This window comes from Apium graveolens, chromosome 3 (genome assembly GCF_009905375.1).
Source record: "Apium graveolens cultivar Ventura chromosome 3, ASM990537v1, whole genome shotgun sequence".
NCBI lineage: Eukaryota > Viridiplantae > Streptophyta > Magnoliopsida > Apiales > Apiaceae > Apium > Apium graveolens.
In genome coordinates this window covers 224,735,221-224,879,399 of record NC_133649.1, presented here as the reverse complement: position 1 = coordinate 224,879,399, position 144,179 = coordinate 224,735,221, and the positions used below count along the sequence as shown (strand labels likewise).

General features: G+C 35.6%; 4 protein-coding genes and 1 non-coding gene across 7 annotated transcripts; 2 read left to right on the top strand and 3 right to left on the bottom strand.

Annotated features, from left to right (window-relative positions):
* Positions 1 to 65,797: 65,797 nt before the first annotated feature.
* Positions 65,798 to 65,902, bottom strand: LOC141715329 (small nucleolar RNA R71). The gene has a single exon (XR_012572095.1). It is a non-coding gene; the product is annotated as a small nucleolar RNA R71 (small nucleolar RNA).
* A 17,293-nt stretch (positions 65,903 to 83,195) lies between these two features.
* LOC141713143 (single-stranded DNA-binding protein, mitochondrial-like) lies at positions 83,196 to 91,560 on the top strand. Of its 2 annotated transcripts, XM_074516431.1 has the most exons (4): positions 83,204 to 83,548; positions 84,456 to 84,682; positions 90,578 to 90,678; positions 91,173 to 91,560. In XM_074516431.1, exons 1-4 carry the CDS (start codon positions 83,291 to 83,293, stop codon positions 91,250 to 91,252), a joined length of 666 nt encoding a protein of 221 aa, XP_074372532.1. In that variant the 5' UTR covers positions 83,204 to 83,290; the 3' UTR covers positions 91,253 to 91,560. The 2 variants fall into 2 exon arrangements, with proteins under 2 accessions (XP_074372533.1, XP_074372532.1); XM_074516432.1 differs by lacking the exons at positions 90,578 to 90,678; positions 91,173 to 91,560 and adding an exon at positions 86,393 to 87,297 and having other exon boundaries at positions 83,196 to 83,548.
* Positions 91,561 to 92,344: 784 nt separating this feature from the next.
* LOC141713141 (cytochrome P450 CYP71D313-like) lies at positions 92,345 to 94,164 on the top strand. The gene is made up of 2 exons (XM_074516428.1): positions 92,345 to 93,274; positions 93,414 to 94,164. Exons 1-2 carry the CDS (start codon positions 92,351 to 92,353, stop codon positions 94,035 to 94,037), a joined length of 1,548 nt encoding a protein of 515 aa, XP_074372529.1. The 5' UTR covers positions 92,345 to 92,350; the 3' UTR covers positions 94,038 to 94,164.
* Positions 94,165 to 94,481: 317 nt separating this feature from the next.
* LOC141713142 (uncharacterized) lies at positions 94,482 to 96,261 on the bottom strand. Its single transcript, XM_074516429.1, has 2 exons — positions 95,899 to 96,261; positions 94,482 to 95,580 (listed from the first exon to the last, which is right to left on the bottom strand). Exons 1-2 carry the CDS (start codon positions 96,026 to 96,028, stop codon positions 94,646 to 94,648), a joined length of 1,065 nt encoding a protein of 354 aa, XP_074372530.1. The 5' UTR covers positions 96,029 to 96,261; the 3' UTR covers positions 94,482 to 94,645.
* Positions 96,262 to 96,597: 336 nt separating this feature from the next.
* LOC141713139 (DExH-box ATP-dependent RNA helicase DExH14) lies at positions 96,598 to 124,338 on the bottom strand. Of its 2 annotated transcripts, none has more exons than XM_074516426.1 (49): positions 124,146 to 124,338; positions 123,023 to 123,084; positions 122,761 to 122,929; positions 122,168 to 122,615; positions 122,009 to 122,074; positions 121,526 to 121,630; positions 121,118 to 121,411; positions 120,700 to 120,816; positions 120,514 to 120,573; positions 119,446 to 119,517; positions 119,245 to 119,361; positions 118,999 to 119,160; positions 118,258 to 118,323; positions 117,989 to 118,141; positions 117,812 to 117,895; positions 116,795 to 116,869; positions 116,565 to 116,696; positions 116,427 to 116,492; positions 114,764 to 114,829; positions 114,537 to 114,659; positions 114,079 to 114,228; positions 112,152 to 112,364; positions 111,555 to 111,710; positions 111,241 to 111,465; positions 111,041 to 111,142; positions 110,864 to 110,944; positions 110,677 to 110,757; positions 108,391 to 108,594; positions 108,165 to 108,281; positions 107,953 to 108,075; positions 106,647 to 106,736; positions 106,448 to 106,573; positions 106,250 to 106,312; positions 104,764 to 104,852; positions 104,052 to 104,142; positions 103,450 to 103,599; positions 103,186 to 103,377; positions 103,018 to 103,083; positions 101,590 to 101,745; positions 101,358 to 101,501; positions 101,003 to 101,070; positions 100,748 to 100,913; positions 100,579 to 100,641; positions 99,882 to 99,977; positions 99,609 to 99,776; positions 98,648 to 98,818; positions 97,868 to 98,017; positions 97,665 to 97,796; positions 96,598 to 96,927 (listed from the first exon to the last, which is right to left on the bottom strand). In XM_074516426.1, the coding sequence occupies exons 1-49, from the start codon at positions 124,256 to 124,258 to the stop codon at positions 96,826 to 96,828; spliced, it is 6,285 nt and encodes a 2,094-aa protein (XP_074372527.1). In that variant the 5' UTR covers positions 124,259 to 124,338; the 3' UTR covers positions 96,598 to 96,825. The 2 variants fall into 2 exon arrangements, with proteins under 2 accessions (XP_074372527.1, XP_074372528.1); XM_074516427.1 differs by having other exon boundaries at positions 100,847 to 100,913.
* Between the last annotated feature and the right edge of the window lie 19,841 nt (positions 124,339 to 144,179).

Genomic DNA, 144,179 nt, shown 5'->3' with positions numbered 1-144,179 from the left:
GAAAGATCTCAACGAGACAGAGGACAGGGAAGTTTCCAAGACCGTTTCAGCAGGAAGCCGGGATTTCAAGCCCGGGCAAATTTGAATTTCAAAAGGATAGGACAGGGTACACAAAAAGCAGGTAATCGTTTCCAAGCCTCCAAACAACAGGGAATTGTTAAGATTCTAGTGCCATATTGCAAAACTTGTAGACGCAAGTATAACGGCGTATGTATTAAAGCAGATGTGACATATTTCAAATGCAAGCAGAAAGGGCACTACTCTAATGAATGTCCGACAGGAAAAACAACAGAAATCACTTGCTATCAATGCGGAAGGAGAGGGCATATCGCTAGGAATTGTAAAGGACCAACAATGGCAGCCAGTATTCCGAAAGTATTGGCATTACCTCCGCCACCACCGCCAAATCAACCCAGAGCAAGGACTTTTAACATGACCATGAAAGAAGCAGTACAGAATCCAAGTGTGATTGCAGGTACGCTTTTGGTGAACTCCGTAGATTAAAAAGTATTAATTGATTCTGGAGCTACCCGTTCATTTATTTCTGAAGAATTTCTTGATAAGTTACATTATGAAATTAAATGGTTGGGCGAGACATTAATTATAAAATTAGCGAATGACGACCAAGTTCCGGTAAATCGAGTATGTCCTGCGTGTGATGTAGAAGTAGCCGGACATCATTTTTCTGTAGATTTAATTCCTTTTAAGCTAGGAGAATTCAATATCATTTTGGGAATGGATTGGTTAGCATGTCATAAGGCTCAGATAGATTGCGCGAATAAGAAAGTTGAATTGCGAACTGCGGAAAATGTAACGGTAATATTCAAGGGCGAAAAGCAGCAGAATAAATTTCTCACTGTAGTGCAGACCAAACGATTGCTTCGACAAGGATGTGAGGCGTACATAGCTTACGTGTTAGATACTGAAAAAGGAAGTCCTAGAATAGAAGACATTCCAGTTGTATGTGAATTTTCGGACGTCTTTCCAGACGAGCTTCCAGGGTTACCGCCAGATCAAGAAATCGAGTTCACGATTGATCTAGCACCAGGTACAGAACCAGTTTCAAAAGCTCTGTATCGAATGGCTCCAGTTGAAATGAAAGAATTGTCAACGCAACTGCAAGATCTTCTAGACCGAGGTATTATACGACCTAGTGTATCCCCATGGGGTGCACCAGTGTTATTTGTGAAGAAGAAGGATGGCAGCATGCGTTTGTGCATTGACTATAGGGAATTGAATAAGCTCACTATCAAGAACAAGTATCCTTTACCGAGAATCGATGATTTGTTCGACCAGCTAAAAGGAGTTGCATGGTTTTTGAAGATAGATTTACGCCAGGTTATCATCAATTGAAGATTAAAACTGAAGATATTCCAAAGACTGCATTTCGTATGAGATATGGACATTACGAGTTTCTTGTAATGGCATTCAGTTTGACAAACGCGCCAGCTGCATTCATGGATTTGATGAACAGGATATTCAAGAAATATTTGGACAAGTTTGTAATTGTATTCATTGATGACATTTTGATTTACTCCGAGACAGAAGAAGAGCATGCAGAACACTTGAGGATAGTTTTGGAAATCCTGAGGAAAGAACAATTATACGCAAAATTCTCAAAATGTGAATTCTGGTTAAGGGAAGTACAATTTCTAGGGCATATCATCAGTAGAGAAGGCATCCAAGTTGATCCAGCAAAGATTGAAGCTGTGTTGAATTGGGAAAGACCAAAGACGCCGACAGAAGTTCGAAGTTTCTTGGGATTGGCAGGATATTATCGAAGATTTGTCAAAGATTTTGCAAAGATAGCAACACCGTTGACTAAGTTAACTCGAAAAAATGAAAAGTTTGAATGGAATGATAAATGTGAAGAAAGTTTTCAAGAGTTAAAGAATCGGTTGGTGACCGCACCAGTATTGGTATTGCCAGACGAGCAAGGAAATTTCGTCATTTACAGTGACGCTTCGTATCGCGGGCTAGGATGTGTATTGATGCAACACGGTAATGTCATTGCATATGCTTTGAGACAACTTAAACCTCATGAACAGAAATATCCTACGCATGATCTGGAATTGGCAGCGATTGTATTTGCATTGAAGCTTTGGAGACATTATCTCTACGGTGAAAGATGCGAAATCTACACGGATCATAAAAGTCTGAAGTATATCTTTACACAAAAGGAACTGAACATGCGACAACGTCGATGGCTAGAATTGATAAAGGATTACGATGTTACAATCAGTTATCATCCAGGAAAAGCAAATGTTGTAGCGGATGCGTTGAGCAGGAAAGAAAGATTGAATTGGTTAACTTCATGCGAAGAATTGGCCAAGGAATTCGACAAATTGGAAATCGAGATTCGTGTTCCCAATGAATCTGCAGAAGCTATCTACACTATGACTTTCCAACCGGAATTGTTAGAGAAGATTCGCCGCTGTCAAGATGAAGTGATGAGTCAAGATGACGACCTAACGGGAGAAGAGATCACAACTCAGAAAGATAGTGAAGGAATTTTATGCTTTGCGTCGAGAATCTGGATCCCTAATGTGGTAGAATTAAAAGAAGAAATAATGCGAGATGCGCACAATTCGAAGTATTCCATTCATCCAGGAAGTACAAAAATGTATCGCGATCTGAAAGAAAACTTCTGGTGGCCGAACATGAAAAAGGAAATAGCAGAATGGGTGAGTAAATGCTACACATGCCAGCGAGTTAAAGCGGAACATCAACGTCCGAGTGGGTTATTGCAACCGTTAGACATTCCCGAATGGAAATGGGAACATTTAGCGATGGATTTTGTGGTAGGACTACCGAGGACTAGAGCAAATCATGATGCGATACGGGTAATCATTGACAGACTTACGAAGTCGGCACATTTTCTACCAATTAACGAAAGATTTTCGCTCGACAAATTAGTGCACATGTATCTTAAAGAAATTGTGATGCGACATGGAGTTCCAATTCAAGATTTTGGAGACAATTTCAAGAATGCCTTGGAACGAAATTAAACATGAGTACCGCTTATCATCCGCAAACCGACGGGCAAAGTGAAAGAACTATCCAAATGATTGAAGACATGTTACGAGTTTGTGCGATCGATTTTGAAGGCAGCTGGGATGAACATTTACCTCTGGTGGAATTTTCTTATAATAACAGCTATCACGCCAGCATTGGAATGCCACTGTATGAAGCACTATATGGGAGAAAATGCAGATCACCAGTACACTGGGATGAAGTTGGAGAACGCAAAATTTTGGGTCCAGAATTAATTCAGCAAACAAAGGAAAAGATTGAACTTATTCGAAAATGACTCGATGTAGCGTAAAACAGGCAACGCAAATACGCAGACCAAGCACGGAAGGATATGGACTACCAGGAAGGAGAACACGTATTACTTAAAATATCGCCATGGAAAGGATTGACTAGATTTAGCAATAAGGGTAAATTGAAGCCACGATATGTCGGACCATTTGAAATTTTGAAGAAAGTAGGAAAGCTTGCATACGAATTAGCTTTACCGCCTCATATGCAACATATTCACAATGTGTTTCATGTGTCAATGCTTAAGCAATATAATCCTGATTCTAGGCATGTAATAGAGTATGAACCGATAGATATCCAACCTGATTTGTCTTTTGTAGAGCAGCCGGTAAGAATTTTAGATCGGCGAGAGAAAGTATTGAGAAATAAGTCTGTATATTTAGTGCGAGTGTTGTGGAGAAATCCTATGGTTGAAGAATCAACCTGGGAACTTGAAAGTAAAATGTTAGAGAAATACCCTCATTTGTTTTCATAGAAGATTCTGAGGACGGAATCCTATTAAGGGGGGAGAATGTAACGACCGGGAAATTTACTTTGTATTATATCATATTTATAATAAAATATGTGTATTAATATGTCAGTTATGTGTGATTATCTGTTAAACCCTAATTGTTACATGCTACGTATATTCTGTATCATTTCTGTATTTTTAAGGTATTTTTCAGATGTTTTATATCGTATTCAAAGGTTTCATTTGAAACGCTTTGCAACCCAAATAATGATTTTAAAGCCAGTATTTCAAATAAAATAATGGGCCTTATTTTTCATCAAACGGCTTTTACAATCGCAATATTCTGAACATCTAGATATTTTATAAATTTTCTCGTTTTACGAAAAATGACTTTTCCGGGCCCCATTGGGTGTTAAAAACCCCACAAAAATCACATTTTTATTTTTATAAAATTATAGGACTTTTATTTATACCATTTCTTTGTATTTTTGAATTATTCACAATTTTTGGGAATTTTTGGTATATATATTGTATATATAAAATATTTATAAATTAAATTTTAATACCCAAAAATTATAAAAATTAGGGCCAAATATTTTTATTAAATGTATAATTAGCCCCTTAATTTTATTTAGGAGTATTATTTTTCATACTATAAATACCCTGATTATTATTAATTAATTCATAATTCTGCAAATTAATTCCCAAATTCAGAAATTAGGGTTCTTGAGTTCTTGATTTCAAGCAAAGATTTGACAGTGATTCTGATCTCCAAATCAAACATGTGAGTACTCAATCGAAAGCTTTTGATCCCTACTTTCCAATTCTATCATCAATTTTGTGTTTTATTACGTTGATTTTTAATTCATATTTTTAGGGTTTATGTTTGATTTAGGCGTTTTTGATTCTGGGGTTCTGGGTTGATTTTAATGCTTGGTATAGTTTCCTGTACTTATTTACAATTGATTTGTGCTATTTAATTGATCGGAGTTATGTTCTAGATAGTAATTCTTAGTTTCAAGTTTTTATCATTTTATTTTGATTCATTTTTGAAGTTACATGATTCTGAGGTTATTTTGGTTAAAGGGGTTTGATTGTGTATACTCTAAGCTTTATTTTAAGCTATAGATTGTAATTTTCTGTGTACAAACGAAGCAAAACGGAGTTTGGCCGGAAAAATTTCTTGGTTTGATCAGAAAATTGGTTCTAGTGATTATCAGGTTGTGTTGTTGGTTTGGTTGTGTTGCTGGTGAGATTCTGAGTGAAATTCATATAAAAATCGATTTGAATGGTGGTGTTTTGACCCCGACTGGAGTTCGCCGGACTTGGACATCGAGCTCGCCGGCGTTGTTACGTTTTTGGCCGGAGAAGGCGACTGAAGTGACGGAGCTGAAGGAGAACGGCAGGGTTATGTTGCTGCAGCCACATGGAATTGAACAGAACAAAAATCTTGCAGAACCAATGACCTGTACGTTCGAATTGGGCTCGCCGGAAACAGCTCGCTGGCGCCGATTTCTGGGCAGCACGGCGGCTGTTCTTCAGCGACCCGAAAACCCGGGTTCCAACCCGTTTTCCTGAGATTGTTGACCCGAGTTTGATCCTAGAATTCCCAACCTGACTTCCAGAATTCTGTTTCTGCAAATTTTATTAATTAATTATATTTTAGTATATTAAAATCAGTTTTTAATAATTATAAAAATCAAATAAAAATTAGATTTAAAAATTTAAAATAGTTTTGTAAATAATGTCTGAATTATTTTATTAATTTAGAAATTTGAATTTAATTATTTATTTAATTACTTAATTATTTATCTAATTATTTATTAGTTATCTAATTGATTAATAATTAGGTAATTAATTAATAATTAGGTAATTAATTAATAAATAAGGATTAAATAATACGATTAATAATCCGATAATTAGTGAATATTACGTGTAACTCATATCTATAAGAGTAGTGATTCGATAATTAAAAATTATTATTCGAGCGATAATTATTCGAAGAATACCGTAATAATTATTCGTATCGTATAATTAAATACCGATAATCGACTGAATCGTATAAATTGTAATAATAAATTGTGATTAATCCTAATAATTAGGGATTAATTATTTTAAATTATTAAATAATTAATTATTAATTATTTATTTGTTATGTATTTATTAAATATTTAAGAAGTGATTAATTATTTCGATAATTAATCACATAATTTTCAATAAATCATAACTTCTTCGTTTTAACTCCTAAAAGTATAAAAAAAAATTATTTTTGACTTTGATTTTCTTAAATAATTATTTAAAAAAATTATTTTAGGATTTAAAAGGTTATAATAATTATTTATATTGAATAATAAATTGAATTATAAGTGTTTAATTGATAATAATTCAACCGTTAACCCGATTCGAGTGAAAGGAAAGCCATTTAACTCAGAAAAATGAATTCTTTTTATTAAAAATAATATGAAGACCTAATTTCTTCTTGAAATTAGTTGACTTTATTGATTGCTTGATTATCAGTCGAAATACGCGCCGAGACGAGTCCGAAAAATTCCGAAAAAAATGGAAAATGAAGTAGAAGGTGATCAACGGAACAATCAGCGAGTCGATTTTGATTCTAAAAATTATTTTAACTATAAAAATGATTATGTGCTTATGTGCTTATGTGTATTATGTGATTAATCGAGTCTTACTTGCTTATATGTAATATAAGAGTCAGTTATAAGCGCATGGGTAGATAATAGGAACGAAATGAAGTCAATTCAAGATGCAAATTAAAGTACAAGATGACTTAATCAGTCTATTTTGCTAACAGAAGCTAAGCCAGCAAGGAAGGTCAAGTAAGGGATAGACATAAGTGATTTAATTGCAGTAAGTCGCGCAGAAGGCAAGTTTCTTCCCTATTCTAATTTCAGAATAGTAATATTCATTTCAAATTCTTATTACGCTTGTATTCCTTTAATTTCTTTATTTATATCTCAGTTCGATTCTTGAATTATTCTTTTCATTTGAATTTATTATTCATATTCCAATTGTTACTCACAATTATTGATATATTCTGGTGATTAGAATATACCAAAGCATACCGATTGTTCCGGTTGCTATTCCAGGGACTGGATAACACTACTTTTTGGGATTAAGTCTACTTAATCCTAAGGATCGGGACATAACCGGATCCTTGAAACGGGTCGTAGTGCCTGGGTGCCCGACGGGATCTATATAGTGAGATATAGATCTGCATTGTATCCTGACTGATCAACAGGGTATAGTTGTGAACTTGAGTCCAGTTTAGTTCGTTTATATTCGCCAGTAATGGCCTTCTTTCGATTCTTATGAGGTTATATCTTTGCAGATATACCTGGGTTACGGATTCAATTATAATGCTTTAGCACTGTTTATATTTTGTGGACTTGTTGAGCAATTTTGGCTCACCCCTTTTTGTTGTTATTCACCTTATTGTTTTCAGTTAAGAAAGAATATGAAACGTATCAGGACACGAGTGGTAAAGAAGTGGGTCAAGCCTCGAGATCCTCTCATACCCAAGGTGTTGATCCCAATTCAGGAAGAAATCTTTGAGTTGCCCAAGCAGGTGGAGTGTTGATAGATAGTACGTGTGTTTGAATAAAAACTGAACTTAGTTTAAAAATAAATTAGACGATGGTTTGTAATAAAGAGAGTTTGTGAGATTTTAAGTGTTGCTTTGTAATAAAATAGTTAGTGGTTCTTGTTTTCATACTTCAACCTAAAAAGGTCCTGGTTAGTGAGAAAGGGGTTTAATTTCATTTCTTTATTATTCATTAATAAGCCTATACAGGTTTGGTGATTAGCTCGTAACCCCCAGACTTATACCCCGGGTCTGGAGGGCGTTACAGTTCCAATGCCCGCATGATAACTCGTTATTGTCGGTATTTTGATTAATGTCAACTAGTCACTTCATTTCCCTTAAAAATCGATAATATGGACGATTAGCGCATCTTCTAGTATTTGGAATAATCCTTCAACTTATTCGTTTCCCCCTCCATCGATCCTACTAGTGCTAGAGTTTCGTTCCTTAACGTTTTCCCATTTTTGCGCATCATCTCTGTCTATTATTTTATGTAAGAAGTTCTTGTCACATTTCTACACACTCGTCTCCTGTTACATGCTTAGCGTCAGATTAAACATTTCTTCCTGTAGTAATGTAAAGCACATCATCGTCCTATTTCCATCTTGAAGGAAGCACCATTTCATACGTAATTGATTGACACGTTTTAAGATCGTGGAACGTTCAGCTTCCGTCATCGATCGGACTTCTTTAATCATTCCCTGTATAATATCTATAGTACTATGATACCTTCTGGGTCGTACTTGTTATTCTCTCTAGCGCCTTAGACATATTCACGTTCATTGGTACCTGCTACCAGTGGCCTTTATAGGGCGTGTACGATCTTCTTTGCCTTCTATCAGCTCTGACAATGGCATCCTTCATTCTTCCACATTGTCCTTCGTAAGGGATATCAGATACTATTTTTCATATGCTCACGTGGTAAGTACATCTACACGAATTTTCTGTCAATGATAGGTGATTCCCCTAACCGTTCCAAATAAAAGGTAAGCAACTAGACGTATCTTCAATGGCCAGGATAGTCCTCTCGTTCTACTTGTCGATTTGAGAACTCTAAGTCGTGCCTCTGTTAGTCCCTTCTCGCGAAATATCTTGGGTCCTTGCGTGGCACGATATCACGGGGTCTCTCTATCATCAATTATCTCTTCCGCGTTCATAATAATTTTATAGAGCGGAGATCTATCATTTTCATAATAAAATAAGCAGTCTTATTTAACCTATTACTAAAAATCCTAAAATTGCACGACGGCTTACTTGGTTCTTGATAGTCCTCCTTCAGAATTTATTATAATAAACTCTTACTCCCATTCGGGTCATTTACAGGCCGCAATCGCCAAAATTTTAATCCTCATCATTCCGTTTTCATTTTCAACCATGTCAATGACATCCATTTTCATATTAGGTCATGACTAATATCCTCTTAAGTTTTTATGCTTCATTAATTCTTCCGGTTACGTAATAAAGGGTTCTCTTTACATTATCTCAACTCCAAGATTCATTCATGTGATCCTTCTCATCAGTTGTTCTGAAATTTGTTATCCTCAATCTATCTTCTTATACTTAAAGTGTCGGCCACCACATTGGCCTTTCCTTGATGATAATATATTTATCAATCATAGCCCTTGATCAATTTGACTATAACCTCTATCTCGTGTTCAGTGTAAAAAAATATCCAAAATTCCTCATAAGTTAAACTCTTTATCCCTTTCAGTGCGAACATTATCGCGATTATTCTAGATTATTATTAGAACACCTTGTGTCACGGTTTTTAAGCCGTATAGACATATTATTATACTTCACACAAAATCCTCTTCTTATCATCGAGTATTGCTAACACAGGGTTGTTACTAATCTTACCTTTACTTTTTAAAATCTTATTCCTCGAATTCATACATGTTTGGTCTTTCTCGAATTCATTAGTACCTATCCCAATAATATTTCATAGAAGCGTACCTCACTAACCACGTTTGTATCTCTATTATCGTTTTTCTAAAACCATGTTAAAGATTCTTATGATAATAACTAAACATGTTATTCCCTTTTTAAAACAACTTACTCATTACGATGCTCCGATTGCACCAACATAGCACTGAGCTTTCAGTCTCATATTCAACAATCGGTTCTCAACTATACCTCTCTTTGTTCGGAAGGCAATTAGCCTTGAAAAAAATGATTTTCACGATATCGGTGAAATTTAGACAATCTTAACAAGATTTCAAAATCTAACATCTGAATAAATAATGAGCTCTGAATAAAAGAGTCGCAACACTCAAAATATTTATAACTTGGAAGAAAGAATACAATAAGGATTATCCTTCCATGTCCTTAGAATTTTGTATTGTGATATTATAGAAAATATCCATTGAAAGCAATGATTGCTGAATAATAACATCATACGAATGATACTTGTAAGATTTTCCCAATGAAAGAATACTTCTCTTTTCGAATAATGAAATAAATATCGAATAACATCCTCAACCAAAGGTTAACCATTGAGGTTTCAAAGAGATGCTATTTTGAAATAAGGAATTTTACTCAATGATTAACAAATAAGGAAGTATATTGTCCTTCAATCAATTTATGATTTTAATTGGATATTCATTATATAAATGAAAGAATATAACATTTCATGAACAAAATATTTCATAAAACTGAATATGAATTCTCGTTTGAGTGGGCGACCTAGTTAGGTCTCAATTAAATCATTCTTTGAAAATTTCATCAACAATTAATTTTTGCATATATAATGCACTATTGAATAATAAAAATTTGATTGGAAGTGGAACTAGCAAAATAATAACTAGTCCATATCAAGCAATATTATCAACCGGATAAGAAAATGGCCAGCTCAATTGGTTTGGCACATAGTAATTAGCCAGGACGATTATCTAGGTTTTCATTGTATTAATTAAAATTTTGACTAGTTAGGACAATAACTAGCCGTTCATGAAAACATATGCAACTAAGCATATTTCAGTTTGTTTGAAAAAAATCTCAACATCGTAACCACTGAAGAAATTTGTGGCTACCTGGATGACGATTTTGAAATAAAGAGTTTTTAAATTTGGGCCGAGAAAGATAATTATAACTCTGAATCGAGTGGTCTTGGCATCGGAACAATAGATAGCCTCTCATCAAATATTTCTTGCCAATAAAATGGTACACTCAGAGGTGCCCTTGTTCACATACTTTATCAGATTCTTAAATAGAATTGAATTCGGAATACCAATATCAAATTGATACCCTTACTATGATTTCAATGTTCAATATATAATTTCATCCCGATTAGAATAAAAGGATTCCCGAGGAATCCATGGATATTAGATCATCCATATTTTTAACAATTTATTAGATATTTACGATCTCGTCTGAAAAGCGTAAGTATGAAAGATGAATCAAATGAAGATATTCAGTATGAATATTCGTCGATGAATTGAGGAAATTTATGGAAAAAAATTCCTTGGATAATTGAAATAAAGTATAAATAGCTCTGAGCCGAACAAGAAGATCATAATCTATGAATGAAAGTTCATTGATTAACTAAAAGAATTGAACAAGTCCTGATGCGGAGAAAGACTATTCAAGATGGTCACATTAGAAGTTCAAAGTAGGGAACGAAAAGGATTGCCTGATATGACTTATCAAGGCAATACGAATGATCAACAGTTTGGAGGGAGTAACGTGACAGTGAGTAGGTGCCAAAATATTTCACTGATTATCCTAACTCTCGTCATTATCCATCTGAGAATGATCTCACCTCTTCTTCTTCGTAATTCCATGTTTCAAATAGTTTCTCTTTCAACATCATTTTAAAATCGCTTACTAACTTGACTTTCACACGTATATCTGTCATTTCGGTATTTTACCTCGAAGACCTTTCTCAGAAATATTCCAAAAACATCTGTTAAGTCGATAGTTACTAGCTACACGCATCTGTTATTAACTATAAGTGGCAAGTTCCCCCGGGAACAGATCAAAGAGATCTCTTAGGGATCTCAATACATTCCATAATTTCAGTGGCATGTGTGTGTGAATTAAACATACGTTATCGAATATATTAGAGGTCTACGAGTTTATATACATAGTCTCTGACATCATTTCTACCAAAGAATTCCGCTCTAGACTCATTGATCTATCCTTTTAGAAGGTTCTAAGATTGAACTATCGCTCGTTGTAATCTTACGCCATTCAATTATAGACAGGCCATCAATTCTCGATGATCTTGATCTCTGAGCTAAACCATCATAACCTTACATGTTAAGCACACTAATAATATCATGTAGTGTAGTCGTCTTACGATAACATTCTTATATTACATTAAAATCTTCCTTAATAGAAAATATCCTTAATGGTATATTGGACACTATCTCTGGTGAATTCGTGATTAATATGATATTCACATCCTCATTGGTAAAATGACACCTTCAACTAGTTCGAGTCAATAACCTCAACTGTATATTAATAATTAGACTTCATGGTTCTCACATGTGATGCCCCCTCATGGGCAACCTATACAGAACTACGAGTAACAACGCTCGTGTTGTCCAAATGAACATTTGATGTTGATAATACCGTCTTTACCCCAAATGCCCTGGAGACTCAGCTCCGAGTTCTACAGCCACATCATTACCAAATCATATATGATTCTAATTTTTCTTCTCATTATTCTGATAATCTCCAATGAGCCTATTAGTCATGCTTTAATACCTCAAATATACATTTATCATAACCTACACATTAGGGCTACATCCGGTAATCCAGTGATGAACTCTATATGAGCTCCTAAGAAATCTCGCATCTAGACAGACTCCTAACACTCTCGTCTCTGAGTACTATAACTTATTGCTCTGATACCATTTTTGTAACGCCCACAAATCTGGGGTCAGGAATCTGGGTCGTCACGCGATCCTTTAATCATGTGTAAGCTGTATTAACTCAATAATCCGATAATTCCATATCACAGACCCCAATCTCACACACTCGCAAGTTATAGCCTTAGAAACGATGTACAACAAGTATCATCTGTTATTAAAACTCAAATGTACTTTACAGGATCTCAAACAATTATTTGTAACCTCTACATGAAGTTACAATAATTACGACTGATATCTTATACCTATCTGATACTCTGGCCCACCTGAGACAAAGCATCCAGGGATTCTCCGCATGACTGTAAGCGATTAAGTCCCACTCCAGCATACTGGTTATCTGTTGTGTTGTGACATTTAAAGAAAGCAAGAGTGAGCAATAATGCTCAGCCATAATAATGTACATTATGAAAAGACTGTATGAGAAATTCAAGTTTAATTCCATATATGATAAATATGTTTATTCAAAAATAGTTTTCCTCGGTGATACACACCTTTTTTCGAAAACAATTCTTTTGTGGACTTATTATCCTGCAAATACCTTAATAGTAAACCAAACACCTAGGCTTGGGTTACGGTATTGCATCACAATTCCAATTGGAAGAATAGGACATTCACTGGAGCCACCGTATACGATGATCAGTCGTACTACGGAAATAGTAACCTTTCCTACTAGTAGAAGGACGATTCCCTTTTTATTATCGGTTATCACCCTGACCGCATTCGGGCCTTTTCCGTGTACATCCCTCTCAGGTACACACTTCGTGTCTATCCCTCTCAAGACACGGTTTTGCGTCCATCCCTCTCAGGTACGCATACTCCACATGTTCGTCAGTATATAAGATACCTTCTCATGTGGTAGTAAATTGGTAGTCTCCCCAGTCCATGAAGTACTAGAGTCTACCCCTCCTTGTCCTTGTAAGGATCCCATCATATATCTGGAACTTATATTGTTCCCCAAGCATATTGCTTGTTGATAGGTACACTTTGATTTGTATGTATATATATGTACTTCTGAGAATGTTCGGAGGAAGTACTAAGGATGTGAGTTAACCGTTGTCAACAGATAACTAAATAAGGGGGAGTTTCTTTTGAAACTATAGTCAAAATATACAAGGTTTGTCGAGATAATATTCTTCGATGATCTGAAAGTATTAGTATGATTTTCTGAAACTCTGAAAATATTTTAAAATAGGTTTTATAATTTTTAAATGATATTAAATCATTTAATAAATACTGAATAATTAAATAATAATTATTAAATAATTAAACCTCGAATAGTTCTTCTTTAAAAGAATATTTTAAATAATATTCCTCAACTAATTTATGTTGAAGTAATTATATTAATCTTTAATGAATATAAAATAATTGGTTTTAAAATAAAATAAAACGTTGGAGAATACTTCTCCCTTCTTAAATGAATATCTGAAATAATATCCATTGCTTGGGTAATTAAATAGAGTTGAGGGAATACGATATTTAGAAATCATTTTTAAATAAAATTCGAGGTACTTAATACTTCGCAAGTGGACATCGAGTCCCTTGGAATAAAATATGTGCGGACTATTGATCGTCCAAAATATCTTCGGGATGATTCACGGGTTTATACTTCATAAAAACTGATCGACTCTCGGTCTTACAACTTATACATCACGCTCTACTATAGCGTTAACATTCTTAAATAAAACACCTCCGGAATACTTCCGGGTTTTCATAAAATTATAATGACCGACCCTTGGTCTAAAATATACAACGCTACTCTCTAGCGTTATTGATTGAAATTCGGTAATAATCATATACCAAAATCAGTAATATATAGTACGGTATTATATATCATAATTCGTAATATATCGTAATATCACATCATGTATATATAGCATTTATTTGAAAACAAACACAACACAACAATTTTAAAATGTAGGGTTTGAAAACTTGCCTGGAGTCCAAGATATGTTTCCCGACTTCCTCTCGTTCCGGGCTTTCTAATCAACAAACATCATAATCTTAATCAGTTTTCCTACTCTCATCACGAACTTATATTTCTAATAATTTCAATACTTCATAATTTTCATTGTTCGACCGACTCGAAATAAGTATCACTCCTTGGTCGAAACGGACGGTCAAAGTGGTCTTCTAGATTTGACTTTACCGGATATTACTATTACGCGACTCACACTCTATTATTTTTAATAAATCGTAAATTTAATATTTTAAAACGAAACCACCTCGAGGAGCTTCTTGAGTTCTTTTAATATTTATCCTAAAAGTTTCATTTTGATAAAATGAATTTAATTAGGTGAAACGCATTTCAAAAGTTCGGTCAACTACAGAGTTTTATTATTCAAACCGCTTTCACTAAACAATTGATATCTCTCAAACCGTTAACTCAATTGATGCACCGTTTTTACATGAGAAATCTAGACAAAATTTAGAACACATAATTTGAAAATAGTTTTCTGATAACAGGGTGAAAATCCCGAAGTGGCAGTTTCCTAACAGGGGGTTGTTTTTGACGTTCGTACTTCGCGCGACCTCGTCTCCGATATTTTTATAAAATTGAAAAATTTACATTTTTACTTGAAATTTTTATTGAAGTTAAAAAACTCTAGTTATTACTCTATGTAAAAATTTCATGATTTTTAAATATTTTTAAGTTGATCATTTATATTTACAAAGTTCGTAATTTATAGCAGTTTTGTCGCGTAAATCCCTTTTACTAAAACGGTCATAACTTTTGATCCGTAAATTGAAATCAAGCGATTCAAGTGCCTCAACGATCTTCATAACATTTTTTATCATAATCAAGTCTCACTTTTCAAGAAATTACAGTGTATATATTCGGAAACTTCTGCAGAAACTTAATTTTAGTTTTGTTCGTTTTAACGAGGTTACGATTACGATTCGAGTTTCGTTTACGTCTTAAATCATTATACCACCACCAACAATCATCAAATCATCATTTCAAAACTAACTCCTCTCAAGAACATCATGTTCTTGAGGCAACAATCATCAACCTTAAACTAGTTAACTAAACATCAAGATAATATCAAATCAATCATCAAAACAATACTTATATCCAAGATCCTTACTTTTCTTGAAACTTAAAGCTTAAACAAAGTTTGGATGAATGTTTATACCTTACTTGAAGCTTGTTAATACTTAATAAAGTCCTAATATCCTTGATGAAGTCTTGGTCTAGCTTTAGGAGCCTTAAACTTTCATAAAAAATCAAGAAAACAAGTTAGTGATTTTCGGAGTTACTATTCACCCTCAACTTCAAACATTTTTATAAAATTGAGGCCTTCATGGATGGGCATGAAATTTGGTGCGTGACTTACCCATGATATGAGAGAGGTTTGGTAAAAATTTGGTGATTTTTGAATGAGTAGAACATGATATATGAATTTTTCTCTCCATGGTGTTCTTGAAAATCAGCATGGTATTTTGTGTGAGAGAGAGAGAGTTTGTTGCTTCTTGAATGCTTCTCTTGGAAGATTGCTTGTGGTTGATTGTTTATTCTCTAGTATATGTCCTAGGATAGATTTATGTTGGCAAATCTTTGGATAATTCTAGCTAGCATTCCTAGGTTACAATCTAACCTAGTTGGCCTTTTAGGTTTTAGCTCACTATTCTTAGCCTTGAATGATCATTCCTACATCTCTAGCTTACTATTTGATAAAGTAACCATGGTTACTTTTCTACCATGGTTAGTTAGTGCGATACATTTATTTAATCGTTTACGCATTTGTTCGGTCGCTTAATCATTTTTGTAATGATTTCTCGTAAACGGTTCACGGCGTAAATCCTTTCGTATTTATTCTTTATGTTTTGAAGTATCTTTCTTGGATATAAATCCGTAGAGTTTTAAATTCGTAATTATATTGTGATTCCCGTAATACTCAGTGGTTCATAGATACGGTCATTCTTCAAAGTTCGTTTTCTTCAAAAATTAATGGCGTTTACATACACTTATTTGGTACGTATAATCATGTTATCAACTCCTAAACTCAATTTCCCATGCACAACATAGTGTGGGCTAAAAAGTTTTTCCCGTCTATCAGGGTTACTATTCATTAAGTATTTTACAAGGTCTCAAAAATTCGAGTTATTATATTACTATTCATAAAGGTCTTTTACTGATGTCAAAAATTTGGGTTCTTACACCTTGACAAGGTTATATTTGTTCAAGTGGTACTGGATGCTTATGATAAGCATAATGTCAAAGAAAATCTGATTCTATTTCTTGAAGATGGAAGAACATATCAAATGTCAGAATCATATGTGCTGAACAAATCTCTGAAAGAACTTCAATTCTTTCATTATCTTTTAGAGATAAAGTCTGAGATTACAAGTAGATGGTCAAATTTCATAATGAAGACCATAAGAGATAAAGCAAGAATTTATGGTTCAAGGGTTACAGAATTCATTCTTAATATAGTTGAAGATGATGGAAGTGAAATTCCAATGAAGAAGGATTCTGCTAAACTTGAATTGATTCTGAAAGAGAAATGTATGTGCTACAATGAAGACTCTTCTCATCCAAGAGTAATCAGACTTGGTGATGGTTTAGAAAGAAATAACATCTCAGTACTTAGGACTCCAATCTACCAGATTGGAAGTCAAGATGAAGAATTGAAGCAAGTCAAATCTATAATAGCTGAAGTCCTGAGGAATAAAGAAGAAAAGCTGATATCAAACTTTGTCAAGAATCACTTTGGATTTAGATTGACTCAGTAAGATTGGTTAAAGCTACAAGGACTGTAAGTTGTAGTTAGTTGTCTAAATAAACTCTTATTGTATTTATACTTAAATGTTTTTGACATCATCAAATCTATTAACTTATATATTTTGCATAATTTACAAGTTGGGGGAGATATTTAGATATATTTGAGATGTCATGTCTAATCTGATTTGTGTTTAGTTTTCAGAACATAACAACAGGACTTATCAGGATTTACTGGAAATCAGAACTTACTGAAGTCAGAACTTAATATCAGAACTTAAGGCGTCAGAAGATATATATAAGGACTTAAGTGCGGGAAGACTTCAGATAAGGAATACGGCTGATTTACAGGAGAAGATCTAGACTAAAACAAAAGAAGATATGCATAAAGAGTTAGAGGACTAGAAGACTTGTAGAAGATATATGATTGATATATTTTAGGAGACAGAATTATATTCTATATCAATTAGAAGCTATCTTGTAACTGTGTAATATACAAAAACAGCTTAGGGTTTACACTATATGTGTTATCATTATCGAGAAGATTATACATTATAACCTAACAGCTCTTAGTGATATTGTTCATCACTGAGAGAGAACAACAGTTCTATTGTAACAGAGTTTATTTGAATATACTTGATCTTTGTTACATACTTGTGTTGAAATCGATTTGATTGTATAAACACTGTAATAACCCCAATTTTTGAGAAATTTTGAAACCCTTATGAATAGTGTTTTTGCTGAACGAGAAAACTTTTCATGCCACGCTATGTAGGGGTTCTGTTATTGATCTTATGGGATATTATTAGTACTCTATGTGGTATATAAGTGTATGTAAAGATCGTCAGAATCCAATTCCGAACACTTTGATTTTTCCCGGAAATCCACAAGATACGGAGAGAATTGAGTATAAGATAACAGGATAAAAAGGATTTAAATTAAAGGATTATAAGAGAGGATCATATAAGGAATACAATATATTGAGAAAGGTTAAGGGAACCTAAGTAATAAGATCCCGGGTATGATCCCTCAAACGATAAACGAGAACGAAAGTTAAGCGAACCGTATAACAGATCAGCGGTCATTAGGCAAACAATTAAAAGCTAATCAAAGGGATTAGTGGGAATGATGTCATCCAACCAATAGAAAGAGGACAAGGAAGGGAGGATGACATCATGAGGATGACATAAGCATGACAAGGGAAGGAAGGAGGTGTGGTTGAAAGAGAACCACACAAATTCAAGGGCAAGAAGGTAATTGACTAAAGCAAACACAAAAACAAGTCAACCAAGCCAAGTAAAAATCATTTTCATCAAAAATCAAAAAGCAACCAAGGCTTGTTCTTGAAGAGCTCTCGGCTTTTTAGCATTTTAAAGGCAAGATTTTTCAAAACTCAAGATCCAAGCCTCCTAAATTGGTAAGATAATTCCCTAATCATCTTCATGCTTAGTTAGGACTATATCATGAGTTTAAGCCATTAATTCCTTCTCAATCTTCTTCATTTAATCAAAGAAGAAGACAATGAATAGTGTTTTCAAGTTTTTAACTTGAAATTTTTCTTGTTTTTCTTGAAGATCCAAGCATTCTTAAGACTTCTCAAAGCTTCTTAAGGCTTCCTAGCTCCTCCCACCACTTCAAGGAAGGTATACCATCTCCAAACCCTAGATTCCTATATATTATAAGATGATTTTGATTAGTAGGATGATATTGTAGCTTGTTGTTATGATTTAGAGTTTGGGATTTGGAATGGTAGTGAAATGGAATGGTAATTGTTGTGGTTTTGATTTAAAAGAACTTAAGTATGATTAAAGTTAAGTTTAGGCATAAGTATGAATGATTAAATTGAATTGGTTGGGATTGTTATGATGTGATAAGGATGGGTGTTGGTTGTATGTTGGATTTGAGGTTGGTTTGTGGTTGGTTTTGAAAGGTTTAAAATTTGGAAATCGCGTAAACATAGCCGTCGTAACGTCCGATTTTCTTTGGACTGTTTTTGTGCATGGCATTAGGACCCGAGAACCCCCTGCTAGAATATGACCACTGCCATGTTTAGATAGCTCATGTTACGAGCTTCGTTTTGATATGTAGTTCGTTCGATTCCGATGCATGGTTTAGGAGAAACGACCGTTTCAAGTAACGGCGTTTCGCGAACGAAACTTTTTCCCTCGCCTTACTTGAAACATAGGTTAAAGACCAAAAAGGGTTAATTAATTTATGAAACATTTATGGTAAGTGTGTTAGGCAGTTGGTAAGACACTCGCGAAGGAATCGCTTTAAAACTCGTAAAGGTTAAATTATTAAAAATGGTGGAGCCGAGGGTACCCGAGTGACTTAAGCAAATCAGTGAGCGCAAATCAAGCGTTAGAGTCTAAGTTAGTTAAAGTATAGATTTACAAGTGATTTTGGTTTAATTCCAACTTACTTGTTGTTTATAGGTTACCAGACTCGTCCCGAGCCTTTTATCACCCCAAGTCGCTCAGGCAAGTTTTCTACCCGTTATACTGTTGTTGTGATGTAAATATATGTATATGCATTATCTTGTGATATTGCATGATTGTTATTAGCAAATTTTGCGATATATTGGAGCAGGCTAATATGGTATATATGCATGTCTGTTTCGTAATCTGGTTATCTATCTGTTGATTTCAATGCTTATAGTTGCATAATACCTATGCTAGAAATAAGCAAGTAGTTGCGTATACCCTTAGTATAGGGGATAAAAGGTGAACATATTTCTAAACCGGGAGTCGATGTTCCCGAGTATATTATATATATATATATTTATTTATATATATATATGGATATAGTTTTTAAAACTATGGATCGAATAAGGTTTATTCGATACCTTTATTCTATTATTTGAATATTATTTGAATATTCATTCGAGGGCTTATGACTCAGTTTATCTTATTAGTGAATATTACTTGGATATTCATTTGAGGATGTATGACTCCTTTATTTTATTTAATGAATATTATTTATAATATTTATTCGAGGTATTATGACTCCGCTTATTACTGAAATATATTCTTTATTTCATTAGAGAATAAAGTGTTAATAATCAAACTTAATTTCGATTATTCAAATAAAGATAATACTTTAATATAAGTATATCTTTGGTTATTTAATGTTTATTTCAAGTATAAGTTTTAATACTTCTACTTCAATTATTTTTATAAAGATAATTCTTTATGAGAATATTATTTAAATAATAATATTCAGATATTTTCTAATATATCGGGACTGATTTATTTCATTAAATCAGTTTTACTCCAAACACTCTTTAAAGTGTTTTCGAGTCTTCAAAATGATTTTTAAAAGTTAGAGCGGATCCCAAAACTCATTTTTATATTTTAGATCTTCCTTTTAAGGGGATTTAAATACTCGCTCAAAACCTGAGGGATCCGGCTCTATGGTGTATTTTATATTCGCAACAAGGTTGCTGTTTTGATAAATGAATTGATTACTTGCCCAATGTTCGGGAAGTAAGCCCATCTAATTGAGTCGGCATAAGCGACAGGCCGGGGTACGGTCTATCAAAGTGTAAGTGGCTGGGTGGCAGTCCATCAACGCGTAAGAGGCCGGGTGGCGGTCCAGCACAAGGTCCTTATGTGGCCAGGGTGATGACCGGTGGGGGATTCATCCATCTACTAGTAGAAAAGGTTACTTATTGGTATCTTTGCCTGATCAGCAAGATATCTGGTTTATGCCAAAATTCTTTTCCTTCCAAATTCATTGGATATTGTAACTCTGTTCATACTTTACATGACAGAGGTTTTCAGGAAATGTATGGGAGATATATATGAATATATTTATATATCGGGACTTAATGAAGTATCTCGTAGCTTCATTATTTATAATGATATTCAAAGATTGAATCTATTCAAATCTTGTCTTGTAGTCTCATCTATGTGATGAACTTTTGAAGCTAATTATAACTTGAACAGTGGTAGTTCAAGTAGTATTTGGGAAAGATATAAGTATATTGGGGTATCTTGTAACTTCATCTTTTAAACTTATATCTAATTAATAATTGTCTTATGAATGACAAAGATTTTCAGAAAAACGTTGAGACAAGGTTAGATATATGAGATCACCTTGCAACGATATTTTTTTTTATACAGTTATACACTGGGACTTTGTGTATATTATGCATGGAAGAGGACTTCCAATATTTTGAAAAGTATATATGTATATATACTGAATATTTTGCGACTTCATCGCATTAAGATATCAAACTTGGTTCATTTCTTTTGACCAAGACTTTCATGAGTATTATGAGTAGGCTCATATATTGTAAATCATTATACATATTATTTTGGTGGGCTTGCTGCTCACCCTTGCTTTATTTCTTCATCACACAACAACAGATAGAAAAGATGAACAGAACCAAGCTCCCGATTCGCAAGCGAGTAGGAGACGTTCCGCAGTTTTCTAGAAGCATTGATGCCGCCGTAGCCGAGGTAGGAACTACCAATAGGCTAGGCTTTCAACTTTTGATGTACCAGATTTATTTATATTTATGAATTGTAATAATGGCAAAGAAATGTAAATTTATTCAGAAAACCTTTTAAGATGTATTGGCAGATAATTATGGAATAAAATGACTTGTGGTTATTTTTTGGATGTTCATCTCTGAGACTATAACGTGTGGTGTGTGTGTTTATTGTGGGGTCACAGTACAGAGGAGTTGAGTAGTTATTAAGATTGGGTGTTATTAAGGGAAATGGAACTCGTGACGACCCGGATCCCCGACCCCGGATCTGGGGGTGTTACAGAAATGGTATCAGAGCTAAGCGTTATAAACCTCAGAGATGATGGGGCGTTAAGATAATAAGTTCACTAAGATAATAAGAACTCTTGCCAAGTTCATAGTCGGGCTACCTAACATAGCACTGACAGATAAAACCCTTACGGGAACCCTTATAAGTATCGTGATAGTAACATAGTTCGTTCTCGTATAGGGCAGCGGAGCACTGAACCTTGAGGTTCAGGAGCATCAGCATGAGGATGTTTTATTACAAGTTGGAGATCAAATTGTGAATCCGATGGAGTACCCTAATGAGGGACCGGATGAGGTTCAGATAGAGAATGTTGCGGTTGAGGATGTTATTCCGGAAAGGATTGTGGCTGAGGAGGATCTCATGGAGGATCCTGATGAGAATGAAGAGAGGACCGCTGAGGAACAGATGACAGTAGTCAGGGCGACTACCAGAGCAAGAATGGCCGCGAGGGTGGCACTGGAGGATGAAGAGTTACCAAGGGCACAAAGGTTAATGAGGGCAGATGGAGTGGGGCCTTCCACGACCCCAATTATACCAGTATCAGACCCTCTTCCAGAGGCTCTTGTAGACATCCATGAGGTTCCACCAATTCCTGTCCCATCCCCTGTACAGAGCCCAGCACATACTGAGGAAATGCCACATTTATCCCCTGCACCATTGTCACCTGATACCGTGCTTGGTTATCCATTTGGATCTCCTGGGTCTGCACCACCTGCACCCCATGGACTGCTAGATGCTACCACTCAGGCTTCTCTTATCGCTGATTATCATATGACTTTGGGTGGCCTGTCAGAGGCCCGGAATGTTAGGAGTGATCTGTTGGATCGACTTACTGCACCAAGGATTGAGGGTGGGATACTTCCGGCAGGATTATCGTATAGCATGGAAAGGATTGAGGCTACCACCCGTGTTACAGCTAGAGGCCATCTTGAGGGTCAGGTTGATCTAGCTCTACTTGCGACTATCTTAGACCTCATCACCTCTGTGATGGAGCAGGTTAGGGATGTCGTGCGTGCTCGCATCTCTTAATCCATGGTAGTGTGCAGAGCCAGAGCAATCAAACAAGGGTTTCATGTAGCACGCTTTCGGAGGATTAGCCTAAGTAATGAATGATTAGTTTTAATGACGAGATGACTATCTATGGTAGTACTTTTGGGATAGGAGCGATAAGTTCATATGATGTAATCCTCTTTAATATGTTCAGTTGTTGTACCCCCGAGCAAAGGGTTATGTATATATTCGTTAATTTCAGTTCAGATCAGTTTGTTTGTGATAAAATCACATTGTTAATTGCTCTATTAACACTTAAGACAGTGTCATGAAGTTTATCGAACTTGAGAATTCATAATTTGCAATCGTGCAAGGACTAAACGAGGGGAAGATTTAAGCAAAGTAAGTAAGACAAATATCCGGAGATTCTCAAAATTTTCCAAGTAATATGCCCCCACAAGGAATAAGATTAGGGGCAAACCTTGAATGTGATAATCAGGGAGGTCGCGATTAAGATATAAAGAATCCGGAATATAATAAAGTGGAAAATGAAGATTTTAAATTAAAAGATGACCCCAATTATGGGGAGTAGGAAGAAATATTTAGACTAAGACAGCAGAAGTCGAGCGAGATAAGGAGACCCGAGACGGTACTCCTATACGGAAATCCATGAACCTGTCTAAACAGAACTTATATTTTATTCCCAACCACCACCTTGAGGAAACAATGTGGTGTGAAATTCTTTCAGGACCTTTAAGTCGCTAAGCTCTCAGAGTTCCATGGAACAAGCTGACCCAGCCGAGGCAAGAGCCTGGCTAAAGGAAATATAGGAATCATTTGAGATTCTAAATGATTGACGAATCTCAAAAGAACTGTTTTTGTCACTTACCCTCCCAAGAGAGAGACCACCCGTTGGTGAAAGACCAAGAAAGGCACGGAGCCAGAGGTTAGAATAAACTGATTTAAGTCCAGTCAATTGTTTTTGGGAAAGTAATTCCCAAAGATAAGGAGATAGTGTAAAAGCTTTAGAGCCAGAACAAAGGCAGACAAGTATGATAAATTATGAATCTAAGTTGTAAAAGTTGTCAAGATTCGTTCTGAGGACACGAATCCAGAATGACGGGATGTTTGAAATCAATGCTTATATTGTGATTGGTTTGTGAAATAATGATAAGAGAAAGGAAAATAAAAAGAAACTGAAGTGGAAAGGAATATAAAGGCAATAGAGTTTGAGGAATGATAAGGGAGTTGGGTATGAGGAAACCCTAAAGACTCATAGTAATAGAAATAGAAAAGTAAGTAATCGTCAGGATGAGGGTGATTCACCATGAGTTAAAATTGATGGGTGAAGGCATAAGAGATGCATATATTTTATCCCCTTTAAGTTGGGAGGATTCGAGGAAACATTGAGATAGTTCGAAGGATAAATAGTGAGACGCGGATAGACTGAGGAGACAAGGAAGTAAGAAACTAGGAAAATTGGATGAAGGAAGTGACCTTCAAGAATGTGAAGTGTAAGACCGGTGGCATGATACCCAGGAAGGGAGACGCCAGGTATGAAAGATATCCCAACATTGAGATGACTGTTGAGATAAACAACAAAAGTAAATAAGGATTTATTAAGAAGAAGTTCACGTTGAACACGACCAATATCTTCCAGATCATCCATGTGATCATTACCAAATCAGGAAAGAAAAGCGGATAACCATTTTTATCTTTTGGAGGCCATGTGGATTGACCTTAACTTGAATAAGGATGCTATTGTGAAATTCGGTATAGACTATCGAGGTGGAAATGATTGAATAAGATACCCTTATCAGGGATATATGACTTTATTTATCCATGGAAGGATGCTTGTACCTTTTTAAAGGTGGAATTAAGGATAGAACATCGATAACTTAAAACGAATCCTAGGGGAATGCATAAAGGTTGGCATTTCACCCTTAATAGGGATAGTATGAGTTTTGACAGTATGAATTGGAAAGGATTAAGGTAATAATAACCTTTAAGGATCAGTGGAGAAATTTTTCAGAAGTAAATAGACAATGGTTCTAGTATCAGTAAATGGTATTTGATATGCCCTGTATATAGGGAGTACAGGAGGAACGATTGAAGGATAACCTTAGAGGTTTTACAAGGAGAAAGGAAATATTCGAAATTCTCAAGAATAAAAATGTTGATAAAGGAAATATGACGTAATTATATTGATGCCAAGTGAGGCACGTGTTAAACCACGAGAAGGTATGGATCGAACCAGTAATGGTCGAAATTGTTCAGGGCAATTAGGACTTAAGATAAAAGATGTTCTAATTATGATTGAGAGTCAGTCATGACAGTGATTAACCTCTAAAAGACTGAGGCAACAACTTATGGAAAAATGGTGATTTTTTTTTTACTTATCAGATGTTAAGGAAAACATCTTCACATAAGCTGTGATTGAAATGAGGTAGAAAATTTAGTTGAAGGTGGTTAAAAGACATTGATTATAAGGAACTATTACTATCAGGGAAGGCCAAAGAGGTGGCCAACACTTTAAAGGTAAGAGGATAATTATAGGCGCGTGTGCCAAAAGAATACAGTGATGATGGTTAAAAAAATGTGAAGGTTGGATTATGGTTAGGAAGATTGACATTCCTTCTGATGACCGTGTAATACCCAACCGTAATAGCAGTTGGTAAAGGTTTAATTCGTGTAATCGCCATGAACGGGCTATCTATCTTAGAAGGTCCTATCTTGAGATAAGCCAGAACCATGTTTCAAAAAGGACCAAACAAACCTTTGAGTTAAGTCTTCTATTGAAGGCATATGATTAAGAATGGTATTAACCTGCTATCGGTGCTTTGATTGAAACTCTTCTGCAATTTTATATGCTTCATGTCATGTATGTATGTCAGGATCAGGAGTGTACTCCATGAATCATGAATGGTGATTATGTTACCTCCTTAGAAGGATTTGATACGACATGTATGGACTCCGTATGGTTAGCTATTAAGACTTCATGGAAAATGAATGACGACAGTAGGTCAGTGGTGGACCATAGTAAGGCAGCAATGATTCTGCGAGTATTGAGCTGATTATAACCGTGAGAGTTGTATTGGAATGGGTGTTGAGATTGAGTACCACTAATCGGGTCGTGGTAGTGTATAAGTTATCATTGATAGACTAATTAAGTAGAGTATCTACCTAGTGAATTATTATTCTTTCTTATCAATAGAGAGTCGTATTATTATACGAGGAAGGTTGCGGTGCAAGCATAGAATTCAAGTAACGATGATGTCTAGAATGAGATCCCAGATTCGATTTTCGATGTCGAGGGAGTTTCAAAGGTAATTGTGTATAAGCTCGAGGAAGAGCATGGGTCCATAGAATGATGGACGGGATAGCGAAAATATTTAGGCACGTGAAATGCGATGCTATAATACTTGATGTTGATATAAATACGTATATGTTTTGTTCTCCTATGACAAACCTCTATAGTTCAGAGGTAGGTTCCAAGCCAGATATTTTGTGGCAGTATATTTTTTTCATATATACAATTCTCTTCAGTTCGTTCTTTTCTCTTCTTTTCATTTCATGTAAGCTGAGAAGAACAACCCTTCCAGAAGGGGAGGTATTGCCGAATGACTATCTATCTTTGTGATAGAAGCCTAGTAGGATACCACATGTTAGTTTAATTGCTTGTCAAGTACTAAAGGCTGGCCACCTTCTGTACTAACTATGCGATATAACAAGTGTTCATGATCATAGTGATCTCTCAACAAATTCCTTTACTTCTATATGATTAATCAAACTTTGGAGAATAGAAATAACTGAAAAAGGAGTAATAAAGTGGTGGTAGTATGCGGAATGGAAACACATTCGTGATACTAAGGTTGACGTGGTTATTAAAAGGTTATAGAACGCTAACGAGCAAAAGTATAACCCGTATAATATTAGGAACGGAAGGTAGTAGCGATTACGAACTGGAAAAGAATGGGTATTGAGAAGCAGAAGCTCTAATGCTAAAAGCAATAATGAGAGTCTGTGCAATAGACTTGAAAGAATTTGGAATGATCACTTAATTCGGATTGAGTTATCTTACGACAATAGATCATATGTCATTATCGAGATGTCGCCTTATGAGATCCTTGAGGGAAGACAATGTCGATCTCCCTTATGTTAGGATGAAGTTGTAGAGCGCAAGATGCTCGGACCCGCAGTAGTCCAAAGGACCAAGGATATGATAGATCTAATCAGAGGACGGCTGGTAGTAGCCCAAGATGGACATGATAAGTATGTTGATTTGACACGAAAGGATAAAGAGTATGAAGTAGGGGACCTAGTAATGATATAGGTATCCCTTGGAAAGGATTGATGAGGTTCGGAAAGAAAGGAAAGCTAAGTCTACAATTTGTTGGACCCTTGGATATATTAAGACGTTTGGGAAGTTAGCATATGAGCTAGCCCTAACCCCGAACATGTAGCAGGTCGTAACGTGTTTCACGTATCAATGTTAAGGAAGTGTAATTCAGATGCCAGATAAATAGAGGCATATGAGCGCATAGATATGCAACCCGACGTAACCTATATGGAGCAACCAGGAAGGGTTATAGAGTGAAAAGGAACAAGTGCTTAGGAGAAGGATTATCAAACTAGGCAGAGTTTGGTGGTAGAACCACAATGTGGGAAAATTGACTCGAGAGTTAGAAAGTGTAATGCTAAGAAAGTATCCCCATTTGTTTTCTATCTGATTCCGGGACGGAATCCTTTTAAGGAGGGGAGACTGTAATAACCCCAATTTTTGAGAAATTTTGAAACCCTTATGAATAGTGTTTTTGCTGAACGAGAAAACTTTTCATGCCACGCTATGTAGGGGTTCTGTTATTGATCTTATGGGATATTATTAGTACTCTATGTGGTATATAAGTGTATGTAAAGATCGTCAGAATCCAATTCCGAACACTTTGATTTTTCCCGGAAATCCACAAGATACGGAGAGAATTGAGTATAAGATAACAGGATAAAAAGGATTTAAATTAAAGGATTATAAGAGAGGATCATAGAAGGAATACAATATATTGAGAAAGGTTAAGGGAACCTAAGTAATAAGATCCCGGGTATGATCCCTCAAACGATAAACGAGAACGAAAGTTAAGCGAACCGTATAACAGATCAGCGGTCATTAGGCAAACAATTAAAAGCTAATCAAAGGGATTAGTGGGAATGATGTCATCCAATCAATAGAAAGAGGACAAGGAAGGGAGGATGACATCATGAGGATGACATAAGCATGACAAGGGAAGGAAGGAGGTGTGGTTGAAAGAGAACCACACAAATTCAAGGGCAAGAAGGTAATTGACTAAAGCAAACACAAAAACAAGTCAACCAAGCCAAGTAAAAATCATTTTCATCAAAAATCAAAAAGCAACCAAGGCTTGTTCTTGAAGAGCTCTCGGCTTTTTAGCATTTTAAAGGCAAGATTTTTCAAAACTCAAGATCCAAGCCTCCTAAATTGGTAAGATAATTCCCTAATCATCTTCATGCTTAGTTAGGACTATATCATGAGTTTAAGCCATTAATTCCTTCTCAATCTTCTTCATTTAATCAAAGAAGAAGACAATGAATAGTGTTTTCAAGTTTTTAACTTGAAATTTTTCTTGTTTTTCTTGAAGATCCAAGCATTCTTAAGACTTCTCAAAGCTTCTTAAGGCTTCCTAGCTCCTCCCACCACTTCAAGGAAGGTATACCATCTCCAAACCCTAGATTCCTATATATTATAAGATGATTTTGATTAGTAGGATGATATTGTAGCTTGTTGTTATGATTTAGAGTTTGGGATTTGGAATGGTAGTGAAATGGAATGGTAATTGTTGTGGTTTTGATTTAAAAGAACTTAAGTATGATTAAAGTTAAGTTTAGGCATAAGTATGAATGATTAAATTGAATTGGTTGGGATTGTTATGATGTGATAAGGATGGGTGTTGGTTGTATGTTGGATTTGAGGTTGGTTTGTGGTTGGTTTTGAAAGGTTTAAAATTTGGAAATCGCGTAAACATAGCCGTCGTAACGTCCGATTTTCTTTGGACTGTTTTTGTGCATGGCATTAGGACCCGAGAACCCCCTTCTAGAATATGACCACTTCCATGTTTAGATAGCTCATGTTACGAGCTTCGTTTTGATATGTAGTTCGTTCGATTCCGATACATGGTTTAGGAGAAACGACCGTTTCAAGTAACGGCGTTTCGCGAATGAAACTTTTTCCCTCGCCTTACTTGAAACATAGGTTAAAGACCAAAAAGGGTTAATTAATGTATGAAAAATTTATGGTAAGTGTGTTAGGCAGTTGGTAAGACACTCGCGATGGAATCGCTTTAAAACTCGTAAAGGTTAAATTATTAAAAATGGTGGAGCCGAGGGTACCCGAGTGACTTAAGCAAATCAGTGAGCGCAAATCAAGCGTTAGAGTCTAAGTTAGTTAAAGTATAGATTTACAAGTGATTTTGGTTTAATTCCAACTTACTTGTTGTTTATAGGTTACCAGACTCGTCCCGAGCCTTTTATCACCCCAAGTCGCTCATGCAAGTTTTCTACCCGTTATACTGTTGTTGTGATGTAAATATATGTATATGCATTATCTTGTGATATTGCATGATTGTTATTAGCAAATTTTGCGATATATTGGAGCAGGCTAATATGGTATATATGCATGTCTGTTTCGTAATCTGGTTATCTATCTGTTGATTTCAATGCTTATAGTTGCATAATACCTATGCTAGAAATAAGCAAGTAGTTGCGTATACCCTTAGTATAGGGGATAAAAGGTGAACATATTTCTAAACCGGGAGTCGATGTTCCCGAGTATATTATATATATATATTTATTTATATATATATATATATGGATATAGTTTTTAAAACTATGGATCGAATAAGGTTTATTCGATACCTTTATTCTATTATTTGAATATTATTTGAATATTCATTCGAGGGCTTATGACTCAGTTTATATTATTAGTGAATATTACTTGGATATTCATTTGAGGTTGTATGACTCATTTATTTTATTTAATGAATATTATTTATAATATTCATTCGAGGTATTATGACTCCGCTTATTACTGAAATATATTCTTTATTTCATTAGAGAATAAAGTGTTAATAATCAAACTTATTTTCGATTATTCAAATAAAGATAATACTTTCATATAAGTATATCTTTGGTTATTTAATGTTTATTTCAAGTATAAGTTTTAATACTTCTACTTCAATTATTTTTATAAAGATAATTCTTTATGAGAATATTATTTAAATAATAATATTCAGATATTTTCTAATATATCGGGACTGATTTATTTCATTAAATCAGTTTTACTCCAAACACTCTTTAAAGTGTTTTCGAGTCTTCAAAATGATTTTTAAAAGTTAGAGCGGATCCCAAAACTCATTTTTATATTTAAGATCTTCCTTTTAAGGGGATTTAAATACTCGCTCAAAACCTGAGGGATCCGGCTCTATGGTGTATTTTATATTCGCAACAAGGTTGCTGTTTTGATAAATGAATTGATTACTTGCCCAATGTTCGGGAAGTAAGCCCATCTAATTGAGTCGGCATAAGCGACAGGCCGGGGTACGGTCTATCAAAGTGTAAGTGGCTGGGTGGCAGTCCATCAACGCGTAAGAGGCCGGGTGGCGGTCCAGCACAAGGTCCTTATGTGGCCAGGGTGATGACCGGTGGGGGATTCATCCATCTACTAGTAGAAAAGGTTACTTATTGGTATCTTTGCCTGATCAGCAAGATATCTGGTTTATGCCAAAATTCTTTTCCTTCCAAATTCATTGGATATTGCAACTCTGTTCATACTTTACATGACAGAGGTTTTCAGGAAATGTATGGGAGATATATATGAATATATTTATATATCGGGACTTAATGAAGTATCTCGTAGCTTCATTATTTATAATGATATTCAAAGATTGAATCTATTCAAATCTTGTCTTGTAGTCTCATCTATGTGATGAACTTTTGAAGCTAATTATAACTTGAACAGTGGTAGTTCAAGTAGTATTTGGGAAAGATATAAGTATATTGGGGTATCTTATAACTTCATCTTTTAAACTTATATCTAATTAATAATTGTCTTATGAATGACAAAGATTTTCAGAAAAACGTTGAGACAAGGTTAGATATATGAGATCACCTTGCAACGATATTTTTTTTATACAGTTATACACTGGGACTTTGTGTATATTATGCATGGAAGAGGACTTCCAATATTTTGAAAAGTATATATGTATATATACTGAATATTTTGCGACTTCATCGCATTAAGATATCAAACTTGGTTCATTTCTTTTGACCAAGACTTTCATGAGTATTATGAGTAGGCTCATATATTGTAAATCATTATACATATTATTTTGGTGGGCTTGCTGCTCACCCTTGCTTTATTTCTTCATCACACAACAACAGATAGAAAAGATGAACAGAACCAAGCTCCCGATTCGCAAGCGAGTAGGAGACGTTCCGCAGTTTTCTAGAAGCATTGATGCCGCCGTAGCCGAGGTAGGAACTACCAATAGGCTAGGCTTTCAACTTTTGATGTACCAGATTTATTTATATTTATGAATTGTAATAATGGCAAAGAAATGTAAATTTATTCAGAAAACCTTTTAAGGTGTATTGGCAGATAATTATGGAATAAAATGACTTGTGGTTATTTTTTGGATGTTCATCTCTGAGACTATAACGTGTGGTGTGTGTGTTTATTGTGGGGTCACAGTACAGAGGAGTTGAGTAGTTATTAAGATTGGGTGTTATTAAGGGAAATGGAACTCGTGACGACCCGGATCCCCGACCCCGGATCTGGGGGTGTTACAAACACTATATTCAACCCCCTTCTATAGTGTTGTGTGACCTAACAGTTGTTAATATCAGTCAGTCATCTAATAATGAACTAGAAATCCGGACTCCAGTTGTGTCAAGTAATGAGCAAAAGAACAAGGAACCACAGAAGCAAGTTATTCTTGAACTTGAAGAGGATGAATTCTATACCTTGGATGAACTGAATGAGTTAGATTAGTCCATGGCTTACTTAGCAAGGAAATTCTCTAACATTAGAGTAATAAAGCCAAAATTCTTCAAAAACAAGGGACAGACATCCAACAAGGACAGCAGCTGGAAGGCAAAGGCACAGTATAACTCTGACAGCAAAAATGGCTATAATACAGGATATGTTAATAGGTCAAAGATTGATAAGTGGAATTTATATCCACTTAGAAAGCTTTATAAAGGCTCTAATTGGTGATTTGTACTCAAGTTATTTATGTTTTTGATGTGTTTTTGTAGTGTTTTGCATTTCAGGGTATATTTGGAAGAAGGAATAGATTTTACATTGTTTATATGCTAAAAGGGTGTTAGGATGGAGCCTCGGGAATTAGCACAAAAAAACCAGCAATTGAAGTCAAGGAAACAAGAAAAATCAGAAATTCCAGAAGGTCGGGGCGGCCGCGCTAGTCTTGGGAGTGGTCGTGCCCATTTGTCAGAAAGCGAGCGCGCCCGCACTGGTATGCGGGGCGGCCGCGCTGGGTCGGGATTACAGAATCCTGATTGCAATATTATAATGATTTTTCATACTCCAGATCATATTGGGCTTATATATAAATCCATTTGAAGACGTTTTTAAGAACAAGGAGAATAAGGAGAGAGCAGTACAAAGACCTAATGGCACAATACAATGAAGGAGAAGAAGATCATGTCTTTACTTGTGATTCTTTGCTTAAATTGTAACATTGTATGCTTGTTTTTTTATTCATTTGAACCTTACACTCTTGTTAACTTACTTTTGATTATTATTCAGTTTATAAAGATCTAGTTTTTATACCATGCTTTCATTGGAACACATGGTAACGATGAGTTCGGTTATTAACTAATCGTTATCGTGGGGTTCTAACGGATTTACTTATGGATTTCTATAGTTAATTTATTTCAATATCTTGGTGTGTGGTGATTGATTGATATCTTAGTATTGGTTGTGCTTATTCGTCCTATGTGCGTAGCTAACATATAAGATAGCGTGTTAATCTCTATTGAAGCAAATGTGAATATAGAGGTTTAAAACTTGCCATGCTAGCATAGGTTTAATAAGTGGCATTTTATACCACTTAGAACGTTTCATAACGGCTTGAATTGGTGTCTTGAACTCGAGTATTTTGTGTATTTGACGTGTTTTCGAGTGTTTTTGCATTTCAGGGTATAACTTGCTTAGATAGGTGGATTTCATCAAAATAAGCTTAAGAAAGTGCTTAGAGTCAGTCCCGAGTTGATGTGCGAAGAATTCAGCAAAAATAGAAGAAAAATAATAATTTTTCCAGAAGGGTTGCAGGCGCCCGCCTGATGAGAGCAGGCGACCTCCTGGTAGCAAGCGCCCCCCTGGAAGGAAGAGGCGGTCGCCTGGGTGCGGATTTTCAGAATCTGATTTTTAGAATTCGAGTTCTATTGGGATTCTATTAGCACTGGTTCTTTTGGGCTATTATATAAATGTAAGGCATATTTTATAGCCTATTTGCATATTCGAGGATTTAACTCAACTCAAATAAGAATGTAATAAGTAAATAGTGGATCTACCGTCAAAGAGATCTCGCAAAGTAATATCTGTCAAAGGATTCAGAAACAAGGTTCATCTACAGACTTGAAGAATTTATTCACTGGAAGAAGTTCAAGAAATTGATCATGCCTCAGTGATATAAATCAAGATTGTGGATTTAATCAAGTGACAGAGATCTTGTCAGGGTATCAGATAATTACAAGGATTTAATCTGAAGAAAATCAAGTATCAAAATCAAGACATGAAGAAACGTCGTGGAAGTTAGTCACTCATGAACCAGACAGTACATTGAGTGTCAACATTGAAGTGGTGGAATTGATTCATAATTTTCAGTGATTTTCAGAAGATATTCAGAAGAATGGTTGCTGCTCAAGATTAGTATTAATTCTCTATTAATTAATTAAGTCTTATAATTTAATTAAGAAAATAAATTATATCTGCAAAGATTAATTTATTTATTAATTGAATTAATTGATTAATTAATTCAGAATTAATATTAAGGATTTTTAGAATTTAAATTGGATTAAAATCTATTTAAATTCAACAAGACAATCTGATTGTACTAATATGACAATCGGTATGACAATCAATAGTCATACCGAAAGTCATGCTAGTACAAATAATTGTCTTACCGAAAGTTACACTGGAAGAGGATTGTCTTACTAGTTCAATCAGATTGTCATGCTAGTACAAACAATAGTCATACCGAAAGTCTCTCCAGTTCAACAGATTGTCTTGCTAGTACAATTGGATTGTCTCACCTATTGTCACTCAAGTTCATTCAAGTTTGTTGATTAGTTTAAAAAGAAGAGAAGCAGCAGAAGTCATTCCATCTATCAAAAATACAACTCAAGAACACAGAAGCAGCCGCCTACAATATTTTATATTCTCTGCTAATTTCAAGATCAAATTTCTAGTTTGTAAAGTTAAATCCAAACTACTAGAAATCTTTATCTTGTTCTTGTGTAACAATCTAGCGGATCAAAATCCCTAGAACTTAATCTCAAATTACGTTTAGCATTTGAATCTGTTTATTGCAAAAATAGAAAAAGTTCATGTCAAATTTATTCTAGATTTGTAATAATTAATTTGAGATTAATTCCTTGTAATCGATACAGTTGTTGTAACACCTTTCAAGTTTAATAATATTCTTATTTAACTTGAATTTTGTTTCACATTTTTATTCCGTATTTAATTCGATTATTTGGTATTGTTTGTATTCAACCCCCCTTCTACAAACACATTGGGACCTAACAATTGGTATCAGAGCCTTCTGATTAACAAACAAATCAAGATCCTAGACTTTTGTGATTTCTCAACTCCTTGAATTTTTATTTATTCAAAAATTCATAATGACTTCACAAAAAGTTGGAACCGTTAAAATTCCACTATTTGATAAAGAAAATTATATCATGTGGAAGAAGAAGATGCTCTTGTTTTTACAAGTTGCAAATCCCAAATATCTGAACTTGTTAAAGAAGGGTCCAACAACTGCAATGGTTATTGAACCAGAGGTGATAGTAGATGATGTTGTGATTACCAAAGCTAGAACCTATCCAAAAGAGCCTGAGGATTTTTCTCCTGCTGAAAAAGAAGAAGCCTCCTTGGATGCCAGCCTTCAGTTAATTTTAGTTGATTCCCTCGATCCCTTGATGAACAAACATGTGATGAACTGTAAAAATTCCAAACACATCTGGGAAACTATTGAGGTGATTAATGAAGGTACAGAGGAAGTTAGGGAGAACAAGTTGGAGATCCTAACCTCTGAGTATGAATATTTTAAATCAAATCCAGGAGAAGGAATTACTGAAGTGTTTGAGAGGTACAATGTGTTGATCAACAACCTAAACATAAATGGGAAATATTATTCAATCAGGGAGGTCAACAAAAAGTTTCTTTTAACACTGCCAACTCATCTTGAACATAGAATCACTGCCATTAGAGAAGCTAGAGATCTGAGTGAGATTTCTTTGGATAGACTCTATGGTGTGTTGAAAACCTATGAGTTGAAGCGGATTCAGCAAAAGGAAGTCTACGGGAAAGATAGAATGGTCAACACATCTACTGCTCTTGTAGCAGAAGGTCAACAACAACAACAATCTCAACAGTCATAGAGAATGGTACAGTTTTCCAAGGCTGAGGAAAATGTGTTAGTAGCAGAATATGATCCTCCTACTACAAATCAATCCAGTGATGATTTTTATTCCTTGGAAGAGCTGGAGCAATTGGAAGATGAGTCAATGGCCCAAATTGTCAAGAGATTCTCCAATGTCAGATTCAAGAGAAATCCCAAGTTTAAGTACAAGTCCAACTACAACAAATTCCAGAAAGGTGGATCTTCATCCTCTAACACCAGCAGTGGTGGATAAAAAACAGGGATGGTTGATCGGAGCACCATCAGATGCTATAACTGCAATGAGTTGGGACACTTTGCCACAGAATGTAGGAAGCCAAAGCAAGTAAGGAAGAACTCTTATGATTCAAATCAGAAGAGTAACTCTGAAAGGGCTTATCTGGCAAAGGGAAGAAGCTGGGATAATACTGATAGTGAAGATGAAGAAGAAGGGAATCTTGCTCTTATGGTTATTGATGGAAAAGCTTCATCGTCAAGAAAAGAGGTAAAATATACTGATGCTGAATTAGTTTATCATCTAGGAGGTAACTTAGATTGTGCTCGTCGTGATAATGAACTGTTAAGTTTACAGATCAAAGACCTTGAGAAAGAGGTCAATGAATTAAGACTTGTGCACATTAATCAAGACAAGTTAAAAGAACAAGTATATTTTCTAGAGAATAGAGTTGACTGTTATAGAAAACTCGAAACTATTCTCAAAGACAAGATCACCGGTCTTGAGACTAAGGTTAGAGCCTACTTCAATTCTTGTTCGAAGGCTAAAGAGTTCTACAGTAAGCAAGCTGTTAGTCAAACATCTGGAATAGGTTATGATTACAATGTTGCTATTGGAGAATTAGGCATAAACTCCCCTCCTCATGTCTGTGCTAAAGGGAGGGAAGTACCACATGTGCTTAAGGGTGTTGATGAACCCCTCTATAAAGCATCAATTGCTGAACCATTTGATGCGACCTCTTCTGTTATTCAAGAAGAAATACGTGCTGAAGATTATGCTAATGAGAAGGTTGTTTCCAAGCCAAGTGTGTCGAAAGTTCCAGTCAAAGTTGTGAAAGCAACTGAGACTAACTCAGACACACATGAGTTGGATAACAAAAATGCCATGTCTACCATGCATAAATTGCCTGTTGTTAATATCTCTCATAAAGCATGTGGTGTTTCTAATTGTATGTCTTGTGCTTTTAATATAATGTATGCTTATTTTAATGGTAAGCATGTTTATAATAATAAGACTACTCCTCGTCAACATGTGAATAACAAGAAGCTGATAGGTCTAAGACTGCTAGTCTTTCTAAGGCTAGAAAGGAGACATTTGTGCCTAAGCCTAAACAGAAATTTTTTAAGGCTGTTTACAAGGTCAAATGTTCAGTCATTGAGGATGTTGAGACCATTAAAATTAAAAATGTTGTTTTGCCTGACAAAGGACAATTCTACAAGTATTCCAGGCCCAACCAAGTTTGGGTTCTGAAGAAGGTCTAATCCATTTAAAGTGCAGAGTAGTATACAGGTGTAACCGGTAGTGTGGATTCTTGACAAGTGGATCATCAAGACATATGACCGGAGATAGAGCCCTGCTATCAAATGTGGATTGAGAAAGCTGGCCCACTGGTTACCTTTGGAGATAACAGCAAAGGTTTATCTGAGGGATATGGCTGTTTGTAAGCTGGTAATGTTATCATTGAAAATTTGTATATTGTGCTAGGTTATTATCAGGAAGCAGTATCTAACATATAGCACCAGTGACGAGACTTGAGAATATTACGACATATCATGCACCTGATGCACATTATACTTGAAATTGGACTCTAGTAAGATGTGTACAAGTGTACTCCTGGTTGGTAAGTCAAAAGAGGAAGTCAGTGCACCACAGTTCATGGACTTTACAGCTGCAGATCTATTGGACTATGCAATCTCTTCTTCACAATCTTACTTCAGGTTGGTATGAACTAGTGTACTACTCAATCAATCATCAAGAACATGGTATGACACTCTAACTGAAGTTACAGTTTAATATGAACTAGTAGAGTCGTCATATTAATAACTCTCTTATCACTAGGAACAAACATATTGTTTTATATGTGCAGTGAGTTTTAGGAGAAAATCAAACTTCTTTCTACATTAGTGATTTCTTATTTCAATAAAATCTTTTGAAATCACTATTGTACATCATTTTTCTCAAAAGATTAAATGTATAATTTGTTAGTGTAGGTGCCCTAGAGGCAATACATTATTCTTTTATAATCTTTATGTCAGTTGATCATTCAATAAATGTATTTATTATGACCTTAATTACTGCGATATTTTGTTAGCATAATAAATGTCCTTAGAATCATGATACAAATTGTATAGTTTAAGTACATGACTTGAACTTGAGATTATATAATATATCATATTCTTAAAGGTCCCTAGTCGAGTATTATTATATAGGACAATAATAATACATAGATAGACTAGTATGTTGTTTGACAAGATAGCCACATCTCATTGGTTATAAGTATGGGGATACTAAAGTCAATACATAGGTACATGTGAGAGTACATGGTACTGGACAGACCCACAGTGAGATTCTTCATGTTTAATAAAGTCATAAGAAAGACTCACAGTGATAATGGTGTAACGATCCTTTGACTTGAAATCATTATATTTCTATACGAGGATTAATATACTTTGACAACATTAAAAGTTACTTTTGATCGGGTGATGATAAAAGTGGATATCGGGTATATCATGAGTCGTATGAGAAATATGAATGATAGATAAAGGATTTAACCCTCCTATAATTAGGAGAGATATTATTGGCCTCTTGATTGAGTGAGATTATAAAAGCATGGCCATGCTCAAATAATGATTTGTCTCGATAATCTACTCATGGATCAAGTAAACCCGGATTAAATGTTGAAGAGGATGACTAAATACATGCCTCGAGTTTAATCTATAATATGTATGGTTAAAGGGATTATATTACACGAAAAACATTAATCATGAAAGGTTTTATCTAATCACGATTTAATTATTGTTTAATTGGGTAACAATGATGTATTACTAGATACCGCTCATTGTTTATAATTTTATTAGAGAATAAAAACAATTAAATAATAGCCTATAGGGTCGCAAAAATAGAGCACTTAATGGAATAGTTAATTTAAATTATGGATTTAAATTAATTGATGATTATTTGAATTTTATTATAATTAAGTAAGACTTAATTGAGATAATATAAATTCGAATTAAAAGGAATGTTTTTTGCCCATAATAATTAAGTATGACTTAGTTATTAATTAAATAATAGAAATTCATTTTTATTATTTAATCCAATACCTACTAGGGTTGGGCTTTGCTGTTATGGGCCTTTTTAATCAGCCATTATAAATACATAATGATAGGTTAAAGAGGCTTGTACGGTTTTGAGAAAACCCTAGCAGCAAAGAGAGGCAAAGGCAATTCAGATCGTCAAGAAGGAGGCTAGTACATCCATTCCGTAGTCAAGTTCGTGAGACATTCTTGAAGGTGCTCGTGTGGATACCATAGAGGTGTTTCTCCGAGAGGTAGACACAAAGCGTGATAGCTAGGATCTCCGTTGAGTTCGTGAAAGTTAAGCTCTTGAAAGGTATGATTCGTTATCTCCATAATCTGCCCATAATTATACATGGATCCTGTTTTTGGGTTTCGAAATTTTTGTTTTATTTACGTTTATCCGCTGCGTTTTATGCCTTCGAAACCTAACAATGGTATCAGAGCTACGTGTATAAGGGGCTGATTTGGTTACGTGTTTACTGTATTTTTACAAGTATGCATGTGTGATGAGTCTGCCATGATAACAGTTATGTTATATGAGTCTGCCATGATAACAGTTATGTTATATGAATGATATAATGAATCTGTTAATGATCTATATGATGATACTAGTATGTTTAAGATCTGCCATAACTCATATGTATGAGATCTCTTAAAATATGTATACTGATACATGTTTTTGGTAACTGGAATATGGATCGTGTGTATACTGATACATGCTTCTGGAATAGTATTCTGATACATGTTTTGCTAGTATTCTGATACTTGATTTTGCAAAAATTTCCGCCATGGGGGGGCTCGCTGCCCCCCTGAACCCCCCCAGCGACCTCACCGCGGAGGTCGATCCGCGTGCTTAGGGTTTCATTTTTAATTTGTTCTTATGACATATGCTTTACTTATTTATTATTCTTGATTGGATCATGATAAGTGATAAATAGTATGTCATCTTTATATGATCTATCATGTTCTTTAATGGTTACTTGAGCATGGTGCATAGTTATGGCCTTAAGACCTTAGTTGTAATGGTTTATTCTTTTGGTTTGTAATAAATACGACTTGCATGTCGTTTTCTATTTGTAGTTGTTTTATCTCGAATGTAACTCGAGTTCTTTTGTAAGTTCATTAGTATAATTCTTAATGTAACATCCAAGAAGGACAAGGGAAAGAGGAGGCATCCTATGGAGGCCAAGGAGACAATGGAAGCAATAGAGAAGACATATGTAATAGTTATTTTTACACCATAGACTGACCTTGATCTTTTCATTAGCCTGAAAAGATCACATAGGATTGGGCCATAACTATTGCACGTTTACTTTACGCACTTTTCATATGATGTATAAATAGTATGTGTAGAGTAGAAAATGCATGTTTTAATTAGATTAATGATGCATGTATGTATTAGATACATCACCCATGCCATGCCTTTAAACAAGATAAAATCTGTAACGACTCAAGATTTAAAATTAACAATCGATCATGAGATTCTTGTGTTTATGAAACACGGAATAAAATACGAATTTTCTTTATTTCTGACATGGGGCGATTTTGTCAACAACGGGTTCATAGAACTTGTAAGGCTGTGGGTTTTAAGCGAGACCGATGTGACTCCTCCACTACCTGGAAATCAAACCATTGACGAGTATTGATTTGAATTATTTTATTCAAGGAAAAATTGGGAATCTCTTTATGATGGGATCATGATCGTTCTAAATTTAAAATCCCTAAGTAAAAATATTAAGTTTTAATCAGATGCTTTCCAATGAATGAACACTCATTAAATCCTAGATCGATAAGGGGAAGGGCTGTCAATGGCAGAGGACTACTATCTATCATGGTGAAATGCGACGAATATAAACGGTTATATTCGGACGTTGTATCATTGGGTCTAACTTAACTGAGTCATCATAATAAGGTAAATATAAACGGTTATATTCAACTATTATGAACTTAGAAGCATAGAGTTTGGTTAAAAATCTATTAGATAGATAAGATCAATTGTTGTTCACCAAATTATCCAAGAATTATATATGATATAATTGACAACTGTTGTCTACCTAAATAATCATGTTTTAAGGATACCAGTGGTTGACTTAGAACATGACGAAATATGGATCTTGGCTCACTAGAAAGATTTATGGGATATACTTTCCGAATTAATAGTTAGGGCTATTAATTTGATAAAAAAAATAGTGGGAGATATATTATGAATATATCATAATCATATGAACATAAAATTTTAACTCAGACAATCTAATGTTTATTTTGCACTTTTATTATTGTAGATACTGAGTAATGGCAAACAACACAAACACACTATCCGTACGTTCAGTCCTTGAGAAGGACAAGCTGATAGGAGGAAACAACTTCCTAGACTGGCAGAGGAATTTGAGGATTGTCCTCAGGCAGGAGCGCAAGCTTCATGTCATTGATATTCCTCCTCCAGGCCCCCTTCCTGAGGGTGCTACTGCTGATGAACGAGCAGCACGCACAAGGGATGAGAATGATGCAAATGATGTTGCATGTCTTATGTTGGCAACTATGAGTGCTGAGCTTCAAAGACAGCATGTGCATATGGATGCATATACTATCAATGAGCACTTGCAAAGCATGTTTGCAAGCCAAACTCGTCAAGAAAGGTTCAACACGAGTAAGTCACTTTTTAACTGCAAACAAGGGGCGAGTGAACCAGTTGGCCCACATGTTCTGAAGATGATTGGTTACATTGAGTACCTTGAAACTTTGGGTTTCCCGATTGGTCCGGAAACTGGTATTGACCTAATCATGAATTCTTTGAACAACAAATTCACTCAGTTTGTTATGAACTACAATATGAATGAATTTGACAAAACACCTACTGAATTGTTGCATATGTTGAGAACATATGAGACCAACATGAAGACAGCTGAACCTGCTCCCATACTGATGGTGGGAAATAAAGGTAAGGCCAAAGGGAAGGGCAAATGGAAGGGTAAGAAGAAGATTGGATCTGATTCTACACCCAAGCCAAAGTCAGGTCCCAAACAGGCTTTAAAGCCTAAAGGTGGTGTCGCCAAGGGTGAATGTCACTACTGTAAGAAAGATGGTCACTGGAAGAGAAACTGTCCAATTTACTTGGAGGATCTGAAGAAAAAGAAAGCAGTTCAGATTTCTGGATCAGGTATTTATGTTATAGAAGTCAATATGTCTATTTCTACATCTTGGGTATTTGATACTGGATGTGCTTCTCACATTTGTATAAATGTGCAGGGCCTGCAGAGAAGTAGAACATTGGTTAAGGGAGAAGTGGACCTAAGAGTAGGCAATGGAGCAAAAGTTGTTGCTTTAGCTGTAGGGACTTATTATTTATCTATGCCCTCTGGGCTTAGTTTTAGAACTAGAAGATTGTTTTTACGTGCCTGCGATTCGCAGAAACATTATTTCTGTTTCTTGTTTGGACAAGAAAGGTTTTTCGTTTACAATAAAGAACAACAGTTGCTCTTTTGCTTTGAATGATTTAACCTATGGTGTTGCGCGTTTATTTAAAGGTTTATATGTTCTTGATTTAGATAACCCTGTCTGTAATATAGAAAACAAACGACTTAAAATGAATGACTCAAATCAAACATACCTCTGGCATTGTCGTCTAGGCCACATAAATGAGAAACGCATATCCAAATTACATAAGGATGGATACTTGGATAAGTTTGATTTTGAATCATACCAAGAATGCGAATCTTGTTTGCTTGGTAAGATGACTAAAGCCCCTTTCACTGGTAAGGGTCAAAGGGCCACTAAACGTCTGGAGCTAATACATAGTGATGTATGTGGCCCAATGCGTGTAATGGCTAGAGGAGGCTACTACTACTTCATAACATTCACTGATGATTTCAGTAGATATGGATATGTATATCTTATGAAGAACAAATCCGATTCTTTTGAAAAATTTAAAGAATACAAGGTTGAAGTAGAGAAGCAAATTGGCGGAGATGCAAGTATTAAGATCTTACGATCCGATCGTGGGGGTGAATACTTAAGCACCGAATTTAGAGAGTATTTAAAAGAGTGTGGTATTGTATCACAACTCACTCCGCCAGGAACACCTCAATGGAATGGAGTTTCAGAGAGGAGAAATCGCACCTTGTTGGACATGGTACGATCGATGATGAGTCATGCAGATCTTCCAATTAGTTTCTGGGGTTACGCTCTAGAAACAGTGGCTTTCACACTTAACCGTGTTCCTACTAAGAAGGTTCAAAAGACTCCATATGAGATATGGAAGGAGAAACGGTCAGGCATGAACTTTATGAAAGTTTGGGGATGTAAGGCGTTTGTGAAACGTCAAGAATCTGACAAGCTTGGACCTAAATCCGAAGAGTGCATTTTTGTAGGATACCCTAATGAAACAAAGGCGTATTATTTGTATAGTCCTTCTGAGCAGAAAGTGTTTATTGCTCGAGATGCTGTCTTCATGGAAAGAGATTTTGTTTCCAAAAGAAACAGTGGGAGAACTATAGATCTCGATGAAGATCGAGAACCGTAAAATAGCATTGAACCTGAAGTGGAACAAGAGCAGAATAATGATAATGCTCAACAAACACAGGTTGTTCGTAGATCTGGTAGATTTCGCCATGAGCCAGAGATATATGGATTTCTTATGACTCAGTGTAGTGATTTGATGCTCATAGATGAAGATGAGCCTCTCACATACCAAGATTCTATGAACAGTCCAGACTCTAAGAGATGGCTTGAAGCCATGAAATCTGAGATAGATTCCATGTACGAAAACCAAGTATGGACTTTGGTTGATCCACCTGAAGGGGTAAAACCCATAGGGTGCAAATGGGTTTTTAAGAAGAAAAAGGGCATGGATGGAAATGTTCAGACCTATAAAGCTAGGCTGGTTGCAAAAGGTTTCAAATAAATTCATGGTATTGACTATGATGAAACTTTCTCACCAGTGGCCATGGTCAAGTCTATAAGGATTTTACTTGCCATTGCAGCATTCCATGATTATGAAATCTGGCAAATGGATGTCAAAACAGCCTTCCTTAATGGAAACCTTGAAGAGGATGTGTACATGACACAACCTGAGGGTTTTGTCGATCCAAGGAATGCTGGCAAGGTATGTAAATTACGTCGATCCATTTATGGATTGAAGCAATCCTCTAGGAGATGGAATATCTGTTTTGATGAAATAGTCACAGAGTATGGCTTTGTTCAAAACGAAGATGAACCGTGTGTTTACAAGAAGGTTAGTGGGAGCTATATGGCATTCATAGTACTATATGTTGATGATATACTACTAATGGGGAATGACATACCTTCTTTAAAGGCTGTTAAGACTTGGTTAGGGAGCAATTTCTCCATTAAAGACTTAGGAGAGGCATCCTACATTCTAGGAATGAGGATCTATAGAGAAAGATCTAGAAGGATGATCGGTCTAAGTCAGAGCACATACATTGATAAAGTTTTGCATCGTTTTGGAATGCAAAATACAAAAAGGGGATATGTCCCCGTGTCTCAAGGGATAACGATCTCCAAGGACCAGTGTCCGAAATCATTGGATGAGAAGGACCACATGAATAAAGTTCCATATGCTTCAGCAATTGGATCTATCATGTATGCAATGGTATGTACTTGCCCAGATGTCTCGTATGCTTTGAGCATGACGAGCAGATACCAGTCTAATCCGGGTGAAGGTCACTGGACGGCAGTTAAGAATATTCTTAAGTACCTGAAAAGAACTAAAGATTCATTCTTGGTGTATGGAGGAGAAGAGAAACTCGTTGTAAAAGGTTACACCGATGCAAGTTTCCAAACAGACAGAGATGATACTGTATCACAGTCTGGTTTTGTGTTTTGTCTAAACGGAGGTGCTGTAAGCTGGAAGAGTTCAAAGCAAGAAACAATAGCTGATTCTACAATGGAGGCTGAGTACATTGCAGCTTGTGAAGCAGCTAAGGAGGCCGTTTAGATTCGAAAGTTCATTTCTGATTTGGGAGTGGTTCCATCGATCGCAGATCCCATTGATCTATACTGCGATAATAATGGAGCCATTGCACAGGCTAAAGAACCTAGATCACACTCCCGGGCTAAACATATACTCAGGAGATTTCACCTTATTGGAGAGATTAATGAAAGGGGTGATATACACATATGTAAGGTGCACACAAATGATAACATTGCAGACCCACTGACCAAAGGCTTGTCGCAGCAGAAGCACGATGGTCACACTAGTTCCATGGGTATTAGATATATGGGTGATTGGCTCTAGTGCAAGTGGGAGATTGTTAGTGTAGGTGCCCTAGAGTTAATACATTATTCTTTTATAATCTTTATGTCAGTTGATCATTCAATAAATGTATTTATTATGACCTTAATTACTGCGATATTTTGTTAGCATAATAAATGTCCTTAGAATCATGATACAAATTGTATAGTTTAAGTACATGACTTGAACTTGAGATTATATAATATATCATATTCTGAAAGGTCCCTAGTCGAGTATTATTATATAGGACAATAATAATACATAGATAGACTAGTATGTTGTTTGACAAGATAGCCGCATCTCATTGGTTATAAGTATGGGGATACTAAAGTCAATACATAGGTACATGTGAGAGTACATGGTACTGGACAGACCCACAGTGAGATTCTTCATGTTTAATAAAGTCATAAGAAAGACTCACAGTGATAATGGTGTAACGATCCTTTGACTTGAAATCATTATATTTCTATACGAGGATTAATATACTTTGACTATATTAAAAGTTACTTTTGATCGGGTGATGATAAAAGTGGACATCGGGTATATCATGAGTCGTATGAGAAATATGAATGATAGATAAAGGATTTAACCCTCCTATAATTAGGAGAGATATTATTGGCCTCTTGATTGAGTGAGATAATAAAAGCATGGCCATGCTCAAATAATGATTTGTCTCGATAATCTACTCATGGATCAAGTAAACCCGGATTAAATGTTGAAGAGGATGACTAAATACATGCCTCGAGTTTAATCTATAATATGTATGGTTAAAGGGATTATATTACATGAAAAACATTAATCACGAAAGGTTTTATCTAATCACGATTTAATTATTGTTTAATTGGGTAACAATGATGTATTACTAGATACCGCTCATTGTTTATAATTTTATTAGAGAATAAAATTATTGTCAATTAAATAATAGCCTATAGGGTCGCACAAATAGAGCACTTAATGGAATAGTTAATTTAAATTATGGATTTAAATTAATTGATGATTATTTGAATTTTATTATAATTAAGTAAGACTTAATTGAGATAATATAAATTCGAATTAAAAGTAATGTTTTTTGCCCATAATAATTAAGTATGACTTAGTTATTAATTAAATAATAGAAATTCGTTTTTATTATTTAATCCAATACCTACTAGGGTTGGGCTTTGTTGTTATGGGCCTTTTTAATCAGCCATTATAAATACATAATGATAGGTTAAAGAGGCTTGTACGGTTTTGAGAAAACCCTAGCAACAAAGAGAGGCAGAGGCAATTCAGATCGTCAAGAAGGAGGCTAGTACATCCATTCCGTAGTCAAGTTCGTGAGACGTTCTTGAAGGTGCTCGTGTGGATACCATAGAGGTGTTTCTCCGAGAGGTAGACACAAAGCGTGATAGCTAGGATCTCCGTTGAGTTCGTGAAAGTTAAGCTCTTGAAAGGTATGATTCATTATCTCCATAATCTGCCCATAATTATACATGGATCCTGTTTTTGGGTTTCGAAATTTTTGTTTTATTTACGTTTATCCGCTGCGTTTTATGCCTTCAAAACCTAACATAATTTTCATTCATTATAGATCTTAAGTACATTTTATCTCTCTATTGCCATATGTTCTGTGATACAGGTTCAGTCTCCAATGACTTTCTTTCATTGACAGTCATGAGGTTGAAAACCCACAACATCTATCCCAGACTGTAAAGACAAACACAGAAACAGAACCAACCAATACTCTCTTACCACTAAAATGAAGTATGAATGAGCGTGAGGGAGATAGTGCCTTAGTGCACCACATAAGGAATGTTCCGAAGTCAACCCAATAGCTCTGTCTCCTACAAAGATGAGTAGTATTTAAACCGAGACAACTGCTAGCCCCCATACATCTTCTCAAAAAGATGTAATGGCTTAAAAAGGCACAAAACAGTTACTAGATTCATTCTCTCAACAAGGTGCGTCTATTGAAATTTGCCTGTCGGCCAAGGCATCCGATGTAGTGTCACCACTTCAAACATAAACAATTCTTGATGCACAAGGAAAGGTTACACACACAAAGGATGAGTTGACGGAAACAAGAGTTTTGACCATTTTAAGGTCAGATTCGATTGTTCAAGGTTCGTTAATGGACCAATTGCCTTTACAGGTGTTAGGAGAGGATACTGATCCAAAAGCCATATGTCAGTGGTCAGTGTCTACCTCCCCAGGCTTAAATCCCCTGGATGCATCTGCGGATAGTGGATCTGACATAGGTGCAGATCGGCAACTTGTTGACAATGATTCAGATATTACCTGATGAGTCACAAGGAAATGTCTTCACAGACATTAGAAGGGAACTTTGATCTTTATGCTAAATTTATTGGATCATTGTTTACCTTCCCAGAATTCAAATCTGGAACCCTAAAAGGGAAACTAGCAACTTGTAGATTATGACTCAGATTCATCTGACGAGTTTAACAAGGATGGGGATTTGCGAACTCCCATTGCACCACCTGTGACCTCCTTAAGGATGGCTAAGGTGATTTTCCTTGCAGGTATAGCTGAATGTTGGAGCTATGAGAAGAGTGATACACTTGTGAGAATGAGAGTAAACACGAGTGGAGAGAAGAGTGAAACACATGTGAGGTACACTAAACAGAATCACACACTCACAGTGAGGAAGAAAGAGAAACTACTTGTTATTTCTTTTCCAACCAAGTGAAATATGAGAACTCCTTCAGACGATGACATACATTCCTTCTTTAAGGGGGAGATAAAATCTTAAGTAATAGTTTGGAGGATTCCTCAACTAAGGGGAGAAATAGCAAGGAGGAAGAAAAAGATCCTACATATGTACACTACACCACACCATTGTTGTTTGTAACTATGGATCCTATTGTACGGGAGAGGTGGTAAACACAAGGTGATTTTCTAGTAAGGGAAGAAGCTGTTTTTCAAAAGGGGAGTACCATTGGTTTTTATCTGCGGATCCTATTGTACTGGAGAGGTGGTAAACGAAGGTGATCTTCTTTAATCAGTTGATTCTCATAGGGGGAGAAGCAAGAGAGATATGTGCTTCTCAACTGGAAATGTGGTTGTACAAAAGAAGATGAAACTACTTGAAGATATGTTCAGTCTAGAGGAACATCTACTTGGAATCTGGAAAAGGTTAAATGTTATCCAGAACTTTTCTGCTATTTACTTTGCATTTCTGCTTATATCTTTTTCTTATTTGTTAGTTGAGTTATCCTCTAGGTATTTGTGTGTTATTGTCTAACAAACAAATAGGGGGAGATTGTAAGGCATATTTCATAGCCTATTTGTATATTCGAGGATTTAACTCAACTCAAATAAGAATGTAATAAGTAAATAGTGGATCTACCGTCAAAGAGATCTCGCAAAGTAATATATGTCAAAGGATTCAGAAACAAGGTTCATCTACAGACTTGAGGAATTTATTCACTGGAAGAAGTTCAAGAAATTGATCATGCCTCAGTGATATAAATCAAGATTGTGGATTTAATCAAGTGACAGAGATCCCGTCAGGGTATCAGATAATTACAAGGATTTAATCTGAAGAAAATCAAGTATCAAAGTCAAGACATGAAGAAACGTCGCGGAAGTTAGTCACTCATGAACCAGACAGTACATCGAGTGTCAACATTGAAGTGGTGGAATTGATTCATAATTTTCAGTGATTTTCAGAAGATATTCAGAAGAATGGTTGCTGCTCAAGATTAGTATTAATTCTCTATTAATTAATTAAGTCATATAATTTAATTAAGAAAATAAATTATATCTGCAAAGATTAATTTATTTATTAATTGAATTAATTGATTAATTAATTCAGAATTAATATTAAGGATTTTCAGAATTTAAATTGGATTAAAATCTATTTAAATTCAACAAGACAATCTGATTGTACTAATATGACAATCGGTATGACAAACAATAGTCATACCGAAAGTCATGCTAGTACAAATAATTGCCTTACCGAAAGTTACACTGGAAGAGGATTGTCTTGCTAGTTCAATCAGATTGTCTTGCTAGTACAAACAATAGTCATACCGAAAGTCTCTCCAGTTCAACAGATTGTCTTGCTAGTACAATTGGATTGTCTCACCTATTGTCACTCAAGTTCATTCAAGTTTGTTGATTAGTTTAAAAAGAAGAGAAGCAGCAGAAGTCATTCCATCTATCGAAAATACAACTCAAGAACACAGAAGCAGCTGCCTACAATATTTTATATTCTCTGCTAATTTCAAGATTAAATTTGTAGTTTGTAAAGTTAAATCCAAACCACTAGAAATCTTTATCTTGTTCTTGTGTAATAATCTAGCGGATCAAAATCCCTAGAACTTAATCTCAAATTGTGTTTAGCATTTAAATCTGTTTATTGCAAAAATAGAAAAAGTTCATATCGAATTTATTCTAGATTTGTAATAATTAATTTGAGATTAATTCCTTGTAATCGATACAGTTGTTGTAACACCTTTCAAGTTTAATAATATTCTTATTTAACTTGAATTTTGTTTCACATTTTTATTCCGTATTTAATTCGATTATTTGGTATTGTTTGTATTCAACCCCCTTCTACAAACACATTGGGACCTAACAATAAATAATCTTGGAAGAAGTTTTCGACAAAAAACAACAAGGAGCGAAGGCAAGAAGATCAAGAAGACCGTTTTAGCACGCAACAACGAAGAAGAGGAAGCATACGTTTATCTTGTGATTCTTTTAATTCGTTGTAACAGTGGATGCTAGTTTTCTTTATGCTTTGAACCTTAATACTCTTGTGATGTACTTCATTATTTATTAAGTATTTTTATTAGTTTATATCGTTGTGTTTTTATCATGTTTTTATATAAACCCATGGTGATGATGAGTTCTATTATGGGCTAATTGTGATCAAGGGATCATAGCGGATTTACTATGGATTCCTTTAGTTAATTGTTTAATACCTTGGTATGTGGTGATTGTATGATATCTAGCATAGGTTGTGCTCATTCGTCTTATGTGCATCGCGAACATGTAAGATAGCCTGTTAATCTCTTGTGAAGCGACAGTGAATCTTGAGATTTAGAACTTGCTTTGCTAGCATAGGTTCGTGTATTGTATGCATGATTAGTGGGTAACTCTAACCATCTTACTTGCCCTGTGTAATCATAATGAATAACCTGCGCTTAAATCGTTATGTTGTCAAATTCTGTAGACATATAGGGTCTCAACATAATTTATGTCTATTCAACTTCTATCTTAATTGTGGATGCTTGGTAGAATTGTATTCGTACAACGAAAGTTGGCGTCTATCAGTTTCGTGTTGTTCGATTAATATCATCACCATTACATGCTAAGGGTAATAACAATGACTACTGAATGAAGTAGTAATGAAGTTATGATCTCATGTGTGTTTAATATTGTTAATTCAAGTGTTTAATTCTCATAGTTAATATTAGTTAATCAACCTTAATTGTTATTGTCTTGACATTGATGAGTAATCATACATTGGTGAGTAAGTGTTAATTAGATATAATTAATCAGAGTCTCTGTGGGAACGAACTAGAAATTATTCTATATTACTTGCGAATGTGTATACTTGCGTGATTTAAAGCACTATTATGGGGATACGGCAAACCGTGAAGTGGTTAGTGACGTTTTATTGATAACTTGATCGCATTACTCTACGTCAAGCTAATGACGTAAAATAAGTGTTTCTTGGGAGGCAACCCAAGATATGAGACCATAGGAACCCTTAGAATTTAGTACTTTATCCAAAAACCCAAAAAAATTAGAAAAATGTTGGCAGAAAAAAAAATTCTAGAGACCTTGCAGGCGCCCTCCTGTTAGGACCAGGCGGCCGCGCGCTAGCAGGCGGCCGCGCGCTAGCAGGCGCCCGCCTCCTGGTGCCAGGTGACTGCTTGCGGACCTGATTTTTGAAAAAAAACAGTTTTCAGCCTATATAAAAAAATAGAAAAACAAAAAAAAAACAAAAACCACAGCACACAATCCCCATTAACCCACGATTTCTTCCCCAATATTAGCCAGAATACCCACTCCTAATCAAATTCAACCCCTAATCTTACTATATATACATACAACCTCTCCATACACATCACATATACTTTCAACTCTACAAAATCTGTCCTACACACCAAACACAACTCTCTAACCCTTATTTTTAGTTTTCATGGCCCCAAAGAGATCACGAACTGTAGGGAGCAACAGCACCATTTCAACTGCTGATTCTTCAAGGAACACTGCTGTGAGGCCCCGATTGTTGGATGGGGCTGCTAAAGAAGAGTACACCAAGCTTCTGACTAAGCCTATTATGAGGGAGAGGGGGTTATTTCCATCAAGGAGGGATGGTGATTTGTTACAGATGGTTGCTGAAAAGGGATGGATTACATTCTGTGAGTAACCTGAGGGGGTTCCGATGAGTATCGTTCGCGAGTTCTATGCGAACGCCAAGGCCGACTAGAATGGGTTTTCTGTTGTTCGTGGGCTTACTGTTGATTATCAGCCCGAGGCAATTCACCGTGTTATTGGGCAGCGATAGAGAAAACCACAGGAGGAGAATTGGAATGAAAAGTCCCCTGAGGACTTTGATATGGACTTGATTATTGCTACTCTCTGTCGGCCGGGCACTATGTGGAAGTTCAAAAGGGGAACCAACGAGTATCGTAATTTCCCTGCTGTCGCGATGAACAGGTATGCTCGTGCTTGGAATGCATTTATGTGTGCTAATATTCTTCCGTCTGTGCATGCACATGAGGTTACAATGAAGAGGGCTAGGTTGTTATGGGGAATTCTGAATGAGGAATATTATGTGGACCTTGGTGAGTACATCTACCAAGCAATTTTGAAGTTTTTGAGGGGAAAGTCACAGTACTCTATCCCGTATGCCTCTATTGTCACGAAGCTTTGTAAGGCATGTGGAGTCCAGTGGTCGTCTTATGAGCAGTTATAGATGTCGGCCGCTCCTATTGATTCATCGATGTTAAATGCGATGCATGAGTGGACGGGTGGAGAGCCTGAGTCACATAGTTTGGGATATCATCTTCCAGGAGCAGTTCCAGCAGCTGGTGCTACCATGGTTAGGCCGAGTCAGGCTCAGGGTGAGGCAGGTCCTTCGAGAGCCTAGGGAGAAGATGGTTCAGGATTGGCTGATGTCCAGTACATGAGGCTTTCCAGGAGGATGGATGCGATGTATGAGTCGCAGAGTAGGTTTGCGCAGGAGCTCACCCAAATACTTGGGACTGCATTTAGAGGCCTTGGAGCCGACATCTAGTGGCCCATTTATGGTGAGGATTCAGCTTATCCACCTCCTGACACTCCACCCTCTGAGGGTGATGATGATGATGATTCTTCTGAGTAGGTATACCCTGTGTTCCTTTCTATTACCTTCACTGGGGATAGTGAAGATTTTAAGTTTGGGGGTGGTAGTTAAAGAACATATTTGTGTGTGTGTCATGTAGTTGCATTTTCATGTTAGTTTATTTCATATAGTTGCATATTTTTCCCATATAGTTTTTTTATATAGTTTTTATGTTATTTTTATTTTTATTATATAGCTTTAATTATCATGTCATATAGCTCACGCATATACCATTATCCCTTTGTGTTGCTTTACCGATTAATATGTGATATTGATGCGAGTGTAGTGATAGCGTTAGAGTGATGTTGAATCTTGTTAGGTTGGCATGCATGCTAGAAACACTTGTAATTACACTAAGTCTTAGAGTATGCCTGAGGACTGTATTGTTGTCATGGTTTGAGGGTTTTAGAGGTTAATCTATTGCTTATGCTTAGAATGCATGATAGGCTCATAATGATAAAAGACATGAAAAGATAAAATTGGAAAAAATCGGAATTCATTGCTAGTTGTGGCTAGGCGTCAAATGGCTAGTAGCTGGCTCATATTATATACAAGTAGTCTAGTGTTGAGCAAGATGGAGCGAAACGCACTTGCTCAGAAATTGAAAAAAAAAAGAAAAAAAATACGGGTTAATGCACAATTGATCACGAGTGAGCTCTTTGGTATTCGAGTTATAAAGTTCTTAGGGGACTTTGTGCCTAGTGACCTAAGGCTTTTATAGTCTGGGATCCGCTAACCTAACGCTCGCTAAATGGGTACCATTGTATAAGTCTTTTGTGGACTTCACTCATTGTACGATCAAATAAGCATTTGTTTATGTGTTGAATAAAAGCATGATTCCGTAATAAACTCCAATAATCTTGAAGTGTTATAAGTCATTTTGTGTCTAGAATATATTCTTCGTATAAGCTTGTGATTTCCTTGAGGATAATTAAGTTATGGTGATTGATCTAGTTTCGAAACATATCTGTTAAGCATTCGCACACACCATGTTTCTAGTTGTATATTAGCTTGCATGATTTGATTGATCTTTAGTCGCCTAATTGCATTTGTTGATATGTCATGTGTTGGTTGGTTTAGTTATCGCGATGGGGATCGTTGCATTCATATAGTTTGCATTCATGCATGTTTTATTCTGAGTTTGAGTCTGTGTTGCTTGAGGACAAGCATCGATTCAAGTTTGGGGGTGTGATAAGTGGCATTTTATACCACTTAGAACGTTTCATAACGGCTTGAATTGGTGTCTTGAACTCGAGTATTTTGTGTATTTGACGTGTTTTCGAGTATTTTTACATTTCAGGGTATAACTTGCTTAGATAGGTGGATTTCATCAAAATAAGCTTTAGGAAGTGCTTGGAGTCAGTCCCGGGTTGATGTGCGAAGAATTCAACAAAAATAGAAGCAAAATAATAATTTTTCCAGAAGGGTTGCAGGCGCCCGCCTGATAAGAGCAGGCGACCGCCTGGTAGCAGGCGCCCGCCTGGAAGGAGGAGGCGGCCGCCTGGGTGCGGATTTTCAAAATCTGATTTTTAGAATTCGAGTTCTATTGGGCTTCTGTTAGCGCTGGTTCTTTTGGGCTATTATATAAACAATCTTGGAAGACTTTTTCGACAACAAGCAACAAGGAGCGAAGGCAAGAAGATCAAGAAGACCGTTTTAGCACGCAACAACGAAGAAGAGGAAACATACGTTTATCTTGTGATTCTTTTAATTCGTTGTAACAGTGGATGCTAGTTTTCTTTATGCTTTGAACCTTAATACTCTTGTGACGTACTTCATTATTTATTAAGTATTTTTATTAGTTTATATCGTTGTGTTTTTATCATGTGTTCATATGAACCCATGGTGACGATGAGTTCTATTATGGGCTAATTGTGAACATGGGATCATAGCGGATTTACTATGGATTTCTTTAGTTAATTGTTTAATACCTTGGTATATGGTGATTGTATGATATCTAGCATAGGTTGTGCTCATTCGTCTTATGTGCGTCGCGAACATGTAAGATAGCCTATTAATCTCTTGTGAAGTGACAGTGAATCTTGAGATTTAGAACTTGTCATGCTAGCATAGGTTCGTGTATTGTATGCATGATTAGTGGGTAACTCTAACCGTTTTACTTGCACTGTATAATCATAATGAATAACCTGCGCTTAAATCATTATGTTGTCAAATTCTGTAGACATAAAGGGTCTCAACGTAATTGATGCCTATTCAACTTCTATCTTAATTGTGGATGCTTGGTAGAATTGTATTCGTACAACGAAAGTTGGCGTCTATCAGTTTCGTGTTGTTCGATTAATATCATCACCATTACATGCTAAGGGTAATAACAGTGACTACTGAATGAAGTAGTAATGAAGTTATGATCTCATGTGTGTTTAATATTGTTAATTCAAGTGTTTAATTCTCGTAGTTAATATTAGTTAATCAACCTTAATTGTTACTGTCTTGACATTGAAGAGTAATCATACATTGGTGAGTAAGTGTTAATTAGATATAATTAATCAGAGTCTATGTGAGAACGAACTAGAAATCATTCTATATTACTTGCGAATGCGTATACTTGCATGATTTATTTAGTGCATGCTTTGTGCCTAACAAGTTTTTGGCACCGCTGTCAGGGACTCGGTGTTAATTTGTTTAGTTTATGTACTTGCCATCAGTGGTCATTAGGACTCATTGATTAAGACTTGTTACTTACTGCTTCCGGTTGTGTTTCAGGTACTCTAGCGAGCGTTTATGCAAATACGTTCTCGCACTCGCAAGAGGAATCTGGATAAAGCTGAGGAGACAGATACAGCTCTTAACTTTCTAGAGAAGATAGTTTTTGAAGATTCGGATAAAGAGAGTGAAAAGAAAGAACCTGTAATAATGGGTGATCGTGTAGTTCAAGCTGATCCAGCTCTTATGGACTTTTCTTGGCCTAAAATTGATGACATTCAGTCAAGCATCATTCATCCGGCTATTCAGGCCAATACTTTTGAAATCAAGTCGGGCACTATTCAGATAGTGCAGAATTCTGTTTCTTTCGGAGGTGCTGCGACTGAAGATCCCTACATGCATATCAGGAATTTTGTCGAGATCTGTAGTACTTTAAAATATAATGGTGTTACTGATGAGGCTATCAAGCTGAGTCTTTTCCCATTCTCTATGAGAGACAAAGCTAGGGACTGGTTACATTCTTTACCAGCTGGGTCCATCACTACTTGGGAAGATCTTGCGCAAAAGTTTCTGGTGAAGTTCTATCCAAAGGCCAAGACTGCAGCTATGAGGAGTGCTCTTACTCAGTTTGCGTAGCAACAAGGAGAATCTATGTGTGATGCCTGGGAGAGCTACAAGGAGATGTTGAGAAAGTGTCTACATCATGGTATGCCTGACTGGATGGTGATCGCTGGTTTCTATAATGGTTTGGGGGGCCAATCTAGGCCCATGCTCGATGCAGCTTCTGGAGGCGCCTTGTGGGCCAAAGCTATACTGAGGCCTGTAATCTCATTGAAACTATGGTTGCAAACGAGTATCAAAACCCGACTCTAAGGATGATACCTGAGAAGGTAGCAGGTATTCTGAAAGTTGATGCAGCTACAGCTATTGCAGCGCAGCTACAAGCGCTGTCTATGAAGGTCGATTCTTTAGCCAACTATGGAGTAAATCAAATAGCTAGTGTCTGTGAGCTTTGTGCAGGCTCTCATGCTATGAATCAGTGTTCTCTTGTTAATGAATATGTTCAGTATGTGAACAATTTTCAGAGACCGCAGTAGCCTGTGCCCGCTACTTATCATCCTAATAACAGGAATCATCCCAATTTCAACTGGAGCAATAATCAGAATGCTGTTCAGCAACCATATCAGCAAGCTGCAAGTAAACAGTTTAATCCGCCTGGATTCCAGCAACCTCGGCAATTTTCTCAAAGGCAATCATACTCTCAACAAGGAGGTGTTGTTCCACCTTCTAGTGCTGATTTTGAGGAGTTAAAGCTATTGTGCAAAAGTCAGGTTATTTCTATCAAGACCTTGGAAAATCAAATTGGACAAATAGCAAATGCCTTGCTCAATCGTCAACTTGGCACACTTCCCAGCGATACTGAAGTGCCAGGCAGGAAGGAAGCTAAAGAGCAAGTCAAAGCTGTCACCTTAAGGTCTGGAAAAGTTGTTGATGCTGAAAAAGCAAAAGATGGAGAAGTTCAAGTTGTTGATAAAGAAGAAAAGCAAAAGGAGAAAGAGGGTGAACCAAGGAAGACCATTGTTGAACACACTCTGCCTGAGGGTAATACAGGGGAGAAACAACTCTATCCTCCACCACCTTTTCCTAAGCGATGGCAAAAACAAAAGCTGGACAAGCAATTTGGTAAGTTTCTGGAGGTGTTCATGAAACTTCACATCAACATACCTTTCGCTGAGACTCTGGAGCAAATGCCTAGTTATGCGAAATTCATGAAAGGTATTCTTTCAAGGAAGGTGAAACTGGATGATCTTGATACCGTTGCTCTGACGAAAGAGTGCAGTGTCGTGCTATACCAAAAGTTACCTCCAAAGCTAAAGGATCCAGGTAGCTTCACCATTCATTGCACCATTGGCAAGTTGTCATTTGACAAGTGCCTTTGCGATTTGGGAGAAAGCATCAATCTGATGCCGTTATCTATCTACAAAAAGCTGAATTTTCCTGATCCGAAGCCCACCTACATGTCTCTATAATTGGCTGATCGTTCGATTACATACCCACGAGGCATCGTGGAGGACGTGCTAGTAAAAGTTGACAAGCTCATCTTTCCTGCAGATTTTGTCATTCTGGATTTCGAGGAAGATAAGAAGATTCCCAAAATCTTGGGAAGACCTTTCTTGGCTATAGGCCATACCTTGATAGATGTGCAAAAAGGTGAACAGCCGCCTCATATCATAAAGAGTACGCCGGGGTATTGTATTGACACTATGATGGTGCAAGATCAAGATGTGACATTCAATGTGTTCAATGCGATGAAATTTCCTATGAAAGATGAGGAGTGCTTCAAGGTGGATTTGATTGATTCTGCAGTTATTTCAGAACTTGATCATGTGCTAAGGACTGATGCCTTAGAAAAAGCCTTATTAGGGGATTTTGACAGTGAAGATGACGAAGTCAATGAGCAGTTACAATATCTGAATAATTCTCCTTGGAAACGAAAGCTAGACATGCCATTTGAATCTCTGGAAAATACTGATCTCAAGAATGCTGAGGGAAAGCTCAAACCATCTATTGAGGAAGCACCTACTTTGGAGCTTAAACCATTTCCTGAACACTTGAGGTATGTTTTTTTAGGTGATGCATCTACTTTGCCTATTATTATTGCATCTGACCTTTCAGGTAGTGATGAGGACAAGCTCTTGAGGATTCTAAGAGAATTCAAATCGGCTATTGGATGGACTATAGCAGATATAAAAGGGATCAGCCCTTCGTACTGCATGCATAAAATTCTGCTAGAGGACGGTAGCAAGCCGACTGTTGAGCAACAGCGAAGGCTTAACCCTATCATGAAAGAAGTGGTGAAGAAAGAAATTCTAAAGTGGCTGGATGCAGGAATCATATATCATATTTCTGACAGTTCTTGGGTGAGCCCCGTGCAATGTGTACCTAAGAAAGGAGGTATTACCGTGGTAGCAAATGAGAAGAACGAGCTCATCCCCACTCGAATAGTCACAGGATGGAGGGTATGCATGGACTATAGAAAGTTGAATAAAGCCACGAGGAAGGATCACTTCCCTCTTCCATTTATTGATCAGATGCTTAACAGGTTGGCTGGTCATGAGTATTATTGTCTTCTGGACGGCTATTCGGGATACAATCAGATTTGCATTGCACAAGAAGATCAAGAGAAGACTACTTTCACTTATCCATTCGGCACGTTTGCTTTTCGCAGAGTTTCTTTTGGCTTATGTGGTGCACCTGCCACTTTCAGAGATGCATGATGGTGATTTTCTCTGATATGATTGGAAATAATGTCAAAGTGTTCATGGACGACTTCTCTGTCTTTGGACATTCGTATGATGAATGCTTGAATAATCTCTGTTTGGTCCTCAAAAGGTGTGTGGAAACCAATCTGGTGCTGAATTGGGAAAAATGTCACTTCATGGTGTAGCAAGGCATCATTCTTGGGCACAAGATCTCTAGTAAAGGTCTTGAGGTGGATAAAGCCAAGGTGGGCATCATTGAAAATCTTCCGCCACCTATTTCTGTGAAAGGAATCCGTAGCTTTCTTGGTCATGTGGGTTTTTATCGGCGTTTCATCAAGGACTTCTCTAAGATATCTAAGTCGTTGTGCAACTTTCTCGAGAAGGATGTGCCTTTCAAATTTGATGATGAATGCTTGGCAGCATTCGAGACTCTCAAGAAGAGTTTAATCATTGCACCAGTTATTACGACACCTGATTGGAGAGAACCTTTTGAGATGATGTGTGATGTAAGTGATTATGCAGTGGGAGCAGTTCTTAGACAGTGAAAGTCTAATATCTTTCATGTGGTCTATTATGCTAGTAAGACGCTAAATGGAGCCCAAGTGAACTACACCACTACTGAGAAGGAGCTCTTGGCTATAGTTTTTGGTTTCGAAAATTTTCGGTCTTATCTACTTAGGACAAAGGTGACAGTGTTCACTGATCACGCTGCCATCTGCTATCTGGTCTCAAAGAAGGATTCGAAGCCTAGACTTATTCGTTGGGTTCTCTTGCTACAGGAATTCGAGTTAGAGATCAAGGATCGAAAAGGTACTGAAAATCAAGTAGCTGACCATCTCTCTAGATTGGAGAATCCCAATTTTACTTCACATGATAAGACATTGATCAACGAATCTTTTCCGGATGAGGAGTTGTTCGCAATTCAAGAGGAAGAGCCATGGTTCGCAGACATTGTGAACTATCTTGTTAGCAATATAATGCCTCCTAATATGAATGTGGTTCAAAAGAAGAAATTTATGCATGAGGTGTAGTGGTACATATGGGATGAACCATATTTGTTTAGACAAGGAGCTGGCCAGATCATCAGGAGATGTATCCCATTCTGTGAGACGGAGGGGATATTACGAGACTGTCATTCCACAGTTTATGGTGGTGAAAAGATATCAGCTCGTATTCTTCAAGCATGGTTTTTCTGGCCTACGTTGTTTAAGGATGCACATCAGTTCGTTTTAAGGTGTGATCATTGCCAAAGAGTTGGGAATCTTACCAGAAAGGATGAGATGCCTTTAAATGTGATGCTTGAAGTTGAGGTCTTCGATGTTTGGGGAATCGATTTCATGGGACCATTTATCTCATCTTGCAATAATCAGTACATCTTGCTGGCAGTCGATTATGTCTCGAAATGGGTAGAAGTCAAGGCTCTACCGACTAATGATGCAAAGATAGTGTTGAGTTTTCTTCATAAGCAGATATTCACAAGGTTTGGAATGCCACGAGTTATCATAAGTGATGAAGGGTTGCATTTCTGCAATCGTAAGTTCACTTCTATGATGTAACGCTATAATATGAATCATCGTATTGCTACTGCCTATCATCCGCAAACTAATGGTCAAGATGAAGTGTCTAATAGAGAAATCAAGCGCATTCTAGAGAAAGTTATTTGTCCATCAAGGAAAGATTGGTCTTTGAAGCTCGATGAAGCTGTTTGGGCTTATAGAACAACATACAAGACTCCACTTGGGATGTCCCCGTTTCGACTTGTCTATGGTAAGGGATGTCATTTACCTGCGGAGCTTGAGCATAAGGCTTATTGGGCATTGAAGAAGTTAAACCTTGATCTAGATGCAGCTGGGAAGAAGCGAATGTTTCAATTAAATGAACTTGATAAATTTTGACTTCAAGCGTACGAAAACAACAAAATGTACAAGGAAAAGGTAAAAAGGTGCCATGACAGGAAGTTATCGCCTAAGTCATTCGTGCTAGGGCAACAAGTTCTTATATTCAACTCTCGTCTCTGACTTTTTCCTGGAAAGTTGATATCAAGGTGGCCTGGACCATTTATCGTCAAAACTGTGTTTCCACATGGAGCGGTGAAGATTTTTGAGAACGATTCGGGCCAAGCATTCAAAGTAAATGGTCAGAAATTAAAGCACTATTATGGGTATACGGCAAACCGTGAAGTGGTTAGTGCCATTTTATTGACAACTTGATCGCATTACTCTACGTCAAGCTAATGACGTAAAAGAAGCACTTTTTGGGAGGCAACCCAAGATATGAGACCATAGGAACCCTTAGAATTTAGTACTTTATCCAAAAACCCAAAAAAAACAGAAAAATGTTGGCAGAAAAAAAAAATTCCAGAGACCTTGCAGGCGCCCGCCTGCTAGGACCAGGCGGCCGCGCGCTAGCAGAAGCCCGCCTGTTGGTTCCAAATGACGCCTGCGGACCTGATTTTTGAAAAAAAATAGTTTTCAACCTATATAAAAAAACAAAAACCACATCCCACAATCCCCATTAACCCACGATTGCTTCCCCAATATTAGCCACAATACCCACTCCTAATCAAATTCAACCCCTAATCTTACTATATATATACATACAACCTCTCCATACACATCCCATATACTTTCAACTCTACAAAATCTCTCCTACACACCAAACACAACTCTCTAACCCTTATTTTCAGTTTCCATGGCCCCAAAGAGATCACGAACTCTAGGGAGCAGCAACACCATTCTGACTGCTGATTCTTCGAGGAACACTGTTGTGAGGCCCCGATTATTGGATGGGGTTGCTAAAGAAGAGTACACCAAGCTTCTGACTAAGCCTATTATGAGGGAGGGGGTTCTTGCTATCAGGGAGGTATGGTGATTTGTTACCGATGGTTGCTGAAAAAGGATGGATTACATTCTGTGAGTCACCTGAGGCGGTTCCGATGAGTATCGTCCGCGAGTTCTATGCGAACGCCAAGGCCGATAAGAATGGATTTTCTGTGGTTCGTGGGCTTACTGTTCATTATCAGCCCGAGACGATTCGCCATGTTATTGGGCAGCGACAGAGGAAACCATAGGAGGAGAATTGGAATGAAAAGTCCCCTAAGGACTTTGATATGGACTTGATTATTACTACTCTCTGTCGGCCGGGCACAGTGTGGAAGTTCAAAAGGGGAACCAACGAGTATCATAATTTCCCTGCTGTCGCGATGAACAGGTATGCTCATGCTTGGAATGCATTTATGTGTGCTAATATTCTTCCGTCTGTGCATGCACATGAGGTTATAGTGGAGAGGGCTAGGTTGTTATGGGGAATTCTGAATGAGGAATATTATGTGGACCTTGGTGAGTACATCTACGAAGCAATTTTGAAGTTTTTGAGGGGGAAGTCGTAGTACTCTATCCTGTATGCCTCTATTATCATGAAGCTTTGTAAGGCATGTGGAGTCCAGTGGTCGTCTTATGCGCAGCTGCAGATGCCTGCCGCTCCTATTGATTCATCGACGTTGAATGCGATGCAGGAGTGGACGGGTGGAGAGCCCGAGTCACATGGTTTGGGATATCACCTTCCAGGAGGAGTTCCAACAGCTGGTGCTACCATGGTTAGGCCCAGTCAGGCTCGGGGTGAGGCAGGTCCTTCGAGAGCCCAGGGAGAAGATGGTTCGAGATTGGCTGATGTCCAATACAGGAGGCTTTCTAGGAGGATGGATGCGATGTATGAGTCGCAGAGTAGGTTTGCGCAGGAGCTCACCCAAACACTTGGGACTGTATTTAAAGGCCTTGGAGCTGACATCCAGTGGCCCGTTTATGGAGAGGATTCTTCTTATCCACCTCCTGACACTCCACCCTCTGAGGGTGATGATGATGATGATGATTCTTCTGAGTAGGTATACCCTGTGTTCCTTTCTATTACCTTCATTGGGGACAATGAAGATTTTAAGTTTGGGTGTGGTAGTTAAGGAACATATTTGTGTGTGTGTCATGTAGTTGCATTTTCATGTTAGTTTAGTTCATATAATTGCATATTTTTGCCATATAGTTTTTATGTTATTTTTATTTTTATTATATAGATTTAATTATCATATCATATAGCTCACGCATATACCATGATCCCTTTGTGTTGCTTTACTGATTAATATGTGATATTGATGCGAGTGTAGTGATAGCGTTAGTGTAATGTTGAATCTTGTTAGGTTGGCATGCATGCTAGAAACACTTGTAATTACACTAAGTCTTAGAGTATGCCTGAGGACTAGATTGTTGTCATGGTTTGATGGTTTTAGAGGTTAATCTATTGCTTATGCTTAGAATGCACGATAGGCTCTTAATGATAAAAGACATGAAAAGATAAAATTGGAAAAAATTGGAATTCATTGCTAGTTGTGGCTAGGCGTCAAATGGCTAGTAGCCGGCTCGTATTGTATACGAGTAGTCTAGGGTTGAGCAAGATAGAGCGAAACGCACTTGCTCAGAAATTGAAAAAAAATAGAAAAAAAATGCGGGTTTATGCACAATTGATCATGAGTGAGCTCTTTGGTATTCGAGTTATTAAGTTCTTAGGGGACTTTGTGGCTAGTGACCTAAGGCTTTTATAGTCTGGGATCCGCTAACCTAATGCTCGCTAAATGGGTACCATTGTATATGTCTTTTGTGGACCTCACTCATTGCACGATCAAATAAGCATTTGTTTATGTGTTGAATAAAAGCATGATTCCGTAATAAACTCCAATAATCTTGAAGTGTTATAAGTCATTTTATGTCTAGAATATATTCTTCGTATAAGCTTGTGATTGCCTTGAGGATAATTAAGTTATGGTGATTGATCTAGTTTCGAAGCATATCTGTTAAGCATTCGCACACACCATGTTTCTAGTTGTATGTTAGCTTGCGTGATTTGATTGATCTTTAGTCGCCTAATTGCATTTGTTGATATGTCATGTGTTGGTTGGTTTAGTTATCGCGATGGGGATCGTTGCATTCATATAGTTTGCATTCATGCATGTTTTATTCTGAGTTTAAGTCTGTGATGCTTGAGGACAAGCATCGATTCAAGTTTGGGGGTGTGATAAGTGGCATTTTATACCACTTAGAACGTTTCATAGCGGCTTGAATTGGTGTCTTGAACTCGAGTATTTTGTGTATTTGACGTGTTTTTGAGTGTTTTTGCATTTCAGTGTGTAACTTGCTTAGATAGGTGGATTTCATCAAAATAAGCTTAAGGAAGTGCTTGGAGTCAGTCCCTGGTTGATGTGCGAAGAATTCAGCAAAAATTGAAGCAAAATAATAATTTTTCTAGAAGGGTTGCAGGCGCCCGCCTGATAAGAGCAGGCGACCGCCTGGAAGGAGGAGGCGGCCGCCTGGGTGCGGACTTTCAGAATCTGATTTTTAGAATTCGAGTTCTATTGGGCTTCTGTTAGCGCTGGTTCTTTTGGGCTATTATATAAACAATCTTGGAAGATGTTTTTGACAACAAGCAAAAATGAGCAAAGGCAAGAAGATCAAGAAGACCGTTTTAGCACGCAACAACGAAGAAGAGGAAGCATACGTTTATCTTGTGATTCTTTTAATTTGTTGTAATAGTGGATGCTAGTTTTCTTTATGCTTTGAACCTTAATACTCTTGTGACGTACTTCATTATTTATTAATTATTTTTATTACTTTATATCGTTGTGTTTTTATCATGTTTTCATATGAACCCATGGTGACGATGAGTTCTATTATGGGCTAATTGTGATCATGGGATCATAGCGAATTTACTATGGATTTCTTTAGTTAATTATTTAATACCTTGATATGTGGTGATTGTATGATATCTAGCATAGGTTGTGCTCATTCTTCTTATGTGCGTCGCGAACATGTAAGATAGCCTGTTAATCTCTTGTGAAGCGACAGTGAATCTTGAGATTTAGAACTTGCCATGCTAACATAGTTTCATGTATTGTATGCATGTTTAGTGGGTAACTCTAACCGTTTTACTTGCCCTGTGTAATCATAATGAATAACCTACGCTTAAATCATTATGTTTTCGAATTCTGTAGACATATAGGGTCTCAACATAATTGAGGCCTATTCTACTTCTATCTTAATTGTGGATGCTTGGTAGCATGTATTCGTACAATGAAAGTTGGCGTCTATCAGTTTCGTGTTGTTCGATTAATATCATCGCCATTACATGCTAAGGGTAATAACAATAACTACTGAATGAAGTAGTAATTAATTTATGATCTCATGTGTGTTTAATATTATTAATTCAAGTGTTTAATTCTCGTAGTTAATATTAGTTAATTAACCTTAATTGTTATTGTCTTGACATTGAAGAGTAATCATACATTGGTGAGTAAGGGTTAATTAGATATAATTAATCAGAGTCTCTGTGGAAACGAACTAGAAATCATTCTATATTACTTGCGAACGCGTATACTTACGTGATTTATTTAGCGCATGCTTTGTGCCTAACAAGGTTCATGTATAATTGTTATGCATGATTCGTAGGTAATTTTAACCATCTTACTTGCCCTATGTAATCTTGATAAATAACTTGCGCATTAAACCGTTCTATAGACATATAGGGTCTAAGCATAATTGGTGTCTACTTAGCTTCTATCTCTTTTATGGATGTCTAGTAGTAGGGTATTCGCGCAACGGAAGTTGGCGTTTACTAGTTCCGTGTTATCTGATTAGTTGTCATCACCATTACATGCTAAGGTTAAGAACAATGACTTTGAATGAAATATTTAATGAAGTTAGAATCCCATGTTTGTCTCATATAGTTAATTCAATCATTTTTATTCTTAGTTAATTGCATGTTAGTTTAATGTTAGTTATAAACATCTCAACTTATTATTGTCTTAGCATTGAGCGATAGCCATACCATTGTTGCATAGGTGCATATTCTTAAGTCAACTAAAAAGAGTCTCTGTGGGTATGAATCCGATTTATATCTTATACTACTTGCGAACGCGTATACTTACGTGTAACTTTAGCGTGTGTTTTCGCCCTAACAATTTTTTGGCGCCATTGCCGGGGACTCGGTGTTAAATTTAGTTTATGTGCTTGTCATCAGTGGTCGTTAAAGTTCACTGACTCGGATTATTTTCTTACAAGGTTTATTTTAGTCATGTGTTTCAGGTACTCTAGTTTTTATTACAATGGGAGAACTAGCAGCATATACGAAAGCTTTGATGGATTATTCTCAACCAAAGATTAATGACATTCAATCTAGCATTGTCAGGCCAGCTATCACAGCTAATACCTTTGAGATCAAGCCTGGCCTAATTCAATGGGTACAGAATTCAGTCCAGTTTGGGGGTTCTCCAACGGAAGATCCCAATACGCATATTAGGGGTTTCATAGAGATTTGTGACACCTTCAGGTTCAATGGTGTGTTTAAAGATGCGGTGAAATTGAGACTGTTCCCATTCTCTCTGAGGGACAAGGCTAAGAGTTGGTTACACTCTCTACCAGCTGGTTTGATTGCTACTTTGGAAGATCTTGCTCAAAATTTTCTCACTAAATACTTCCCTATGGCGAAGACAGCTCCAATCAGGAATGCTCTTCCTCAATTTGCATAGCAATCAGGAGAATCTTTATGTGAAGTTTGGGAGCGCTACAAGGAGATGCTTAGGAAGTGTCCTCGTCATGGAATGCCTGATTGGATGATCATCAATTGCTTCTATAACGGTTTGGGAGCACAGTCAAGACCCATACTCGATGCAGCATCAGGTGGAGCATTATGGGCAAAGAGCTATGAGCAAGCTTATGATCTAATTGTACTGATGGATGCTAATGAATATCAGTATCCAACCTAGAGATTGCCACAGGGCAAGGTAGCACAAGTTCTTGAAGTGGATACAGCTACGGCTATCACTGCTCAACTAAAGGCGTTGTCTATGAAGATCGATTATCTGGCTAACTATGGTGTTAATCAGATAACCAGTGTTTGTGAGCTGTGTGTAGGTTTGTATGCGACGGAGCAATGCGCTATATCTATTGAATCAACTTAATTTGTGAGCAACTTTCAGAGATCGCAGCAACCAGTTCCAGACACGTATCATCCTGACAATTGGAATCATCCTAACTTCAGCTGGAGTAACAATCAAAATGCGATGCAACAGCCGTTCCAGCAATTTGGAAACAAGCAATTCAATCCTCCTGGTTTTCAGCAACAATTTGCACCTAGACAACAACTTCAACTTCGACAAAAAAGTCATGGATGTGCAGGTCAATTTTAGAATGAAAAAACTGAATTGGAGGAGTTGAGGCTTATGTGCATAAACCAGGCTCCTATATACAAAACCCAAGTTATTTCTATCAAGAGTCTGGAGAACCAAATAGGGCAAATTGCTAACGCCTTATTGAATCGACCACCAGGAACGCTTTCTAATGATACAGAAGCCAATCCAGGCAAGAGGGAAGTTAAAGAACAGGTGAACTCCATAACCTTGAGGTCTGGAAAGGTCGCAAGCCTCAAATTCAGCAAAACAAAGAGTCTGAAAATTTTGTCTAGAATGCAGGTGCGTCTACACCCTTGACAATTCCAGAAAATGAGATTGTAGCTGAAAAAGTTGTGCAGAAGGATGCCAAGGTGGAACCAAAGAATAAAGCTACTGAAAACACTCCTCCTGAGAATAATACAGGGGGATAAACAAGTCTATCCACCTCCACCATATCCTAAAAGACTTCAAAAGCAGAAGTTTGATAAGCAATTTGCTAAGTTTCTGGAGGTTTTCAAGAAGTTGCACATTAACATACCTTTTGCTGAAGCTCTAGAACAAATGCCAAGCTATGCTAAGTTCGTGAAAGATATTCTCTCGCGGAAGGTGAAGCTTGAGGAGTTGGAAACCGTTGCTCTAACGGAGAAGTGCAGTGTTGTGTTGCAACAAAAGTTGCCTCCGAAGCTTAAAGATCCTGGAAGTTTCATTATTCCTTGCATTATTGGAAACTTGTCGTTCGACAAATGCTTGTGTGATTTGGGAGCTAGCATCAATCTGATGACCTTGTCTATCTTTAAGAAGCTTGGTCTACCTGATCCCGAACATACATGTCATTGCAACTAGCTGACCGTTCCATCACTTATCCGCGAGGAATAGTGGAGGATGTCTTGGTTAAGGTGGACAAACTCATCTTCCCTACTAATTTTGTAATTCTGGACTTTGAGGAAGATAAGAAGATTCCCATTATCTTGAGGAGACCATTTTTAGCAATTGGACAAACTCTGATCGATGTGCAGAAGGAAGAGCTTACAATGAGAATTCTAAATTAGGAAGTCACCTTTAATGTGTTCAAAGCAATAAAATTCCACACTGATGAAGAGGAATGCTTTAAAGTAGAGATGGTCAATTCTGTAGTGAATTCAGAACTTGAGCAAGTGCTAAGGTTAAATACTTTAGAGAGAGCCTTGACAGGGGAATCTGATAGTGAAGATGAAGAAGGAGCAGAGCAAGTGCAGGTTTTGAATGCACCTCCGTGGAAGAGGAAGTTGGATATGTCATTCAAGTCTCTTGGATTAACAGAGCTGAAAGATTCCGAGGAGCGTTTTCAACCGTCTATTGAGGAAGCTCCCACACTTGAGCTCAACCCACTACCAGATCACTTGAGTTATGCATTATTAGGTGCACCCCATGATAAGGGGTTGAGATATATTTTTGATGATGTAGAGGGTGGCCGGACGGATCCTCCCATGCCTATAGAGGGTTCTTTTCATGCACAATAAGCAGTTGATAGGACTGGTGTTGGTGATGAGCAGTATAGGCGATTGACCAGGCATATGGAGGCCATGCACGATATTCACAGTCATTTTACTGCAGATTTGACACGGGCTTTGGGCACTATTTTCCGAGCCACTGGTGTCGAGGTCGATTGGCCTGTATTTGGAGCTGATTCTGTTTACCCACTGCCTGATTCTCCACCTGTGGAGGGTGATCCTCTTGACGACTAGGTATGCCTTGGATCCTTATTATTACCTTCAATGAGGACATCAAAAATTTTAAGTTTGGGGGTGATAATGTAAGGATTAGTTTGTGTGTGTCCATATAGATTCATATAGATTCATGTTGCATGTATATTTGTTAAGTCATTCATATTTTTGCATGATTGTTCATATAGGTCATATTTGTTTGCATATTTGTCGTGTGTTTTATGTGGGTTCATATAGTTGCATGTGCATGCATATAACATGATCCCTTAGGTTGAGCTATTTCTGATTGATTGGTTGATGTTAATTTGAATGTAGTGATGTCGAATAGAGGGATGTTTAAATCTTAATGATTTGATTTACATGCCATAAAAAAAATTCACAAAGTCTTATAGGATTGCTTTTGAGCTAGATCATGATCATACTTATTTATTTGTTGAGATTTAATCACTTGGTTATATTTAGAATTTTTGGTATTCTCTTAATGACAAAAGAACACTGAATTTTAAAATTGGAGAAAAACTTGGAATTCATTGCTAGTTATGAATAAGGCTAGGCATCAAATGGCTAGTAGCCGGCTCATATTTTTATGAGTAGTCTAGGGTTGAATGAGATGGAGCGAAACGCACTTATTCAGAAATTGTTGCAAAAAAAAGAAAAAAAGAAAAAAAAAGTATGTGTTATACATAATTGACCAAGAGTTAGCTCTTTAATACTCGAGCTATTAAGTTCTAGGGGACTTTGTACCTGGTGACTTAAGGCTTTTATAGTCTGGGATCCACTAACCTAACACTCGCTACATGGGTATTATTGTATAAGTCTTGTGGGACCTCATTTATTGCACGGTCAAATAAACATTTTTATGATGTGTTCAATAATATGGCATGAATCCTTGTATAACTCTAGTAAAATGAAAGTGTTGTGAGTCATTATGTGCTTATCGTCTATTCTATTTATAAACTTGTGATTATTTTGATGATAGATAAGTTATGGTTATTGATCTAGTATCGAGAGTATATCTGTTAAGCATCCACACGTTGGTTTGTGGGGATTTATTCGAACTCTATTTTAAGTGATGGCATTCTTAGAGGCATTAGCTTGTTTGTTGGTTATGGTTATTCTGAGGGGATCGGTTGCATTCACGTAGTTGCATTCATGCATTAGGTTGTTTTGTAGTTTTAAGTCTGTTTATGCTTGAGGACAAGCATCGATTCAAGTTTGGGGGTGTGATAAGTGGAATTTATATCCACTTAGAACGCTTCGTAAAGGCTCGAATTGGTGATTTGTCCTCAAGTTATTTGTGTTTTTAATGTGTTTTTGTAGTGTTTTGCATTTCAGGGTATATTTGGAAGAAGGAATAGATTTTACATTGTTTTTATGCTAAAAGGGTGTAAGAGAAAATGTGAGATTGATAATGACCCTTGAAAATGATCTAAAGTCCAAGAAGAACAAGAAAATTGAAGATGAGGAGATGATCAGAATCTTGGGAAGATTTCTTCAAGATGCTGATACCATGCTGCCAAACTCACAATTCAACTTAAAAGATGACAAGGATGATGATGAGCAGAAGCATGATGAGCAAAAACCTCCTGGCTCAAATCCAAGTCATTCTTCTAAAGCAACAGGTAGCAAAGTTGAAGAAAGAAAGCAAGATGAGAAGAAAAGAGATGATAAGAAAAGGGGAGATGAAAGAAGAAGAAATAAGAGGGAAGATGGTGAAGGCTCAAAGAAAAATGTCCAATCAACTCAAATCCAACATGCTCAAGACACTAAACCTACAAGCTCAAACATTCAACCACCTTTAACCTCTAAGCCTAAACTTCTGTATAAACAAACTGAAAACACTCTACTTAAAATACCAATCACCTCCAGCCAAACCACTCCAAAGAAAATCTCAAACCTACCTTCATTTAAGCCACCACTCAAAACTCATTTCAAATCTGTTGAAAAGAAACCAAAGAAACTGCAAATTGAAGAAAGGGTTATCTGAAATTATTTTGATCAAACTAATTTTCTACCATTAAATTGGTGCATCTCAGATGATGACTATTTTCAACCGTTAGCTGAGGAAATAGTCAAAGTTTGGGTTATGTCATTGGGAGAAGTCATAATCTACTATCAAGATGGTTCCTACACTCTACTTGGCAGGGGATTAATGGATACTTTTCAGCCACAGAAATAAAGAGGGTGATCAGCTTAATGAAGGTTAAGGACAAAAGTACAATGGCATGGAGGGTTGTGTTGTGTGTATAGTTAGTAGTGAGAGAGGAAAGAAAAGCAAAAGCAAAGGTTGAAAAGGAAAAAAGGATAGGAAGTATGTAGCAGAAATTTCCAGGTTTGAACAAAGATCAAATGAGCTCAAGGAAAAGGGGATGAGCAGAATCTCTAAGGATGGGCATTTTCTGAATATAAAGGTTGGAAGATTTTCAAGATTCAGAGTTGGTTACTTGAATGGTTATTCATTGGATGATTGGCTCAAGCTTGTGGAAGCTCTAAGAGGGACTGAAATCTTTGAAGAACTTCAAGTGCTAGTAAATCTTAAGGACCTTATTAGAAAGGAGTCAGGCTATGAGAATTTCATGTAATGAATGTACTTATCAAACTCATGCAACCATTCAATGTATAAAGGTTGTATTTGTATTCTGTCAATTTTTATGTAATATTTTATTGTTCATCGTAACTTGGGGTCAGTCTTGTTACCAGGCATAAATTTATGATAACAATCTTCTCACAAATTGGGGGAGATTGTTGTGCAAGACATTCCTGTAATATAACAAGACTAAGTCATATTGATAGCCCTAAAAATTAGTTGTATGATAATCTAAATTTATATTTTGTATTGTATTACTTGAGTTTGTAAAAGTGTGAAAGATCAGACTGGAGTATTTTTCTATAAACAGTCTCAAGCCTAAGAATAAACTCTGGAAGAAGATCAAGAAGATCATGCCTCAGAGAAATTGTGAAGAAACTTGAAGTTGAATATGTTAGGCCCTTAATCAACTGTAGAGGGGGGTGAATACAGTTAATATAATCAACTCGACAAAGCTTCAATAGAATCAACAGTTTTAATTTTGATCTTATAAAAACTTATTACACAAGTACTCTCTCGAAAGGATGAACAAATATCCTTGAGAGCTGCTAGTTTATGCGAAAGATATAACAATGTCGCAATTCTTATAGCATGAACCTAATCTGTGCTTTATATAGAGCACAACTACCAATGTATAAGAAATCTTATTCTATTAACAACAAGGAAACCTATGCTATTGCTTCTGAGATAAAATCCTTCACCGACTTGAGTTCCTGTTTCCTTTTCCTCTTCAAAGATCAACTGATATGACAAATACTGATTTTATCATCCGTTGACATCATCATCCGTTGATATTATTATCCGTCGAATGTCAACATCTGCCGATGTCATCATCATTCGTCGATGCAATCATCATCATCTGTCGATGCTTGTAATTATCCGTCGATGTTTGTAACTATCATCAGTCGATGCTATTAATTACCATATGTAGATGCTTCTGATAGTTTCTATTTGATATCATCAATTGCTCCTAACAATCTCCCCCTACTTGTTCATTATGGAATTATGGACAAGTTCCAATGAATGATGTCAAAACTATCTAAATGCAGGAATCAAGTATGCATAATCAATCTTTCTTCAGTGAATATCAGAATTTAACTCTTCATCCTGAACTGCTTCTTTAACTTAAGCAATGTCAGAGGTTAATTCCACTTCCTCGGCTCAGAATGCTTCCAGAAATCTTCCTTCTTTGACTAGCTTGGATGATTTCTGTTTCAAGTAAATTTTCTTCAGTATCAAGAGCTTGAACTATTGTATAGATTAAATCTATCAGAGTTTAAGATTTAAATTCCTCGGATACTAACTCCGGCTTTAGCTTTAGACTTTGAAATCCTTGACTTTTCTTCTATCTTCTCCTTTCCTTTAAGCTTCATGTCAGCAGTTCCAATAGCTTGTGATCTAAGAGATCTTTCATCTTCTGCCTGACTGATTTCCCTTGTAACTATACATCTGGTTGCTCTGTTAGAAGGATCATCTTCATAAAGTACTTGAGAAACAATAGCAATATCAGCATTTGATGTCCTCATAGAATTTTTAAAGTCTTCCTCCGTTTGCCTTAGTTGTTCAAGATCAACTCCAGGATTATCCTTTGCAAATATTCTTCTACTCAACTCAAAATCAAATAATTGAATCTTTGGATCCTTGTAGAATAGAGTTGTCTTTCTTCCTTTAACTTTCAGAGTTTGAAGATATTGGCTTGCTTCATCACCAGCCTCTTTCTCCAGAATACCTTGGTCTTCATTAGCAACAGTTGTGAGTTGTGAATATTGTAGCATTTTAGTAGTCACAGTCAATTCTTCAACTCTTCTTTCATTCCTTTTACTTCCTCTTTTACTCTCCTTCTATTCCCCCTTATTACCTCTATCAGGATTTTCATCATCAGTACTTAATAATGACAGCTATTTGCATTTAGATTTATCAATTTTCTCCCCCTTTTTGGCATCATCACCAAGCAGTAGAGAAAGAATCAGCTCCATTGAATTCTGTACTTCTGTAAGTTGATCAGGCATTTGATCTTGTTTAGCTTCTAATCTAGCTTTACTGGCTTCAATTGTAGTTTGTCTGGAAACTATTGGTGAAATTTGTTTCTGAATTTCCTGATGAGTAAGCAGCTTTGAAGTAATCAATGATTCTTTAATCTGATTGATTTGAGTAGTTGTTGCTTCATGAGTTGTGTGTAAGGATCTGACAACTTAAGTTGATACTTTCAGATGATCAAGCACATCAGGATTTATAATCTTCTATTCAGTTATTTCCAGATGTTCAAATGCACGTGTTCTGAAAATAGGATATGTATTATCTTTTCAATAAGCATTCCAGAGATTATCAGAATAATCCTGCTTTTTCTGAGCATCTAACTCTTTCATTTTCTGTTGTCTCACATGCATAGGCATATCATCAGGAAAGAAAAGATCATTCTCAAGATCTAACATAACATTAGATACATGAGTTTATTTACCATCATTAGATTCTTCAATAGCAACTGGAGCTTGCACTAGTTTTTGAACTTTATCATTAGCTTCAGTATGCAGAATAGAATGAGAAATTGATCCAGTGGCTTCAGAAGCTTCCACACCTTCAGTAGTTTTCTCCACATCTTCAAGTATTGTAAATAAATGAATTGGAGCTTCAAGATTAACTTCCAGGAGCGCAGGTCTTATAGAATGCTGTAGTGATTCTGAAATGGATGAATCTTTATGAATGGACTGTTGTGCTACTACATCTTCAGCAACAACAGGGATTTCTTCAAGTGATGAAAAATAAGAATAAATGGACTGTTTTTCAACAAAAACAGGGATTATCTCATGTGGTGGAATGGTAGAATGTATGGACTGTAAGAAAGTATCAGTACTTAGACTTGCAGGGAGATCAATAGCCTTTGATACATCATAGTTTTCCAGAGATTCAACAGACTGATGTTCAGCATCTGTTCCTTTAGTACTCTGAGCATCTTGTGAATCTGAAGATGCAGATTCCGTGTGAACATTCAGTTGTGGTACTGATAAAATATCAGTAGACATTTGAGACGGATGACCTCTGCCTTCAGCCTCAATAATAAGAGTCACTACAGCAGGAGTAAGGCTTGCATTGCAACTTTGATGCAATGGTTCTTGTGTAGCTGGAGAATTAGGAGTTGCTGAATGACTTTGACAACCAGGTTCTTGTGTACTTTTCTCCACAATTACAGTAATAGACTCTTGAGCAGTTTTAATCAGAGGCTTTTGTGCTTTAATATCTGCTGCACCACTTTGAGGTGCAGGTTCTTGTGTGATTGGATCAGAAGAAATAACTGATGTACCCCTTTGAGATACATGTTCTTGTGTGCTTGATCCAGGAACAAGTCATTTCCCTTGCAGCCTCTTGATACTAGCTTCTACTTGCTCATGAGAGACTTCACTTGCTCTCTTGTGATATTGCATGACTGGAGTTTCAGACAGTTCTACAAGCGCCTCAGCAGTAGACTGGATATCAGAATTTAGATTTAATGCACTCTATGTCTCCTCGGCAATTTCCTGTTTAAGCTTGAGCAAGTGCCGATTGTAATAAGCTTTGACCAATCTTCTCCTCTTTGGTCTGGAATTTGTATGAGAATCAGCAGCTGTGTCTTTTCCAGTTGATAAAACAACTAGTTTTGGAGAAGAATCAGACGAAAGGTTTGGAAATTTGGAAGATAAGGTAGCATTGTCCTCATATGAATCTGATTCTAATCCAGCAAGTACAAGTTTCCTCTTTACAATTTCTGAAGGTTTTGAAGAATGAGGAACTTGAGATGCTTCGAGTTTTGACTAAGCTACAACAGGATTTGTAGCTTTTTGTACCAAGTCTTTCTGTTTTTTTATAATAAGTGTCTTTTGAGAGACACTTGAGGTGGCTTCTGTTTGAGATAGAAAAGAATGGTAGAGACATTCAATCTGAGTGGTTTTTCATGTTCTTACACCACTATCATGGTTTCTAATGATTAAGTAAGGTGTCTGTGACTTAGAGCATTTTCTTGCTAATGGAAGTTAACTCCTAGAAGAAGAACCTCCCCCTTGATCCATGAATTCTCTGTTATTTCTTTGAGTAGTACCACTGTTGTTTCCTGATGCTCCCCCTGAATCAGTATTCCCATTGTTATCAGTATTTGACTGATCAGAGTTTGAGGAAGATGAGTCTGATGATCTTTCTACTAATTTTTCTTGAGATGAATCACGTGTTGTAGTATCTGGATTTAATTTATGTTGCTCCCCCCAACATATGCTTCAGTGTCAGAAGTATTTCCACTTTTATGTGGAATCTTAGAGCTTTGAGTGATATAAGGACTTACTTTATCAGAGTCAGGATTTAAATGTTCATCATAAGGTACTTCATTTTCAAATCTCAACTTGTCATGGTCATCTACATCTTCTAGACCTGTTATCTTCTTATCATCAAAAGATACATGTATAGACTCCATGACTATTCTTGTTCTCAGATTGTAAACTCTGAAGGCTTTTGTAGTCAACGGATAACTTACAAATATATCTTCATCAGCTTTCAGATCAAACTTGGTCAGCTGCTCCGGATGAGTTTTCAGAACAAAACACTTACAACCAAATATATGAAAGAACTTCAAATTTGGCTTCTTTCCTTTCACCATCTCAAATGGTGTTTTTCCATGCTTGTTGATCAATATTGCATTTTGTGTAAAACAAACACTTTGCACAGCCTCAGCCCAGAAGTAGGTAGGCAATCTTGCTTCTTCTAGCATGGTTATTGCAGCTTCTATCAGAATTCTATTCTTTCTTTCAACAACTCCATTTGGTTGTGGAGATCCAGGAGCAGAAAACTCTTATTTTATCCCCTTGAGTTTGTAGAACTCTTTCATAGAGCTATTCTTGAATTCAGTTCCATTATCACTTCTGATGATCTTCACTTTGTATGTTGACCCTGTTAGGTCCCAATGTGTTTGTAGAAGGGGGGGTTGAATACAATCTATACCGTTTAATCGAATTTAGTGCGGAATAAAAATTGAAACAAAATTCAAGTTAAATAAAAATATTATTAAACTTGAAAGGTGTTACAACAACGGTATCGATTACAAGGGATTAATCTCAAATTAATTATCACAAATCTAGAATAAATTCGACATAAACTTTTTCTATTTTTGCAATAAAAAGAATCAAATGCTAAACGCAATTTGAGATTAAATTCTAGGGATTATGATCCGCTAGATAGTTACACAAGAACAAGAGAATGATTTCTAGTGGTTTGGATTTAACTTTGCTAGCTAGAAATTATTGATCTTGAATTCAACAGAGAGATGAAATATTTTGCTGCTGCTGTGTTCTTTTGTTCTTGAGTTGTTGACTTCTGTTGTGTTGATAAAAATGAATGTCTGCTGCTTCTGTCTTTTAAATAATAACCAACAGAACTGAAATGAACTGGCATGACAATCCCACAGCTGGTAGAACTTTCGGTGAGACAATCTGTTGTACTACCATGACAATCGGCATGACAATCTGTTGAACTAGCAAGACAATCGGTGAGACAATCATTTGTACTAGCATGACAATCTGTTGAACTAGTAGAACTTTCGGTATGACAATCTATTTGAGCTGGTATGACTTTCGGTATGACAATCTGATTGTCATACCAGTTCAATTGATTGTCATGCTGAATTAATATTGAATATAAATTCAAAATCAATTCTGAAAATTCCTAATATTAATTCAGAATTAATTAATCAATTAATTCAATTAATAAATAAATTAATCTTTGCAGATATAATTTATTTTCTTAATTAAACTATATGACTTAATTAATTAATAGAGAATTAATACCACTCTTCAACAATAACCATTCTTCTGAAAATCTTCTGAAAATCACTGTCAATTATAAATCAATTCCACCACTTCAATGTTGACACTCGATGTACTGTCTGGTTCATGAGTGACTAACTTTCATGACATTTCTTCATGTCTTGACTTTGATAACTTGATTTTCTTCAGATTAAATCCCTGTAATTAATTGATACCCTGACAAGATCTCTGTCACTTGATTAAATCCACAATCTTGATTTATATCACTGAGGCTTGATCAATTTCTTGAACTTCTTCCAGTGAAGTAATTTCTCAAGTCTGTAGATGAACATTGTTTCTGAATCTTTTGACAGATGTTACTTTGTGAGATCTCTTTGACGATGGATCCAATAGTGACTTATTACATTCTTATTTGAGTTGAGTTAAATCCTCGAATAAACAAATAGGCTATGACATATGCCTTTCAGACCCTTTTTCCAGCTCCCTCACATGATCAAGAAGAATGGATGGAGATTCATCCTTAGTGTACAGAAAATACACCCATGTGTATCTTGTATATTCATCAACAATTACGAATGCATACCTCTTCTTGGCAATAGACATAATATTCACTGGACCAAAGAGATCAACATGAAGTAGATGATATGGTTCAAGAATTGAGGATTCAATTTTACTCTTGAAAGATGTCTTCCTTTTTTGGCTTTCTGGCATGAATCACATAAGCCATTAGGAGTAAACACTGCTTCGGGAAATACTCTTACAAGATCTTTTCTCATAAGTTCATTGATATTGTTGAAGCTGAGGTGAAAAAGTCTTTTATGTCAGTTCCAGCTGTCTTCCACAGATGCTCTACTCAGTAGACAAACTTTTGAATTATCAATTCTTGTGGAAACCCTGACTTCATACAAACTACCATGTCTTACACCAGTTAATGTGATCTTGCCATTAGACTTACTGACAATTTCATAATGCTCCTTGTAAAAGTTGACATGGTAACCCCTGTCACAGATTTGACTCACACTAATCAGATTATTCTTGAGTCCTGCAACTAGAGCTACATTTTCAATGATGACATTGCCAACTTTGATTTTGCCATATCCCAAGATTTTTCCTAAGTTTTCATCTCCATAAGAAACGCTTGGGCCAACCTTCTCCTCAAATTATGATAGCCGGGATTTATAACCAATCATATGTCCTGAGCATCCACTGTCCAAGACTAGAGCATTCCTCCTGTCACCCTGCAATCAGTAATTTGAATCAGTTAGTATTTTTAAGGATCCAGACTTGCTTGGATCCTTTGGCCTTTTTAAGTTTGTTAAAATATGCAGCAGAAGACTTCATATCAGAATTTATGTTAACATTCTTACTATCAGTATTTATACATGCAGAAACATATTTTGCTTTAACTAAAGAGGGTTTCAGTTTATAAAAATCATAATACAAACTGTGATACTCTTTATATGTATAAATAGAGTGCCAAACACTGCCATAATGAAAACAAGGATTCTGTGGTTTATATCTAGCTGTTCTATTCCTAAACTCTGATTTAGAAGGAATAACTTTTATCTCTTTATTCTTCCTGTAAGAATTAGCAAGATGGTTAGGGCTACCACAGTTTGAACAGGTCTTTCTAGGTGCATTAGGTGGGGTTACATAATTTCCATTCTTATTAACACCTACCTTGACATTCCTATTTTTCCTAGACTTTTTCCTCTTGTCTTTCATGTGTAGATCCTTCAGCTTTTGCTTAAGCTGTTTCTGAGTCATTGAACCAATATTTACTGAGTTTTAGTGAACTTGTTCACTCTTTTCAGTAATTAAGTTTGATCTAGGTGTTGAGGTAGTACCTTCCTCATGAATTGACTTAACAGAATTAACACTAGGATTAAACTTAATGGTCTTTATTTGAACCTTGTTCAATTTGACCTCACTATCAATTTTTATTGGTTCTGTTTTCTCAGTTTCTTCTCCACTTTTCTTATCAGAATTAGATCTAGCTGAATATCCTAATCCTGATCCCCAACAACCATTCTCTAAGATTTCCCGGGTTGCTTTTCTTGAGTTAGTCCAAAGTTTAATGACTTCTCTTTCTTTAGCTAGCTCATTTTCTAGATAAGCATGTTTTTCTAACAATTTTTCTTTAACATAAATAGCATTATCTCTTTATTTTTGATTTTTTAGCTTGGAAAGCAACTCAGTTTCTAGGTAATCATTCCTTTTATTAAGCACAAAATTTTCACTCTTGATTCTATTATTCTCTAAGGTTTGATCCCTAAAACTAACATGCATAGACTTAAGAAATAATCTTAACTCATAGTGTCATCTGTATCAAATACAAGGGTAGACTGAGGTACCTTTAATTTAGCATTGTCGATCTTAGCATTAGCATTTTCCATGAGAGCATAATTGATCCCATCATCTGAGTCAGATGAATCATCCCAGTTTCTCTTCTTTGAGATCAAAGCTTGTTTCTTCTCAACTCTGGGTTTTCTGCAGTCAACTGCAAAGTGTCCAATTCCATCAAAGTTGTAACATCTCTCTTTTGACTTGTCAAGTCTTTCAGATCCTGATTCCTTATTTCTTCTGTTGTTCTTCTTATCAGAGTTTGAGGAACTGGAACCTTTTCTGGGAAATCTTTTCCCTTTTCTGAAGTTTCTATAGACCATCTTCTTGAAACTCTTAACAAGTAGGGCAACCATTTGATCCATATCTTCATTGTTGTTGTGATCACTGTTAGTATCTGATTTAGTATCAGAATTTAAGTCATCATGAGAATTTGATGATTCATTATCTGACTTAGCAATCATGGATTTCCCTTTGGAGTAGCTTTTCCTCCTAACTTTCTCATATGGCTTCTCTTCAACTTTGAATGCAACTGGTCCAGCTTTTGATCCTTTCCTCTTGCTTCTTTGCTCTATCTCTAGTTCATGAGTTTTCAAAATTCCGTAGATCTCATCTAGAGGAGTTTCATCAAGTTCATAGTTATCGCTTATTGATATAACTTTATAGTCCCACTTTTCAGGAAGATCAAGTAGGAGCTTCAGGTTTGAGTCCTCCAAATCATATTCTTTGTCGACAAGGGATAAGTCATTCAACAACTTCTGAAATCTGTCATAGATCTCAGTTAAGGACTCATTGTCCCTTGAGTCAAAGTGCTTATATTCTTGAGTAAGTATTGTCATCATGTTCTTCTTGATAGCAGTTGTTCCTTGACACTTTACTTCTAAAACATCCCATATCTCTTTTGATGTCTTACATCCAATGACTCTATTGGACATAACACTATCAAGACTGTTGTGCAAGATATGTCTAACCTTAGCATCCTTCATGATAGATGAGATATATTCGGGAGAGTAGTCATTCCTGTCTTTATCTATCATCTTTTCTGGTTCTCCTGCAACCGAAACAGCTACCTTCATTGGTTTGTGAGGACCATCATAGATCATGTTCATATATTCAGGATCTGTGGTTTCCAAGCACATGGCCATCCTGACTTTCCAGATTGGATATTCATGCACTTTCAGGATGGGCACCTTGATTGCTTCATACCTACTCATGTTGTTGCTTATTTGTGATGTGGTTGGGGGTTGTGGCTTTGGATCCAGATTCTGTGTTTCTTCTTCACCTTTTTCTGACATGGTTGATTAATCTTCAGATATTAAACTGTTTGTATGTTAACAGCAAGCTCTAATACCAATTGTTAGGCCCTTAATCAACCGTAGAGGGGGGGGGGTGAATACATTTAATATAATTAATTCGACAAAACTTCAACAGAATCAACAGTTTTTATATTAATCTTATAAAAACTTATTATACAAGTACTCTCTCGAAAGGATGAACAAATATCCTTGAGAGCTGATAGGTCATGCGAAAGATATAACAATGTCGCAATGCTTATAGTATGAAGCTAATATGTGCTTTATATAGAGCACAGCTACCAATGTATAAGGAATCATATTCTATTAACAACAAGGAAACCTATACTATTGCTTCTAAGATAAAGTCCTTCACCGACTTGAGTTCCTGTTTCTTTTTCCTTTTCAAAGATCAACTGATGTGATAAATACCGATTTCATCATTCGTTGACATCATCATCCGTTGATATTGTTATCCGTCGAATATCAACATCCGTCGATGTCATCATCATTCGTCGATGCAGTCATCATCATCAGTCGATGCTTGTAATCATCCGTCGATGCTCGTAACTATCATCCGTCGATGCTAGTAATTACAATTTGTAGATGCTTCTAACAGTTTCTGCTTGATATCATCAATTGCTCCTAACAGAATAAATTTGTTTTAGGAAAAATGTTCTAAGTCAAGATATCTACAAGTCACAGATCATTTCATATAGAGAAATCATTCAAGAACTCCAGATTGACTTATCGAGAAGTCTAAAATAGTTTATAGAGAAGTCTCAGAGATATCGACAAGCCAAATGAAGATATGAAGATTGGAGATATCGACAAGTCAAATTATCATTAGAGATCTCAGAGAAATCTACAAGTCAAAATGTATATAGAGATCTCTGAGATATCGACAAGTCATTTTTGCATTAGAGAACTCAGAGATATCGACAAGTAAAAATGAAGACATGAAGATTAGAGATATCGACAAGTCAATTTTCTCATTAGAGATCTCAGAGATATCGATAAGTCAAAATGCTTATAGAGATATCAGAGATATCGACAAGTCATTTCTACATGCAGAAATTTGGAGACCTCGACAAGCTAAGTTCACTTATAGAGAACTCAGAGACCTCGACAAGTCAAAGACACTTATAGAGAACTCAGAGATCTCGATAAGTCATTATACTTATCGAGATGTCAGTTCTCTATAAATCAAACTGGAGATCTCGATATGAACCTTAAGTACAGAATGCAGAAAAGTTAATATTCAAGATTGTCAATCAACAAACGATCTAATCACTTAGATTGAAAAGTCTACAAAAGCAGTTTGAAGAGTGCAAGATCAAAGGTCAAAATTAACTGACAAAGTAAAGTCACAGACCTGCACAATTTGCAAAGTTACACTAAGCCATAAATGGAAAGCTTTGGAGATAACTTGAAGTAGGGTTTAGTACATTTTATTGCATGTTATGTAAAACTGTGTTTACTAATCTATAAAATAAACACTAGTTCTTTTATTTTAGAAGTATCAAACAGATCTAGTTTTTCTTGTATTCTCTCAAGGAAGAAGTTGAGTTCTTTACTTACAAAGAACCCAGGATTTATAACAAAACACTAGCTTGATTTTAATACAAAATTAAGTGAGTTTTGAAATATTGTGTGCACTATTTTATTTCAGTTAACATAATATTACTGCATTTTTAATCTGCTTTGTTACCCTAGTAACAAAAATTCAAAAAGCCTTAAAAATATCCAAAACACATTCATCCTTCCGTATTGTATTCATTACCTAACAGTTATATTTTTTAAGAAACAACGTGCCCTTAAATATAAAAGTATCGAACGTAACATAATTATATGAGATGCTTATATGGCCAATTCTTAAGAAAAAAGTTTGTTGGTAAGAAGACTATAAACTAGACCAAATAGTAAACTCGGACCAAAATGGTAGGATGATTATAAAGTACATCAAATACAAATTAATTTAAAAATCCTAAAATTGTATATAGAAAATTCGAAATCATCTCGTGATAACAAAATAAATATTAGCAAATCATGCACACTGGAATCATATTATTTTAAAATCAAGAGACTATAATTTTAATGTAGAAATTTTCAGAAAATATGTTATTTCATTCAATATAAATTCATTAATATAGTATTATATTGTGAGTTAAAATGTAAAACTATATTTTCAATTAAAACAATTTATAATGGCGGGATCCATGATCGTAAAGATCCTCAATTTTATCGATTAATCCTCGATTAATTCTACGAAAGAGACGTGGCCGATTCGATTTTTGAAGTTCGATTAATCCTTATTTTTCTTGAACGGTATATTGCAAATAAAATATTATATAAAATATAGAATTTCAATTAAATTTAAATAATTATAAATTATATAATATGATAAATGTATATTAACTTATAAATTACTACTAAAATTAAATTGAATATATTTTAAAATATAAAATGCATCCGATTTTTTCTTCGATTAATCCTAAATTGGTATTTTGACCGATATCTTCGTATTCCCAATCTACACTATACTAAAACAAAATTTATGATATGTCAAGTCTAGCTCATCCTTTAAAAAAGGCACTTGTCATTTTATCAATTAATCTAAATATAATTTTAGTTTAGTTGATATGGTAACATTAATAATACTCTTCTGTTTCGTCCCGCTAATTCTCTCTCTTATTTCTTTTTCAATTTCTAACCTTTTTTAACATTGTTTGAAAATTGCATATCAAATCTAAATTCTACCTTAAATATATTTTATATAGCAAATGACTCACGGCTTAAAATTAAGCAATATATAACTGTGTATTTATCTATTCTAAAAATATGTTATATATACCATTAAAGTTAAACACATTATGATTATTAATTTACGTATTTTATTACTGAAAAAATGAAATTTAACAATAATAATATTAATTAATATAATATAATATAGAATCCCGGAAATTAACCATGATATTTGGTTTTGAAAAATAGAGAAAAGTTGAAGCCTCCCCAACGGCCGATCAAAATCTCTTCACAAGACAAAACACATCACAGCCGTCCGTTCCTCCGAAAGAAAAAGCAAGAGGTGGGGGTTTAACTAGGGTTTTAAGAAATGAAAGCCATGGCTTTTTCAATTTTAACAAGACTCTGTCGTTCATTTTTATCAAACCACCCCATCAAATCATTCACCCCCTTTTCATCGTCTTCGTATTGTACTACTTCTCATTTTTCTTTTAATGAAAATGCAACACAAACGGCTGCTGACGTGGAAGGTGATGCAACTGACTCAGTTCCCGAGGTTGATGTGTCTAAACGCCCTGTTTATGTTGATAGCCCTCTTGAAAATGGCCTCGATTCTGGCATTTATAAGGTGTTACAATTTCTTCATATTTGTATGTATAAATGTTCGCTTTTTTGTAGGTTAAATCAATTTTTTTGGATTGCATTTTTTTCGTTTAATGAGGTTACTGTCATTGTCATTGTATTCGGACCCGAAACAAATATTCATTTTATCGAATATTCATTTATAGAGTTTATAGGTCACATTTGGATTGATTGGAAATTATGAATGTTATTATTACCTAGTTTTTGAAAGATGCATTTACATACAAAATGTATTTACTAGTAAAACTCGTCGATATGACATGCTTGGGACCTGGGACTTTTATTTGTTCAGAGGGGATCATGTTACAGGGTTTTTTTTATTGTATTTGAAAAGAACTTTGTGTCCTGAACATAGTGCAAATTAATAGCTCTGAATGGGGTAAAGAAATGAAGAAAATGTTATGACAAAGTTATAAGGTGGAAGAAATGAAGCAAGAGTAAAGTAAATGACCGATTTTTATATCAAGTTTGTGAAGAAATGAGTTCGAGTTCTAGTTAGAATTTGTATGAATGGAATGGTGTTTTAATTGAATATTCTGCCCATGATATAGTACAATATTTTTTTATCCCCCTAATTTTGTTCCTTACAAATGAAGCATATAATACTATTTATTATAAGTTCAGTAAAATTGAAGGAATAAGTAACAGGGAGCATATAATACTATTTATTAAGTTATTGTAATTTGTATATCGGAATTAGTAGGATAAATGTCAATAGCTAGAAATTAGTCGATACAGCCTAAGCTCATCAATATTATGCAAAAGTTGTATATTGGGCCTGTATGTTCTAGGAGTAGATAGCGATTTGGGTTGCGGATATACAGGATTTTTGTGATTTGCTAAGACTAACATGCTTGATTGATTTTGAGATTCTAATTTTCATGTGCAACCAGGCTATACTTGTGGGGCAAGTAGGACAGATTCCAATCCAAAAGAAACTAAGGAGTGGGAGGACAGTGACACTGCTGTCAATAGGAACAGGAGGAATTCGGAATAATCGGAGACCTTTAGAGAATGAAGAACCAAAAGATTATGCAAATCGATGTGCAGTCCAGTGGCACCGTGTTTCAATTTACCGGGAGAAGTTAGGAGACGTTGCCATTAAGCATATCACTCCTGGGTCAGTATTTTACATTGGTATTTTTTTTCAATTAACGTGTTAGCTCTTAGAGCTACAACTCATTGTTTATTGTTGTATGTAGCAACTGTACAGCCTAGTTGATGCTGGACATCCCATTAAAAAGCCCAAAGAAACTATTTGGGAACAATATTTTAGGCTTTGGAAGCCCATTAATTACAGTATTCCAGAGTTGCTTAATAATGTTAGTAATAATTTATTAATTTAGGGAATAGCTATCTATTAGGGTTTATTTAAATTAGGAATATTGTTTAGGATTCTTATAAGTATTGATTGATTATTGTAATCAAGGGAGATTATTATTTTTGTGATATTGAAAAGTTGTGTTTTATTCTCTTGCGTGAGAATTATTTACCCCAAAACCCTACTTTTAACCCTAGCCCCCATCAAAGTGGTATCAAAGCCTTCGTTCCTCCACCCAAACACCATACTTCTGTCACCAGCAGCCTCCGGCAACCACCCATAGCCACCACCAGCAACCAGCTAGCCTCCAACAACCACCAAACAGCCTTGTTCCTGAATCAACCTACATCACCCATTAAATTTTTTCCCAGTTATTTTCTCTCAAAACTTAAATCAAATACTTGGCACACATACAAATAGACTCCTTCTGGTTTTTGTCCCAGCCCACTTAGTTACAAAACAAAAGTTGTGCCTGATTTTGACAGTCCAGAAAAAAAATGGTGAATGCTACAGAGGTTAATGCAATGCTTAAAGAGCATATTCAAGAACAAGAGGAGACGAATGCAGAGTTTAAACTCTCAATCAATGAGTTAAAAAGAGCAGATGATTACTATGATTAGGCAACAGGCAGCTATACAAAATAGTATGAATCAATTACTTGGCCATGAACCAAATAAGAGCTGCCTAAACAACAAAGAATTCCCGCAAACGAGCCTTTGGATCAAGTTAGATGAGTAAAATTAGAGGTTCCTGAATTTAATGAAGATACTCGTGGAGATATTTTTCTTGATTGGATACATAGTTTGGAAAGTTTCTTTTAATGTCACAGGGTGAATGATGCAAGAAAAACTTATTTTGCTGAAGCTAAGCTACGAGGTACAGCTCGCATGTGGTGGGATAAAGAAAAGGATAACAATCGTCGTGTTGGTCATTGTTGTTGAGTTGCTCGACTAGTCGCGACTAGTCGGAGTAGTCGTTTTTGGCAGGGCGACTTGAACTGTCGACTTGTGCTTTGTGTGTGTTTCGAGCGACTGGTTATCGACTTGTCGACTAGGTCGACTAGTCAGGTCGATTAGAAGACCCAGTCGACCGACTGGTTCAAAAATTTAGAAAAGGCCCAAGCCTAGTTACAGAAAGGGTAGTAAAATAACCTAAAAACAAAAGCTCAGTCCTGCTTTTTACCTAATCCAGCCACTCTATAGTGTCCAGTAGCGATTTCAAGTCTCAAAACCCCAGGTAATCTTCAATTCTTCTTTTCGCTCTTTTATATATACAGTTTACACACATATACACTTATATATACACACAAACATGTATATATACACTTAGACACACTTACAAACATGTAACACACACCCACAGACACAATAGCTCAAAACATGTATATATAATATATATACAAACACTTACATAATACACATTACACACACGTATTGTTCCAATTTATTTATGCACTTATATTTGATTTTTTAGTTATGTTCTAACTTGGCTGTTCAATTCTTGTGGCAGATGGAGAATGAAAATCAAACTAATGAAGCAGCCTATGACTCGTTTGAAGACCCTAAACTTCCGAAGAAGTGTTTAAGATCTCCTATGTATATAAGAGAAAAAGGAAAAAATGGGTTGTTAGAAATTAGAACACATATATAATATTTATATATATCTCTATATCTATATATTTGTAGTTTAATACATTGTCGACTAGTCACGACTCGACTTGTCGGGCACCCCGGTCGACTCGACTCGACTCACTGACGTGACAACCATGGTGTTGGTAGAGAAGTATTGTTGTGGGATGAGATGAAAGCTTTAATGCAACGTCATTTTCTGCCGGCTAACTACAAGCAACAAAATCATATCAAGTTCATCTAATTAAGGCAAGATAATCTTTCTGTGGCTGATTATACGAGTAAGTTTTATCACTTTTCCACTCGTTCAGACTTCAATCTTGATGAAAGTAGCTTGGTTAGCATGTATCGAACTGGTTTGATACCTGCTATTGCTAAAAGAATGTCTGGCAATCTTTATTACTCTTTAACTGATATAATGCAAGCTGCCCAACAAATTGAGGAAGAGTTGTTTGGTAATTTTGGAGAAAATCTTGTCTCAAGTTACAAGTCACCTGGTTCAATGTCTAGTATTAATCAGGGACGAGTTTTACCCCGCAATAGAATTTGTACAACAAAATCAACAAAGTTCAGCCTGATAAGGATCTTAAATGCTTTAACTGCAATTAGACTTGGCAATTCGGATAACCAGTTCGGTTTCAGATCGGATCAATTTCGGATCGGGTCTACTTTCGGATTATGATATATTTGAAGACCATTCGGATCAGATCGGATGTGATTCGGTTCGGGTCTAATTCATATTAAAATTGGATAAAATTCGGATTAAGATCGGACAAAATTTTGTTCGGATTAAATTCGGTTCGGATATTTTCGGATCATAACTTATTTATTTTTAAAATTTTTGAGATTTAAAAAATATCTTTGTTATTTAATTTAGTATTTTTAATTTTTAATATAATATAATGTACTTTTACAAAAGAATATGATTAAATAAGTATGTTATCATAAACACAAAATTGTTTAAAGTATAAATTTTGCTTATTTCGGGTCATATTCTGTTCGGATAATATATTATTCGGTTTTAATCGGTTCCAAGTTATAATCGGATCTTGTATTTCGGATCATTTTCGGTTAAATTTTTGGTTCGGGTATTTTTCGGATCGGTTTAAATCGGTTTTCGGGTAATTATCGGATTGTATGATTCGGATCTCGGATCGGATCTCGGTTTCATGAATTCCGGTTTGGTTCTTCGGATCCAGACCCATTTTTCCAGGTCTAACTGCAATGGGGCCGATCATAAATATTTTGAGTGTCCTTTTCCAAAAACCCCAAATTTTGGAAAAAGAGTAACAATTGTTGAAAAAGAAGAAGAATGTCCTCCAGATGGTTATAACGAGATGACTCACGAGGACCAAAGAGCGTGTGATGAGTTGAAAAACAGTATTGGAGCTTTGCGGTCATCACCCTTGGGCAACAACACTAAAGTTGTCTGAGCACATCATCGTCAACAAATATTTCAGACTAGAGCTACATGTTTTGGTAAAATCTGCTCTGTAATCACTGACACCGGTAGTTGTACAAATGTGATATCTAGTGATGCAGTTCCACGATTGGGTTTAAGGGTGGAACCTCATCCTAAGCCTTATGACATAGCATGGGTTGATAATAGGAAGTTGCGAGTTCAAGAGCAGTGTTCGGTGACATTTTCAATCGGAAGGTTTAAAGACAAAGTTATGTGTGATGTCTTGCCGGTCAAATTGTGCAACATTATTTTGGGACGTCCCTGGCTTTCCGACAATGATGTGCATCATGCTGCTCTTCGTAACACCTATTCTGTTGTCAAAGGAGGCACCACGTATACTTTTACTTGTGCTCGTTCTCATGTGCCCCTCATACGACAATCTCTGATACTTTGTCGTGTTCCTTCTACTCTTATTAACTCGACGGAGTCGAGTTCTTTTCAACAGAGGAGAATTGATAAATTGATGCAGGACATCCCATTAAGAAGCCCAAAGAAACTATTTGGGAACAATATTTTAGGCATTGGAAGCCCCATTAATTAGAGTATTCTAGAATTACTTAATAATGTTAGTAATAATTTATTAATTTAGGGAATAGCTATCTTTTAGGGTTTATTTAAATTAGGAATATTGTTTAGGATTCTTATAAATATTGATTGATTATTGTAATCAAGGGAGATTATTATTTTTGTGATATTGAAAAGTTATGTTTTATTCTCTTGCGTGAGAATTATTTACCCCAAAACCCTACTTTTAACCCTAGCCCCCATCACTGGTTATTAAATAATTCGTAGACCTAATCCTCTGCTGTTGGTCATGGTCTGTAATTTACATGGCTTAGAAGCATTTGGTGTACATTACATTGAGGGTGCAGCGGGGAGCTAAGAAGCAACTCATTTTGCTGCAGAGCAACCCCCCCCCCTTCTACAGAATATGTTATCCATAAAAGTTTGTATGAGAAAAATTTCAGAAGTATGAGCTCATGTATATATCCCATAGGGTTGACAAGGGTTGCCATTATAAGCTCATGTATATATCCCATAGGGTTGACAAGGTTTTCCAACATATCTCCCTGGACCTATAGTGAAGCAGAGAACAAGTAATGGATCTAGTCCTTTGGTGAGCAGGTTGGATAGCTCAAGTTGTTAAGAGTTTATCCTCCGTCGTCCCAGGTCCTGAGTTCGACCCTCGCTCACCCTAAGAATTTCTTAGAACAAATACTTATTTGTAAGGCTATAAACCATATTTGTCAAAAAAAGGTTCTCTTATTTATTTAGAGAATTTGCACCCAAGTTTGTGAAACACTCAAAACTTGTTTGGTGAGCTTAATAGTATGCCAACTAATGTTTTTTAACTGTATGCTCAGCTTTATTTCTGCTGCTTATTATTGTCATTGATGCACTATTTACCACATTTCATCATATATCATGGTTCCTTGTGCATGCAACAATATCACGTAGGGAACAATAGTTTCTTCCCTTTACAAATGTCATCACATTCAATTATTTCCCCAGTTTCACATAGTAGTCATTCTAGGTTTTCTCATACTCGTAGGAACTAGGTTCCGAATTTGAGAAATTAAGAACTTGAGAGATGAAACGGTAACTGGCAGAATATTTTAGGAGATGCAAAGAATCGTAGATTGAAACTGGAGAGTAGAGATTAGTATAGATTAGATAGGCTTTTAGCAAGAATCCTGGATCTATTTTCTCCGTAGAGTAGATAGTGAGAGAAAATAAAATAGTGGAAAAGAAAAAAAAAAGATCGCCAGTTTAATTCTCAGCGTTTTTGAATTATAGTGATAGTAGTCGTAGAGAATCAACACTCTAGATTTTCTGACATTCTCCATGCCTTAAAATCATTCATTTCCTTGTAAATGTGCTGGAATTCACATCCTCCGGATCATATAGTGTAATATTACAGAAAATAAATACCAAATTTTGAAAAGGTCAAATGAATTATTATTCTTTTGATTCATTAGCTGCACTTCAGTAGATGTGAAATGGATTTGAAGAAATGGGAAAGTAGAAATTAATTCATAGCCTTGTTAGAAATTATAATCAATTCATGAGCTTTACTTGCCCCAACATGGACAACTTTACATCCTTCAATCAATATTACTGCTGTGTTACTGACTATAAGGCTAAAGTGTATCGGACCCCTGTTTTTCTCTCTCAGAATTCAACCACCTTAACATTTGTTTTTCTTCCTCGGATCATATACATTGGCCCATGTCCATTTAAGGTTTCGCTTTTGGTTGACAACCAGTATTGCTGTCGTAAAATTTATAAGACTCTCCGTCCATATTTACCATATTGTGAGCTGTACTTGTTTTACATTTACTGCCGTATATTTCATTACAATTTGGCGCCTCAAGCTATGTTGCTTCTTTAGTTTCAAAATATTTTCCCTACTAATCTTCCATTTCTCTGTCTACTTAACCCTAAAAAGAATGATGGTTAATTTTCTAAGATGATGCATAAACTAAGTTAAGTGACGAGAGTTCTGGATTGCTTATATGTGTAATGCAAATCTCTCGGTGATGCTAACACTATATTGATAATTTATGAAATTGTTTACCAAATTTGATATTTTGCTGGTTGTAGGTCAATCTTGTATTTGGAGGGAAATTTGGAGACCAAAGTATTTTCTGACCCAATTACTGGTCTTGTTCGTCGCATAAGAGAGGTTGCCATTCGCCAAACTGGTATAATGTTTCTCCAGTCTTCCTTCAAATTTGCAATTCCCCGCTTTCTGCCTCCCAAACTTATACAGAACCCAACCATCGCAATCTATCTCTGTAAAGTGTTACCATTATCTGTTTATTTTTTTCCTCTGCTGTTATGGTTAATTACATACTTAAATACATACACACATGCCTCCGCTAAGGCTTAAACCCTCGATATCTTATTATTAAGAGGATAATGGTATCCGCTAGGCTATGGCTACCCTATTTCTCTGCTTGTAGTTGGCTCCAGATTCCAGACTTACAATGCATCTGTAATGGAAAATTAAGCTTTGCTTATTAAACATTTGAATTATTCAATAGAAACTTGTTTTTCTCCAGCATATGTCCTCTGCATTAAGAAAATTAATATACGAAGACGATATGTATGTTAATAAAGGAAGATTAGATTTATGGAGCTTACCTATATAACAAACTCACCATTGCATGGAACTGACTAATATAATGATTTGCAGGTCGGCTTGTGTTCCTAGGACTAGGAAATACGTCTCAGAAATCCCCTGTGGGCGAAGTGAAAGGAGTTGGTTACTTCTGAAGTCCAGATTAAAACTTTTATAACGTGACTCGCGAAACTTGCCATTTCTGTAATTATTGTTAGACACTGCAGTACCCTTGTATTCTGATTCTGACTGTTGATATCTGGCTTTGGCTGTTACCCCCAAGAAATTATGTGTTTGCTATTATTCCTGATGTGAGTTTTATGCTGATCTCTTCTTACAGGAAGAGATAGTGAGATAATTCGGAATATATCTCAGGCATTGTAATTTATTAAACGTAGATAGTTTTGTTTTCCAGTAGATATGAATAATTATTTTCACTTTATGTTACCACTGGAGATTTACATGAACATGCCCTGGGAAAACTCTGTATGAAGTGAACTTGAATGACTATCATTACATTCATGGAAACTGAAATTTGAATGGTCTTGAAATTTGAAGGCGCCTAGTAGAAAGCAGAAACTACAACTCTTGCAATGGACTATCGTAGTGTGAATTATGAACTACACTAAAACTGTGCTAATATAGTGTAGCCTGTAGGCAATGTGGGCTATTATAATGCAATACCTGAAGACTTGATGTGCAGGATTTTCAGAGTTGAACGGAATTCATTACTAATAATCATTTCTGTCATCGTTTGGGAACTCTTATTTGTCATTTAATAATTTGAAGGATATGTTGGACTTGGCTAAATTATTACTAGTGTATTGGATAGCTATGAACTGTTAGTATACTTTACGACTCTGTAATACATGTACGCTTTGTTTTCCCAACCAAGGGAGAGCGAAACAGAAATGAAGGCATGAGCTGCCTCTGTATGTCCTAGATCATGTTTCAATTATTCCAACGGCAGTTAATAGATTTATTTATGTTGATGATGATGACAAGTGAGGATTGTGATGTCTATTTGTACTTTAGTTTGTAGACTGCAATATTAGGACATGAATATCCAAGTCTTCAGAAGCCTTGGTTGCTTAAAATATATAGAATGAATCTTCATGTTTCGGCTATTCCACTTTTTAATTCATCACTGTTGATCCTACTCCTACACTTTGAACTATAAATGTCTCTGGCATGCCATATTATCATAGGAAACATGGTTTCTACTTCTTGGAGGTGGAATAGCTGTAGCAAAAATGTTATACATTAAGTTGGCATCCTTTTTTTTACCCTCTTTAGCTCTAATGGATCTCCAATTTCCACTATATGTCCTTTCTTTTGTCCTCGTCCTCATCCTAATCTTTTTCGCAAAGAGAAGTACCAACACTACTGCTCCAAAGTTGCCTCCAGGGCCTCCAAAACTACCTATTATCGGAAATATTCATAAGTTAGGAGGACAAGTACAACACCGTGTAATTACTGACTTGTCTAAGAAACATGGCCCGATCATGCACTTACAACTTGCTGAAATCTCCGTCATTGTTGTGTCATCATCTTCATTAGCTAACCAAGTATTGAAAACTCATGATCTTGCATTTGCGGATCGTGCACAACTCCAACTAAGCAAGATAATTTTGGAGGGTTGTAAAGATGTTGCGTACAGTAGGTACGATGATTACTGGAGGCAAATGAAAAAGATATGTAAGGTTGAGCTTCTCACTGTCAACAAAGTCCTTTCGTTTCGAGCTATTCGTGAAGACGAGGCATGGAAACTCGTTGAATCTATTGAGAAAACTTTGGATTCTCCCATCAATCTCACTTATAAGTTTACTTCACTGTCTAATTCTATAGCATGTCGTGCGGCCATTGGAGAAAGAAGCAAGTATCAAGATGAGTTGGTTCACTTGATTGAATCGATGGCAGCTTCGGGAGGAGGCTTTGATATTGCCGACTTGTTTCCTTCTTATAAATTTCTTCATGCTTTTAGTGGATTGAAATCTAAACTGATCAAGCTTCGGAGTCGGGTTGATGTAATTTTCTATAACATCATTAAAGAGCATAAAGAGAAACGGGACAGTGATGGCGGGGACGAAGATTTGGTTGACGTTCTTTTGAGACTGCAAGAGGAAGGCAGCTTTCAGTTCCCCATCACCTCTAGTGACATCAAAGGCATCATTATTGTAACTACTCATCTAAATAATTTATGACAGTCGTTTTGAATGTGATTGATAATCTGTTTAAGCACTACAAAGTCTATTACAAAATGGTTCTTTCTCTCCGTTTCCTGTAATCAATTAATATGTTTGTGGTGATGTGCAGGATATGCTTGCGGCTGGGACTGACACTGCTGCGGCTACACTTGACTGGGCTATGTCCGAGTTGGTAAGAAACCCTAAAGTGATGGAGAAGGCACAAGCCCAAGTAAGAAAAGCCTTCAAGGGCAAGACAAGAATACAAGAAGTTGATCTTCAAGATCTAACTTACCTAAAACTTGTAATAAAAGAAACACTGAGGCTACATCCACCAGCTCCTATGTTACTTCCTAGAGAATGCCGACAACAATGTGAAGTTGAAGGATACACTATTCCTGTAGGAAGCAAACTCTTTGTGAATGCATGGGCAATCAATAGGGATCCTGAATACTGGCCAAATCCCGACAGTTTTGAACCCGAGAAATTTGAGAAGAAATGTATTGATTACAGTGGCACAAATATGAATTATATTCCGTTTGGAGCAGGTAGGAGATCATGCCCTGGCATCACGTTTGGTGTAGCCACAATGGAGTTAGCTCTTGCTCTGCTATTGTATCATTTCGATTGGAAATTGCCGAATGGTTTGAAACCAGAAGATCTGGACATGAACGAAGTCTTGGGAGCTAGTCTCAAGAGAAAAACTAGCTTACTTTTGACTGCGGTTTCTCATACTTCAAATGACTCTAGTTGAAAGTTTGTCCTTGATTTTCAAGTGGATCAATGTCTGTAACAGAAGGTCATATATGTTTCTGTTAACATATACTTCTAAACCCACTTGGTAGGATTATAAATTGTCTTGCATGATAATATGAAATGCATCAAAGCTGCCAAATCTTTTATACTTCAATTTACGACTCCGCGTGCTGCAAATGTTTTCACAGCATAATCAAATCTATAAAATGATTTAATCGGCTTTATAATTACATTACATGCCCCTCAGATTTCTAGTTTTTGGTGGTAATTGAAATTTGGCTAATTTCTTTACCAAAAGTTCAAATTCAATGATCTATGGTCGTATTAAAACAATGATCGTTCCCTGTCAAATTCAAAACTATGATTGTATTTTAAGGTAAAATCAATGTCTCGTATCTAAATTGAACTTGTTTTCTTTTCTAGGTTTTCTGCTAACATAGTAGGAGCAAATGAAAGAAAATACATGTACATTTGTTAATTACACAAATTAACACAAGACTTGTATACATTTTGATCTGCTAGCTGTACATCATGAGAATAGGAGATTCTTGATTTAATCCACATTTATTAGAAGAACACTTACATACAATTACAATATGTATTAATCTAGCGATTTGGTAATTTGGCAGAGCTGAAGGAGTGGTAAACATAAGCACCAAGTCCCACAATCACCATAACAGCAGCACCCATATTCACCACCGATTCTTTTTCTTCACTTATTCGCCTTCCAAGACTCTTCATCACTAGCTTCAAATCCACTTCATCACTTTTCTCAACAATCTTTTTATCAGCATTCTCATTGTGTTCTCTCACCTCCTCCACCTTCTCAATGCCACCTCTTTTTCCGAATCCATTTTGATACATTTCACCTTCCTTGTCAGTCTTTTTCTTCTTCACATCCTTCTTTCCCTTGATAACCTCTTCGTTTATGGTAGCTTTCCCGGCAGCCAAAGTTGGCAGAAAAGGAGTTTTATCGTCAACGACAAGTGGAGGCCTTGAGGATTCTATAAATTTTCTAGGCTGATCCTCTGGTAAGTCAGCTTGGGTATTTGATGAGAAATTTGATGCCTTTGCAGGCTTTGGAGGACTCGGTGTCTGGAATCTACTTCTTTCAAGCTCTTTAAATTCGGGACTTGGTAATGCGGGGTTATGAGGAATAGCTGCTTTAGTTATTTGAGAAGTTGGCTCCTTTAATACCGGAGTTGGCAATGCAGGTATGTCAGGACTGGCTGCTTGAGTTGTTTGAGAAGTTGGCTCTTTCTTGTCTTGTTTTTGTGAAGGTGGTGATGTTGGATAATTAGGCTGGCTTGCTTTAGCTTTCTCAGTCGTCTTAGCAGCAGCAGCAGTATTGGCAACTCGGGGAAATGTAATGGTTAAAATTCCACCCTCAAATTTGGCACGGATTGATTTTATGATACAATTTCTTGGGATTTCAAAATCCTCTTGAAAACGGCTCACCTTCTCACCAACTTGACGTTCTCCTGTGACCCTAACAATATTTCCTGGTTCTGTTGTAACCCTAAGATTCTGTTTCACAAAATCTGTAAACAAACCACTTAATTTTATCATTGCTACGTCAATAAAAATATCTGTTAATTATATAACTAAAGCCCCTGTGAAGTGGGAAAACAAAAAAAAGGTGAACAGGCATTGAATGAAGATCTCAAATCATAATCCTAATTTAGGACATTATTAAGAGTTCAATATTAGGGCAGAGAGAACTACACATAATCAAGGTTTGGGACACTCTAAAGGGATGGATGACATTTAAAATTTTAATTACTTAAATACAAATACAGGGCATTGTGTTTCTATCTGTATTTTCCTTATTGACATCACGATATATTTGATTTACGTACCAGGGAGAAATATAAGCAGAATATCACATTCTATCTCCTGTTTCCACTCGGAGCTGGGGGTAAATTTTTCATAAACGGCAGCAGGATTGCGATTGTAGCCGAAACCTCTGGGTCCCCTCGGTGTTGCCATTTTCTTCAAGAAAAATATAAAATCTATTCGCTTGGAAATATTAGATGAAGGTTTAACAGTAATGATAGTTTTCTGAAATATTACATTTCAGAGCTACAAATATATAGTAAACACGTTAAACATGTTTACAATGTGGACTCCCGCACCATGATGGATTGTCAATCTGGTTATAGTAAAATGATTGTTGGGGGGCAAAGCTTGATGTTGCTTTTCTTATTATCCAAACTATACCATTCTGGTTTCATCACCAGGATTCTCTCTTTGTTGTAATGGTATTCCTTCATGCATGGATAAAGTCGGAAATTCTTTATCTGCTTTGCACTCAAACTTGTTATTATCCAAGTAGTGCAGACAAACGCCAAAAGATTTCGTGGAGCTGCCAAATGTACAAGCAGCTGAGGGCAAGCACCATATGGTGTGATATATATACATATATAACAAAGTAATTAAGTCTTGTGACCACATAACTGATCTTTTGCTTACATTTAAATACAAAGTCCTACCTCAGGTCAATTTAAACAGAAAAAAGATTAGATATCTAGATATAATAGAAAAAACTCGGGCAGCAGTGGATAAATATATTACTTTCAATCATTAATTTAAGTATATGTAATTTACACTTCCCTGGTCAGGAGAAAAAACATTATGTAACGTTAGTATGTACAACAAAAGTAACCCGTATGTACTCAAAAGTTGGATCACAGTAATTGCCCGAGACGAAAGCCAGTATATAGTGGCGTCTTGTAGCAGAGAGGAAGGGAGGTCCTAAACCAAGACAAGATTCACCAAATTTTAAATCAGTTTCCTGGTTCAAGTTGTTGAGACTCAATTATATCTTCAACTGAGTACTCTTGTTCAAACCCAAGATAGCAATCTGATACCAGGATCAGTTTCATTCCCTAAAATGAAAAAAAAAAGTATTAAATCAGTAAACTGTGAAGAAACTTGAATAAACTGAGAAAACACACTTTAATCACAATGACATGATATTTAAGCACTATAGTCAACAAAAGGTCGGTGCATTAATTGAGCTCTTGCCTCCTCTGGAGGTCAAGGGTTTGACCTCTGAGTGTGCATGAGTTTACTTAGCAAAAAAATAGAAGATATTTAAGCACTATAGGTACCACTTAATGAAATGACTAACATGACTTGCTAACTGCCCTTCATACTTAACCAGTTGAAGACGAGTCACGAATTCTCTGTATAAAGGACTTGGATTACAAATAAATGTAAGAAGTTCACGAATTCTCTGTATAAAGGACTTGGATTGTAATTAATTAGTAACATAACATTACTTTTACAAATACATGTAAGACGTTTTCTTACTAAAATATATTCAAAGAATACGTTAAGCAAGATGAATTAAACCAAAAGAATGATCTTTACAATCAATTTGTTTGGAAATTTGGCGAGAAGTTTGTACTGCTGTTTAATTATTTATAAACATAAAATGGCCAAAAAACTAGCCTTATTACCCTTTTATTATGAATGTGTGAACTTATAACTATATAGAAACAGGAGAGACGAAGTGAAAAAAAGGACAATCCATGCACAAAACGGGAATACATGTTAAGAAAAATTAAAACTGGGGCAATTAAGTGTATACATCATTGTTTCTTTAAAGATATGTACTGACCTTGAGAGTATATGTAGTTGATGGCAACTTCATGTGAGTGACCAACCAGTCAGAAAATGAAACGTGTTTCACAGCATATAATTCAGAGGTTGAGGTATTTCCAAGAATCAGCCACCATGCTTCTTCTTTGACCTAAGCAAAACAACATAATGAGCATAACCATAATTGCAAACAAATGACTTACCAAAGAGAATCATCTTTACCTTTGGAAATCGAGGGGTAAATGCTCGAGATGATTTGTTGCGGAGGTTTGTTCTTTCCAGTCTAACGTTCAGACTAGGTAAGCTTACACTGTTAGGCTCTCTTCTTGGACTCTTTAGCTTAACTTGAACACTGGGGAAATTCTGTAGATCCTGTATACATGTAAAGAACGCATAAATAATACTGAATCGGTTGAAACCAAAAAGTGAAGGGCATCACCGTCTGTCTCTTACCCAGGAAGATGCAAAGATAAACAATTTAATGATCTCTTGGACATGCTTTGCTAAATGCTCAAAATTAAAATGTTGTTCCCAATCAAGGCAAAAAGTACCAGACGCCAGAAGCTTCACTAATTGAAGTTTGTAGATATCTACTCCCAGTGTCAGAAGTTTGATCCTGGCCATTTCACCCCTTATAAATTTTATACTAAATTTGTTGCCTCCACTACACACCCATTTCCCCTTTTATATTTGACACTAATAACTAATTTGTTGCAATATTGGTAATAAGAGGTTAAGGATTCAAGCTCAGAGTGTCATGTGCATGTGAGTATTTAAATTTCCGTGATTGACCTTTACCAAAAACATTTGGACTACAATTATTTGCCTTGCAATATATCAATATAAATTGAAAAATTCATATTATCACTATGAACATACTACAACTGTCGTGCTTGGCCCCACAACTGAAAGTGAAAATTTATGCAATCACATGCAAAAGAGTCGGATGTCAGCAACTACATGTACATGCTAGATACCCAAAATGTAAATATTTATTCCCACCTGATATAACCTTGATGCAGTTAAACTTCCAACAAGAGATTGCAGATTGTTCTTGGAAAGAACCAGTAGTTGCTGCACAGTGGAGATGCTATTTTTGAGTAGCAAATTGAGAAGATCGTCAGTCATATGCGGCAACATCCACAAATGAGAATCTCTGTTAAACCATAAACCCTGGTACGCAAGGACAAGGTAACAAATGATCATTAAAGAATGTAAAGAAAGAGTTAAATCCACGTTCATAAAATATCAGATGTACAAATTCAAAGGTAGTCGAAACGCAGAGCACTGTCGCAGGAAGGCGGTTTCAAATCATGATTGGAACAACATATGCATGATAGGCTAATGATAGAGGAATTGAAAAAAAAAGACATGGAAGAAAAAGAATCAAAAGAGATGTTGAAGAGAAAGAAGTCATAAGAGATGTTCATGCCACGCCAAAACAATGAAGAAAGAGAAGATCTACACATACAGTACATGTATGTGCATTACATAACATTTTAATTCAAATGTTCCAGTTAATAACCATATATATCTTAAAGAGCCTAGTGGAGGCAGGGACGTGTGATTATATGACTTCCTGCCATTGACCATTTCCAGGTTCCTTAAAGAAAAAAAATACTTAAAATCTCAACTATCAGTACATGCAAAATGAAAACCAGAAAACTCGTAGTCTTTCCATATCCAGCATTATCTACACACTTGTGATTATTTGACTTCCTGCAATTGACCATTTCCAAGTTCCTTATAGAAATAAAATTAACTCAAAATCACAAGTCACAACTATCAGTACATGCAAAATGATAACCAGAAAACTCAGTCTTTCCATATCCAGCATTATCTATACACCACATTCATCAAAGGTTGGTATGCAATTACAATTAGAAACACCTGCATGACCATTTGCATAAGAAGCATACACCACATTCATCAAAGATTGGTATGCAATGACAATTAGGAATACCTGCATGACCATTTGCATAAGACGCATACAGGTAATTGTACTTGAAAGCCATCCACTATTGGCACAAATATCTATCATGGCTCGAATGATACGTATACTTTGATCCAACACAGACTTTAAGTCTGTAATGTAGTCACTAATCGGCAGTTCCAATTGAGAAAAGTGTGCCTGACCACATATTCATGGTAATAAATAACACAAAGATTAAAGGTGAGTTAAAAAAAAAATTGAAATTAAATTAAAGTCAGTCCAAAATGCACTCATTTATGATACCTGGAAAAGTAAATTGGCTTTAACATGTGGGTCATCCAAAGAATTCTGATCCACCTCGTAAGGAACTTTCTCTGACAATGCTTCATTAAAATTTTCCTAAGACAAAGAGATAGTAATGTGAGACAGATTAAACATGTTCAGATCAAACAGACAAAAAATACTGCAATATCATTTTTAACATACAGAAACCATTACAATTTATGCAAGATTAATGTAGCACATGAACATAAATACATAAATATTCGAATCTATGATGCAATTATAAAATATTCTCCTATTTTAAACCAACAAAGCGTTTGCTGTGAGATAGTCTTTTGACCTAATATAGTCTTTTGACCTAAGCGGCTTAAATCATTATATCTTAGTACAGCTGGAAAAGAAAGTCAACCGAAATCAAGTAAAGGAATCACTAGAGTATTTGACTATAGTCTTAGTAACTCAGAAAGCCTTATAGAGCCTTGTAACTTCTAAATTGTTTTAAATTATGTCCAGGTATGCTAAAATCTATATACAGCAACACAAAATCTAAAGATAAACGAACAAATAATCTGAACTACTTGCAAAACCACAGGTAGCGAAGAACAAATTTGATTTTGCATGAGTGTGGCACTGGAGATATGACACACACACACACACATATATAAGCTTTTTGTAGCAGAAAAATATTACATTTCAGGACACCAACGTACAGATATACCTCATTATGTCTCACAGGAAGCTCATCGTATTCCGAGGCACCAGATAGTATGAGAAGAAAAACCTATGACAAAACAACAATTTTAACACACCTCGCGAGCATGAAGCATATGTAAATACATATAAGAGAAGGGTAAAAGGAAATTGTGTGCAGAAAGTTTTATACGTACTTCTAAAGATGTATCTGGACCTATGTTTGAACCAAACATTGACACTGTCATATATTTAAGGTAGTATTGAGATGCCATGGAACCTAGCATAGTAGTTACCACACTATCTTCAGTGATTTTGATGCAACCGGCGTCTTCCAAATCCTCAAATGTGTTTTGCACTAGGCTGTATAGAAGATAAAACAAGAAACATTGAAGTGGACATTATAACAAACTTCAGTCCTACTACATAATACAAGGAATATAGGGTTTTACCTTGACAAGTACGAACTCAAACTTCCATGTTCAGTGCCCTCTAAGCCATAATAAGCAGGATTGACCGTCTGTAACATAGATATGAACAATTTCAGAAAAGAGTAAGAGCAATTCAGCACAGCCATGCAGGGTACAACAAAAGAAAAGTCCACTTATTGTCAAATGACAACTTTATATTTGTGCACAAAGAATCCATATAGCAGCTTTTTTAATACAAACCAGGACATATATTTGTAGCAATATACTATGATCAGATATGACTTATGAGCTACTTCTCCCTATTTAATTTATTAAAACGGACATATTATGCTCTAATCTCTAGACAATAATTGTATTGAGATCAAGAAAACAGTACCAATCTACGGAATAGGTAAGTCCAAGTGAGATAGTGCACGGCATCTTCTTTATGGGATATTGTCCCGGAAACTATTTCTGCATTCATGTGATCATGCAGCTGCTCTCTCAGACTACTCTCAACTGGAAATGGCTCATAGAGGAACTGCATAAACCAAAATATTATCTATAACAGAGTATAAAACTGGGAAATTACTTGCATGTATATTCAAGTACATTAACTTATGCATTACCTTCTTGTAGAAGCTCTTTTTGGGTTCATGAACAAGAATGACGGCTTTCCCATGCTGATCATACTGTGGGCGACCTGCTCGACCCATCATCTGCAATATATCTGTGATAGGAAAATCAACATATCGCTTGGTTTTTGCATCATAAAACTCTGTGCCCTGTATTAGAAAAGACGATGGTAAAACATTATTGGTACATCAAGGCCGGAAGTAGTGAGTTAAAACTTTGCATTTGCAGCAAGTAGTAATATGCAATATCCGCCAAGGATTCTACAACTGTACACATCATGAACAATAGCACGAAGAGCATAGAGAACTCGACACAAGCGCCAGTGCAGTACCAAACTTAAATGCACCAGAGCTTGTGCACTGTACGTGAAAATAATTGTTTAAAATGGAACTTCTTCGATGAATAATTTTATGAATTTGGCCAACAATAAAAGGGCAGTTTGACCTAGATTAATATGCTTAGAAGACCAAGTCAACATCATTGGTGACACTCCGATCCTCACGCACCCCCGTATCGGATACTCGGATTCTCGGGAACACTCCGATGTTCAATATTCTTAAAAATTCTCAACTAAAATACATATTTTTTAAATATTTATACTACATATATAAGTAATTTTAGTTTAAATTCTTGTTTTATAGATGCTTATATCATGTATTTGATACAATTTGCATAAAACTATTAGTTTTGTTAATAGATCTCATCATTTATAACATCAAATATATATTTATAATAAATATATGTGCTGTACCCCCCCCCCCCGCACCCGAATCCTCATATTATTTTATTTACCGAATCCATGTATCCCCGCACTACGCACCCGCATCCCCGCACCCGTATCCTTGCTTCTTAGAGATTAAGGCAGTGCCTTATCTTATCCTATCAAATGGGACACGCCAAATTATATATGGTCCATATGGATGAGCTAGAATAATACAAATCTAAGAAGCAGTAAAACAGATCAGTAGAACACAGAGACCAAGATGCTTGACATTTTTCTAACGAAAAGACGTTGACAACGCCATATAAATGAATCACTCCCTCTCCCTCTCTAGATAAACGAGTGGGAGAGGTGCATTTATGATATCCATACAAAAGACACTAATACAATTTTTAAAAACACAATTGATTAAATGGTATCATATGATGGGACCAGAATACCCAAAAAATACCTGAAAACAATCGGAAAAAAAATCTCACAGAGCATTTACAGAATAAGTTTTACGGTTTTACCAAGTAGTCACACGATATTTATGTTGGGGCATCTCAAGAAGGATAAGATAAAAAGCATACTGGGAGGGAAGTAGTACTTTAAAATATTTCAAAGAAGTGCTTAAGCTTATGACTATGACATTCCTGGGAAGAACAGTATCCGAAAGCATGTAGTTAAACAGATAGAACCACACTTAGGTCAGGCTCACCTTAATTATGACCAAATGTGCAGGAAGATTTACTCCCCAAGCCAATGTGCTGGTGCAAACCAGTACCTGATGTGACACAGATTTAAAATTTTAAACTAAAAAAATAATCTACTTAATATAAAATTGTGTTATTCTGTGCATAAAACATGTCAACTATAATCCAGTTACCTGAATCTTATTATTGACAAAAAGTTCTTCAACCAGAGATCTGTCTTTGTCATTTAGCCCGGCATGATGCAACCCAATGCCAAATTGTAATGTATGCCTTAAGTTCTGATCAGCAACCTGAGAAAGAATCATTTGTAACGCTTCTTCTGCCATGCTCAGGAACTGCCGTGGGTGCTCATCTGAAGCTGCAAACTGTAATGACAAACAGCCATAATTAATCACTAAACTGTAATATTATTTACATCCTATAATTAGAAAACACACCTGAATGAGATCGAGCGCAGTAAGCCTTGTTTGACGGCGAGATGACACAAAGATTAGAACCGGTTTTGTTGGTGAATGAGTACTAATAGCTGCATATGTAGGTTTATTCATGCTATTCATCCTTGGACAGTAAAACTTTCCAGGATATCCCTGTTAAAAAACAAAAATCTATTTAGCAAACAGATAATACAAGTGATATATATGATACAGACATGTGCTCAGTATTGATGTACTAATATTAGTTCAAGCCTATATCGACCTCAGCAATCACCAGAAATATTATAACGACAAACCATGCAAACTCAATTCTAAACAAGTGACCTATTCAAATTCGTTCAACTGACAAGCTTGTACTGATAGCCTCTCAAAATTAGCATTATAATTTTTAAAAGATAGGTACAACTGTACAAGGGGACAAATTTCTTTAAGAATACAGAGTGCTCGATGCATTCCAGAATTTCACAAATGAAAAAGCATGCAGACACAAAAGCCAACTGGCATAACACAAACTTTTAATGGCCAGAATCCCACAAGCAAATCGTTAGGCAGGCCTACAGCAAAGGTGAAAAGATGAATTAACTGCAAAAACCTATTTCACTTGCCTGGATATGAACTTCAAGAGGCACAGGCCTCACGCTGGGCTTAAAATTAAATAAGCCATTTTCCCCCACACCAAGCCAGTCGGACAAATCGCTGAGAAATAAAAACACACATACACAAAATTAAGTACCAAAAAAATAGCGTTCATGTACTGTACATCTTTAAACAACAATACCAACAAAATTAGATAGCTAAACTAGAACATCAACAACAATATATGAAATATCGGGAAATTAATTGCTGACCCAAGTGCTTACACTCAACGTGTGGAACACTTTCACAGAAATTAATATACCAACAAATTGGATTATTAGATATTATGAACTACTCCCTCCGTCTCACAATACCAGCCCCTTTTGGAAAAATTATGCATGTTAAGAAACCATTAATTTGATGTTTTTCCACTTTATACCTATCATAAATGCATCTGTTTTATAGAAATAATAAACTACTCTAGACTCATACTCACACCTCATTAATTCTTATACAATTTTCAAAAAGGTTAATTTAGGAAAAATGTCCACATTTTTGCTTTGAAAATTGAAAATAGAAACGTATTTTGGGAAAAAAAATTCTCTCATAAGTGACTTCTATTATGGAACTGAGGGAGTATGAACTAGTAGCATTACTAGCATATAGTAGCGAAATAAGCAGGCATCAGAAAACATGAGGGCTCTGAAAGCTAAGTATATACAAGAAAAGCAGAAAACATACTGTGCATTTGCTAATGCTGTTGAAAGGCCTACAAAACGAACTGATCGTTCTGTTTGTGAAGATATGTATCTCATCCTAGAAACAATAACCTGTGAATAAATGTGGAAAAAAAAGACAACGAGAGTTAAAAACTAAAGAAAAGATTCAGCAAGGTGATAGATCCACATATTATTAAATCTTGATCTAGCTTAGGCAGGAGTGCAGGACAGAAGAACTCTATTATACGATGATTCACGGGCATGCTTATGGACTATCCGTCCGAATCATAACTAGTGTTCCTTTTGCACACAATCATTACACCAGCATACATGCAGCTGGGGTTAGTGTGTATCTTATTATTAACTGGACTATGAAGATTAATTAATTTTTTAGTATTTCAGTACTAATTTTAAACAATACGCTAATCATGATTACTTGATGTTAAGTCGAATAAATTTTCTAGAAAACAAAACGTTGATAAGAGTGATAAATATTCTTAGTTTAAAACATTTCCCCTAGCATGACATCTAGATAAAATCTAACACAGACGTCATGAGCTTGACAGCTAGTTCTGCAGGCCGTCAGGCATTGAAAACTATCAAGAATGGTCAAAATGAGGAGTGGAGAAAGCAGGGAGAACCAATGACAAATGCTGCAAGGCATTTACCGGATGCAAGGTTTTTTGATCTGGTGAAGGCGTGACAGGAAGCCTCTTATAATTATGAAACTGCACGGAGATGCATATGGACAATATGTCCAAATCATAACCAGTGCCCATTTTACACACAATCAGTACACCACAATACATGCCACTAGGGGTTATTGTGTTTCTTATGTTATGGACTATGCAGATTAACTGATTAAGTTATTTGTTATAAATATTCTGTATTTCCTACTGATCTTGAACAATAAGCTAATTATGATATCTTGATCTTAAGTTGAATATTTTGTCAATGATTAAGTAGGGAAAATTTGATATTTAAAGCCTCTTAAAAACAAAATGTGGATAAGAGTCATGAATCTTCTTATTTAAACATATTACCCCTAGCAGGACATCTAGATAAAAACTAGCACAACAGTCATCAGCTTGACAGCTACTTCTGCTGGCTACCGGCAATTAAAAACCTATTAAGAATAAGGTCAAAGTGGGTATCGAAGGAATCAAGGAGAATCAATGACAAATGCTGTAAGGCATTTACCGGATGCTCCAAAAGGAGCAGAAAGTGGTTTATAAAAGAGAAAACCTACCAGTTGAGGACCTATATTTTCTGGTTAACCCTTCAGCATTCAACTTCATGACATTTTCATAGTTCATTGTCAATTTTGTCACTTCTTTGGAATATATTTTCAATTAGGCTTTGCAAGTACTTTTCGGCTCATAAAAAAACATTAATTCTTTTGGCTGATGTTAAAATCTATTCGCTTTTTCTGTAGACCACGCATGCACGTGTATCCGCCATCTTTTTGCACTGAAAATGCAGATACTTATCACAATTATAGGTATTACCTCAAGTATAGGTCCACGATCAGCTCCCAACAAATGAATTTCATCCAAAATCACAAGTCCTACCTATCAAAGACAGATGGTGAACAGAATTTGAAAATTAAAGGTTAATTAATCATAAGATCATATTAAAAACTTGACTATGCAAAAAACACACACACACATTCTAAATTTAGGATTAGCATTTATACAAATATGCACCTTTGTGACATATCCTCTACTATGCCAGTTACGACTAATACCATCCCACTTCTCAGGAGTTGATATTATAATATCTGCTGACATAAGAGCCTTCATATCAGGTGTGTAATCCCCGGTCATTTCAACCTAAAAGATAAAACTTGTGAGAGCTGGCACTTTATAAGTATATCTATCAATATTTAGAAGAATGCAGTTGTACCATCTTTTTGCCGAGTTGAGAAACGAGGCGCTTCTTCCAATCGGTCATTCTTTCTCGAACGATAGCCTTTAGTGGTGCTATGTATATAACCTGCATAAAAGAGGATGAACATTAACCTGAAACTAAAAAAGAGGCATAGCATGTTCAACTAGTGACCTTCATTGCTGCATTGTAATAAAACTTTGCACGTCCTTCTGTGCTGCATTGTAATAAAACTGTGCACATACAATTAGAGACTTTTTTCCAAAATATATGTTGCAAGACTTGACTACATCCTGTTTAATTAATACAAACCCATAATAAATGTCCTAATTTGTATATACTTTCTCCACGCAATTTAAAGTGTATTAAAAGATAATTGTAAATAATAAGATTCATGTGTTCAGTTTTTTCTGAAAATTTGAACTTCCTATTTTCCTCCTATTTGTATATAAACAAAAAACATGAAAAAAATTACAAAAATCTTTTCTTTACACCTTAAACTGCGTTAAACAAAATTGAAAAAAAGGTGTGAAATTTATTGTGGGAAGAGGGAGTATAACTAACAGTGAAAGCTGTTCCCAAAAAGTGGGTTTGAAGAATAGTTAAAGTTTTTTTTTGTTTTCCAGATTTCCATTATATGCAGAGAACCTTTAAAAACAGCCGACAAGTTTTGCTGACCTTGTATTACCAATATATAAGCGACATAACATATTACAGCAGAAGTTGGTGAAAATTTCATATAAATTATCATAATTAAAAAAATCTGAATATAACAGAGTCTTCTCTTAATTCTCTTCTTTTCTCCTCCCTTTTACATTTATCTGTCTCTTATTTTGCGCATCCTAAGTTCATTTAATTTTTTAGTTGATCAAGGTATCCAAATTTTACTCAAAGTATCTGACATTAAATAATTATTGTATCCGAGTGCGGGTGTCACATGCTTACCAAAAGCAAGGTAGCTGTAACATAAGAGTTGGAGTAACCTAGTGCAGCACAATCACTTAAACCAGTAACATGTTCTTAGATAGCAAGACTCTTGAAGTTTCTTTTCACGAGGTATTGTGGCCAAACCCAAAAGATTCATAAAGAAAATAGTATGTTACAGTAAAGTTTATAGGTACAAATTCCAAGTTACAGCTATTAATTGTCATTATCTCAATTCAAGGGCCAAAAATAAATTTTAATGCACTATGAAACCGAAGGAATAAGGACAAGAGCAGAAAAGCTTTATTCGAGGAAACAATGCAATGGTACCTATAAACAACTTACAAAAGCTAAGAAAGAGTGAAAGGACATGACATCACGGAACAGAAACACATTTTACCTTCATATCAGGCTGGGTGTTGAATAGATGAAGCATAGCAAGCTCAGCAGATATTGTCTTTCCACTTCCAGTTGGGGCTCCTAAAAGAACATTGTTTTCCGTGTGATATAGCACATGAAAAGCCTGTCAATGATGTATGGTTTAATATTATGAAGCCAACTCTACTTACAACAACACAGAAAATATGCAAGTACAAGTCAAGTAGACATTACCTGGGTTTGAATTGGATTGAAGTGTGAAAAAGAATACAATGCCTCATAAGCATTATTTCCAAGTGCAGTCACTGGAAGAGGTTTCAGGTCTAAAAGTTCGGTGTGTGAGGTATGACCCTGAGATGCAAGACCTCGTTTGAATACAAGACAGTAACTTGCAAACCCATGCAAAGAAGTACAACGTTTATTTTACTAACAGTACATTTAATAAAAAGATTAATCTGACCTCTGGAAGTGCTAGATTGTGGAAAGATATAGTGTACAAAGCCTCAGCTTGCAACCAGGAATCTGAAACAGCACGAATGTAATATTGAGGAGGATGTGGTTCGAAAATTGGGACCGTAAATGTCAGCTTCTGTGCTTCAGTTCTAGCCATCCGCTTGGTCAGTGTAAATAGTTCTGAATGGTAGATGTGATCATTTTCCGAATCCTATAAAAGATGATTTGTCATACATCACGATATATATAAAATTCTAATCTGCATCTCCTTCACTGAGTAAGCTATAGTTTTTGAAGCAGCAGAAGTTATACTAGAATATAAATTTGCAAATAAAAATTCTCCAAGATTGTCCGGAAACTTTGAATTCATTCCATGTGATGGATTTCTAATGAATTGAATTATCCTTTAAATTCTTAAACTTAAATATATATTTAAATGCCATGCAATGGGAACCAAATCAGAATTCTTTTGGAAATCCAAACATGTCATTTAGATAAAAGCCATTATGTAAAAAAAAACAATCCTAGTTCCCTTATATACCACAAGGTTAATGACCTTCATAAAAACCGTATACTGAATAAATCTTATATGTAAGATGTGAGAAAACTTGATACAGGATACAAGTGTTATTAGTTTGAGGACTATGCACCACACTCACATGTGAAACATTAGGCAGTCTTGGAGATACTTTAATTCATATTCTTCTTGGTCATACTTTAATTCATATTCTTCTGGTTCAGTTGAACAAGGCAAACATTCATTTCTATCTGCTTTTTGTTTAGAAGGTAGGAGCCCAGAGATGATTCAAAGCTATAATAAGCATAACCTCCCAATATCAACCAATAATGCTTTTATAAGAGTCCAAAAAATTTAACCATAGTGATCAAAGTTTAAACAGTGATAAAAAATAAATAGGGGAAAATGATATATTCTTAGTACTAGAGTGCCTGTGCTACGCATACGGGTATTATAAAAATAATTTAACAATAATTAAAATAAATGATTTAAGATTTAAGATTTAAGATTGAATAAGATCGTTGTATTTATATATTATGATAGATTTATTTAAAATTAGATTAATTAGATACTTTGTTGTATTTATATTTGTCTGCAGCTTATAAGTCAGCTTATGACTTCTAAGCTCATAGCAGCTTATTGACGAGTGTTTGTCGACCCAACTTATAAGTCGAATTTATAATTTATAAGCTGATAAGTTAAATGTGAGCAGTGACGTATTTTTTCTCAACTTATTTTGATTTTTGATTTTTTATTAATTTTTATTTTAAAATATATGTTTGTAAATGTTAATCTAATATATAATTCACGAATTAAGATAATTATATAAAAAATTATTTATTTTAGTTCATTTAAGTAAAAAAAAATACTGACTTATAAAAAAATTATCCAAACACTTACATAACTTATAAGTATTTATTTACTTATCACTTATAAGCCACTTATTCGTTTTAAGTCATAAATTACTTATTTTAAGATTTCCCAAACGGGCACATTATATGTTATGGGATCATTTCCATTTACCAAAACTCAAATATTAATTCAAAATTGTATTAATCATCTAACTATAAATAACATAAATTATATTGATATTATTTAAAAAATTGCGATGCAATTTTCTATAATTAAAGATATGCCAAAATAATACATGGATCTTTTACAAATCTTAATTGGATACAAAACCTAAAAATGGACAATTCATTTGGTCAAATTATAGTTGAAAATATTATTCAAACCGAAATATGGATACCGGGGCTGAGGAATGGCCTATCCACTAATTTATAATATACAGATTAACAAGCTAGATGTGCTGTTAATGAGGTGGCTGTACTTGCACCATCCAAGTATACACAGTGGAGATGAGCGGGTTAATGGGTGGTAACATGTCTGCAGGATTCATCAACAGGCATATTCCATTCCATAGTTAAAATAGCGTTCCGCAAATCAACATAAGAAAAGATACATAATCATCTAACCACTGAGTCACTGACAATGATATGTCAATGTCGATAGATTGAGGACAATGATATACTCTTGGACTCTTAAAAAACAAGCTGGAAGTATTGCGGAAAAGGTGGTCGTAATTAAACTTCGACCATCCATATACACGTAGTTGGGGTGAGCAGAGTAATAGGTGGTGATCAGTCAATATGCAAATTCCAGTTTCTTGAGTTAACATAGATTCCACAAATTGAGATGGACAATTAACCACTGAAAACGATAAATCAATTTTAATAGATTTGTCACAATTATTCCTAACAAGAAAGATGAATGTACCTCTACAAGTATCCACCACCTTTCCGAAGAACCATGGAAACGATCTTTCCAGACAAAATTTGGTGTAATGAGCAAGTCCACCTGCATAATTAGATATAAAATCAACATTAAGATATTTCTCGAATATTCAAATTTTTCAAGACAAAGTGACACTAAAAGTCAAAGTAAATGTTTGCAGTTGTGTTACCTTCAGAACAGTTCTGGTAATTGGACTTACAGTAGCAGACAACTGAACTGAAGGAAAATTGCTCAAGTATTGTTTCACCAACTTCATATTTTAAAAAGGGAGGAAAAATATGATATCTGATAAGTAGTTGAAATAACAATCTTCATAACTATATTAAATAATCAAATAAGGCAATACCCTTCCCCCAGGTCCATAACGTATCAAAACACCAATATCTTTGTCCTGCATTTCCTGGAGGCGATCCAAGTCGGCTCCTCGTTCTTCAAGCTTCCTCAGTATCTGAGTCAAACAGCAACAGTAAATATATATACATATACTACACATTGACTTAAATATTCGGTGCATCAAGATTAACAACAAAAATAAACTATACGAACATCCAATGAAATATCCTTGTCAAACTGCCTAAGGGGATGTTGATGGGGCCAAATTTGACGATCCACGGCCTTACAATATTCCAACATGAAAGAAGTCATTTCGCACCACCCTCTGCGCAAACATATCTCAAATAAAGCCCTCATGATACGGCCCAGGCTTGCACTTATATAGGCAGCATCAGATATTAGAGAAAAGGAATCAATTGAACCCCGAGATATATACAACTGCAAGATACACAACTTAAATGTAAATGCCAAAAGTCCAATGTAGCAAAATAGTAACCATAACAGATCAGCATGACAAAAACAATTACCTGTATGAGAATAGAAACTTTTCCATGTTTATTTGAAGGACCTCCTTTCACTTCTAAGGGGCATGATGTTTGAACCAATTTCTCTAATTCGTTTTGCTCCTCATCTCGAACAACAATATTCTCAAATTCAGAAGAATGGGCCACCATGTCAATCACCTACAACAGATGTAGGATCACCAACTGAAATTTTTATAAAAATCTTAAACAAGTATTCTTATGTTATGTTCTTTTATTATAATCATAACAGGTATCAACAGAGTGGAACGCAAAAAGGTCATCATGTGATGATGGTCATCAATTATTATTAACCAATTAGTGAAGTTGCTACTGTAATTTGCCTGAAATCTTCACATTTTACAACTTGCACTTGTAAAAATAAATAATAAAAAACTTAGCATAAAGGAAACAAATAAATAAATAAAATAAAATAATTTTAAAAAATGTCACGTTCCACTATCTTAAGAAGCTTGTAAATGCCCATAGATGTGAAAGAGAGGAAATAATTAAAAAATAATTGCAACTTTCTCTAAGCAAGTAGGAAATTGACCACCATGTTTTTGAATGGGAAATACTAGCAATAACATAAGATGAAATTACCTCACTGTCATTCATGTGGCGCCTCAACATTTCATTATAAGTTTCAACACTAGAATACTGGATATAAAAGTGACTAGCAATGCGACCCAGCTCTGTGCAGTAAAAATTTCCACTCTTCTCATCAAACCGCATCATTTTAGCTTTATCAAGTGAACGCGCAGCATCAGTAACAAGGGATCTTTGCTTTAAACTCAAAGAAGGATCTGCAATAACCTGTCAAAACAGAATAGTGCATTTAGAAGTGGATTCAAATATAGGGTTTGGAGTTTCTAGAGTTCACTATAAAAAATTTCCATTGCGGCTTCGAAGTCCATAAATTCATTATTTTTTGAATAGTTTTAACATCTAACCTCGCGGATGCGAAGATTATTCAAAATAAGTAAATGAACAAATATGCATTCAATAAAATGACTTGCAACATAGAAATTCACATAGGGTGAACTAATATTAATATTAACAAAATACTTTTGTACACAATATCATATTGCTAAAATACTAACATTCGCACGGTTGGATTATCAGAAAACGATCAAAAAAATATATTTAAGGTGAACCTGTAGCTAAGTTCTACATAGTGAACTGTAGAAACTCTTTCCCCTAAAAAGTATAGTACTACTTATGGAAGAAATGACAATCAAACAGAGAAATTATCTATCAAGTAGGAATAGCACAAACAAAAAATCTATATATAACACTATGTTACAGTATAGTACTACAGTGTTAAGATATATAACACCACCAATAACACTATGTTACGGTGTAACAGTTACACCGTCCAAGAAACAAATTTTAATGTGGATTACTTTGGTCACAATCATTCCATATGAAAACATAAATACAACGTGCAAGAGGTGGCAAAACAAAATAAGAGCACACCACCTGGTCCTTTTGAGCATTTAAAGAAATATATCCAAGGACAAAAATCATTTGTCGACAATCATGGTCCACAGACTCACAGTGCAGTTTATGTGCTATATCTACAGATATTCAACTTAAAAATATTATTAAATCATTACAACTGACCATAAAGTTTATAGATACAGGGACCTAAACTTTCATCATGAAGCACGCTACCTCTTGGAACTACTAATTTAAATTAAACACGGAAAAATGTCTGCATCGCAACCCATACTCATGAATGAAATTGATTAATGAATGGTTCAACTACATCACATATACATACAACTCTGGCACATTCGGACACTATATAGTGTATTAACACATACAAGCAAAAAAAATTGCAATCTACATTAATAGACATGAGAAAAGGGATCTAAGTCTATGTATAGAAATGTCAGACGAACTAGCATTCCAGCCCAGGCCCCGGTTCACAGGATTAAGATCAATATCACAACCAGTGAGGTCTGCAAGTTTCACATCTAGGAGGATTGCTACCTGAATAAACCTAGCTACTTTGCCATGTTGCGGCATCACGAAAAGCAATTAGCAATAACCCGATAGGTAGGGGAACCCGTAGAATTATCTCCTAATAAGTCTTAAGTTCATGTAATATACTAGATTCACACTACTGAGATGGAGAGCATCCCAGGATAAAGATAAACATATAGAACCTCAAAATGTAAGGTATTTTTGCTCCCATCAGACTCTTATACCTACGACACCAATTAAATAGCTAAACTCCCGAATGGGGATGATAAATTAGATCAGTTGCGGATCAAAAAAGTATCAATACTACGAACAGTGTATATAACATAATAAAAGCATCCTGCATAGTGTAGAAACAGTTCTGGGGACTTGGGAAGTTTGTATAATTGATAAGAAGAATCCAAATAAGGAGGTCGAAACCTTATGACTATTAGGCACACAGCTTTTACTTGTCAGTACGAACACCAGTTCCTCAAAAATATTCAATGTCACTCGTAATCCATTTACACGAACAAACTTAATTTTTTAACCAAGAAAGTACCTCGTCCCAGCCAATTCCATATGCTAGAGGATTCATTTTCATCCGTATAAAGAGATAGGTATAACCAAGCCAAGCACAAGCTTCCTTGACATTTGTCACTGTACCCAATGCTACCTCTGCATTTAAATTGTCCTTTAAAGAGCTAATAAACTGCATCGAAGTAAAAAGTTGTATAAACCATCAATAAAAATGTTAACTAATAACTATAATGATAATAACTTCATAAATAAGACAAGTCCAGTATATCAAATAGCTCGAATGTGTATAACATAGAACAGATTATCAAAAAGCGCAATTTTATGCCAGAAAGGACACAAAATCAAGGGCACGTGGATGGTTACTATTATGAGTCAATAGTTTTTTATGAACTAACATGTATTCAAAAAAACAACTTAGAAAGCATATAGGAAGTGTGGACTGCAATCACAAAAGGTATCTACTATCAAGACACCTTGTACCTGACTCTCTATCGGAAGTTGGCTTGTTAACAATCGTAGATAGTAGGCTAGTTTGTCATGAGATGTGATAATGATGCCTTCCCCACTTTTGTCAAATTGGGGTCTTCCAGCACGTCCAAAAATCTGAGATATATAGCAGGAAATTCAAAAAAAAAAACTAGATGCAAAATATTCAGCAGGTAGAACATACAATTTACAATCACCATTAAAAAAATGTCTTATCCTACCTGCATGACATCAAGCATGCCCAGATCTCGCCACCCGCCAGCCTTAGGATCATACAATTGAGTGCCCTATGCAGAGAACATAACTGATATAACTAACATATAGGGCAAATAACATGAACAAATGAGAAGGTATTATCACACTCACCGTCTATTTCAATCAAGGTAGAACCACAATCCAAATGTACACACGTCCAAACGTAAAAATTTATACACAAAAAGATATAAAAGAATGTGTACATATTCTTTATGCAGCAGGCGTTCCCTTTCTTTACCATAAAATATAAATATATAGGGTGACAGGACAAAAATTGGGGATTTGAAATCTCACAGACCCCTCTTTTTCTACTAAAATAAATTACATCAAACTCAAAGATCAATAATCCCGTGTCTTCATGTATGAAGTCAACTCAGAACTAGTTGTACGGTGTTGTACCAGTTTTGATATTATGTCGCATAATCAGATGTACTTATAGACTTATTTCTGTAAACAACATAACCACATACATTTTAATCGCAACAGAAAATTACAATGGGTGTGAAACCTCATTTCCTGTCCCAGTTACAAAACATAAAAGAAAGTTGATTAGAATAATTGCATTTTTTTCTATTTGTGTTCCCTCCAAAATCATAGTAATAATAAGATAGACTATATAGTTGATGAAAAAACACATTAACTTTTTCCCACTTTTTAAAAATAATAATAAGATAAAGAATTTTGAAAACACTATAAACGTTCATTTTTAAAACAAATATATATTAAAGAACATGCAAGTTACTTGTTTCCAACATTGCATAGATTGTAATTTATAATATAATAATTTACATTAAAAAAACATAAATCTTACAATCAGCAGTCTGAAATATGATCTGGCGTTACATAATCTAGTTTTTATTATGTCATCCTAAATATAGCATAAGTATATATTACTAGATTAAAAGACTATAATTTTAACAGTATAAATATCATTTTATTCATATCAACTTAGTAATAATATATTACTTAATTATATTTATATATTTAATCAACGTATTATACTCGATCCATTCCTAAATAATTGTCGCTTTGCTTTTGGCAAGTAAGTTGAGATATAAATAAATAAATAATAGTTATAGACATTATATTTTTAAATTTTATCTTAAGTCTAACTAATTTTTTTGCACCTTAACATACATGCCAGAATTCAAAGGCGGCGATTATTAAGGGAGGGAATTCAAAGAATTATAAACCCTTATTCCAACTCTTTTTACCCATCTTCTCCCACCCTTTCATTTATGTTCTACCACTTCAGTACCAATTACCTATTCTTCTTAAGTCTATTTTTCACTAACACGCGCTCCAACAAATAAATTAATCACTATTGACCTATGAATACAACTTTTTTTGACGAGTACTCGCAAAATATTAAAACTAATAGCTACGAATTCCCCCACTTTAAACCATAATAGACAAAACTAATGAAACAGAAAAGTACTTGCAGACCAGAAGAATAAATTGTTCTACCCATAAAGTCAGGGTTAAAAAGGATTTTTGCCACATCATGTTCTTTCCTTGTACTTTTAACTAGTGTAATTGTTCTATCATTCCCTATAAGCTAATACAAAAATTAAAATATATGCATGCAGGTTGAAGAAACAAGCTTCATTTTTAGAAAGTTTCACCAACCTTTATTACGACAGTGTGTGCAGGTAAGTTTACACCCCATGCTAAAGTTGCTGTGCAAACAAGAACCTGAAATATAATGTTAGATTTTTAGGTGCTACTAGAGTTTTAGCATGCCAAAATGTTTGTAGAATGGCATACCTTTAGAAGTCCCTCAGAAAAAAGCTTTTCAGTTAGTCCTCTATCAGAACGTAACATGCCAGCATGATGTATACCAACTCCATTGTCAAAGAGCTGTACAAGTTCCCTATTTCTTGACTTCAAAACATCCTTCTGAAATTGCATGTCTTAGGCATGAGACACTGATAGCCTGATCCACAAGAAATTGTGTGTAGATGTCATCTATAAAATTTAAAGAACAATTTCCTTGCCTTAATTAATTGATATTGTGGGTGGTCTTCATTCCTAAATAGCTCCAGGCCCTCGTTAATCTTTGCAAGTTCAACCTGACAAACATCAGTATTCAAAAGCAACATGTCAAACACTAATCATGTTAGTAACATAACAATTATTTTAGCTAGAAACAGCAGTCACGTGCATGCACAACAAACACATCTAAGAATGCAGCAAAATGAAAGAAAAAACTTTGGCGATAAAATATGTAGAAGAGAATTTATCATAAAACCAAGCTACACAAGACACGGTACCTTGGAACACAAAAATGAACAACTTCAGCATATCAGAACCGTCCTCTTCTACGTAGTTATTATACATACACATAATATACATTACACTGTTCTTTTTGTACATCTTCAGGCCTCGAATAAAATCACCATCAACCAGAGGCAACTCAAGAAGACAACAGGTCCCACCCAACAGAGTCCAGACACAAGAAAGGCTTACAATCCCCACAGCCAGGCGCAGGGTGTGAAAGATACACTTTCACCAGGCAAGTTTTGCTCAGTTTTCATATAGTAGCAGCAGTGTTATTAAAAGCGCTCTTTAAGCGCAGCTTAAGCGGAAAGCAGATCACCATGTCCATGTACTCAAGTCTAGCAGATCTATTAGAGGGTATTATCTTTATTTTAAGAATAAGACACTATCATATCGGTTGGTTTTTAAGTTCCGCCATGTCCATCTACTCAAGTCTGCCTCTAATTAATTAATTGTTTTCAGATTATTTCACTGTTCATTTAAATTTCAGGTGTGTAAAGGTTGTGTTGAGTTTTTAGCTGTGTATAGACTCGGGGAAAACTGCATGCAAGAGTTTCGCGATTCAAAATATGTGCCCTACTGGATTCAATTTCACCTTTCTGATGCTCAAACGTTTCATTTTATTTAGCTTTTATAATGATATTATATGTAAAAGACTATACCTGATTTTGTCAATTAAAAAAATGCAGTCAATTATATTCTGTATGTTTATAGATAGAAATTGGTATTTTTACCAGTTTTTCAGCTGTTTTCCCTGTGTCTTTCCGTGAATGAACAAAAACCATTGCCTGATACCCGTTTTTCAATGAATCCACTACCTGGATTTTAAAAAAAATAACCAAGTTAATTTTTTATGACAGCTGCAGAACCGGTTACACGGCAGGGTAAGAGTTCACACAGTAAAAAATAACCTTATTGTAGCAAATTTCATTCTGCAGCTCAATACGTGCACGAAAATTTGGTTCGCTGATTCCAATATACTGTTGCGCGAGAGGCACTGGGCGATAGCTGGAGTCAAAGAAAAAGAGTCCGGCTTCAGGATTTACTCTCAAAAATTGTGCAACCTAAAGACAAGGAGTCATTGAGAATCAATACAAATGTAAACAATATACAAACAATTTTCATGAATGTCTGACATGTACAGACAAAAAAGGTAGATGAACCAGTTGTCAATACCAACCTCCAGATAGTTGGGTAGTGTAGCCGATAGTCCTACAATCCTTATCATACTCTGGGTAGATTCTACCTGACATAAACAACAGATCTTAAGGATCACACACTGTATAAGGAAAAACAAACTTGAATTTCTGCAGCCTCTTCATTCCCCAACATAGATAATTGATTTTTCACATGTTTCTGCAGATCATAAAGTACTATATGTCCCATATATATATCAACATCCATTTATACTTGTGTAAATTTCCAAAAAGTCGACTTCTGTGGAATAGGTGCCAATTGTTACAAGAAGACCATTCTACCTCTCCCCCATCACAAACAAGAAAGTCAGGCTAGTGTTATTGAGCAACAGTACGATTTCATGAATTTAAGTGTTAATTACGGGGGAAACTTCATGTCATATCTGAATGTTTCGCTTTTCAATAAAAGCAATAAAGCATTCCAAAGAAAGGGATTTCCGTGATTCAGATAGAGAGAAAATTATGTTCAGAATTATTAAAAAAAACTGAACTAATAGAGTCAATTTTCTAGTAAAAACCAGTATTGATTACATTAGAATTGCATACATATGGACCGTATCATGTAAAAGATATTTATCAAGAGGTGCTATAGACATTCACCACGACTGCATATATCACTAATGACGGTTCAGGCGATAATCGGTTCAGGCGATAATGCTGCTTGTTGCCCACCATATATATTTGAAACAGAATAAAATGATGTCTTCATTTTTTAACAAGTTTACCTGACGAAGAGTTCGAGCCACCAATGCTTCTATTACAGGGCCTCTATCATCATTTAGAAGATGTACTTCATCAATGATTAACAGTTTGACCAACATTGAGAGAGACATGTCACTGCTTTTGCGCGTAATGACATCCCATTTCTCAGGCGTTGTAACTATCATCTGTTCAGCATAGAAAGAAGCTAATGAATCTAGTTTGATTCAATGCTCTGCTACAAATGATAAATTTATTCTTGTGCAAGTAACCTGGGTTTCTTCAAGTTCATTCTTTGAAAGTTGCATATCCCCGGTGAGTTCTTTCACGACCATGTTTAAAGGAGCTAATCGATGACTAAATGTTCTAGTAACTTCTGCAGCTAGTGCCTGTACAAAATCAAACATATTAGACATCTACGAGATATACTGAATTTGAAAACAAAAACGTTAAAACTTAAAACCAAGTTGTACCTTCATTGGAGCAACATAAACGATCTTAAATTCATCTTTATGCAAGAACCCATCCTTGAAGTGCTGTCCAATCTGTGAAACAAATGTCATTTGACAAATTAAATTAACAATGAAGTAACAAGTATTCTAACTCCAAACTCGAACAAGTTTAACTAAAATGCATACACTTAATAGAGAAGTTCTATTTAATCGAAATAGGAAATGTTTATTGACTGGGTAAAATAAACTGAGGTAGATACTGAGAAGTTTTTTATCACATTACAGGCGCCTAGGAGAGTGTCTTATCATTTATATAGGCAACTACGTACAAAAGCACATAAACAGTGCCTCATATCTAGCATTGCCAGCCCAAACTTGAGCAAGAATTTATCACAATACAGATACATAAGCATACTTTTGGTGTCCAAACTAAAATAGTATATGTCAATGAACTAGGCCCCTTCCATTTTCGCCTAGTCCCCCCTACGGTAAACTTAGCAACTGATAAGTATTTGACCAGGGCCAGGGGAACACCTTATCCCTCAAGTGTGTAACTTGTTTCCTAGACGCTTAAACAGCACTGTACAGCCTTAACATAAAAACATCCATTTAGAAGACTACAAAGTGGAATTTATTTCATCTAATTAAAAATATATAACTGCAGTGCTGGACCCAGAAAAGCATAGATGCATCCCAACTGCAGAAATATGTTTGGTGTTGGAAAAGAGATTCTTACAAGGGGTATAAAATTAATACTACATGATATATGTAATAGTTTTTAGCATAGAAAAACAATAATTCAACGAAATTTTAAGAATTTTCAATACACACTTTATACAAAGTGGTCAGATACTTCTCGCCATTAATTAAAGCTCGTAAACAAGATTACAAGAGATGAACTGAAAAATAAATAATCCCTAATTTGTCTAATTGTGTTTATGAGGGCAGGAAAAATTATTTGTATATCCAATTTTTTTTATATATAACAGCAAAAGAGGGTGGGCATTTCCCTATCCTGGCCCATGATATCCCAGCCCCTGTTCAAATGCATAATACGAATGAATAGACTAGGGTAATTAGTGTACACACCTCATGTAGAACAGCAACCATAGCTATATTTGTTTTTCCAGCTCCTGTTGGAGCGCAGACCTGAAAGTAAAGTAAATGCCATCTAATATATATGAGCTGTGATTTTTTATTAAATATTTGACGAAACTACTTTCCCCCATGCTCATTGGAAAGCTTAACAGCACTAAATATAAAATACAGACTCACAAGAATATTTTCGTTAGTATAATATGTTGTTTGGAAGATTCTGCTCTGAATGCGGTTCAGAGACTTGTAACCCTGGAAAGCAGCTTGAGCAAAGTCATCTAGCTCCTTTATCTCAATCTGCCAAAGGGCAGCAACAAAATATGCAGTATAAGAATAATGAGCTACCAATCAGCATTAACTTTATATACAAATGCAGCTGGACATGTGTGTTAAGTAGCTACTTTGCTACTTTGCTTTATGCAGAAGATCAATACCATACTAAACATTATTTATACCTGAGTAGTTAATGCAAGTAGCTACAAATTTAATGCAAGATATTGTTAGCAGATTAAAACTTCCTCGTCCCCAAGTCCAGGTAACACGGATTAAATGACATAAATGATATTAATGAGCTACATGAATGATAGAAAGAAGGTACCAGTTTTTCCCCAGGCTTCATTGGTGCTGTTTGTGTTGGAGGAATTGTAACTTCTTCGTATCCCTTATGATGCCTTTTCACCGTGCCTTGAGGCAGGGCAGTAGCATTGGACTCTCCACCAGTCCCAATCAGATCATCAAAAATACTTCTTTTCTCACTCGCTTGAATTAAGGAACTAAAACTCATGGAAGATAATTCATCGTCATTCCCTTGATCAGTCCCACGTCTCTGCTTCTTCCCCTCCTTGCGCCGAAGTTTATCAATTTGCCTCTCAGATTCTGTCTGCACTGTAACCTACAAAGTGAAGCAACTCACAGAATTAGAAGTCAAATTCAATTTTGCAATTAATCTAAAGTTCTCAACTAGATTATAGGTTTAAATTTTTCATCAGGAAACATCTTTAAATACCTGAGTACCATAGCTAGGCATGCGTAATTGTGAACCTGGGACCTTTTGGTCAGACCTCAACACAAACATCCCATGATGAACAGCGTCAACAAGTTCCTTCCTATGCTGTAGTGGGAAGATTCAGTCAAAAGTAATTTCATCCAACAAATTAACTACATTACATAGAAAAATGTAAATTATAAGAGTTTTGAATGAATTACTAAGTATTTTATATCTTTCATCTAGCTTACGGTAGTTTTTTCTCGCGATTCCAGAAATATAATTCACCAATGTAATCTACAAATTGGAATTACTAAGTCCAATTGCCAACATATATAATGAGTAATAATCTATCTAAATAAGCTGACATGATTCTTAAGAATATCATAGAGACGAGTTCTACATCAATTCGGAACACTGAACATTTCTGAAACAGGACCGATGTCTACATTTACACAAACACATATATGCATGTATATATGTACAAAACATGTAAATCATTACCGTTATAAGGTCTTGCACTGTTTCAAATGCACTATCACCAACGAGATCTAACAAATCACCAGCTATCTGCACAAGTTATAAACTTCACATCTGTTAACCACAAGTTGATAATCAACAGATATTAATTTAAAAATCAATCATTATGCATCACACCAATACCTCATCCCCAGCCTTCTCTGAATCAAGAACCCTGCAAATAGCCATAGCCAACTCATCTCGAGGTAGCTGTGAACTACTTCCCTTGACTATCACATCACAAGCATCTCTTAACCAATTCAAGTCAAAGTTTCCTTTAACACTTTCAGGATGGTAATTTGTATTGTTGTCATTCCCATACCATCCATGCGGAATTGAAGAATGTGCGGTGCTAACCTCTATCAAATCTTCATCCTCGAGAGAAACATCAACCAAGAACCGAGCCGGGGGTCGGAAAACAAGATCAGCGCCAAATTCCATATCATCGCCAGTTCCATTTATTTGACTCTCTGGATAGGAAGCTGCTTCTTGATGATTAGGTTGCAATGATAAAAGCTTTTGCGCTAATAAAGAAACGTTACGCAGACTTGCATCTGAAACAACACGGCCAAGTAGCTTATCCAATTCTACCCTGCATCTCAAGTCAATAAAATACATTCACAATCGCGCCAGAGAAGTTACCACTTTATCTTACTCTAAATTGGAAATATTGACATTTGTCAAAAAATATGCTTAATATGCTACACACACTTAGTATCAAAAAAGCAATTCATTACCTATATTTCCTAATACGTCTATATTTTTCTTCCTCTTCGACATGGTGACAAAAAATTTGGTACAGAGTCAACGCAACCTCTCTAAACTCTTCCTCAACAACCTCCCCTCCGGTCAACTCAACCACAGCACCAATAAACTGTTTGTACGCTTGTCTTACCTCGGTAGAAGCTGCAACGCAATTCATCAACATATCATATACATATGCTTGCACGCAACAAAACTCATACATACTTAATCACAAGTCACAACACCCATACATACCTTCATCCCATTTATATACAATCTTCTTGGCAAGTTCCGATTCTTTTAAAGAACTTGCAGAACTATATCAACGAAAAAAGTCGTTCAGTTCAAATAAATGGATACACATTCCATAAAATCATAGATATACAGACTACATATTCACACATATAAACACAAACATCAATAAGAACAATAATATCAAATAGATAAATGAATTTAAGATGACGAGTATACACACACGCCACACACACACATATAGGAGCAATAAATCGATTTAAAAAATGATTGAAGATGTAGAGTAAATAAAAAATTATCATTATTTTACACCCTACAGATTATCACATACGCGCACACACACACTACATTACATATATTAGAGCAATAAAATCGAATAAATAACGAATTGAAGTCCAAGAATATATTAACTACACTACACATCATCATACAATATATATATATATACTACTATGTAACAAGGCTGCTAAATCAGTCTTTTAGCTATAATTAAATAAGTGTAACAGATGGTGTCGTTTAGTAGTTACTGTGCTTTCGTTTAGTAATTACCAATACGACACCGTTTGAGTAGACTAATATTGTATAACGTTATCAACCTAGGATCCAGTGCCATAACGGTATTAGCTCTTATCCTATCAATAGCTGACAGGTGTCATGGAAGGGAACATATAAGGGATGTCCTGTAGAGAGATAAGGCAGACTTGAGAATGCTTGTATTTTGCTTTTCGTTATTTCCTTTCATTTCCTTCCTGTAACTGCACTTATTTTCCAGTAATTCAATTCAGTTGTCCTTTGTTGAGTTAATTTTCTTATTGTTCGTAATTAATTCACTGAAAAACATAGCAACCCGGTTACATACTAGACATACTACAAATCATCATCATGTATAGGTAAAAACGGGCATTATGTAAAGAACCGAAAGTGAAATATACATACTATCACACATTACATAATTGTCTAGTATATTAATTAACACACAACACATTGACACATATAGAAGAGTAATACAATCAACTGAGAAAACAAATTGAAGGCGAAGCTACACACTACACACCATCATATCATGAGATATAAAGAAGTGCAATAAAATCGATAATAAACACGAATTGAAGTAAAACATAAAAACCTGGTGCGTTGATTGAACAAGTTTTGGAGATACAATTTGCGTTGGAGATAAGCTTCATCAGCATCAAATGGATCTCTGAGTGAGTTTGTAAAGCGAGGAAGTTGAAGCAACATCTCTTTTGCCTTAATTTTACAAATTTCGCTTGGGTTTTTAGTTGCGATGAGCAAGTTTTTAGAAAAAAAATATATGAACGGTGTGTAATACAAGTGTGAAACATTCGTGTAAAATTCGGACCGGGTTCATGTAAAATCGGGTCACCGGCTTGCAGATGTTTTAGGCTCAAATCGGGTTCATGTAAAATCGGGTCACCGGCATGTAGATGTTTTAGGCTCAAATCTTAAACTTGTGTATTCAATATTTATTTCAGATTTTAAAGGATGGATAATAATATATGGATTTTGGAAGATTTTCGTTGATTTTAATTATTCGTGGATTTTGACGGAGTTGATGGAAAAATCTTGCAAAGTCTTGCTGATTTTGTGAAGTTTTTCACGAATCCTTCAAAATCTCATGTATTTTAAAGAGATTTCAAAAGAATAAAAATGTACTAGCAAATCCATTAAAATCCACAATATTTTCAAATAAAAAAAAACCACGGATATTTGAATACCATCAGATTTTGATGGACTTTTAAAAATCATAATTGAATACCGTCAGATTTCAGTAGACTTTTTAAAATCTGAATTGAATACACTCAGATTTTAAAAGACTTTTCCTAATCTATATCAGATTTTAAAGGATTTTTTAAAATCCAAATTGAATACCTCTTGATTTTAAGAATCCAAAAAAATCATTTAAAATCTTTATTGAATACACCACTCTTAAACGATTTGCGTGGTGGATCCGCATAAATTTACGATCAAGCACTGTAATATTAATTTTGTTTCCTTTTTGTCAAGATTCAAGAATAATATTAATTTTGTTTGATTTCAAAGAGAAAATGTTAATTTTGTTTTGTAACGACCGAGGAATTACGCTTGTATTATATTATAATAATAATAAATTATGTGTATTATTATGTGATTAAATGTGTTAAGTCGTTGAACCCTAACTGCTATGTGTTATGTGTTGGTTGTTTTGATCCAAACGTGTTTTGGATATTTATTGAGCGTTCTATCGTCAGTTATATATATTATATCAAAACCTGTACAGCTCAAAACTATGTTTTAAAAGCCCGTATTTCAAACAAAATCATTGGCCCTATTTTGCCAAAAATGCCCTATACCGTATCGCTATTCTGAACCCTTAGACGTTTTACAAATTGACCTTTTTCGCGAAAAACGACTTTTTCCGGACCCCTTCGGGTACCAAAAACCCCAAAAAAATCACATTTTTATTTTTATATGATTATGAAATTATCATATATCATTTTTCTTTGTATTTTTGTATTTTTCACAATTTTTGGGAATTTTTAGTATTTATTTTGTATTTATTGGATATTTAAAAATTCATTATTAATACCCAAAAATTATAAAAATTGGGGCCAAATATTTTTATTAGGAGTATAATTAGCCCCTTAATTTTACTTAGGGGTATTATTTTCATAAATATAAATACCTGAATTACTATTAATTAAATCAGTTAATTATAATTAAAAATCAGAAGAAAAAAATAAAAAGAAAAAGAAAGGGGATTAGGGTTAGGGTTTTGTGAAGAACAGCAGCAGAATCAATCGGACTTTTGAAGGTGATTCCGGTGACAGAAATTGAAGTGTGAGTAACCGATTTGAAGCCCAAAGTCTGTTCTATCAGATTATCACGTCAAAATCATCAACCGAGGTATTAATTTGTGTTTCGTAATTTCGGATTAATTTCTCGAATTCGGGTTTGAAGTTCTGGTAATTGTTTGATGATTATGTTAGTATAGATGTTTAGATCGTCGATTTTGGAGTCGATTGACACCGGTTTTGTCGAGTTTGGCTTCGGGTTTTGTCTCGCCGGAAAAGCGGCGCCGCCGCCGCTGTTATCGGTGGTTTAGGCGGCGGGGACGGATAAAACGAAGGAGGAACACGACAGGGGAGGCCTGGGAACGAAAGGGAACGAAGCAGCAGAAGAAACGAGGCCGATTGATTGCCGTTTTTGCTTCGTCGGAAGTTTCCGCCGGGCCGGAATCTGGGCAACGGCCGGCTGTTCTTCCCGACCCGATTGGGTTGGGGACGACCCGGTTTCTAACCCGGTTTCGACCCGGGTTTAATCCTAATAACCCAAACCCTGTTGATGTTTTTGTGTTTTTAGTTAATTAATTAATTATTTATATTTTAGTATATTAAAATCAGTTTTTAGTAATTCTAAAAAGTAAATAAAAATTAGTTTTAAATTCTGAAAAATAGTATTATTAATTTCTAAATTATTTTATTAATTTATAAATTCTAATTTAATTATTTAATTATTTATCTAATTATTTATTAGTTATCTAATTAATTAATAATTAGGTAATTAATTAATAATTAGGTAATTAATTAATAAATAAGGATTAAACTGATTAATAATTTGATAATTAGTTAATATTACGAGTAGTGATTCGATAATGAGAATTATTATTCGAGCGTTAGTTATTCGAATAATATTACAGTAATTGTTCGTATCATATAATTAAATACTGATAATTAATTGATTAATGAATCGTTTAAATTCCAATAATAATATATTAGTTCGGTAATATTCGAGAATAGTGTGTAGCTCGTATTTATACGAGTGATTAATCGTTGAGTTGGTTTATAATTTGAGTAATTCGTAGTTATTCGATAAATAGCGTATCGGTTAATTAAGTTGATTGATTATTTGTAAATAATCGATCTAATCAAATAAATAACGATGAGTTGTAAATATTTGTAATAAATTGTGATTAATCCTAATAATTAGGAATTAATTATTTTAAATTAGTAAATAATTATCTATTAATTATTTATTAGTTATTTATTTATTAAGTGATTAATTATTTCAATAATTAATCACATAATTTTCAATAAATCGTAACTTCTTCGTTTTAACTCCAAAAATTATAAAAAAATTATTTTTGACTTTGATTTTTATTAAATAATTATTTAAAAATTATTTTAGGATTTAAAAGGTTGTAATAATTATCTATATTGAATAATAAATTGAATTATCAGTGTTTAATTCATAACAATTCAACCGTTAGTCCGATTTAAGTGAAACGAAGACCCCTAGACTCAGAAAAATGAGACGAATCCAATAAAAATAGTTGTAAGTTATAATTTATTCTGAAAAAAAAAGTGGTTTGGTGATAACTGATAGTTCGTAGGTCCTAGTAGGGATATAATTGAGCCGAATAAATCCCGAAAAATTATAATAAAATCAGATAAGACTAGTAATGCAGGTATAAGCCTAGAATTGATTCTAAAAATAATTATAAATCTAGAAATTAATTTTGTGCTTTACGTGTTACGTGTTATATGTGATTATGTGCATAAATGTGTTGTGTAAATATATGTATATATATGCGAGTCAGATAGAAACGCATGGGTAGACTGATAAGGTTGCGTGATATCAATTCAAGATACACGTATATAGTAAGTTATCTAAACACCTATATTTCCATGATTTGTTCAGTGTTAACAAGGCAGAGCAAGCTAGGGTCAGAAGGCAGTGAATTAAACTAGGTTAAGTACGCACAAGGCAAGTTTTTCCCCTATTCTAAATTCAGAATAGTGAATTATATTTCTTTTCTATCATATCAATTCTCTTTGATAATCATTGTTCATATACACTGTTGTCCATTTATTATTACTTGTTCCAGTTTCATTTCAATTCTTGATTTACCCAATTTATTGAATTCCCTGTTCATATTTCAATTCTTTTACCCTACATATATTCTGGTATATCCTGGTGTTGGGATATATCAATAGCATACCGATTGTTCCGGATGCTCAGCCTTGGACTGGATGGTTACTATAAAGGCTGGGTTTTTTCCAGACCATTAATTAATAGGCCATAGTTGCCTGAGTACTCCTTATGTTGGTTGGGTCTATGCAGTTGGGTATAGATCCGCACTATATTCTGACTGATCAGCAGATTATAGTGCATATATTGGTTCTTGTTTCCAGTCTTGTTCATTTGGCACTCGCCATCATTGGCAAATTATTATCATATACAGATACAGATGGTTGTTCAAACCAGCAGCTTATTGGTTCATTATTTCTCTCTCTTTATAATATATATATATATATATCTTGTTGCAGGCTTGTTGAGCAATTTTGGCTCATTTCTTTTATTGTCACTCCTATTGTTTTACAGTTAAGGTAGAGAATGAAACCCATCAGGACCCGCATAGTCAAGAAGCGAGTCAAGCAGCGGGACCCTCTTATACCAAGAGTGTTCCTTCCTATTCCCGAAGAGAGCTTTGAATTGCCAGATCAGGTGTAGCAGGATAAGTAGTAATGTTGGGTTGAATAAAAGTTTTGTGTAGTTTGAATAAAAGATTGCGTAGTGAAACTGTAGATAGAATAAATTTTTGTAATAAAGAGAGTTCTTGAGACAGGTTTTATTTAGTTGGGTTTGTAATAAAGTGTAGTGCATGATTCTTGTTTCCAAACTCAACCCTTAAAAGATCCTGAGTAGTGATAGTTCGGGGTAATTATTATATTAATATTCCGCTTGTGCAGGTATAGTTGGTAATTGTTGTTAATAATGCCCCAAATCTATACCCCGGATTTGGAGGGTGTTATACTCACCCTCCTTATCGTTAGGGTTTCTTTCATTTTCACCCTGTCCCTCACCTAGCTCACCACCCTGCACACTCCCCTCTTGATGTTTGGTAGATTTTAAAACTAATTTCTTTTGAGAGAGACTAGAATGGGTTTTCTTTGACTTGGATTTAGAAATTCTTGATTTTGTGGCTTGGGTAGGCACCTGTTTGGTCACTGTCACAGGTGTCATGGCCACAGCTGTTTGCAAAGAAATTTGTGGTTGGGTAGAAATTGGAGCAGAAGAAATTATCTTATTTACCTGTTGTACCTCCATGATTGGCAAATAGATGAGGGGAACCTCACTGTGGTGATTTGCCCTGTTTAGATCAGCAATAACTCTCTTTTCTTGAACCCAACAATCAAGCTTGTTGGTTGGGTTCTCAATGACAAGATCTTCCGAAACAAAATTAGCTAGCAACATAAAGAATCTAACATAATATATGTTTTTAGACCTTTCTTAATGTCTCTTAGTTTGTACCCTAGCTATACATTATAGAATTACTGAAATTAAAATACTTATCACTCAGAAGCATGTAAAGCTGTTAATAATAGAATAGCTAACAACATCAAAATTACTAATCTTGCCAGAAAATGCATTAACAAAAGAATCACAGAGAAAGCTCCACTCCTTTCTAAGGCCCATTCTCCTAACCTCGCCTAACTTGGAGGGATTAAGAGAATAACCCATAGAAGTAAGCATGTTGCTCATATCCGTTTCTGTGTGTGGAAAAAGAGTATTATTTTCAGGCAGTTTAAAGTATGCTTGTAGTGTATCACAATTAATGCAGTAGTCCTTACCTTTGAGAGAGAAGGTAATGGTCTTATCTTTTGAATTGAACACTGTTGTAGTCCAAATTTCCTCAACAACTTCTCAATAGATGACCGGAGATAGCATAACTCAGTTTGCAGCCTCAAACAAAGTCCATCATTTTGTGATAGTCCTCGGAAGCAGTAATCTCCTTGTTCACCAATGCTACAAAGTTGTTCTTCTCATATACAAACCCAGTTTGAGACATGATTTTGACTACTGGTGCCATTGTTGTAATTGGAAGTAGTTGTAGAAAGAGGGTTTTTGCTTTTGGAGACGAAGATAGTTAGAAGAAATTGCTTTGAGAAAGATAAAAGTAAAAATGAAAATGAAATAGTCTTTTATACTTTCTCAAAAATAAATGGTTAAAAGTTAAAAGTAAAATAAACCAATGAAATTTGCCCAAAATAGTCGTTTAAAAAAAATAAATAAACTGTCGAAATTCTAATGATTATCCATCGAAATATACTTACAGGTTGTAAGTAAATTCGACGAATGATACATAGAATTAACGGCTATGAATGAAGCAATTCGACAAATGAGGATTAAACAAATATCCGTCGAGAAAAAGTACCCAGAATAATACTTGATTTTTGAACAGATAATGAAATTCAACGGATATTAATTTTTGACGGATAATGAACATCCGTCGAGATGTAAACTTTGACTTAACCAAAATTTCATCCTTGATAAGAAAAATCAAATTTGATTATGGCTGCATTTCAAATTGCTTAGATATCAAAACAAATTAGGAGTAATTAAGCATACCTAACTCACTTACCAACCTAGTAAAGGTGGATTCATCAAGTGGCTTGGTAAAGATGTCTGCAAGTTGCTTCTCACTTGGAACAAAATGAAGTTCCACAGTACCATTCATGACATGTTCTCTAATAAAGTGGTACTTGATGTCAATGTGCTTTGTCCTCGAATGTTGTACTGGATTTTGAGTAATTGCAATGGCACTAGTGTTATCACAGAAAAGAGGAATCTTATCCACTTATAGACCATAGTCCGACAGTTGGTTTTTCATCCTAAAATTTGAGCACAACAACTGCCAGCAGCAATATATTCAGCCTCAGTTGTAGAAGTAGAGACTGAATTTTGCTTTTTACTGAACTAGAATACTAGCTTATTTCCTATAAATTGACAGGTTCCTGTTGTACTTTTCAATCAATTTTACAACCTGCATAATCTGCATCTGATTAACCAGTTAGATCAAAACCAGAATCTCTAGGATTCAAAATGTCAAGTTTTGGTGTTCCTTTGAGATATCTGAAAATTCTCTTAATAACTACTAAGTGAGATTCTCTAGGATCAGCATAAAATCTAGCACAAGATAAGTAGTAAACATTATATCTGGCCTACTGGCTGTTAAATATAAAAGTGAGCAAACCATGCCTCTTTAACTTGAAATGTCCACAGAATTTTCAGTAGTGTTCAATTGAAGTTTAGTTGCAGTGGTCATGGGAGGTTTTGCAGATGTGCAATCCATTAAGTCAAATCTTAAAAGATCATAAATATTTGGTTTGATTAATGAATATTCCATCACTAACTTGCTTAACTTTTAAATGAAGAAAGTAAGTTAGTTCTCCTATCATGCTTATTTATATTTACTTTGCATCAATTTGGCAAACTTTTTGCAAAGTTTCTCATCTGTAGAGCCAAATATAATATCATCTACATAAATATGAACAAGTATATTAGGGCCATTAACAATTCTAAAGAATATAGTTTTATCAACAATACCTCTTGTAAAATGATTTTCTAAGAGAAACTTTGACAAAGTGTCATACCAGGCTCTAGGTGCTTGCTTCAATCCATAAAGTGCTTTCAGAAGATAGTAGACATATTCTAGAAAGTTGGGATCTTCAAAACCAGGAGGTTGACTGGCATAGACTTCCTCCTCTAAATCTCCATTCAAAAAAGCACTTTCAACATCCATTTGATAGACTTTGAAATTAACATGGGCTGCATAGGCTATAAAAATTCTGATGGCATCAAGTCTTGCAACAGGAGCAAATGTTTCATCAAAATCTATTCCTTCTTGTTGACCATAGCCTTTAGTAACCAATCTAGCTTTGTTGCTGACTACTATGCCATTTTCATCCATCTTGTTTATGACTACCCATTTGGTATCAATAGGATTTTCGCCTTTAGGTTTGGGTACCAACTTCCATACTTATTTCTTTCAAATTGGTTTAGCTCTTCCAGCATAGCTAAAACCCAATCAGGATCCAACAAAACTTCTTCTACCTTTTTAGGCTATTCCTGAGACAGGAAGCTGCTGTATAGACATTCTTCCGAGTTACTTTCCTGGTTTGCACTCTTGAAGTTGCATCACCAATAATTAATTCAAATGGGTGATCTCTAGTCCATTTTCTTTGTTGTGGAAGATTAGCTCTAGATGGAGATGTTAGATATATTGATAATGTCATGTCTAATATAATTTATGTTTAGTTTTCAGATCTTACTTGAATAGGACAAATCAGTACTTAACTGAAATCAGCACTTATACTGAAGTCAGAACTTAAGTGATCTGTACTTAAGGTTCAGGAGATATTATCGGGAGATAATATCAGGACTTAAAGGAAACTTTCAGATAAGGAAGGTGGCTGATTGAAAGGAAAGAAGATCAAGACCAACGTAAGAAGAAATATGCATGAAGAAGGAATTCTATGAAAAATGGAATACTTGGAAGAAAAGATAACTCATTGATATATTTTAGGAAACAGAATTATATTCCATATCAATTAGCGATTATCTTGTAACTGTGTAGTATATAAACACAGACATAGGGTTTACACTATAAGTGTTATCATTATCGAGAATATTATTCATTGTAACCCTAGCAGCTCTCGTGATATTTGTTTATCACTGAGAGAGGACAGTTCCATATTGTAACAGAGTTTATTGCATTGAATAAAGTTTGTTTTCTGTTACTTGTGTTATTTGAATTCGATTTGATTATGCTATACACTGTATTCAACCCCCTTCTACAGTGTGTGTGACTATCAAGTGGTATCAGAGCAGATCTGTTAACACACAAACAGTTTAAGATCCAAAAACAATCATGTCTGAAGCAGAAACTCCAACCAAGCCCACCAAAACTGAAGAACCTCCAAAGACTCAAATCCACAGTCGATATGAGACCATTAGAGTTCCCATACTGAAACCATCTGAATATCCCATATGGAAGGTGAGGATGACTATGTTTGTGGAAGCTACTAATCCAGAATATCTTGACAGAATCCATGAAGGACCTCACAAGCCAACCAAACTCGCTGTTGTAGTTGCAGGTGAAGCAGTAAAGTTTGTACCAAAGGAGAAAAGTGATTACACTGCTGTGTTGGGAACCACGGACTTAGGGTGTTACCACGTTTTATGATAAAGATTACGAAAAGAGGATTACCTTGTTAATGGTTGATTCCACGCTCTTCTATTGTATTCCCAAATTCCCTTGAGCGAAGTGTGGCCTCCGTCTTCTCAAGTTATCCTCTCTTCTTGCTCCTTGGTGGCTACAATATGTTTTCACACATTCCAAGCAAGAAGAGAATAAGAATATATATAGGCTACAATAGGGACCATGGATAATTAGGTTGGGCCTTCTAATTACATCTTGAGCCTAGCCCAATGTAATTAAATATTAATTCAATCCACTAAAGAATTAATATTTGCACTACCTTTCCTAATACCGTAATTTAATTAATTCGGTTCCAATATTATTTGCTTATTAAATTCCCCATGTTTAAAATATCATATGTCCATTAATTAAATAAATTACTGATAATTTATTTAATTAATATCTTTTATCCTTGATCATCCACTCAACCTTTATTTAATTATGCCAGAATAAATTCCACCTGCAGGGTTTCACATAATTAAATCTTTTTGAGCTTTCAAGGGGACATCATTAACCCGAATATTATCAGGACATGGATTCCTTCAATAAATAATATCCACCATGTATATAATTCCATCACCCAAAATATAATGATATAATTCAAAAGAATTATTTCATATATAAATCAAAGCATGTAAATAATATACACGTGTCAATTACTATTTCCGGATTAAGAACCTAAGCATTAATAATAACATAGAATCTTAGTTCTCCTTCTTAATCAGTATTAAGGGAACAATTCTAAATTTGATCTGTTCAATATACACAAAGTATACTAGTATTATTTATTAGTCAATATAAACTAATCTAAATAATACTACAGCCATACCAGTGGATTGTCCAACACCACCTGTGCTGTGAACCTTATTATATTATATAACCGTATTTAACAATCTAATATTCTGTATCCCATTTGATACTAGATTGTTCACAATATATAATATTAGACAACATGTAAACATTCAAATGATTCTCAAATAAACTGGCCAGAAATAAATGTACATACTTCAAATAAATATTTTCAGTATACACTAACAATCTCCCACTTATACTCAAAATATTCTATGTGTACATCAGTGTTTATTTAATCCACTATTACATAAAATCTATGTGTCCATCCATCTGACTCCTATCGCTTCCACATGCTTGTCAAAAACCTTGGTTGGCAAGCTCTTTGTGAAAGGATCTGCTCGGTTGTCTTCTGATGATATGTGAGCCACAACTATATCCCCTCGCTTTACGATTCCTCGTATGAGATGATACTTACGTTCAATATGTTTAGCTTTGTGGTCTCGCGGTTCCTTTGAATTTGCCACAGCACCAGTGTTATCACAATACACCGTCAAGCTCCTAGGCAAATTAGGTACCACATCTAAGTCCAAAAGGAAGTTCCTGAACCATACAGCCTCCTTGGCAGCCTCAGAGGCCGCCACGTACTCGGCCTCCATGGTGGAGTCTGCAATGCATTTCTGCTTTACACTCCTCCATATAACGGCTCCACCTCCCAAAGTAAAAACATATCCCGAGGTTGATTTCCTCTTATCCCTATCTGATTGGAAATCTGAATCAGTATATCCCAAAGGAAATAGATCTGAGGCCTTGTAAATTAACATATACTCCTTAGTCCTTCTCAGGTACTTGAGTATAGTTTTTACTGCACTCCAATGTTCCTGACCTGGGTTCGACTGATATCTACTAACCATGCCTACAGCAAAGCAGATGTCAGGCCTCGTACATAACATAGCATACATTAAGCTTCCACATGCTGAAGCATAAGGAACTGCTTTCATGCTCTCTATATCCTTAGGTGTCGAAGGACACTGCTTCTTAGATAGAGCAACTCCATGCTTAAAAGGTAAAAACCTTTCTTGGAGTTCTGCATGTTAAAACGAGCTAATACTTCATCAATGTAGGGCTCTTGAGATAAAGCCAACATCCTTTTCTTGCGATCCCTTATAACTTTGATCCCAAGGATGTATGCCGCTTCACCTAAGTCCTTCATGTCAAATTGTTTGAACAACCATGCCTTTACTGATGACAACATCTCAACATTGTTTCCAATGAGTAAAATATCATCTACATATAGTACTAGAAAAACCACTGCATTACCTTCACTTCTCTTATACACGCACGATTCGCTTGGACTTTGATCAAATCCATATGACTGGACTGCCTGATCAAAACGAATATTCCAGTCTCTAGAAGCTTGTTTAAGTCCATAAATAGACCTCTTAAGCTTACATACCAGATGCTCTTGGCCTTCCTTAATGAATCCTTTTGGTTGCTGCATATAGATGGTTTCTTCAAGACTTCCATTAAGAAAAGCTGTCTTGACATCCATTTGCCAAATCTCATAATCGAGATGAGCTGCTATAGATAAAAGAATACGGATTGACTTAAGCATGACTACCGGTGAAAAGGTTTCCTCATAATCGATACCTTCTTTCTGAGTATACCCTTTCGCAACAAGTCTTGCTTTCCAGGCTTTCACCTTTTTATCTAATCCCCTCTTTTTCTTGTAGATCCACTTACATCCAATAGGTTTTATACCTTTGGGTGGTTCCACGAGCTCCCAGACCTGATTAGAATACATTGATTCTATCTCAGATTCCATCGCCTTTTGCCAAAGATCTGCATCTTTGTCTTGTACTGCCTCTTCGTATGTACGGGGATCATCATCATGTTCACCAGGGACCAAGTCTGAAGACTCTCCCAAAAACATGAATCTATCAGGCTGTTGAACAACCCTCCCACTACGACGAGGCACTGGTGCGGTATTAGTGACAGGTTGTACATTATGTTGTGGTTGTTCTACTTGTACTACAGCTTCATGGGTATTATTTGTCCCTCCCACTAGTTCCTCTAAAACGACACTACTCATGGGTTTGTGATTCATTATATAGTCCTCCTCCAAGAATCTTGCATTGGTGCTACAATGACATCCCGATTCTTCGGACTATAAATAAATATCCTTTCGTTCCCATGGGGTAGCCTACAAACAACCTTACTTCTGTACGAGATTCTAACTTAGTCGCGTTCTTGTTCAGCACATGTGCTGGACAACCCCATATTCGAATATGTCTTAGACTCGGTTTATCCCCGGTCCACAATTCTAAGGGGGTTTTAGGAACCGACTTAGAAGGTACTAAGTTCAGAAGATAAGCTGCTGTCTCTAAGGCATGTCCCCAAAACGACTTGGGTAAATCCGAATAACTCATCATCGATCTAACACTCTCTAAAAGGTTGGTTCCTTCTCTCTGCTACACCGTTCTGCTGGGGTGTGCCTGGTGCAGTTAACTGGGATTCTATCCCATTTTCTGATAAATATTCCCTAAATTCTCCAAGCAAGTATTCGCCACCACGATCTGATCGTAGTGACTTGATACTTTTATTAAGTCGCTTCTCCGTTTTAGCTTTGTACTCTTTGAACTTATCAAAGCACTCAGACTTACGGTGCAACAAATAAACGTACCCATATCTAGAATAATCATCAATGAAAGTGACGAAATATTCATAACCACCTCTTGCTTGGATATTCATGGGTCCACATAAATCAGAGTGAACCAATTCTAACAGTTGTTTGGCTCTATTCCCTTTGCCTTGAAAGGCCTATTAGTCATTTTACCTTCCAAGCAGGATTCACAAACTGGAAATGGCTCCACTGCCAATGAGCTTAAAGGCCCGTCTACTACCAGTCTTTGAATCCTCCTCAAGTTAATATGACCTAATCTCAAGTGCCAAAGATATGTTTGGTTCAAACTAGAAGGTTCCTTTCTTTTAGTAGAGTTAGAAGATGTGTTGTTCAATTCCCTAAATTGCAGTTGCAGTGCAGGTTGACTAGGATTAATTATATACAAATTGTCTTGCAATGTACCAGAACATATAATTCGTTTATTCATCATAATAGAAACATTACGATCCAAACAAACATTATAACCATCCAAAGCAAGTTTAGAAACCGAAATTAAATTCCTTCTAAAAGAAGGTACATAAAGACAATTGTTCAAAACCAAAATCCTATCAGAACCAAAAGATAAATGAATAACTCCTACTGCTACTTCGTAGCATCTCCCATGAACACGTATATCTCACCATCTCTAAGCATTCTGGATAGTTGGAACCCCTGCATAGAATTACAAACATGATCAGTGGCTCCTGTATCTACACACCAAGTGCTCGTAGATATAGCCGCTATAAATGTTTCTGTAACTAGAGAAAGAGACATACCAGTATTGTTTGTCTTCTTAGGAAGAGGACAATCCTGTTTCCAGTGACCTGACTGTTTGCATCTGAAGCACTTTCCCTTAGGCTTTTTCACACCACCCTGAACTCCCACTGCCTTCACAGCTTTCTGTGTCTGAGCCTTTTTTCTTCTTAATACCTTTCGGCTTAGAGGAAGAACCTTTCTCAGCCACATTCACTTGAACACTCTGCCGAAATAATCCTTCAGCTGCCTGAAGTTCTGTCAGCAGTTCCGCGAGACTATACTGCCTCTTGTTCATGTTGTAATTCAAGCGGAACTGCTCAAAACTCTTGGACAAGCTCATAAGGATAATGTCAATCTGGGTTTCCCCGTCAAGTTCAGCACCAAGGATCTCTATCTCATTCAGATGCGACATCATCTTGAGAACATGATCCCTTACAGGTGTGCCTTCAGCCATCTGAGTGTTCATTAAAGCCTTCATGGCTACTTGCCTAGCAGCCCTATTCTGATCTCCAAAAAGTTCCTTGAGATTAAAGAGCATATCCGAAGCAGTGGCCATAGACTGATGCTGATGCTGCAAAACACCCGACATTGCTGCCAGAATGTAACATCGCGACATCTCATCAGCCTTAATCCACCGTTTATAATACTCTTTCTCATCTTCAGGAGCATCACAGCAGGCTGTTCAGGCTTGGGTTCATAAGTGCAAAACTTGTACTCCTCAGCAGTCAACACAATGTCCAAATTTCGTTTCCATTCAATATAGTTAGGTCCGGTAAGTTTGTTATCCTTAAGTATGGTGAATAGTGGATTAAAGCCCATTTTATCCTGAGAATCATGCATAAAAACATCACATAAATAAGGGTGCATTAATTATTAAGATCTATTGATTCCTCTAACAATTATTAAAATTTAATGCACTAACATCTAAACACCATAAGCTTCTGGTACGCCACGATGTGTGACATGTATACCACCTAATTTTGTTTAAATGTTACTTCGGTCCTATTACTAAACAATATGCCACGTTGGGGTGGACTATATTATTTTTCATAGCTAAGTGTATACCATCATCAAATCTTAAATTATTGAAATCTATGGAACTTGGTACGCCACGATGGGTGGCGTGTATACCTTCCAATATTCGTAATTTTGCCTTGAATAGAATACTTCAATTCAATATTCATCAATGGTTTGATTTCCAGGTAGTGGAGGAGTCACATCGGTCTCGCTTAAAACCCACAGCCTTACAAGTTCGATGAACCCGTTTTTGACAAAATCGCCCCAAATCAGAAATAAAGAAAATCCGTATTTATTCCTTTAAAATTAATTTAAGAAGTTTGTTCTAGTAATTTCTATAACATTCTAGACACCATAAATTACATGCCACGATGGGTGACGTATATATAATTTATATTCGTCTTTATGTTAAATTACCTACAACCAATAATGGAGACCATGGGATTTAATTTCATATTAATTCCCTCTCCCACTTAGAATTTTTTTATTAAAATTGAGGAATTTTAAAATTAAATGGGGCCCTATGTTGTTATAATTATGTCTAATCATGCATTCAAAATACACACATAATTTTAGCAACATATAACATTTAATTAAAGCAATAAATAAAATTTATGTCCATGTCGTCCTAATTAAGTTAAACATGCAATTTTAAAAGAATTACACACATAATTAACGACACACATAATCAATAAATTAAAGCAATAATTAAAATTTAATGGAAAAAATTAAAATAAATTTTCCACTATTATGGCCCTTGAAAAAAAATCCAGCTCTCAAAAAAAATCTGCCCCAAGCGCGCCCCGACGCCCCAGCAGCCCCAGCGGCCGCAGCGCGCGCGCCTGTTGCTTTTCTGTGAGTTTTGTTTTGATTTTGTTCGATCCAAACATCAACAGCAGCCCCTTGTAATCGCACAGCGGAACAAAAAACTACCGGAATTGATTTCCGATCGCACATAACTATTACAAAATACCCGGAACAATTAAAAAAAATAGATCTAACAAAACTAATTTTGTAAAATCTATTCTAACACGATCAACCCTCGTGTAAATTACAACCACGATTAAACCACGTGGAAACCAAAACAAAAATTAACCACGATTAAACCACGTGGGATCCAAACACATAATTAAAATATACATGGCCATAATAGTGGATTAACAACCTGCATCAAAACCAATACAAGCAAAACACTATATACACGCATATATAATTACGACATGGACATTATATCATAAAACGTAGAACCCATTACCAGGCTCTTGATACCAATTTGGGAACCACGGACTTAGGGTGTTACTACGTTTTACGATAAAGATTACGAAAAGAGGATTACCTTGTTAATGGTTGATTCCACGCTCTTCTATTGTATTCCCAAATTCCCTTGAGCGAAGTGTGGCCTCCGTCTTCTCAAGTTATCCTCTCTTCTTGCTCCTTGGTGGCTACAATATGTTTTCACACATTCCAAGCAAGAAGAGAATAAGAATATATATAGGCTACAATAGGGACCATGGATAATTAGGTTGGGCCTTCTAATTACATCTTGAGCCTAGCCCAATGTAATTAAATATTAATTCAATCCACTAAAGAATTAATATTTGCACTACCTTTCCTAATACCGTAATTTAATTAATTCGGTTCCAATATTATTTGCTTATTAAATTCCCCATGTTTAAAATATCATATGTCCATTAATTAAATAAATTACTGATAATTTATTTAATTAATATCTTTTATCCTTGATCATCCACTCAACCTTTATTTAATTATGCCAGAATAAATTCCACCTGCAGGGTTTCACATAATTAAATCTTTTTGAGCTTTCAAGGGGACATCATTAACCCGAATATTATCAGGACATGGATTCCTTCAATAAATAATATCCACCATGTATATAATTCCATCACCCAAAATATAATGATATAATTCAAAAGAATTATTTCATATATAAATCAAAGCATGTAAATAATATACACGTGTCAATTACTATTTCCGGATTAAGAACCTAAGCATTAATAATAACATAGAATCTTAGTTCTCCTTCTTAATCAGTATTAAGGGAACAATTCTAAATTTGATCCTGTTCAATATACACAAAGTATACTAGCATTATTTATTAGTCAATATAAACTAATCTAAATAATACTACAGCCATACCAGTGGATTGTCCAACACCACCTGTGCTGTGAACCTTATTATATTATATAACCGTATTTAACAATAATATTCTGTATCCCATTTGATACTAGATTGTTCACAATATATAATATTAGACAACATGTAAACATTCATATGATTCTCAAATAAACTGGCCAGAAATAAATGTACATACTTCAAATAAATATTTTCAGTATACACTAACATGCTGAAGATATCGCATCAATTGCTAAGGATGTTAAGGTACGACACTTGTTGCATAGTGCCATTGATAATGTAATTTCAAATAGGGTAATTAACTACAAGACTGCAAAAGAGATATGGGATGTCTTAGAGACAAGGTGCCAGGGAACTGATTCGACTAAGAAGAACAAGAAGACAATACTCACTCAAGAGTCTGAACACTTTGACTCAAAGCCTAATGAGTCATTGACCGATCTATATGACAGATTTGTCAAACTCTTGAATGATTTGTCACTGGTTGATAATGAGTATGATCTTAAAGATTCAAACCTTAAATTCCTGTTAGCTCTTCCTGAAATTTGGGATTTGAAGGCAACAATTATAAGAGACAACTATAATCTTGAAGAAACAACTCTTGATGAAATTTATGGGATGCTCAAGACTCATGAACTTGAGATGGAACAAATGAGCAAGAGGAAAGTCAAGGACAGTTGCTCTTAAGGCTGAAGAAGAATCCACCAAGGCAGCTACCTCAAGGAAAGGCAAGGGAAAAGCGTTTATCACAAAGTCTGATACTGAGTCATCAAATTCTGATAGTGATGATGACTCAGAAACTGAAAGCTTGCCTGAGATGGATGCTGATGAAGAGATGATGAAGCTTTGTGCTCTTATGGTGAAAGGAATCACAAGGATTGCATACAGAAAATTCAGGAAGGGAAAGAAGTTTTCCAGGAAAGGTGCAAGTTCTGATAAGAAGAATTTCAGAAAGTCTGAAGGCAAAGGAGGAAAGTCTGACAGAGGAGATTACATAAATGTCAAATGCTACAACTGTGGTGAGAAAGGCCACATATCTCCTGATTGTAAGAAAGTGAAGAGTGACAAAGGAAAGGCTCTTGTCACATAGAAGAAAAGCTGGACATACACTTCAGATTCTGAAAGTGAGGAGAACTATGCCTTGATGGCAAATGCTTATATGGCAAATGCTGATAGCAGTTCTGATGCTGCGGAGTTAAAGGTACCTCAAACCACTTATGCCTTTCATACTGATGATATTAATGAGTTGAGAAGATATCTTAAAACCATGTTCATTAGTTATAGAGATCAGACTTTAACATGTGAAAGATTAACTTCTGAAAATCTTGCTTGTAAAAGAGCAATGATTATTTAGAAAAAGAGTTAGTCATGTTCCATCAAACTCAGAAAGATAGAGATGATGTTTTCTATGTTAGGGATGAAGTACTTAAAATGAATGAATCTCTAAAAACTGAGTTAGAAAAGGAAAGAGAGATTATCAGGACTTTGACTAACTCTGGCAGAACAACTCAGAATTTGTTAAGTAGTGGAAACTGGAAAGAGGGCTTAGGTTATGGAGATGATAAGAATGATAAAGGAACTGTAGAAATTAAGCCTATAGTTGTTAAACAAAAGCCAAAGTTAAAACCTGTTAAGTTTGTAGCTGTAAAGTCTGATACTGAGAAATCAGAAGTTAAAGAGGAATTAACTACTGACAAACTAAAACAGGAAAAGACAAATGAAGTTAACGTAGGCTTAATGACAAAGAAGCTGCTTAAGCATAAGCTGAAAGATGTTAAAAATGTAAACAAGGTAAAGTCACCTAGGAAAAATAGAAATGGAAAGGAAGGTGGGAATAAAAGTAATGATTATAAACTGTTCCTAATGCTCCCAGAAAAACATGTCATAACTGTAAAATTTCTAACCATCTGGCTTCTTTTTGCAGGAAGAATAAGAACATAAACTCCTTACCTTCAAAGTCAGGAGTTAAGAGTCAGTCTGTTAGATATAAGCCACAAAATCCTTGTTTTCATTGTGGTAGTTTATGGCATTCCATCTATACTTGTAAGGAATATCATAGTTTGTACTATGATTATTATCAAATAAAACCTTCTTTAAAGAAAGTTAGCATTGTTCCTTCTAGTGTAAGTTCTGATACAAATTCTGATAGTGTAAATGCTGATAAGAAAAATGTTAACATAAACTCTGATGTTAAATCCGCTGCAAATGTTACAAACTTAATAAGGCCAAAGGATCCAAGAAAGTCTGAGTCCTTAAAACTAATCATTAGTGGTCTTTGTGATTGCAGGGCAATAGGAAAAACATCCTAGTTCTGGACAGTGGATGCTCAGGACATATTACTGGAAATAAAGCCCTGTTATCAGACTTTGTGGAGAAAGCTGGCCCAAGTGTTTCTTATGGAGATGGCAACATTGGAAAAATACTGGGATATGGAAATATCAATCTTGGGAATGTCATCTAAAGAAGTAGCTCTAGTCTCAGGACTTAAACACAATCTGCTGAGTGTTAGTCAAATCTGTGACAGAGGTTATCATGTGGATTTCTTTGAAGAACACTGTGAAGTTGTAAGAAAATCTACAGGCAAAGTTGTTCTGAAAGGATACAAACATGGTAACATTTATGAAGCCAAGCTTTCAACAAGTACTGATGGTTCTGCAATATGTTTGATGAGTAGAGCATCAATTGAAGAAAGCTGGAACTGGCACAAGAAACTCTCTCATTTAAATTTCAGCAATAAAATGAACTAGTCAAGAAAGATCTTGTGAGAGGACTGCCAAAATCAGTATTTGCTCCTGATGGCCTTTGTGATTCATGTTAGAAGGCTAAACAAAGAAAATCTTCATTCAAGAGCAAGACTGAATCATCAATTCTTGAGCCTTATCACCTATTACATATTGATCTATTTGGTCCAGTGAATGTCATGTCTATTGCAAAGAAGAATATTCTATGGTCATAGTGGATGAGTTCACCATATACACATGGGTGTATTTCTTGCACAAAAAGTGAAACTGCATCTATCTTGATTGATTATGTCAAGCAACTGGATAAATTTGTCAAAGATTTTGTAAAGATCATAAGAAATGATAATGCCAGTGAGTTCAAGAATTTGACAATGGAAGAGTTCTGCAAAGACCATAAAATCAAGCAGGAATTTTCTGCTCCTGGAACTCCACAGCAAAATGGAGTTGTTGAAAGAAAGAATAGAACTCTTATTGAAGCTGCACGAACTATGCTTGATGAAGCAAAGCTACCAACCTATTTTTGGGCTGAAGCTATGCAGACTGCTTGTTTTACTCAGAATGCAACACTCATTAACAAGTATGGAAAGACACCATATGAGATGGTGAAGAAAAAGAAGCCAAATCTGAAGTATTTTCTTGTATTTGGATGCAAGTGTTTTGTTCTTAAGACTCACCCTGAACAGCTATCCAAATTTGATTTAAAAGCTGATGAAGGAATTTTTATTGGATATCCACTTTCCACAAAAGCCTTCAGAGTCTACAATTTAAGAACAAGGGTTGTCATGGAATCTATCAATGTCTCCTTTGATGATAAGAAGATTACTGGACTTGAAGATTTCAATGATCATGATCAGCTGAGATTCGACAATGAAGACTTAAATTCTGTTACTGAAAATCCTGACAGTCTAAATCCTGATACTGCAAACTCTGATGGATTAAACTCTGATGTTATTGAAACTGTGATGACTATGCCAAAGAAAGATGCACTTGTGCAGGGTG

Excerpts from the sequence above, each read along its gene's own strand:
- LOC141713143 (XM_074516431.1), top strand. The coding sequence starts at position 83,291 with ATGAAAGCCATGGCTTTTTCAATTTTAACAAGACTCTGTCGTTCATTT. Across the intron at positions 84,683-90,577 it reads ATTAAGCATATCACTCCTGG|GTCAATCTTGTATTTGGAGG; the intron begins GTCAGTATTTTA and ends TGCTGGTTGTAG. Across the intron at positions 90,679-91,172 it reads GGTTGCCATTCGCCAAACTG|GTCGGCTTGTGTTCCTAGGA; the intron begins GTATAATGTTTC and ends AATGATTTGCAG.
- LOC141713141 (XM_074516428.1), top strand. The coding sequence starts at position 92,351 with ATGTTATACATTAAGTTGGCATCCTTTTTTTTACCCTCTTTAGCTCTA. Across the intron at positions 93,275-93,413 it reads ACATCAAAGGCATCATTATT|GATATGCTTGCGGCTGGGAC; the intron begins GTAACTACTCAT and ends GGTGATGTGCAG.
- LOC141713142 (XM_074516429.1), bottom strand. The coding sequence starts at position 96,028 with ATGGCAACACCGAGGGGACCCAGAGGTTTCGGCTACAATCGCAATCCT. Across the intron at positions 95,581-95,898 it reads TCTGCTTATATTTCTCCCTG|ATTTTGTGAAACAGAATCTT; the intron begins GTACGTAAATCA and ends GTTTGTTTACAG.
- LOC141713139 (XM_074516426.1), bottom strand. The coding sequence starts at position 124,258 with ATGTTGCTTCAACTTCCTCGCTTTACAAACTCACTCAGAGATCCATTT. Across the intron at positions 118,324-118,998 it reads TGGCTCGAACTCTTCGTCAG|GTAGAATCTACCCAGAGTAT; the intron begins GTAAACTTGTTA and ends TGTTTATGTCAG. Across the intron at positions 118,142-118,257 it reads CACTACCCAACTATCTGGAG|GTTGCACAATTTTTGAGAGT; the intron begins GTTGGTATTGAC and ends CCTTGTCTTTAG.